Here is a 144,179-nt window from a genome sequence, read left to right on the forward strand (position 1 = left end):
AATTGTATGCACTACCTGAAAACAGGCATTTATTTTGAAACTTCCCTTCCTTTCTGATTCCTTCCCTTTTACTATTAATCTTATTATAAGTTTAAATCACGCTTGGCACAGCAATCAGTTCCCCCAACTGAACTTAATTAATGTTTTCCTTATTTGCGACCACGTTGCCAGAACGGGCGCTGGTGACGCACCCCCTGACCCCCCTTTTGAGTTTAATCAGCTGTACATTTATCAATGAAATAACCAACTAAACATATATAACTAGGAAAATTAGATTGGACCAACATTAACCATTAAACAATTAAGACAAACACTAAGTAAATCAACAATCAAACGTATAACAATCAAACCAAGGGAGGGAGCTGATGCTACCCTCCCAATCCGAAGCAAGAGCTGTGTGGTCCGGCCTACTAACACAGAGCCAGTAGTGGACCAAACAGCCAACTCTCCTTGTGATGATGCTGACAAGAAAGAGGAAGTTACAAGGGGGGAACAGCCCCTATATAGCCAGCCATTCCCCACTCCTCCTAAGCTGCTCTCACAAGACAGCTGCATGGTCTTGTGTCATCCCAGGAAGCTGGCAAAGGTAAGCCACACTGCTGAAGCCTTGGCTCAGCAGTGGCTTATTCATTGTCAATGCCATCAGGAGAGGTGGTGCAGGCCAGCCCCACACCCCTCCACCTAACCCCTGCAGCAGCAATGGGCAAAGAGGCCAACCTACTAGGGGCAAGAGCTGCTCTTTCTGGCTCTGCTTTCTTGCAAGGTGCTGCAGACTAGAAGCAGCCCCAAAGCAGCATCCCATCCACTTGTTTGCCTATGACTGAAGGAATGTGTATTTTTTTTACATATATTGCAACTCCATCTCCCTTTCTATTCTTTGTTCTTTTATATCTTTCAATTGCAGTATTCCCGCAATGGGAGTCATTCCACCAAGTTTCAGTTATTCCTATCAAGTCATATTTACCCTCCTGAGCTAAGATTTCCAGTTCTTCTTGTTTGTTTCTCATACTCCTGGCATTTGTATATAGACACCAGAGATTGTATGATTTGTGGCTTGCTTTTCTTTGTATATTTTTATGAATATGATTATTAATATTAATGTTCTTGACCCTCATTAGAACTGTTTGGTCCGTTCCTTTCACTGTACATAAGGCTCCATCTATCTTTACCTCTCTGCTTGTTTCTCCCTCCCCCTTCCAGTTTAGTTTAAAACTCTCCTGATGAAGTTCTTCATGCTGGGGACAAACACATTATTCCCAGTCCATGTGAGGTGCAAGCCATATCTTGCTAGCAGTTCATTTTCTAGGAAGCTTAGCCCATGTTCCCAGAAATCAAATCCCTCACATTGACACCACCTTTGTAGCCAGCCATTCACCCAGAATATTTTCTTTTCATTTTCTATTCCTCTTCCAAGTTCCGGTAGGATGGATGAGAAAACTATTTGGGCCCCCAAATCCTTAAGTTTAGCTCCCAGAGCTTCAGTCTGATATGATCACTTCCAAGTTACTCTTGACTGTGTTGTTTGTTCCCAAGAGATGAGAAGGGATATATATCCATGGATTTTGTGAATGATAACAATCCTTCTGTCACACCCCTAATCTGTATTCCTGTCCTAGATTGTATCCTCATATCTTCAGGTAGGGCTAGGAAAGTGTCCTGCCTGAAGCCCAGGACAGCCATGGCCAGTCATAATTGACAATGCTGGGCAAGATCGACCAATGCTCTAACTCAGTATAGGACACTTCCTTGTGTTCCTATAGCCCTATGTATTTACAGAGGTATAAAGGAGCCAGAGATCATACCATTAAAGAATCAAAACTTTCTGATTAGCAAGGATGTGATATCACCTGCTATGCCATCAGGTTTGCCTATCAGGTCAGGTTTCTTCATCTAACCTTTTTTAGAAAGACAAATCCTTTAATTTTGTAATGTTGTGACCGATTGCTGTCAAAGACAACATATACTGCAATGGGCAAATACATAGACCCCTGACTAGGTTGGCAGCACCATTAGACACAGTTGGTCTGAAGGAGCTGGATGGGCTGTAAATCATGGATGATCAGCTGGAATGGTTTTGCTTTAGAACAATAGTGTCAAGATTGCCAAATTGAACTACAGAGAAAACCTAACAAACAATACCCTCACAGCTACTTGATGGGGGGGGGGGGAGGAGACTGCCAAAGTTTGAAATTTTGAATAAATAAAATATTAAATGATAAATAGGGTATAGAAAATATAATGCTAGAAATGCAAAATGTAATTTTAATGATGCCTCTGTGCTGCATTATTTTTTGTTGGTTTCTAACCACCCTGGTCTCTTCGTGTGGACGAGCAGGATATACATATGTATACATCTATATGTTATTAACAGCTCTAAATAATAGCTATGCATGTTTCAGATAGCATAAATCCAGTTCAAACCCAGATAGAATATGTAAACAGAAACATTTTCATGAATATATTGCTTTGGTTTGGAATGTTGCAAACGCCGATGACTTTCTATTCCCAAAGGATGGCCAAATTGTATATTCATTATATATGTGTTACCAAGTGGCAAAATTGTACATGCACTGCTAAGTTCTGAAGAAGCAGAGGCAATGCAAATAATTGACTGAATATGTGTGAGGCACAGGTAGATGGGTATGTATGTGTATGCAGCAATTAATCATTCAACAAGCTTTTATGCAGTTAAACAATTCCATGTGACGATGATTCAGGTCACCACTTTCATTTATTTGCAATTAAGCAAATTATCTGTGCTTTTAAAATGGGGATGATTCACAGAAGCAAGGACAATATATTTCGTTCTAGATCTAGATGTGCTACGTCTTTTCAAGTTTCATTTATTAAATGTTTATGGATGTTAAATGCCCACACAAATTATAGTAACGATAACTGTAATTCTGTTAAGTTCGGGTCAAATGGATTGCACCACACCATTATAACCAGAAAGTAGGCTGTGATAGTAGGTTCTGTATCCTAAACTCAGAAAACACCTTAACAAGTGGATCTGAAAGGTAGCATTGTAGGAGAGAGAAGTTTCAAAATCCTTTGTTTCACTTTTGAGAATGGGTAAAATATAGCTATTAGTTTAAAGTTTGGTGAGTGACCTTCAGTAGTTTGACAGTTAGAGTGTTTCCTCCTAAACTTGCCCAATTTCTCATTTCAGTATTTCAAGCAGTGGCTTGTAGTGTTAAGTATGAGTGTTCTGAGGGAAAGTCAGTACGGTGCAGTTAGAGTTAGAAAGTAGGGCTTAAGAGACTTGGATTGACCATGAATTTTGCTGGGTGATCTCATCAAACTCTTTCAGCCTGAATTTTCTCACAGGGTAGTTTAGAGAATAAAGTGAAGAGGAAAGCCATGCACATTGCAGTGAACTTTGTGTGGAAGTGATCAAGAGGGATGAGGTGCGGTGAAAATGAGAGTGAGAGTTGGGACAGAATGTAAGAAAGTGGGAATTAGGTCAATTAAAAAGAGCAACTGAGGTGGACTGAAGTTTGTGAGCAAATTATACACCACTATTTCTTTGATATCATTACAATGAATGGACAGAGAACTGGGTTTCTTGTGATCATTGATCGGAAGGTGAATATTTTCTGTGGGCAGGCATGTCCAAGGTTGGATATGTGAGCAATGGACAGGGTTACATTTCAGAATGTGGGGCTCTAGCCCACTGTTCATGTCTACAGTATCTGTCTGGTATACATGACCACACCTCTCTCACACATGAAGATGCACTCCTGTACTCAAACTGCTTCACTTACATGCATAATCATTCTTGAATATGTACACACACTCACAAATTTACAAGCTCTGCGTTTGACTATTTGGTTTGTCTGATTTTGTTCCCCATCTAATAATAAACTTTATGTCTTTGGCTTTATAGTGGTAAAGATCCTATAACTATGCAATATATCAAGTGCAAAATGGTGTGACAGAGAGAAGGGGCATCTAATAAGTTGGGAGTCACCGCTATATAGTGTATGTATACCTAAACCATTTTTGAAGGCCGTTAATTTTTTTACATAACACGCTTATTGGAGCAAGAATTTCCATAGTTCAGTTTTCTACAAGCTATGAATTCTTATCTTCTGAATGGTATGTGTATTCCACTCCAGTCAAATTTAGTTCACTAAGCACTACATTATTTGTAAGTTACATTTCTTGCTTTATGTTTTCAGTTTACCTTCATTCATAATTCTCATTTTCTTGTAGCTTTAATCATCCTCTAAATTGGAATCAAAATTCTTCTTGGCAGGAAGATAAAAAAAAGCTATGTCTGCTGAGTGATTAATTCCTAGCCATCTACAAGCCACCATTTCAGTTCTTCAAATATTATTGAATCCGGTTCAAGACTAGTTTGTGTGTGTGTGTGTGTGTGCGCGCGCGCACGCACACACACACACACGTGCATACACATGTGCATGTCTGTCTCTGTGTGTGTGTGTGTGTGTAAAGCATATATGATCTCTACATTGAGCAAATGTTGTTATGTGTCATGAAGTCAAGTCCGACTGATGGCCATCCTATGAACAAGTGTATCCATAATATCCTATTATCAAGATATCCTATTATTAACAGCCCAGATCATCTATGGCTTCCTTTACAGAATCAGTCCATCTCATATTTGGACTACCTGCTGCCTTCAACGTTTTTACTGCTGCCTTCATTTTTTCCTAAGACTGCTGTCTTTTCCAGCATGTCTTACATTTGCACGATGTGCCCAAAATATAACAACCTCAGTTTCATCATTTTTGTTTTAAAAATAAGAGTGTCTTGCTTAAGTATGAAAAACTAATACACTTATCAGAGTTTAAAAAAATAGATCCCAGTAAATTGAGTTACATTTTGTGGGAAACTTTTTCTACAAACAGAAGAAGGAAAAGGATAACCAGTTGAAATGAACCAACAGATGGCAGGCAAACACTACATTTTTAAGACAAAAGATGACCTTAGCTTTAATTGTTTTAGTTGTATTACTCATGTGCTGCAGGAAACCCATATAAGATGTAAAAGATTCATCTAGATGGATAATAAGTATAATGACAAAAACAAAACAAACCTAAATAAATGTGATTACTAATAATCAGCGTTGCTGACTGTAGTTAAATACTTTTTTGCATACATTTATTTCCAATAAGAGTCTGTAGAGACTAATAGTAGTGCCTGCCATACATTACAAGACCAATATGGTGCTAATTCTCACTGAACTCTAACTCATGTCCTTAAAAAGAACAGAGATTGGGTGTAGCAAATGCCGCCTTTAGAAGAATATGTTTCCTGGTGTAACTGTTTGATGTAAATAATGTATTTGAATAGCAAATAGAATATCAGTTGTGCCAGTAATAAACCTGCCCAATTATTCCTCTAGTACATAACTCAGTCCATAGTCAAGACATTGGCAGTATTTTTTTTAAAATGTAATGAATAGTTCTGTCAAACTCTAATTCTGAATCACTTTGAATTTCAGGATAATTTTCAAGAACAGCCCACTGTAGAGCTCATGACCAGTGTGTTAAATTTAATATTTTAAAACTAAATTCAATACTTTGGACTGAAGCCAGGAAAAGAGTCTTAAAATATAGCATCCCAAAACTGGCAGCAAAGAATTGGACATAGCTTCGAGCACAAGTGAATTCAACTACACCTTCCTTTCAAAATCACATTTATACTGGGTGGTCCAAACATAACCCTAGGAAGATTGCTTTAAGACAGAATCAACTAGATGGCACTTAATTATAGGCCGCTTTCCCTTTGGAATAGATTGACACGCCCTCTGCAACCAACACACCATTAATATTTTAAATTGATTTTTTAATAATGATAATTTAATGAGTTAAGCATGTTCAGTTTTAAATGTTATAGCAATTTTAATTTTTCAATTTAATTTCAATTAATTCATTTTTAAACCTAACATTGCAAGCACAGAGACATCGCCCATCCCTAATACGACTCTTGTCAGTTTAACCATGTGTTCTTCACCCATTTTCTGCCATCTTGGCATGTTTATCACGTTGCCATGGGATATTCCTTGTTGTCTTATCATTCTCCCCTGCAGGCTTATTTGCTATGGACTGTTTTGACCTTGGTTCTTGAACCAATTATTTGCAACAAGCTTGATTTGGCTTTATAAATGGTGAAGAGGGGAAATTCATTCACAAAGAGACACCAAGCAGAGGAAAGTAGCTTATTTCTTTTAAAGTGGCCCCTCATTTTTTTAAAAAAAGATACTTTCTCAAACTATTCAGAAGGATCTTTGCTTTCATGTAAAGTTGAATGCAATAAGAAACTTATATCAAAATACAATGAAATAATGTTAATTTTAGAAATGTAAAAGTGATTCTCACTTTAGTGTGAGGATTTGTAGGAATTCCATCCATTTGTTCAGATTCTACTGAACAGTGATAAATGGGCAGGGGGAGAGACCAAAACTGAAAAGGATCTGCTAGAGGTAGGGGAGTATTTCAGTTCATTTTTTATCAGAATTCAACCCACATGGCAAAGGTTGTGTGTATGGTTGGGAATGGCACTGACAAGTTGCCTACTGGCATTTTGATGGAACCAGCTTGTTTTGAAGGGGATGCTTACTAATATCTAGGCTGTGTTGTGGACTGTAATTAAAATAAACTCTGTGGTGAGTTTCGAGGCACAGGAGAGTTGCACCTCTGACCATGTGCTGTCAGAGAAAATCAACATTCTACAAAGCAATTGAATTCAAATTGAACTTGGCATAGTTGTAGGAGACACTCTGCTGTTTCCTTGTGCCAGATTTGGGAATGTGTACAAAAAGAGTTTTCGAGTTATGATTTTTTTTAAAGGACACACACACACACACCATCTGCCAATTCAGAAAAAGATGTCCACCACGTACACCAGATTAAAATATTTATTTATTCAAGATGTTTTTACCCCAGCTTTCTCCTAAAAAAGGACTCAAGGAAGCTTACATCATTAAAAGCTCAATATTAAAATCTAAGAACTGTAAATTATTCAAATTAAAAAAGAACTATGCATTATATTAAAAATGTTTGGTAAATGCATTACAAAAAACAAATTTGGAAGGAACAAAATATAAATCATCCCAATTGTTGTCTCCTAAACAGTTAGTCACTAAAGAAAAGCCTTCCTGAAGAGCAAAGTCTTTGCCTGCTTGTGGAAGGACATCAAAGATGGACCCAGCCTGGCCTCCCATGGGAGAGAGTTCCAGAGTCTGGGAGCAGTGACAGAGAAAGCTCTCTTACATGTCCCCGCCAAATGCTCCTGTGATGTGGTGGGATCGAGAGAAAGGCCTACCCTGATGCCTCTAACATCTGGGCAGACCCATACAGGGAGACACAGTTTTTGGACTCAAGACATTTATGACTTTATAGGTGCTTTGAATTGTGCCTGAAAATGCATCAGCTGCCACATAAAAGCTCAGATAAATGGAAAAGACCAGTCTTGTTTATCTTGAAAAAAAATTGTTAGCACTATCTGTTCGCTGGTCCAAATTTGTTGAAAAACAGCCTTGATAATCATTTGTGTTTGGTGGGAAGTGGGTAACCAATGAGAAAGAAGTCAGCTTCTGGGATTTTCCTCTGCTTGGTGTCTCTTTATGAATAGCAGTGAGCACAAGAGGGTATCCTGTAGACTAAACGCTGCAGACATGGGTTTGGTCAACATTCAGGCTGCTCTGTGCTAGGTAAAGCTTGGTATTCCTTTTCCTGCTGGCAAGGTGGGAATGATATTGCATGACAATATCGGGCCATTTCCTGGCATTTTGAATCATGGATACAGAAGCAAAATAACCCATATTCATAACTCAGAGGGTTTCTTTTTAACCAACTGAATTATATATGAGCTGTTCTATATTGGACATAAATCAGTGGTTAGAATTCTGTGGCAAAATACCACATGTGTAAGGAGAACTATGCATGCAATTTTCACTTTTCTGGTTGACTGCCACTCACAACCAATTGTGGGATTGATTGCATGACTTGGATATGTATAATCATGTGTTAGGCAGCAAGAATGATCACACATACCAGTGATGCAGACATAATGGGATTCTGGCTAATGTTTTATGGACGTTTTTGTGTTGTTTTCATCTGTTTCATTGACATTGGCATTAGCTTGAAGTGTGACATATCACACAGATTTAGCATTAATAGTGGTCTGCCTACAGTTTTCATTTTTTTTCTTCTTCTATTAAATAAGATTAATAAAGAAACTGAGATAAGGTATATAGGCCGTTTAGGGACCTGGATACTGGGACTAGCCTCATTATTTGCTTAGCACCTATTTAGCACACAAAGCTTTTGTATTTATAATTGTCTCGATTAACTTGGCTTTAATCTGCATTTGTTTATAGCATTAATCACATTGTTTTACTGATTTAATCCTAATTAATTAACAGCTTTTCTTTGATGAGAAAGACAGTTCTTAGACAGGCCTGAACATTTTCCCCTTGCAAATCTTTAACATGTCCTTAAACTTTTCTCTTTTATTTTGTTTATCAATTGAACCTTTGTCACTCCACACTGAGATTTGGTTTTCAGAGGATAAAATGTATTCAGCATGCATTCAGCACAATCACTTGAGTATTCTAAGAAAGAATAATCTGAAATTCTTTTTGCAGTTGCACAGTGGATTATTGGTATGGGGACACTTCTCTATTTTGAATTTTATGTCTGACATCATTTATGTCTATTGTCTATTGTCAAGATCAGTACCTACTGTATCTGAAGGTCACTTTTTGTGTTGTATCACAACATCATAAAAGACAGGTCAGAAGAAAGACAGCAAAATAGCTTGCACAAGAATCAAGTTGCATACAGTTTTTTTTCCAGACAACACAATTACTGAAATATTATTCCAAAAAACATAACAGACCTGTAGTTAAATCGTCATAGTTTAGATTCCAGCATCACAGCAAGGCTTGGCAAGACTCTTTTCTGAAACTTTTCAGAGCTGCTGTCTACCAGTTGGTGTAGACAGTTATGTGTCTCACTCAAGTGTCTCCCTGAAGGAGACATTCATTAGGACCATTAGGAAGAAACCAAGCTTGGTGGCAGACTATATTGGTAATGATAGGCCTGTCACCAATGTTTCTTTCCTCAGCAAGGTAGTTGAGAGGGTGGTGGCCGATCAGCTGCAGGATCTTCTGGATGAAACCACTGCCCTGGATCCATTCCAGTTGGGCTTCAGGCCATGCCATGGCACGGAAACAACATTGGTTGCCCTGTTTGATAACCTACTGAGGGAGGCCAACAGGGGCAAAATGTCTCTGCTGGTCCTCCTTGATATTTCAGCTGCCTTTGATACCGTCAATCACAGTATTCTCCTGGGGAGGCTCTCCAAGTTGGGAATCGATGGCCTGGCTCTTGCCTGGCTCTGTTCCTTCTTGGATACCCATCCCCAGAGAGTGCAGATTGGAGAGAGTTTCTCAGCCCCTTGGAGCCTCAATTGTGGGGTTCTGCAGGGCTTGATTATCTCTCCAATGCTGTTTAACATCTATATGAGGCTGCTGGGAGGGGTCATCAGGGGATGTGGGGCTTCATGTCATCAGTACACTGATGATACTCAGCTCTACATCTCCTTTTTTCCAACAACAGTGGATGCTGTTTTGTCCCTTGAGCACTGGCTGGGGGCTGTTCAGCAATGGATGCATGTGAATGGACTGAGGCTTAATCCGGGCAAGACGGAGGTCCTTCGGGTGGATGTCCCAAACATCAGTGGTCTGGGAAACTCCCTTTCCTCACCTTTGGAACAACTTTCCAGTGGAGATCCACCTGGCTCCCTCTTTGGGTGTTTTCAGGAACAAACTTAAAACCTGGCTATATGGGCAGGCTTTCCCTCCTGCCACATCTGAATTTCTTATACTTTCGCCACCTTGGATCTATAAAATATGTCTTTGGTTTTATTGTTTTTAAATTTGTAAACCGCCCAGAGTAGATCTTTGGTCTAGATGGGTGGGTTAGAAATCAAATAAATAAATAAATAAATAAATAAATAAATAAATAAATAAATAAATAAATAAATAAATAAATAAATAAATAAATAAATAAATATGTGTTAGATATGTCTATGGTTTTTGTTGATATAAGGCAGCTTCTTACATGCATATAGGATCACTGTGCAAAAGTGAAGTGACGTTATTGTGCTGGTGGGGCACATTAGCCTTCTACAAGGCAATTCTAAAACTGTGGTAAACCCCCGTCCCTCCGAAATTGTTACTTTGTGTGACCTGGCCCAAGCTCCCCTTCCATGGCAGCACCGGACAAGGCTTTTCTTCAGAGATTATTTTTATTGTTCATCTCAAATGTAGCCACTCTGGGCAGTTAACAAGCTTAAATTGCTCTTAATGGGTGTCAATGAATGTTATATTCTCCAAACAAACATTTGGTCTCAGCGGGAGCTCTTATTTATTTATTTATTTATTTATTTATTTATTTATTTATTTATTTATTTATTTATTTATTTATTTATTTATTTATTTATTTATTTATTTATTCAATTTTTTACCCCGCCCCTCTAGACAGTGTCTACTCTTACAGTTACTGGCATGGGTTGGGGTGGAGCTCCACCTCTTCTACAGTTTCTAGTACCCCTCACAAGTAGACAAGGCAAAGAGTCCCACAAGAGGGATGCTGGACGCACACCTGCACTTCCCCTTGCACCCAGGTAGCCCACAGACCTTCTTCAGTTATACCACAGTAAGCCTTATTCGGGGTGGCATAACCAGGCTGCTGGCACTCATCCTGAGTTGTGCATCTAAAGTCCACCTTAACCCATGCAGACTCAGAGGACCAATGCACTGCAGGAGGAGTGCATGGTGAAGAGGACTTAGCAACTAGACTCACAGGAGGCCAGTGGCCACCCCCACAGGTTGGGATAGCAGATCCTTGGCATTTATGAGGCAACAGCATCAGCGGCACCTTGCCCAGTGCTTCTCCTCCTGACATCTTGCTTCATCCCTCTGTACTTGAGCCACCTCCTCCAGGGGAACCAGGGACATTTCTCACCATCCGGTGTTGGGATCATGATGGCAGATCTTCTCCCAACTTTCTCTGGATAGAGTTTGGGGTGTTGTTGTTGAGATTTTGATGTTCATATGTATTAAACATACATGTCTAGTGAAAGTAAAAAAGGATGATTTTATCTGAGTCATTGGACTGATTGTATTCAGGAGCAGTTACCAAGGTTTGAGACTTGACGTTGTACAGCTGTTGTACATGACGAAACTTTATGTAACTAGAAAATGAAGTAATGTATATAAGTCATGTGTAAAGGGGACATTTTATCTACTGTAAGTCAGATCACTTATTTCTATTCTATGTGTTGTATCATGTCATGTTATGCTGCCAGATGAATGTCTATTCTCTCTGTATATACGTTAATAGACTAGGTAGATATTTTACTCTCTCAGTGTCATTGTGTCTATTTATTTTATTTTATTTTATTTAAGTTATATGCCACCCACACTACCCTAAGGTCTCTGGGCGGTTTACAATAATTTAAATACAATTAAAAACAATTAAAATACAATTAAAAATACAGTACTGTAAAAATTGCCATCAGGACCCACAGTTGATATTATTTCAATTAAAAATCTTCCGGAACAGGAAGATTTTGACCTGGCACTGAAATGTCATCAATGTCGGTGCCAGACGAATCTCCTGCTGGCAACACAGGCACAATATTGTGCCACATTATCAGGTCATTTCCTGCTGTTCTGTACCATGGATACAGAAGCACAATAGCTGACATTCATAAACCTGGGGTTATTTGAAGAAGTGAATATATTTTAATCTTCAATTGTTGTTTTCATTGGTGATTCTTTAGCCATAACTCTTGTCTTGTTGAATTATTAAAGACCTTGGGAAGGTCTTGTATCATGAACAGCTCTCCTCCACAGGAAGAAATCTATAATGTGCTTTATTACCCTCCTTTAAGTAAGAAACATTCATTATTCTGTTCATTACTACACCTGATTGGTTGCATGATGATGGAGCTGGATGCTTTTTACTATGCATTCCAAATATAGGAACCAATATAGTAACAGGAGACATGGTTCTCCAGTTCTTTTGATTCTCCTTCCAATCCCCCTAGATGTTTAATGAATTAGCCATCTAAAAATAACTAGTAATCAATTCTTTGCAAGGCAGCTGGAAAGGATAACATCCCTGTTGAAGTGCTGAAGTGCTATAAAGTGACCATCACCACCGAACTGTATGAAATCTTTGCTGGAGCGAAGGTGGAGTACCACAGGACAAGAAGAATGCAAACATCATCACATTGTATAAGAACAAAGGAGACAGGGGCGACTGCAATTACTACCATGGCATTTCTCTTCTTAGCATTGTAGGGAAGCTGCTTGCCTGTGTTGTGCTGAAGAGGCTCCAGGTGCTTGCAGACAGAGTCTATCCAGAATCGCAGTGTGGATTTTGAGCTAATAGATCCACCACTGACATGGTATTCTCCCTCCGACAGTTGCAGGAGAAATGCAGGGAACAACAACAGCCACTATTAGTGGCCTTCATAGATCCTACAAAAGCATTTGACTTTTGGTTAGCAGGGATGGCCTTTAAAATACTTCCTAAAATTGGATGTCCTCCTCGACTCCTCAGCATCATCAGGTCCTTTCATGAAGGAATGAAGGGCACTGTAGTTTTTGATTGCTCAACATCAGATCCCTTTGACATCCGAAGTGGAGTGAAACAGGGCTGTGTCCTCGTGCAGACCCTGTTTGAGATATTTTTTGCTGTCATGCTGAAGCACACCTTGGGAACTGCAACCCTCACCAAATGCAGTTATCAGATAGGCACGACTACGCTATATTCCCTTAACCAGACCTTCAAGCCCTAGCTGGCTCTTCCATCACTCCCGTCTCTCTCTCTCTTTTTAAAAATAAATTTGTCCACTCCCTCAGAATCTGATTGCGCTGCAGCATGATCCGCACAAGCCATGCGGTCATGACTCCCCCCTCCGTGCAGCTACCACTCACCCTTAATAATACAATTATCTAAAATTAAACAAATGAAGCAATATTAATTAAGACCAAACTAACAAAAAGAATTCAAAATATTAATACTAAAGCCCAAGAGAGCAAGAGTGACAAGTAAATCACGGGAGGGAGCCGATGCTATCCTCCCAGACTCCAAATAGCTGGTACTCACAGGCCTTAACAATGACACAGCTCGCAATAGAGCCAAGAAGTGGAGCTCTATCCTTTATAAGGCCAGAAAAGGAAGAGGGCAGAGAGAGGGGGGAAGTCCCTTAAATAACCTAACGTTCCCCCCTCTCGCCCAACTACTCTCCTGAGACCTAGGGTCTCGCGTTATCCGGGGGGAGAGGCAAAGATGAGCCGCACTGCTGAAGCATTGGCTTGGCAGCGGCTCAAGCATTCTCATGTCATTAAGGTATCAGTGCACTTCTATTACAGTTGTATCTTAACATGGGTTAAGTTACATCACTCCTTTTGTGAATAAGAAAATAATGTGTTTTGTTCCACAGGCCAATTAGATTTTTCAAACATGACTAAATTATCTGCTTCAGTTACTTTTGAGAAATATAAAAGTAGAGCTAGTGGAAGGATCTGGTGCCACTAGAGGAGGATGATAGTTGCATGGATCTGGCTCTTTAGGGGAGGAAGACCACATAGTTCAATTTCTAGCTCATATTTTGACTAATGATGATATCTTTAACTCTTTTGAGGTTGTTGAGGTGATAGCAGGACAGATAAGAAAAGGATGTGCTTCATTTATTTATTTATTTAACTTATATGCCGCCCGCACTACCCGAAGGTCTCTGGGTGGCTTACATTTGTACGACAGGCCTTCCAAATTTCTTTATAAAGTAACTAAAATATATATTTAGTTACTTTTGAAAAACAGAAAAGTTGTTTTTGTAAATTGTAACAATAGTGATAGTTAACTTCTTGAGATAAGGTGTTTTAGAATGAGAACTGCAATTGAAAGCAACTTTCTAAACTCTGATAAGAGATCCATGTGAAATGCTAGTTTCAGATGAGACCTCAAATCGGGAATGAAGTGGTGCATGAAGGATTGGATGTAACCACACGAGAAGGAGCATTTTTTTTTCATTTTAAGTTTGCAAAAGAAATACTACAACGTGTTGCTAAAATCTTTCCTTAATGGAACTGCTTTAAGGTGACACACAGACTATCAGTCTGAAATTTATATATAAGATGACACTCCTCTTTGTGAATTTGAATTCCTGTACCACAATCAGCTCAAGGGGTCTGGGTCAGACAGTAATTCCAGGCATTATGAATGCTGGCCTCAGAGGATTTGGTATAATTATAATGTGAGCTGATCTTCTGCCAATTTAAAAGTGTATATATATTACGGGCGTTCTGTGTTCTCACAAAATTCACTGAGGCAGAGCGTGGGATGGGTCATGAGGGAGGGGGGATGTGTGAGAACAACCATCAGTGCCGAAAGGCATCTTCAATTTTTGATTAAGTGGCAAAGCTATTTTGGAGAAATCTATACGAGGATTTGCCATTAGGAATCCATTGAGATGCTATTTCAGCTTTTCTGTGAAGCTACAGATCTGGAGAACAGTTCATCTTTTTCTCCCTTTTTCTAAATCAGAGATTTCTCCAAGGAACCCCCACCCACCCACCCCCACAAAAGTTTCCATTCTCCCTGTTGTCCTCTAAAGACACAGTGAGCTTTATTACATAGCCAATAGGAGTTTCATTTCTATATCAATGTCAAAATAAGGATAGAAAGGCTTTCGTGCAAAGCACTGTCAATCAGGGAGCGAAAGAGATAAATTGTGCCTGACCAGCTGGTCTGCCTAAATCAAGATGAATTCCAGTAAAGGTAAGAAGCTTTTGTGGGGGATGGAAGAAGGAGCAACTGAAAATAAAGTGTTCTAGGCCAGGAAAGGTGTCAGCTTCTACATCTTTTCCCCCCCTATTTTGAGATAAGTTTGAGAATTAAATTTGAGGCTAATTAGCCATTTTCTTTTTGGAGTATTTTTTCCTCTCTCTCTATTAAAGTGATGCCAAGAGTTTTTTCAGCAGATAAATAATTTTATTATTCCAACAACAAAAAATAACATCCAAAACATTAATATTTCAATTTTTTTAAAAAATGTAGCTTGTCCAATGTGTGACTTATAAAACATATCATAGCCAGTTGCCATATATGGTAGCCTGTAGAAGACTGATAATGTCAGCAGCAGGGGATTGTGTTCAGAAATTAAACATTTCCTGCTTCTGTCCTACAGCTTCTATATAATCCCTTTAATTATCTGGAACCAGTTGGAACTGTGGGATGGAAGGAGGAAGTCTTTAATCATAAAAAATTTACCACTGTCAATAATGTCATACTCCTCCTCCCATCCTGTGGCTCCTACCACTTCCACAAGATAAAAGGGATAGCATGGGAGCTGTGGGACTTGTTGGACAGAAGTAGGAATTTCCCCTGATGATGTATTTGGCTTCCTTTAGGTGTAATACTTAGGTCAATAGAATTTCAGCCACTGGATAGAAAAGGAGAATAGGGCCACACAGGGAATACATTGCATGAGTTTTGGTGCATGTCCCAACATGTGCTCCCAAGTAATTCCCTTCATCTGCTGTGAAGAATATTTGGAGAACAGTATGGAGATACAAATAAGTAAGAGCGTGCTCCCTAAACACTAAAAGTGCTTCCTGAAACACTGGCATCAAATCTTCAGGCTCAAAGTTATTTTTGCTCATGTTAATTGTACAGTACTTGATTTGAATCTCCCCCTGTAATAAGGGCACAACACGAAAATGAGCTGCAGTTCCAGCAATCAAGGATCCTCTTTGATTTAGATTTGTCTGGGATTTAGCAAAGCTTAAGCAGACACAGCTAGTGCAAAATGTCTTTGAGACGTCATGCTCTGAATCTGCAATTGGCAACTTTGTTAAATTAACTTTGTTTCTTACTAAATCACCATATGATCTTTTACAAATAATGAATGCCTTTTAACATGAGTTAAATTGCATAATGTAACTAATGTGGCAATTCCACCAATATCATTTTGTTTATTGCCTCCATTTATTTGTTTAGCACAACTTCCAGTGGCATAATAGGTAGACAAAAGCATCCATAACCAGATGCAAACGTGCAGCTATTTTCTTTTCCCATCCTAAATCAACTTAGTCATGCCATTTTGATAATGGTTCATCGGGACAATTTCCTAACAAAGTGGAAAACAGCAAGCTAATGAGGAAATAGTGTGCATATAGTTACTGTTTCCTTAAATACTTAATTATCACAACAAAAAGTAGTAGTAAAAACGTGTTGCCAATGCACAATTTCAGCACTCTGAAAGATATTTTGCATTGAATATTTAGAACTAGATACATTTGGAATTTTTTTCAGAATATTCTTTCTGTGGGAAACCCTGGAAGCCTTGATTGTAATCCAATCACTGCAAACAGAATGCTGCAGTCGCTGCCATGTCTCTGGCCTTTGGGCAGCACAACTGGCTCTTTGCCCTCCACCCAGGATAGAGTGAGACAGTTTCTCGAGGGGGTGAGAGGGGAGAGCCTAAGGTAATTAAGGGCTTTACCACTCCTCACACCGCCCTCTTCTTTTTCAGGCAACCGAGTGAGAAGGAGCTGTGCGACATTCCTGTCTTCATCTGAGTCCTTGGTGATTATGTCTCTTATGGAGGGGAGGGTAGTGTCCACTTCCTCCCAGGGTCTGGAGTTTGCTATTGTTGAATTTTCTTTGTCATATATATTCTGTTCATCATTATTTTCCTTCACTTGGTTTCAACTAATTGGGAGGGAGAAACGCAGTGGCGCAGTTTTGTGCCTGCTGCACTTCGGCACTAAGGGTTGTCTTTTTTAAAAAAATAAAATAAATAAAAAACAAAAGGGGAAAAGAAGAAGTACACGGATGAGCCCCAGCCAGGTCTTTGGCCCCAACACATGACTCCTGCTAGGCCAAACACAGGTGAACAGTTCGACAGCAGTCACCTGAATAGAAAAATGGCCACTGTCCAAGTTACCCACCCTGGTGTGGGGCAGACGGTTCAACCCTGTCTGCCTTGCTTTCAGTATAATTGTAGGGGATTTTGCACCAGAAAGCCATGCAGGTTCAGGCATGAGTGCCTTACCTGTGGGGGACAGCATTCCAGATCCCCTTGTTTTAAGGCAAATGTCCAGTCAGGACAAAAATGCAGGGGGTGCCAAAAAAACTAAATAGCAGTGGGACTAACCCTGGAAAAGGGACCCAGCCCAATTAGGGTTCAGGTTTTGGAGGATTAGTTGAAGTCTTATCCTTGCAAGGAGGAGGCTAGGTATTTATTGGATGGATTAAATATGGGTTTAGAATCCCATCAGTAGGTGAACGCAAGGCGTTTATGGCACGAAACCTCCGATCAATATTGGATATGGAAAGTATTGTGCAAAAAAAACTGATAAGGAAGCAAAAGAGTGTAGGTTCCTCAGACCTTTTCCAACACCACCCATAGAGAACCTAAGGTTTTCTCCACTAGGCATAGTCCCCAAGAAGGCCCAGAGTGAGTTTCATTTAATTCATCATTTGTCCATTCCAGAAGGGACGTCAGTTAATGACGCCATCCCCTCAGAATTGTGTACCATCAGGTATACCTCATTTGATGAGTCAGTGAGTATGATCAGGAAGTGCGGGGTGGGGGCTGAACTGGCGAAATGTGACATTAAATCAGTGTTTAGGATTTTGCCTGTTCATCCCCTTGACTTCCACTTACTGGGCTTCCAGTTTGGAGGTGCATTTTATATAGACAGGGCTTTACTCATGGGCTACTCAGTGTCATGTGCCGCTTTTGGGAAATTTAGTACATTTATAGAATCAAAATTAGATGCAGGGTACAATGCAATTCCACAGCTCATTACCTTGATGATTTTCTTTTCTGTGGGAAAAGGAACGCCAGTAAATGCAGCTTTATACTAAATACCTTCCAAACAATGGCAAAAGAGCTAGGGCTGCCCCTAGCCAAATAAAAGACGGAGGGGCCAGCCACATCACTAACATTTCTGGATATAGAACTTGACATGGCACAGCAGACCTCAAGGTTACCCCAGAATAAATTGGATGATTTTAGCTCTAGGATAGAGAAAGGCATCACTTAAGGACCTGCAGGAAATAGTCGGGCATTTAAACTTTGCCTGTTGAGTTGTGGCACCAGGTTGAGCATTTCTCAAGTACCTGTGTGCAGCAATGAAGGGTCTTAAGCGACCAATGCATAGGACTAGAATGACACGAGGTATGAAGGAAGATCTCCTTGTATGGAGCCAATTCCTTGAGAAATTTAATGGGATCTCCTTTCAGAGATCTAATATGAGTCTGAAAGCTGCTTTCAAGTTAACTTGGACATGGCTAGATCCTTAGGATTTGGCATCTATTTCCAAGGCAAGTAGTGTTCAGGTACATGGCCAGAGTCATGGCATCATAATGACATCACAAGGGACCTGACCTTCTTGGAATTATTTCCAGTTGTGGGCGCACTCTGGCTGTTGGCTGAGGAATGGTCAAACTCAGTGGTCCGTTTCTGGTGTGACAACCAAGTGGTTGTTTATATCATAAACAACCTTACGTCACAATCAGAATGGGTCATGGAACTGGTTAGGGCCTTTACATTGTGGGCATTGCAGTTTAATATATTGGTGCATGCCCGCCATGTTCCAGGCATAGATAACAGAATAGCTGATGCTCTATCATGCCAACAGATTGAGTTTCAGGGAGCTAGCACCAGAAGCCAGGGAGCTGCCAGAAGCTCTTCCTCTGGAGGTGTGGCAGATTGGTATGAGGACGCATCCAGAGCAATAGGTTTGACCCTAGCAGCCAGGACAAACAAAGGTTACCTAGCTGTGAGTATAGAGTTTCAGGAGTTTAGAAAAATGGTTGACCCGGAGCAGATTTGGCCAGCTCCAGTTGAGCACTTACAACGATTATGATATATCTTAGTAGGAAAGGGTTAGCACCAGGTACTATCCAAAGTAGGCTATCAGCTCTGGCATTCCATGCAAAAATAAATGGTCATAAGGATTTTTCAGGGGATTATAGAATTAGAAAAATGTTAGAGGGATGGTCTAAGGAGAGAGGGAGAGTGAGGGACTCTAGAGTGCCCATTTCTCCTTCTCTGTTAGAACGCCTATGGGAGCAATGGGTGCTCCTGTGCAGGGATGAGTATGAAAGAGCTTTGTTCAATGCAGCTTCCCCAATAGCCTTTTTCAGTGCCCTCAGGATTAGTGAATTGGTAGCTAGGGGTAAGGCAAATAAATCTAAGTTAGCTTTACAATGGCAGGACATTAAAGTCTTGGACAGAAGAGTAGAACTCTCAATTAGATGATCCAAGGCCGATCAAACAGGCAAGGGGAAGCATTTAGTCCATGGGCAATGCAGTGTAGAGTGCATATGCCCAGTCAGAGTCAGAAGGGCATATTTAGAATGGTGAGGGCAAGAAACAGGGTATTTCTTCCAACACGCTGATAAGTCATGTTTGACTAAATATCAGTGTGTTTGTTTGTTTGTTTGTTTGTTTGTTTGTTTGTTTGTTTGTTTGTTTGTTTGTTTTTATGCCACTCATCTAGTCGTTTCGACTACTCTGGGCAGCATACATCAAACACAAAAAAGACAATTAAAATAATATCAACATCCAAAGATAAAATAAGATAATCATTCAAGATGGAAAACAAAAAGTAAATCAAATAATAGCTGGAGGGAAGGCCTGCCTAAAGAGTTGATTGACTTAGCTTTAAATAGGGTTGGTGTTTCAGGTATAAAGTTTGGCACCCATTTGTTTAGGATAGGAGCGGCATCCATTGCAGCGGCCCTGGGTTACACCCCAGAGGAAATTAAACAATTAGGCCGGTGGTCATCTGCAAGTTATAAAAGATACATTAGGACCCTACCTGACATGTGCAGGGGCATGGCTTATGTCTTTACAGGTCCCCTTGGGTCCAGTAGACGAAAGCAGATAGTGATCGCTGGCCATAGTTCAGGCACCTGTGTGCAGTAATGCCCATTGTCCACTGGGCAGAGCGCTATGCGGCCACATCCCCATGGGGGCTTGGAGCACAGGCAAACATTACCTGGAAAGGGTGGTGAGGTATGCAGTGGATCCAGCTGTGCAGGATGATAGCTTTTGGTCAATTCCCACCAGATGTGCTGGTAATTCACCTCAGAGGCAATGACTTGCCTAGAATTTCTGGTAAGGTGTTGATCCTGGACATTCTGCATGACCTTAAGTGGTTGAATGCCAGGTATCCTGCAATGCAGGATCTTATGGTCCACAATTATTCCTCGGTTAGCCTGGTGAGGCTCTGGAAGGATTGATGATGTTAATAAGGCCCGGTGGGGCATTAACAGAGAAGTATGCAGAGGCGTTTGCAGCAGCGTTGGATCGGTGATAGATCACCACAGGATCCAAGTGGAGAAGCCTGCATTTTTCAGGAGCAACAGAGTCCACCTTTCAGATACAGGTTTAGATGCTTTTTTGGAAGATATCAAAGGGGGCCTGCTTGTCAAGCTCGAAAGACTCTGTTGCAGGCATGGGACATAGCATGGCTAATCCCTATGTTGTGGTGGGTAGTGTGGAAAGAACAGGTATTTTCAGTGTGTCCCAATGTAATTTCAGGTAAGCCAACAGCACATCTGACCTCCCGGCACTGCAGATTGTGCAATTCCATTGCCTGTGGGGGGAAGACGCACTGGGCCACTTCCAGACCAACAGACATCAACTAAAGATGGTTTGAGGTCTGAGGGTATTTCTTAGCAGTTGGCCAGGTTCCTGCTGTCTTTAGACAGCTGGAACTTGGGGCCAGGGACTCGCCCCTTTTTTTGATCAAGGGGTATTTGGATACCCCTGCCATTTACCTGTTTCCCACTACAGCATGCCCCCTATTTTGCCAAAGGATGGCAAATTTCGAATTTGGATTTTATCAATAAAGTGTGGCCCATATTTAACCCATATTACTGTCTCACATCTTTATTCTGGGGTTGGGAGGGCAATGCTGTGTTCTATGCCAAGTCCCTGGACTTTGGGCAGTGCAACCGGCTCTTTGCCTTCCACTTGGGATAGAGCGATACTGCTGAAGTCTCTTGAGACTTGTAAGGGTGAGGGGGGAGAGCCTAAGGTACTTAAGGGCTTTCTCCTCTCACACTGCCCTCTTCTTTTTTGGGCATCCACCTGCCCTCCCTATTTCTAGTGTAAGTTTTTCTAGTCACCTTTAAGGGGCCGGATAGGAATTTTTGACCTTCATCCTGATTGACCTTTGGATGTGGGTTTTTTGTTTTGTTTTGTTTTTTGTTTTTGTCTTTTTTGTTTTTTGCCTATCCTACACTGGTAGAGGGTTGTTGGCATTTTGTTGGATATATTTTTGGTCACACTGGTGGGTAGTGCGGAAATAGCAGGTATTTTTGGTGTGTCCCAATGTAATTTCAAGTAAGTCAACAGTGCAGCCAACCTCCCGGCACTGCGGATTGTGCAATTAGAGTTCCTGTGGGAGAAAGATGTGCTGGGCCACTTCTGGACCAATAGTCATCAGCTAAAGATGGCTTGAAGTCTGGGGGTGTTTATTAGCGGCTGGCTGGGTTCCTGTTCTCTTTAGACTGCTGGAACCTGGGGCTGAGGACTTGCCCATTTCTTGATCAAGGGGTATTTGGATACCCTGCCATTTACCTGTTTCTGCACTACAGCAGGCCCCACTCTTTTGCCAAAGGATGGCAAATCTTTAATTTGGATTTTATCAATAAACTGTGGCCCATATTTAACCCATAACCTTGTCTCACATCTTTATTCCGGGGTTGGGAGGGCAATGAATCTGGGACAGATTTTTTCCCCAGAAAAAGAGAGACGTTGTGCAGATCAGTAAGATTCAACCATTTTGCAAGGACAAATTTTACCAGTTTCAATAATTTCATACTCCTCATTGAATAATATCAGCGTGAAACACAGAGGTGGCTTTATTTTTCTGTTTTTCCATCTCTCTGTCTTTCCCTCTCTCTCTTCCTTTCTCTATCTCCTCTTCCTTAGCGCTGAATATGTCCAATGAATAAACAATTTCAATAGGTTTTCAGCAATGCTGTATGATTCAGAATTCAGGATGTGTCTATAGCAGTTGCACAGTTATGCTGGATAAATAGAACACTAGAGATGGGCATGAAACTGAAAAATGGTGGTTAGTGACGACTTGTGGTTTTCTGTGAAACATAGATGACCACAAACCAACCAGAAAACCAATTTGCAGTTAGGTTTTTGGTTTGTGCTTAGAGCAGGGGGGATATCAGCTCCTGTTTCACCACTGCCCTACCACCGCTGCCCCACAACTGCCACTGCTGCCTCATTGCCGCCATTGCCATAGCAATGGTGGTGGCAGTGATGCAACAACAACAAGGAGCCCAGGCACTACTTTTGTGCAGGCACCTGATCTCCTGCTGATCATCCTGAAAAAGAAAGTAGCAGACTTCCAGGAACCCAAGCGCTGCCTATGTGCATCCACTGGACCCCCAGATGATTACTCACATATGCAGGGGCAGCAGGCCCAGCTCCTGGAAGGGAAGCCAACCCACTGCCTCTGATGATGGTGGCATCAACAGAGTCAGCAACAATGGCAGGATTAGGGAAGGAGAGTATGGGGGCAGTGGGAACGGGGAGGCAGACATCCATTTTTCTGAAGCAAGAGGAATCACTGAGGGGGGGGGGGAAAGTTTGGTGTTTTGTTTTGGCAAAACAGGACTCCCAAATTGGGTCATGACCTGAACCATGAACAAGCCTTATTCATTAGTTTTTCTGGCTCGGAGTTTGGTTTGTGCTCATCTCTAATGAACACTAATAATTATTTCTAATAGTACTGCTTCTACAAATAATAATATAACCAATCATTAAGGCAAGACATTGAAGTAACATAGGAACAAGATCAGGTCATCCTCCTGCCCATACTGTTTCCGTTACTGGAGTCATTCCAAAATCTTTGGTGATTAATTTAAAACAGTTGCCAATAGCTGCTGATTTGAATTCTGAAATCCAAAAATCTGTGTTTTTCTGAACATGTCTTCCCACCTGCACATGTTTAGGACTTTATTTCTAATTTTTAGGCTTGATCCTTCAGCCTGTCAAATAGTGACAAACAAGAAGCATAATATCATTGTGCTTAATAATAATATTATTATGCGTAACAATATTGTGCTCTCAAGTTGTTTCTGACTCATCTCAAATCTTTCCAGCATTTTCTAGTTATAGAGTACTTAGTTTTGGTCCCCACTGCCTTCTTCTACAGATGCTCTGGGACTGCAGCTTGTCCAAAGCTATGTAGACTCTATATCTCTGCTCCTAGGTGGCACTGTCATAAGTTGAACGCATAACCTTTAGATCAATAGCCCGATGGTGCATCCAGCCAATATAAACATTAACAAAATAAAAATCACAACATAAATCCTACTATCACTCACTGACTATTTTAAGTCCTATTGTTCAAAAATATAAGAGCCAACAGGTCCCAGAAAGTAGGGACAATGCCATTTGGAAGAAAGTATTCACCCATTTACTTAGAACACTTTTCTTCTTTCTACTGTGCCAGAGGTTAGCTTTTCCAAAGGTCAGCACCAAGCAACAAGCCTTATGTTTTTAGTCCTAGTAAGAGCTATGCTATGACTAGACCTCTGTATTTTTGGAAGTTCTCCGTTAACAATTCACACAACAACATGGCCTTGCCATCTTGAAGCTGTCTCCAGCTTTGCGTGCTTGTTTGGAGAAAAAAGAGGAGAAAGAGCAAACAGGCAAACACTGTCCTTGATTTATCATGGCATCCATTTCATTGCTGTGTCAGGCAGCCTCCACTTGTATGAATGCAATTGTCAGTCATGTTAAGCAAAGGTGATATGGTACACAACAAAGGAAAGAAAATAAGGAGCTCATTCCGAAATGAAGTGTTGGTGTCATGTCAATACATCGATTATAAACAATTTTGAGGGTTACTTAGACTATAATATTCAAAGGTTCATAATGTAGCCATATTCTGATATGCTATTTCACACAGTACATAAACAGAAGGAATCACAGGGGAAATGCCACATAATACATTCAAACCTGGTTTTAACTTATAAAACCCTGAATGGCTTGGGTCCAAGCTATCTAAAATGCCACATCTTCCTCTATGAACCTGCCTGGAAATTAAGATCATCAGGGGAGGCCTTTCTCACAGGGGCACTTGGTGGGGACATGGGAGAGGGCCTTCTCTGTTGCTGCTCCCATGCCCTGGAACTCCCTTCCATGGGAAGCTAGGCTGGCCCAAACCTTTCTGTCTTTCAACAAGTAGGAGAAGACCTTTTCCCTCAGGCAGGCTTTTCCTTAGTGACAGGCAATCTGAGAGAAGTTTTAAATGGACTGTTGTGCTCTGTTGCTTTAAATGTGTTTTCATTATAGGTTTTATTTACCATTTTTAATATAATGCTTGTTTAATTCTTTTTAATATTTGCATACTTATTGTTTTTAGCTTCTATATATTGTCTTTTAAAGATGTAAGCTGCTTTGGGTCTAAAGAAGTAAGGGGAAAGGTGGGGCAAAACAGTGTAAATTAATAAAATTAGTAAAGTTTTTGGTAATCTAGAATTTAGTCATTCAGTTCTCTGCAAAGCAAAGTTAAGCAATTCACAGCATTCAAATGGAAGAATACTTTTTAGAACCAGTGTTTTATCAGAGAGACATTCGGGGAAGAAAGCCAATATGTGCTAAGACAGACCAATAAAAATAGACCAGGTAAAGGAACATCTAGAAGGGAGCTATGCAATCCAGAAACACTGCCAGTTGAGGTAGCTGGAACAAGTTAAGAATGTCAGCTCCAGGATTTTCATGCTCCTTGGTGCCTTGGTGCCTTATTCTGGGTGTCCTGGGAATACAAGGGGATGGAAGGTGGGGCTTGTTGTGGTGCTGCTGGCAGCTCCCAGGAAGAGCTTCTGGGAAAAGCTGGAACCACCCAGTCTGGGGGTCCTTCAGAAATGAGGGATCGAAGGGGAGACTTGGAGAAATCTCCATGAAGCATGGTGAGCAGCGGAAGTGAGGGAAGCTGGGCAGCAACCTGGTGTTTCTTCCCTCTGAAGAGATAACCCTGAGCATAGATCGGACGGGAACCATTTTGGGCACTCAGCTGTGGGTAACCCACCGACCCCAGAGGAGAGGAGAACAAACAAATATGGTATTGAAAATACACAACAACAAAGTCAGTTGAAACCTTTGGTTTATGAACAGCCCCATTAAGCGGAAAAAGAAATCAGAGTAAAAATATTTGGCAGAAAGAAGGCAAGGAGTGGTGAGCTTGCTTACCACAGTTTGCTTCCTCAAAAGTGAAACTGGCTCACAGATAGCAGGCTGGTCAAGGCCAAAAGTGAGAGAGTGAGACAGAATTTTTTTTTATTTCTGGAAAAAATCCCAGAGTGAATAACACTGGACAGGATTTAAGAGACTGAAATCCTGTGATTGCTGTTTAGCTTGGACTTTCTCCCTAGACTGCATGGGATTCTGATAATAGAATTTTGTTAGGTTTCTGGAGAAGAAGGAATGAGCCTTTAGAAGCAAAGAAACCATAACATCACGGAGAAACATAACATCACGGTACCAGGCTTCTTAACAGCATAGATCTGGAAAAGATAACCCTGTCAAGGCTGGACTGTGGAGCTAGGAAAACCAGGACTGGAGTTCTTGATTGAATCTTTGGACTGATAGAAGGAACATACGACGGACTATAAGGACACCTACTGGAGAGACTGAAACTCTGTGACTGCTGTTTCGTTTGGACTTTTTCGCTCAATTGTGTGGGACTTTGATAATAGAACTTTGTTAGGTTTCTGGAGAAGAAGGAATATTTTTGCCACGGTCGTAAACTGCTGGGCTTAAAGTTGATTTGTATACTATAACATCTGTGTAAAGATTGGAGGAAGATCATAGGAGAGGTTGTTGATTGTGGGTTTGTTGATAAAATAATGGAAACTTCTGAAAGATATTTGAGGGTTGGTCACTTTGGTGAAGGATATAGTATTATTTATACAAACCCCACTCATTGGAAAGATTGAAATGCCCTCCAGAAAACTAAAGCACCAAATGCTGGAGACCTTTCTTGCCCAATCTCAAAGTTTGGGAAAATTAGTGGCACAAGCCTCAGATAAAGAATGGCAGACTATCATGCAAAAGATAATAATAGCAGCATTTCAGCAAGTAAATGAACGTCTTAGTCAAATGGTAGATCAGATGAAAGAGATGACATTATATGTCAAGCAACAGGTAAATGAAACTCCACTAATCCCAGAATCGCTTTTATTGAGTATGATACCAAGCAACATAGATGAGATAAAGATTTACTCAGTGATCTATATAGCTACTACAGTCAGAAAGCTTTATGTTAAAAATTGGAAGAAAGCAGAGATACCGAAACAAGAGGAACTTATTGAGAAGATATGGGAAGCGGCAGAAATGGATATTCTTTCTGACGTGTTGAAAGACTATCTAATTCAAAAGGAAACTGAATGATGGGATTTGTTATACAAAGGGCCCCAGTACCCAGATAGTGTTGGAGTAACATAGATTTAAACTAAGACGTAACTGTAAGTTGAAAGCTGGAGGGTAATCAAGCTGTAAAAAAGCGTAAAGTTGATTTGTTATCATAACATGAATAGATTGGATGATTGTATACTTTGTGTTTCCCTACCCCCCTAATCTTTTTCTTTCCCCCTACTCCCTTTTACCCTTTGTATTCCCTACCTTATTCTTAGTTGATCAAAGAAAATATTTTTAAAAAGGAACACAAGGGGATTATCACTACTCTTGCTGCTGCTATCAGTCATACCCACCTACCAATGAGGAAGGGATAAATGTGCCAGAGGTTATTGTTTTTTCTCTCAGCAGAACATTTTCAAGGAGAGATCTCTTCATCTCCATGCCCAGACCAGCTGCTCCTTAAATAGAGAGGTTGGTTCCATATCTCCTATGCAAGTTTGCCTCCCAATTAATTTCAGCCTCTAAGTGGAACTTTGCCTTATAATTTTAATTTTTAAAAATATTATTAAAAGGAGAAACCCTAGCTATTCAGAGAATTAGATCTTTTATGCTGACATGAGCTGAGGGCAGAAGCAGCTTGTGAAAAATTCTCCATCCTTTTGTCTGTGTTTGAATAGTTGTAGAATTTCAAGAGACTTTCACCTGGCAATAGGCTTGTGGGAATTGTTTTGGTACAAAATACCCCAAATAGAATGCATGTTTTGTACTGAGAATGATATATTCTGATTCTAAGAGCACTGTGCCAAACCAAGCAATACAATACACACATGCACACTGCTTAAAAGTAGTCCCTAAACACCAGACATTGAAGTAGCATGATTACTGCCATGAGATAGCAAAATTAGGAAGTAGCAAAATTAATAACAGACAAAGTCAAAGCAGTCTGTACTACTGCTTTATAAGAACGTTTGAGGGTGGGAGTAACGGTGAAGAAAACAGATGGCAGAGGTCAACCAAAGCAGAGAAATGAAAGGAAGCAGTGTAAGAGGGAAGTGCAAAAGATTCTGGAGTAAAAACAACAGAGATGATGAAAGAGGAGTTAATGGAACTACGAGATGGCAGTGATTGCAAACTGATTGCATGTAATTTAGGGTAATGCTAGCAGAAGTTTCTAAATACAGAGGCAGAATTAGATATGGTGCTCAACATAAGCTACTACTGTAAACCATTAATTCCTCCCTGCATCTCCTTCCCTCTGTAGCATTAGGTAGGCATTCCAGTGGCTGCAATCCATGATGTAGAGGTGAAGGGGAAACATTTAATGTCCATCTGTCAAGACATTGATGTAATGATAAAAGGACAAAAGAAGAACCAACTAGGGCAGGCCCATTATGGTTTGCACTTTCTGGACTACTCCGGCAGTCAGCACTGATAATGGATGGGGACACTCATCAAAAACTTCATGCCACAAATAGTACATAGCATGGCACCTAGCAAGAAATTGTTAAATCCCTGTAGAATATGAAAGTTTCTTATAGTGTTCTTTCAAACAGAGGTTGACTTAATCCTGTATTTGCATTTTTACTAACATTTTCATATATTAATGTATACTTTATCTGAAACTCAACATCAAAAAAACTAAGATCATGGTCACTGGTCCCATCACCTCCTGGCAAATAGAAAGGGAAGATGTGGAGGCAGTGACAGATTTTACTTTCTTGGGCTCCATGATCACTGCAGATGGTGACAGCAGCCACGAAATTAAGAGACGCCTGCTTCTTGGGAGGAAAGCGATGACAAACCTTGACAGCATCTTAAAAAGCAGAGACATCACCTTGCCAACAAAAGTCCGAATAGTCAAAGCTATGGTTTTTCCTGTAGTGATGTATGGAAGTGAGAGCTGGACTATAAAGAAAGCTGACCACCGAAGAACTGATGCCTTTGAATTGTGGTGCTGGAGGAGGCTCTTGAGAGTCCCCTGGACTGCAAGGAGAACAAACCTATCCATTCTAAAGGAATCAAACCCTGAGTGCTCACTGGAAGGACAAATCCTGAAGCTGAGGATCCAATACTTTGGCCATCTCATGAGAAGAGAAGACTCCTTGGAAAAGACCTTGATGTTGGGAAAGTGTGAAGGCAAGAGGAGAAGGGGACGACAGAGGATGAGATGGTTGGACAGTGTCATCGAAGCAACCAACATGAATTTGACACAACTCTGGGAGGCAGTGGAAGATAGGAGGGCCTGGCGTGCTCTGGTCCATGAGGTCATGAAGAGTTGGACATGACTAAATGACTAAACGACAACGATGATTGGTAATAATTGCATTTTAATTAATGTAATTAAACAATGAATTATACGTAAACTTTATACAAATTATACATTTCACTGGCATCATAAATCAGGTAAAGAAATCACTTTAAGAATATTGAAGAGATTTAATGTCTAAATTCTGTCATGTAAATAACTATCATGAGCTTTTCTCTTTTTTGTCTACCACTGGAGAAAGCACCAGGAAATGTAATTTTGGTGGCATTTGGAGGGGACAGAGCCATTTTAAAGATGTAATTAGACGGCGTAGGGCTTTTGAATTCTTTGGCCTTCAGGCCCCAGAGTTCTCCAAGAATTTCATGAGTCATAATTCCTCAACGGAATTTTCAGTTATCTGTACGAAAAGAATGATGGCTTTATTGATCATGTTCTTCCTCTGAAGAAAACAGAGGAGGGGTGGAAGGAGCAAAATACTCCATGGGAGCTGCAAGGGATTCATGGACTGGTTGTTTTTTGAGAGGCACTCTTACTAGGCCTAATAGAAACTAATGGAATGGAACTTTCATTCCTCAGCTACAAAACTCCTATGAGGACTTTATTCTGTCTGGGGCGGATTTCTGGAGAATTCTGGTGCCTGAGGGCCAATAAATCCAAAAATTCCCATGCTTACTGGTCACAGCACATTGCAAGGCTGGCTCTCTTGAAGTTAACATGATCTTTTATAACATGTGGGATAATGAACCACATCTTCTAGGAAGACTAGATAACAAAGTGACCTTTTAGGCTCTTTTGTGTATCAAGGATGGTGTTTTAAATTCATGCATTTTCATTATTTCTACCATTTCCAGTGTCACTATATTTATATGGACCTCATGATACCACCAGTATTCAATGAGTGTTACAATACCTCTTGTGCCACCCTGGTTCCATTCAAAGAAAGCCACACCCAGCTAAGGAGTAAGGTGAACTGCTCTCAACCAACATGTGACTAAAGGAGACACAGAACACCTATTGTACTTAGGCCTTCATATATTTGCATAAGATTTGAAATTTACCTATTCTTATTGGAGTTTGTAGTGCTTTCCCTCTTTGGTTTAAGAGGTGCTTTTCATCAGTCTTGATGGATACACTTCCTAATCAGGAAAAGACCGAGCAGGATTGTATAGGACTCACTTAACAGGTTATGAGGGTCAGCCATAGCAGAAGTACTGACAATAATAATAGTGGTAGTGGTAGTGGAATAAGAGATGGGCCTGTCATATTTACATGAAAACATACATGTGTTAGGCATCCTTCAGTCTTGAAAGACTATGGTAACATGCTCTGTATGGAGGACTTGGAACAGTGTCTAGTGTGGCTAAGGAGGCCAATTCGAGAGTGACAATCCCTTCCACACAGAAGACAAATCCAATCTGTCCCCTGTCCAGCTCCCTGGTTTTACTGCTTTCATTACAGCCTCTTTGCCTCGGCCTGCTGGACAAGGGTCTCTTCAAATTTGGAGAGGCCATGATGCAACGCCTGCCTCCAGGCTGAATACTCAGATGTCAGGGTTTCCCATCTGTTGAGGTCCATTCCTAAGGCCTTCAGATCCCGCTTGCAGATGTCCTTGTATCGCAGCTGTGGTCTCCCTCTGAGGCGATTTCCCTGCACTAATTCTCCATACAGGAGATCTTTTGGAATCTGACCATCAGTTCTTCTCACAACATGCCCAAGCCAACATAGATGTCACTGTTTCAGTAATGTATACATGCTAAAAATTCCAGCTCGTTCTAGGACTATTCTATTTGGAACTTTGTCCTGCCAGGTAATACCAAAAATGTGTCAGAGACAACACATATGGGACGCGTTCAGCTTCCTCTCCTGTCGTGCACAAAGGGTCCAGGACTCACTGCAGTACAGGAGTGAGCTCAGGACACAGCCTCTATAGACCGGGATCTTGGTATATGTCGTCAGCTTCTTATTGAGCCATGCTCCCTTTGTGAGTCTAGAGAACATGGTAGCTACTTTGCCAATGCGTTTATCCAGCTCGACATCTAGGGAGAGAGTGTCAGAGATTGTTGAGCCAAGGCATACAAAGTCATGAACAACCTCCAATTCTTGTGTGGAGATGGTAATACAGAGAGGTGAGTCCACACCCTGGCCCATGACTTGTGTTATCTTCAGGATGATTGTTAGTCCAGAGTCTTGGCAGGCCTTGCTAAAATGATCCATGAGTTGTTCAAGGTCTTCAGCAGAGTGGGCAACAATGGCTGCATCATCAGTACAGAGGAAGTCCTGCATGCATTTCAGTTGGACTTCGTTCTTTGCTCTCAATCTAGAGAGATTAAAGAGCTTTCCGTCTTTTCTAGTCCGGAGGTAGACACCTCCTATTGCAGTTCCAAAGTTGTGCTTCAGCCTGATGGCAAAAGAGATACCAAAAAGGGTTGGTGCGAGGACACAGCCCTGTTTCACTCTGCATTGGATGTCAAAGGGATCTGATGTTGAGCCATCAAAAACTACAGTGCCTTTCATTCCCTCATGAAAGGACCTGATGATGTTAAGGAGTCGAAGTGGACATCCAGTCTTGGGAAGTATTTTAAAAAAGCAATCCTTGCTAACCAAATCAAAGGCCTTTGTAAGATCTATGAAGGCCACAAAGAGTGGCTGTTGTTGTTCCTTGCATTTCTCCTGCAACTGTCTGAGGGTGAATACCGTGTCAGTTGTGGATCTATTAGCTCGAAATCCACACTGTGATTCTGAATAGACTCTGTCTGCAAGCACCTGGAGCCTCTTCGCACAACACCAGCAGCAGCTTCCCTATAATGCTGAGAAGGAGAGAGATGCCACGGTAGTTATTACAGTCGCCCCTGTCTCCTTTGTTCTTGTACAATGTGACGATGTTTGCATCCTTCATGTCCTGTGGTACTCCGCCTTCCCTCCAGCAAAGATGAAAGACTTCATACAATTCGGTGGTGATGATCTCTTTACAGCAGTTCAGCACTTCAACAGGGATGTTATCCTTTCCAGGTGCCTTGACGGAGGCAAGAGAATCCAAGGCTGCTTTTATTTCTGCTAAGATTGGTTCACTGTCCAATTCTTCCAAGACAGGCAGGCACTCAATGTTACTTAATGCTTCTTCGGTTACTACATTCTCTCTGCAATATAGCTCAGAGTGCTGCTGCACCCAGCAATCCATCTGCTGTGCTTGGTCCTATCCTCCAGTTTTTACAACATAAAGGCACACCCTAAGCCGGGCTCTGCCCCACCCAGAGCCTGTCTGTGCATCACCCAAACATGCCAAGAGGGCCATCTAACTTTCTTGGCAAACCCAGAGCCAGTCCTGATGCCCCAAACAAGCCAAGAAAGCCATCCCCCCTTCGCCCGGCTTCAAACTGCAGAGCTGATCTGGTTATTCAATCTGTGCCAAGAGGGCTGGCCTGTCTAAGCCCCCCAAAACCTCTGAGGGCTATCTTTGTGTCATTTCCAGCCAGTCTCAGCCCCACCAAGCCTGTCCAGGCATAACGCTGTTGCATGGATTTGAAGTTGATGTTCCAAAGTACTTCTGACCATGCCAAGAGGGCTGGGCTCTGCCCACCCTATTCTCCTGCTGTTGCTGATGCTGCTTTGACAACTTCAGTTGCAAATGTAACTAACTTTGCAGCCAAATGCGATGTTGCTGAGCTTGTCTGGATTTCAACCCGTGTCAAGGGGGCTGGCCTGTCTAAGACCCCCAAACCTCCAAGGACATCTTTATTATATCTGGGCAGTCTCAGAAGCCAATCCCCAGCTTTCTAGTTCTAAACGAGCATCTTTGTTGCCCCATCACCAGCTTCAAATTGCAGAGCTGATCTGTTTCCAACAGCCCCGCACCCCTGTGGATTTACCACTGTTAGTAGCACCAACCCTGTTCATCTGATGGTGCTGCTGGTGCTGTTGGGAACTGCAACCTCACTTGCCTCCTCGGGGCAAAACCCTTTCATTTGCAGGCAAATCTGATGTTGCTGAAGAAGACCAGAGTCTGTTCTCCTGCCTTTTGCCTCAGTGCCCTGATGGGGCCCAAAAGCCTGCTTTCCAGCTGCCAACTACCTCAGTACCCAAAGGGGCAAAAAACCAAAAACAAAACAAAAAACAAAAAAACAAAAAAACACCCCACTTTCTGCTGCCTTTTCCCTCAGTGCCTGATGGGGCAGCACACACCACTTTGATGCTGCCAACTACCTCAGTGCCTGATGAGGCCAAAAAACCTGCTTTCTTGCTGCCTTTTTCTTCAGTGCCCGATGGGACAGCACACGCCACTTTGCTGCTGCCATGTGCCTCAATGCCCAATGGGACAAGACATGGTACTTTGCTGCTGCCAACTACCTCAGTGCCCAATGCAGCAAAAAAAGCCTGCTTTCCTGCTGCCTTTTCTCTCAGTGCCCAATGGAGCCAAAACGCCTGCCGTGCTGCCAAATACCTCCTTGCATCCAGTCCTCCTGAGGGCAAACTATAATTCACTAGCAAATGTAATGTTGAGCTGAGCTGAAGACAAATCGAATGCCTCATGCATGCCTCTGCCAAAGGGAGCTCTCATTCTGCTGGGGCTAAATATAACTCTCTCAATGCCATGGGCTTCTGTGCCTTGTGGTAAACTCTCCTTGGGGGACCCAATTTGTGGGTGATTAACTTGGAATTCTGATATCCAATCTTCACCAAATTTGGCAGACGTGTTGGGGAAAGACATAGGAAGCTCCGTTGTGATTCTGGATTCTCTAAGTACCTGGGGGAAGCTGTCCTTGGGGGTCTTCTTTGTGACTATATAACTCAGGGGTCCATGATCCAATGTTCAGCAGACATTCAGGATTTGTAGAAACTTGTCTGAGGAAGCTACCCTGCAAATTTTGTGTCTCTAGGTTGTCAGGGGCCAATGTTATAACCATTTAAATTGCAATTGAATAAACAGATTGATCTGTCGATCCATCGAATAATATTCGTATATTCGTATTCCTTGATCTGTTGGCCTTGATGAATAACGGATCAAAACGAATTGCCATTTTTTTATTTGTCCCCATCTCTACTAGTAACACCCTCTACATCCCCGATTCTGTCACTGTGCTATAGAGTGCCACATATCTATAGGGGATAAAAGCCCTATTCTTCCTGGGTTCTAATTCATATAAAGAGTTCCAGTGGCTAAAGAAGACTTTCCCTTTCAGACTCATCACCCTTCACATATAGCAGGGTGTCAGAAGTTACGGTTGCTGAATACGGGGAGAAATGCCTGAATAGGATTGATGTGCTTTTAAAGTGACGAGAACCTAACCTTTCTAAAGGACCACTGTGAACTGCTATGCAAGGACTGGCTATATATATATTAATAAACAAAAAAGAGGAACAAGTGTTTTAAAATCTTGATGAGAGGATATAATAATGTTAGGTCTTGCAAATAATAGGGGTATACATGTCCTATATCACAATGTCATGGCTCGTTCACAAAACACTCAGTATGTTATTAAGATCAAATATATTTTAACAGTGTCAGCAAGGCCACATTTGCCATATCAAGAAATATTCCAGATATATCATATATAGGTGTCAAGGTAGGTGCAGTTTCTTGACTTCCTTTGGGGGGAAAAATCCCACAGAGAAATCTTTGCTAGTTTCTTGGGATGATTCTGAACAAGAAGGATTCTGAGTGACACATTTAGGTGTAAGGAGCCTTCATCCTCCCACATGTTTTTGCCCTACATCAGCCCCAGCCATCCTAGATATTTCCCATCATTAATAAGATATCAGAGACATTATCACCCTTGGCAAAAATCATGGACACATAGACCTGTTCCCTCATACAGAACCACAAGTCTAAACAAGATTAGCACATGCAAAAGGAGGCTACTAGTAGAAGGAAAAGAACATCTAGCTCCTTGAGCTATCTACCTGGTGTTCCTCGTGCTCTAATAATAATGTTTGGCTCAGAGGCAGATGCAAAATAAGAGAAAAAACTTTTCATATGACTTTTATTTAACTTTGGCAGAAAGTGAATCAAGTCCAGTTCTTGGATACTCACATATGAGGATTCTATTTAAATCATTGATATCCATTCATGTGTCTCTTAGGGCAGAATCTCCTGAAGTTGCAAGGAATCTGCGATATCCCAGAGATTTAAAAATGCCTTATTTCTTACCTGCATGCTGGGAGCTTTCAGTCACTTTCAATATGATCACAGTAATTCAACTGACACAGCTGTGATGCACAGAGATCCTTATTAACTAGGTTAACTACAGCCTGGCTAAAAGGAATGATGTCCTGGGCATTTGCTTTCATTTATTCCTGTTTAAGTAGCTTCCCGAGTTTCATTTGACAGAGCAACATTCATGGGGATAGAGTGCTTGGACCTTTTCACATTTGCTTTGGTGATTCTTATTGCCAGCTTAATGAGAAATAAATTCAATAGAGGGGTTTTTATGCGAAAAAACAGATAATATGAAGCAAAATATGTTTGATGGAATTCAACTTCAATACACACACACATTTGAGAATTCAATAAAAGTATTTAATAGAACTGATTTTTTTGTCTGATAGCCTGGAATCTTTCTCTATCTAAAGATTGGCCGGGGGGGTGAGAAGACACTGCCCTAAATTATTTGAAGAGACAGATTCTCTTCACATAGAAAGTTAATTATCATTTGACTTGCCTCCAGTTTGAGAAGAGACATGCTTTTCAAGGATTCTGCAATTTGTGCCAAATGTTGGACACAAAAGTGGTGTCTTCTCTGTGAAGTAAAACGCATATGCCCATAGCAATCTGACGACAGGCTGATAGGAAGAAAATATGCAATCAACCCATTCATATCTTCTGTTTTTTAAATAATCTGTCCAGAAATGCAGCAGCTACTGTAGGATAATTTGGTACAACTTGTGTAACTTCTAGTTTGCACTGTTTATGCAATTTGTACAAAAAATGCTTACACAGGTGCAGGGACTCTCATCAATACTCCTGCTTCCCACAGATAGCATTCTCATCTTTAAAACATACAGTATAGGCTGATATGAAATGGTTCCTTTAATGCAAGGAGGTGCTGTTCTATCATGATCCTTTCATCACTCCACTGCCTTGGCTCAGTCACCAGTGTCTCAAATGCCTCTCAAGCCCTCAAATCCATCCTGAAACTGCCAGTTGTGGCCTACTTATGGGTAAAACCAACCAACCAACCAACCAACCAACCTCAAGACAAATGAAGCCAATCCTTAGGATGCTAGAGAAGGTCACTGACTTTACAGTGAAAAGAACATTTTGGGAATGGTAACCAAGCATTTCTATTCAGCTCCAGTAGCTAAGTCCTGAGGATGTGCACTCTCTTCAGAAAAATGTGCAAAAGAGAAACGATCAGGGTCATTTTCTTGATTTTAAGTAACAAGCGGGCAGATCTAAGACCTCTGATTGCCCTGTAGTGGAGCAATATGTCTATGATCTTTCAATAGTCATGTTCTTTCTGACATTTGTGGGGTTAAAAAGTTTTTTTAAAAGCTCAATGATTTGAACTGCAGAAAAGGAAAATTGGAAGTATCCACACCATCAGTAGACTGAGTTGCTGGCATAAAGGAGAAGATGAGTAATCACTGAACCCACAATGAACCCCAATAACTTCCTTGGTCACTCAAATCAGTGAGGTGCTGAAGAGGGTCCTTACACCAGCTCTGCAAGCCCTTTCATATTTTGTAGGGTAGAGAGAAAGATATCTGTTTCTATATAGATAGACATTTTGCATTCTATAATTTTTTTATTTCTTTTCACTTTAATAAACTTTGCTGAATTGTACTATCAAGGGTGTGTGTGTGTGTCCAGGTGTGTGACTGTGGAAGCATGCTTGTTGCTTGGGATTTGACTGGATAGGCCACACAATTAGGATGCTCCATAGACTCTCAGATTATAGCTGTTTGAATTAATCCCCAATTGCAGAAAAATATGGACAGACAAACAGAGAGTGAGTTGGGGCTTCCATATACCTCTGGTCCACATACAGGAAGGTGGTCTCTGCTTTCTCAAGGAAACTTTATTGTTGAAAAGGGTACAAGCAAGTTTGTCTTTTAATTTAAAAAAAATGAGGAAGGAAAGACTTCATATAATTCAAGTGATCTCATGAGGCCAAGGAAAATGCATTGACTCTGTGTGTGTGTGTGTCTGTGTGTGTGTCTGTGTCTGTGTCTGTACAAATGGAATGAACACCTCTACAGTGGATCATGGATTGAACCATTGAGAATAGCAGTCCAGGTTGCGGTGCTGCCAGTAGCTCCAGAGAAGAGCTCTCTGTGAGAGACTGGAACCGCCCGGTCCGGGATCCCCTTTTTGAAATGGGGATCAAAGGAGAGTCTAGGAGAATTCTCTTTGAAGTAGTTGGTGAGCAGCAGAAGGAGAAGAATGGGATGCAAACCCAGACTTCTTCCCTCTGAAGAAATCACCCAGCACGGATCTGAGGCGGGAGCCATACAGTGGGGTCTCTACTTAAGAACTTAATCCGTATTGGAAGGTGGTTCTCAAGTCGAAAAGTTCTTAAGTCGAATCTGCATTTCCCATAGGAATGCATTGAAAACCATTTAATCCGTATCTGCTCTTTTCTGTCCATAGAAACTAATGGGAAGGTGCTATTCCGCCTTCTACCACTAGAGGGGGATATTTTTTCCTCTTTTTTTCCCTTAGGTCAAGAAAAGTTCAGAAAAGGAGGGGGGAGGCAGGGAACAGTTTGCAAAGCACTTTTTAGCCAAGCCAAGCCAAGCAGGTTTTGGGGAAAAAGGGGCAGCAAAGGAGGGAGGGAACACCTTTTAAATCAAGCACATTTCAGACAACAGAACAGTTTGCAAAGCACTTTTTCAAACAAGCCAAGACAAGACAAGCATCAAGAGCTTGGGGTTCCTGGGATTGGAGTCAAGAGACCGGGATTCACATTCCCTCGGCCCTGGCAAGGTCGCCCTGCTCACCATTGAAACAACACTGTGAAGCAGAGGAAAGGAGCCAGGCAGGGGGTCTGTTTGGGTGCTGCTCCCACTTAAAAAAACCTTCTTGCATCCCAAAAGAGGCAGGAAGAGGCAGCCCGCCGCTTCTTCTGAGGAGGGGGGGCGCTCTCCTTGCCTGTCCTCCCCTAAAAGTGGGAGGGAGGGGGAAAGAGACAGGGCAACCCCCCAGGACTGATGGCGGGGGCAGCGACTGTGGGGGTGGGGGCTTTCCCTCCCTCCCCGCAAGGATCTCCCCTCAACAATCATCTCTCTCTCTCCCACCCTCCCTCCCCAGCACTTGGGGCGGCGGCGGCCAGGCAGCTTGGGGACCGAAAGGGGAATCCGTCCCGCCTCCCCTCCTTCCCCCGCAAGGATCTCCCCTCACCACTCCTCTCTCTCTCTCTCTCTCTCTCGCTCGCTCGCTCGCTCGCTCGCTCACTCTCGCTCTCTCCCACCCTCCCTCTCCAGCACTTGGGGCGGCGGCGGCCAGGCGGCTTGGGAAGAAAAGGGGAATCCCTCCCATCTCCCCTCCTTCCCCATAATGATCTCCCCTCAACACTCCTCTCTCTCTCTCCCCCACCGTCCCTCCCCAGCATTTGGTGGTGGCGGTGGCCAGGCGGAAACTTACTGTTCCTGTTTGGTCACCTTTCTCTCCCCCTCCTCCTCGGAGCATGACTCAGATGGAGGACTCGGCTGGTGAGCGGCGGGGCTGGCATCCAGAGTCCCCCCCCAGGGAGATGGGCTCCCTGCTTGCTGGCTAGCCCCTCGGGGCAGCTACTCTCCCCCTGCTGCCCCCTCCTCCTTGCCATGGGGGTGTGGCTGTGTGGGGAGAGCCTGCCCCAGCACAGAGAAGCGGAGAAGCGGCGGCTGGACGGGCCAGGGTGTGCGTGGTGACCACTCGCCTCCTGGGCTCTGCTTCTAGGGGGAGGAGTGAGTCAAGCGCAGGGAAGGGGTGCATCCCCCCCAGGCCACATCTGGACAGCGGCGCCAGCCTCCTCCTCTGGACGCTTCTGCCTGGGTAAAACTGTAGTGGTGGAGATGTGGGGGGGGCAGGGGAGAACGGGAAGCGGCTGGAAAGAAAAGCTCTGTGCCTTCCCCCCAGAACCGACCATGAGTAATCAATTAGCAGGCAGGGTCAGACGCTGCACCTCCGGGAACAGAAAGCAAAGGGAAGGGCTTTTGTGGAAGGTTTTTTCCCCGCGCATTTCCCTCCCTTTCGTAACTCGAAATAGAGTTCGCAGGTCGAGGAAATATTTTCCCCTCAGAGCAGTTTGTAAGTCGAAAAGTTTGTATCTCGGGTCGTTCTTAAGTCGAGACCCCACTGTATTGGCACGGAGCCGTGAGTAACCTGGGGGAGAAGAGAACAACCAATATAATGCTAAAATATATAAAAACTAAGTAAGCTGAAGCGTTTGATTTATGAAACAGCCCCATTAAGCTGAAAATAAGAATGAAAATATTTGGCTGAAAGAAGAAAAGTAGCGGCGAGCCTATCTTATCAGTCTGCTTCAAAAGCGAAACTAACTAACTCTTAATACAGCAGACTGGTTTCAAAGCTGAGAGGGTGAGACGGAAAAATAAATCTTGTGTTTCTGGGGAAAAAAATCCCAGATAATAATACCACCGGACAGGATTCAAGAGATTTGAGTTTTGTGAATGCAGTTTGGCTTAGACGTACCGTATTTTTCCCTTTCCTGGACTCTGTGAACTTTTGATAATAGAATCTGGTGGTTTTCTGGAGAAGAAAGAAGGAGCAGACATGGTCGACTGGACTGAGGAGTATCAACGGGTTAATGGAAAAATCATAAGACGGGCTTCAAGGACAAGTACTGGACAGTCTGAGACTCTGTGATTGTTCTTTGGTTTGTTGGACTGTGTGTGAGTCTGATAATAGCAGCCTGCTAGACTCGGGAGAAGAAGAAATAATTGTGCCACAGTTCTATTTGAATTTGAATTTGCTGGGTTAAAAGTTGATTTTTATAATATTTGGATAAAGACTGGATGGAGATTTAAGGGGAGGTTTATGATTATGGGTTTGGGTTGATAAAATTGTAGAAACTCTTGAAGGATATCTAAGGGGCGATCATTGTGGTTAAGGACATAGTACCATCTATACAAACCCCATTCATTGGAAAGCCTGAGATGGCCTCCAAAAATTTAAGACAACAAATGGAGACTTCGTCTGTTCAATCTCAAAGTTTTGGAATAGTTGTACAAGAAATAGAAAAGTAATGGCAGATTACTATGCAAAAGACAATAATAACAGGGTTTCAGCAAGTGAATGAAGGTCTTAGTAAACTAGAAGATCTGATGAAAGTGATGAAAGAGGGGACATTAGATGCCAAACAACATTTAAATGAAGTTGCACAAACTTCAGAACCGTCTTTATTGGGCATGACACCAGGTAACATAGATGGGATAAAGAGTTATCCAGTGACCTATATGCAGCTTCCAAAATTAAAAAGCAATATGTTAAAAATTTCAAGAAAGCAGAGATACTGAAACAAGAGAAACTTATTGTGAAAATATGGGAAGTGAAAAAAATGGATATCCTGTCAGACGGGCTGAAAGACTGTTCAACTCAAAAGGAAACTGAATGATGGGATGTACTGTATAAATGGCTGCAGTCATCAGATAGTGTTGGAGTAACATAGAATTAAACTAAAATTAAATTATAAGATGAAAACAGGAGGGTAATCAAACTGTGAAAAAGCAAAAAGTTGATTTGTTATTCTAATATGAATTGATCGGATGATTGTATACTCTGTGTTCTCCTATCCCCCAACCCTTTTTCCCTTTTCCCTATTCCCCTTACTTTTTGTATACCCTACCCTGTCCTTAAATAAATACTCAAGAGAGAGAGAGAGAGAGCGAGAATAGCAGTCCATACTCCAATATTTCATTTAAACCCTATTTGCCCCTGTTAAGCAGACGAAGAAAAATTGCTTGCCATAATCAGAAACAAGACTGATTGGGAAACACAAACATTCTGCTTATGGTAATATGACAGTTTCCCAATGTGTATTGCTGTCAAGGATTGTGACTGTTTCCCTTGCAAACCACTGGTAGCTGCAGACACAGAGCACTCCTAGGAACAGATGTTTTTAGTGAAAAAGCATAACAAAACCAATCCTCATTATTAAAACAAGATTTCTTCAGGCAAAAATATGTGTTACTGCTTAGAGCAGAAACAGAACTAAATTATCTGAAACCACAGATCTACCACAGATACAAACCAAAGTCAAAATCACACTGTGGATTGACATTTACACACAAGAATGTTTGCAGGAACCTTTAATTAACACACTAAGCAAATCCATATCTGACTTGCTAAAAGTCAGCTCTTTGGTTCTTTGAAGTTTCTGTTCTGATTTCCAGGAGAAGTGCAGATTGAGGGAGGCTACAGAAAGCTTTTGCTCCTTGATATACTCTCTTTCTCTGCCTTGGCTGCATGGGCAGATCAATGCTAAAACAGTTTCAGGAGTTTGTTAGTATTTGGCCAGGTGAATTTAGTCTCCATGGGTTTGATCCAGGACATGAGTTTAATGGACTGAAAGCCTCTGGTCACAGGAGTTCCCTGTGTTACATTCTGTTTTGTCCTCTGTGCTATTTAACATGTACTGTATATGACACTGCTGGGAGAGTTTGTCTTGGAGAGTTCAGGGTTCTGTGTCACCAGTATGCTGATGACACCCAACTCTATCTCTCCTTTCCATCCAAGCCCAAGAAAGCTGTTTTGGCTCTAGCTTGATGTTTGGTATCAGTAATGGACTGGATGAGGGTGAATAAACTGAAACTTAATCCAGACAAGACAGAGGAGCTCCTGTTCAGTTGAAAGGCAGGTCAAGGAATGGGGATGAAACCTGTGCTGGATGGGGTTACACTCCCTTTAAAAACTCAGATGGGCAGCTTGGGGGTGCTCCTGAATCACCTCTGAGCCTGGACACCCAGGGTTTGATGGTGACCAGGAGTGCATTTGCACAATTAAAACTAATGCACCAGCTGCGCCCATTCTTGGAGAGGTCTGATCTGGCCACAGTGACACATGCCTTAGTTACATTATCAATGGATTATTCTAACACTCTTTGCATGGGGCTTCCTTTGGAAAGTGCTTGTAAACCTCAGCAGGTCCGAAACACTGCAACCAGATTGTTAACTGGGGCTAATTGCAAGGATCACATGACACACACCCCTCCGGTTACAGTAGCTCCACTGCCAGCTGATCCAGTTCTGGCCACAATTCAAAGTGCTGGTTTTAACCTTTAAAATTATAAACAGCCTGGGACCAAGCTATCTAAATGACTGTATCTCTCTTTATGAGCTTGCCTGGGTATTAAGATAATCAAGGAGAGCCCTTCTGTCTTACCCACCACCTTCATAGGTGTGTTTGGTGGGGACAAAGGAGAGGGCCTTCTCTGTTGCTGCACACAGACTCTGGAATTCCATCCCACAAGAGGCCAGGCCGACCTCATCTTTGCTGTCTTTCTGCAAGTGGACAAAGGTTTTCCTTTAGTGACTGACTGTCTAGGATGGGGTTTTAAATGGAATGTTGTACCTTGTTGCTTTGAATCTGGCTTTGGTGTTCATTTCGTTTTCCATTTTTAGTATAGCATTTGTTTGGTTGACTTAAATATTTTTATGCTTACTGTTTTTAGCTTTTAAATGTAGTCTTCTGATGATGTAAACCATTGGGTCATTTTTAAGGAGCAAAGTAGAATAAAATATTTTAAATAAATGAATACATTTTTTCAGGGAATAGACGCCTTCTTCTTGGGAGGAAAGCGATGACAAATCTTGACAGCATCTTGAAAAGCAGAGACATCACCTTGCCAACAAAAGTCCACATAGTCAAAGCTATGGTTTTTCCTGTAGTGATGTATGGAAGTGAGAGCTGGACCATAAAGAAAGCAGACCGCCGAAGAATTGATGCCTTTGAATCGTGGTGCTGGAGGAGGCTCTTGAGAATCCCCTGGACTGCAAGGAGAACAAACCTATCAGTTCTAAAGGAAATCAACCCTGAGTGCTCACTGGAAGGACAGATCCTGAAGCTGAGGCTCCAGTACTTTGGCCATCTCATGAGAAGAGAAGACTCCTTGGAAAAGACCCTGATGTTAGGAAGGTGTGACGGCAAGAGAAGAAGGGGACGACCGAGAATGAGATGGCTGGACAGTGTCTGTGAAGCAACCAACATGAATTTGACATAACACCAGGAGGCAGTAGAAGACAGGAGGGCCTGGCGTGCTCTGGTCCATGGGGTCACGAAGAGTCGGACACGACTAAACGACTAAACACACACACACATAGATCCTCTCCACTACTCATGCCATCCCACAATGTTGCCCTCTCATCCCCTGGATAGCATTCTCAGGGAACTGAAGAGGCTGTCCTGGGGAAGAGAAGCTATGGAAATCTACTTTCCCAGTTCAGTACAGCTAAATGTGAATCTGGTCCTTTATTTTATTTTAATGTCTTATTTCCAATTACATGGAATAACATTTTAACTGAACACTGATGTGGTGTACTACTGCCTGTTTCAGCAACAATGATGTATGAAACAATGGATCATTCAGACTTTGCTCCCAAACACGTTAATGATTTTTCAGAAGAACACCCCACTATGTTTAAAGTGTGCTGCTTGTATACCACCACACAGTGCTTAAAGCACTCTCTGGGTGGTTTACAAGTCAAATATATAGACTACACATTGCGACTCCCAGTGAACTGGGTACTCGTTTTACTGACCTCGAAAGGATAGAAGGCTGTGTCAGCCTTGAGCCCGCTACCTGGGATTGAACCCTGGGTTGTTAGCACAGTTTTGGCTTCAGTACAGCAGTTTAACCACTGCACCACAAGGCTCCTTAATAAGGTAAGTGTATATAGAATTACAGCCCCACAATGCACAGTCCTGAGCCAACATGCTTGACTAAGTCCCACTGGACTCCCTTGAACTCCCTTCAAGTAAGAACGTGTAGGAGTCTAGCTTACTAGCATGGAGGGTCACATGCACATACCCATAGTACTTGGGGAGGAAATTTTTTTCAGGAAATTTCTGTTTATTCTGTATAGACTTTTGAGCTCACACAATAAAATTCAGTTAATCATTCTATTTAAAAAAGTCCTACTTGTAAAACTTAAAACCTCCCTTTAAACTCTAGTTGAGTTTCAAACATAATAAGGATTCTGTGTGGGGAACTGAGTGGGAACTATTAAAAGGAGGCAAAAAAAAAATCTGTCATTCTCAGGCATCACCACTGCATGCTCTGTGGAAAAGCCTCGGAAAAATAATGTTGAGCCACTCAGCACTGAGGCTTCACATATTATTCAGCATTACTAAATGTGGAAAAAACATATTCTGACACATTTTTGCATAAACCTGTTCTGTTACATTCCCCTTTTTCTTCAGCAACAGTGCCAGGTCTGTTTAAAGTCGGACTAGCTTGAACTAGAACCAGAGGAGCACTGAAAGGAGAAAAACATTAGAAGATAACAAGATATTGGCACAGCAGTGGGTTTTAAGTTCAGTTTAGTCTTGAGTGGAAAAAGACAAAGTACTGCCAAGGTTGTTTGATGCTTCAGCTGAAGAGTAAAAAAAATGTCTTGTCAACAGAGTGAAGGTCATTGCTGGGTGTTACAAGTGTGGAATTGAACAGCAGGAGGAGCTTTGCCGTTCTAAATCTTCCTGCTATGAAGGGTCATCAGAACAAAGTTTGTTTTAATCAGTCATTTAAGAGCTATTCTGAAATTTATTTTTTCTTTTTGTGAAGAGAAGATTCTGTCCTATATATCAAATGAAGTGCCACATTTGATGCAATGTGCAATTGGCCACACAATTGAGTCATTCACCTTTTCTTCTTCAAGATGTAGAAAGGGCTTTATTGTTAAAAACCTGCCTGGATTTATATTGGTGAATCTTCCCAAAGTGGAAAGAAAGACAGGCAGAACAAAAGGATTTTATTCCAATAGATTTGTTAGGTGAGCTTGTCCTAGTATATTAGTGTGCAACCTTCAGGCAATCTGATTCTTCTTGATATCATTTCTGGTAATTTCATCTACTAGAGTACTTCTAGGTAGAAATCTTAGAGACAGGAAGTTTTTTCTGGAGGTGAACACTCCTAAGATCACCGTATGTCGGTATGAATCAAGAATCCCATGTTTCCACAAGTTTAGGCAGGAGCATAAAATGTGTTTTTACAGACTCTTTAGATTTTATGTTGCAGATTTTGTTCTGCCCAAGCATACAGAAAAACAATGGAAATAATCTACCAGAATATTTTCCTATGAGCCCCTTTGGTCCATTACAGGAAAATATTGGTTCCCTAGTCACGCTGGCCACGTGACAACAGAAACTGTCTTTGGACAAGTGCTGGCTCTATGGCTTGAAAACAGGATGAGCACCTAGAGTCGGACACAACTGGGTTAAAAATGTCAATGGTAACCTTTACCTTTTTTATTGTGGTGTTCACCCTGTGGCCCCTGCTTATTTCATCAAACACTGGGCTCACCTGAGTATCCCAACACGCACTTTAACATGCTGCCACCAGCTGATCTCTTTATCAGCCTATATCTCCTATGACAGACTGAGGTCCATTCAGTACTGAACTTTTAAACAGAAACAGGTTTATTGACTATAAGTTGTTTTAGGTATAGTTCTTAAGCCCATTCTTAAAGTTACACAAAGCTTCAGAATTTTACTTTAATCTCTTCTATCTTAATTAATACAGGTCACACTGACTAATCACTCCTTAAACACTTTCTCTCTGCCTCAAACCCAAACTCTTTTTTCTGACTGAACTCTAGACTCTGACTCACCTCTCCCTTCTAGTTTCTCTGGCTCCGCCTCCCAACAGCTCTCATTGGTACATGCCAATAACCTTCTAACTGAGCCAAAGCAGGTTGATTGCTACACCTATGATTGATTCTACAGACAGTATTTTCTTCAGAAATAGCAGATTTAAACCAGTGCTACAATATAGTGTTCATCTACAGTCATATTAGTTTTCATCCTCAGATTTTATGGAAGTATGGAGGACCTCAAGGAGATGATGTATAAGAAGTTACTATAGCATTGTGATATTCATCTGTGCTAATGCTAAAAATCATAACACATAATGAACATAATAGTTGAAATCCTGTGGTTTAGCATAGTAGGTTGCACTAGAGTAGTCTCACTGAATGTGGGAATTTGCTGTGTCAACTCCTCCAGATCCACAATGATTAAAATGAGCCTAGTCTAGTTGTGACTTGTTATGTATTGTGCTTCTGTGTCCATGATTCAAAATTCCAGGAAATGGTATTACTGCACAATATTGTACCCATGTTTCCAGAAGGAAAAAATATGCTAAGTTTTACCAAAGGGCAGTCTGAATGTTGTGAAACCAATCTTGGCAATGAAGATGGCCCCATTATCTTTCAGAAAGAGATACCAAGCAAAGGAAAGTTCCAGAAGCTGGCTCCTTTTTTAATCAGCCAAATACAAAGCAATTGTCATGGCTGTTCTTCATGTCATGACTATTTTACAACTGTGTCAAATTTGGGGTTGATTTGAAGCCCAGTTTCAAATGTTTTTGTTTGTTTGTTTGGATTGTCCGCATTTTTAGAATTGCTTTATAGAATGTTGATTCACTCTGCTGCACAATATAAGAAACACAACTATTGTGCACCGCTAAACCACTAATCCTTACATGAGGCTGCAGAGTGTGCAAATAGGCTAGAGTGTACTTACAATCCTTAAAAAGGGGATAAAATGTTAGGACACATTATGTTTATGTTCCAACAGCTACAGTGACTCTTTATTTATTGGCAGACTTGAAAGTGCTGGTGTTACTTTAATATACAGCTGTAAATGGATGAGATCCAATAAATGTTGTGAAAATAAAATGGGCCCTGCTAGGTCAGAATGGCTAGCATTCTGTTTCATCAGTGGGCAGTCAGATGATCCAGTGAGAAACATCAGGACATAAGCACAATAGCATGATAAAGAAGAATGCTCCCTCTGAAGCTGCAGTAATCTGTAGCAGCATGACTAGTAGTCCTCAAAATGAGATCTTCCATCAATTATACAATCTCCTTATACAGTCTCTAAGTTGATGTCTACTATCATAACCTTTAGTCACTACTATTGCAACTTGTTCCTATTGTGAGAATGGCAACTTCCCTCTTTTCTATTTCAGCTGCAAGAATACCCTAGCTTGACCTCCTTTAAGGAAAGGAAGGGTATTGAAAATCAGTACATATGAGAAAATCCTCATCTGGAAGAAGCTGAAGTCTGAAGCTGATCATCTATTGAAAACTTTATATAAAAGGAATTTGGAAGAAAATGGGTCAGGGCTCAACTTTAAAGTAAAGATGCATTAACCTTTTGTTTAGATTTTTTTACATATCTGTAAATGCATTCTTAGTTTCTTGGTGCTTTGTGATAGAGCAGGCCATGGCCTTTCTATAACATAATGTCACACTTAGTGGCGAACTGGCAATGTATAACTCCAACAGCATCCAAAGTCACACCAAGTCAGCTTAATGCAGATGAGAAGAAAGATGTAAGTAGTATGTGGCACTTCCTTGCTATTATGATTAGCTACATGAAATTCCAGCGATGTCCTTATTCAAGGCTCTTGTAGGTTGTAGAACAGACAAGTTGAAAAGCTTGAGTGCTTACAACTCAGTCAGGGAGGGTAGCAGAATGATCTAATCAAAGTCCAAAAGCCAAAGGTCAATCACTTATGGTGTAGTGAGCAATAGGTGGAATCAAGGTTCAAGGAATCCAAAGTGAGAGACATCTGGAACAGACAGCAATAAGAATAGTCCTTATTGTTTCCAGAAAAGCAGCTTTGACTTTACTCAGGTGTCTACCTGCTTTAGTTACATCCACTATGACTCCATATGTTTGAGAACTTTCCCAATGATATCTGCTCACTCTTTGTTTTCCAACATCTTGTGTTTCCAGCATTCCTTGGATTGGCTGGGTATTTCATCACCCTTTCCTCCCTCCTCCTCCTCCTCTAGCTGAACACTTGCCCCTGTTCCCTTCAGCTGTTTTGGATCCTCCTGGTCCTCTTCTTCTTTTGAGGGGGACTCATCCTGCCAAGGCAAACACTTGCTAGGTCAGGGTGCAAGTAAATAATAAAAAGGATATGTGAAATTGAATGGAAAGATTTCTTTAGTTTTTGAAGGAAATACTTAATAACAAACAGATTATTGTTATATGTTGTCAAGTTACTTCTCACTTAAGACGACCTTAGTAGAGTTTTCATGTGAAATGTTAAAAGGAGTGGTTTACCATGGTTACCACCTAGTGAGTTTCAAGGCCAAGGAGGGATTTGAATCCACATTGCCTGGGTTCCAGATCAACATTTTCTCCACTATATCACACTAATTTAGCTGATAAGCAGCTTTAGTGGACATAGTGACCTAATTTCAATGAAGGGCATCCACCAATGAAACTGATTTCTTGATCTGAATCAGGAGGAGGCCAATCCCTCTTCAGCACTGCGGGAGAAAGGGAAAAGATGAGAAGAAAGTCCTGGTATTGGGAAGTTCCTGTGATGTTGGTCAAATACTGTGGTGTTGGATCTAGGCCTGTAACTTAATTGTCATTTCTGCCTGTAACCAATATTTTTGCCTGCAGCCATATTTGCTGATATTTATCTCTGTGGACCTTTGTTCCTCTTTGCCTGTCTCCACCTTCTGCCACCTTCTTCATTGTCTTTTATAATCTAAGCTCCTGGAAGACAGTAGCCTGTCTATTCTTCATGCCATACATGACTCTGCAAAGCACCATTGTTTCTATAACCACTCGGAGGAGTAGGTTGCACGTATGCACAATGCCAAATTGCAAGCTGGACGTTTTCCTGCACAAAGCCATTCCATTTAAATAATTCATGCCTAGTTACAGCACAACTAATCTGTATTTAAGTAGCTGATGATGTAATTGATTTGAATAGTGGAAAACATGACTTCATCAAGAGCGTTGGGGCTTTATTAGCACTTCAGTGCAGGGGGAAAAATCTTTCTTCAAATTCATTTTCAAACAAAGAATAGATTGAGTAATATCTACAGCAACCCTGATCGGTCTTGCTTTAATGCAAGTTAAGCTCTTTGTCAAATGAAACTATTCCAAGCCAACAGGATAGAAGAACTTCTAATCTTTCCTTTCTGCTCACTTCTTCTGAGCCAGTGGTTTGAAACAAATGTAGGTGAAGCACCAGCTCTGTACGCCTGCTTTACATAATGATTCCAAGGTGTTTTTTTTTTTTTTGTCTTGCCACCTCTGTATGATGGGCGAAAGCTTGAAGCAAAGCAAATTGAATTACAATTTCTTAGAGACAGCGATTTCTGAGATTGCTGTTTTCCCATCATCAAGATGCTTTTCAGACGTAACATGAAAATTACTGTTTCAGGCATCACAATGAAAAAGGTAATGGTTGGTATTCTCTGGAAACCTTTTAAAAATGTCAGTGTTGCTTTCATAGTGCATTGTAGCATGAAAGACAACAAAAGATGCTGTTGGGGGGGGGGTGTAGCTGGATGTTCTCCAGTCTGTAGATATGTGTAGAAAGTTAAAAGTAACTGTTTGCCAGGAACTATCTGTGAATTTCCACTTTTAATTTGATGCTAAATCTACAGGCTCTTCACTGTAGATATATACACCGAGCCAATAGCATCTTTTTTTCCAAGTTTCTTATTCTCTGGGTGTTCCTGAATGGGTATTCTGGAAGCATGTCTCTGGATTCTCTATCGTGAACGGGATATCTCCACTAGGGATGAGCCTGTTGTGTTTTAATAAAAGACCCGAAGATAAAAGAGGCTCTTTTTAAATATATTTTTTTGTGTTTCTTCACTGATTGCTGAAACAGAGTATCTGAAACATAAATGATTTATATTTACAAAAGAAGATTACATGAAAGATTCATTTGTGCGCATGTGTTTTGCTCATTCATGTAATCTTTCTTTCCCTTTTTGCCCAACCATCTGGGAATTTTCCCATGCAATATTGTCAGAAGGGCTGCTGTTAGCAACCAGTCAGCACACCTGGAGTGGAGTGGGAATTGTGAATCTGTAAAAGAGTTGTCTTGGTCAGAAACCAGTAAAAAGTGTTTCATGCTTCAATTATTCCTTCTAGGTGGGATTACTGTGTGCTGCTGAGCTCCTGGTGCCCTCCATCTTGAATTGTGTTGTCTACCTGCGTGGTGTCTCCATATTGAATACTTCCCCTTTTTCTTCTTGATTTTTTGGGGGATTTTCTGCCCTTTTTGGATTATTTTTGCTATTGTCAGGTAGCCTCCCTTCGATTATTTTTGTATCCTTCTTTTGCCCCTCTGTTTGTTTGTTTTTGTTTTGTTTTTTGGTACTGCCTAGATCTGGCCTACCTGATAGATTCAAAGAAGTGAAAAAGCATCAACTGGTGAGCAGAGAGAAATACCCCCCTGTTCCAGTGGTTCTGGTTTTGAGGGGGGGGAATTTGATTGATTTTTTTTGCCATTATTTGCTTGCTTATTTTTCTTGGATTTTGGGAGAGGGAGCTATGTTTATTATTGCTATTTTTACTGTTACTGCTACTTTTATTGTTATTCTATTTTTTTCCCTATGTATGTAACTTTTTCATCTTTCTTGCAGTCCAGAATATTTTCAAAGCTCTACTCCAGCAACACATTTCAAACAAATTATTTTTTCCTGTCAGCTTTCTTTACTCTCCAGCTCTTACACCCATACATGGTGATTGGAAACAGAAGAGTATGGATGATCTTGTTCTTGATCTCCAGTAACACATCCTTACACTTCATGACCTTTTCTAATTCCTTGGTTGCTTCATTCCAAGTTTCATTCTTCTCCTGATTTCTTGACTGCAGTCTCCATTTGGATTAAAGATTGAACCAAGGTATACAAACTATTTCAGTTTCTTCATTTTCAACACAAATGTTGTATAGTTCTTTTATAGTCATGTTTTTTGTCTTCTTAACATTATAAAGTGATAAGAAGAAATGTCTCCATGAGGTGCATATGGCCTTTTAATGTTAATGAATCAGCTATGGTAGGGAATGCAAGCAAACACAGCTTCTGACATATGAACACAAGGGAGAAACTTGTGTTACACTACAAGGCCAAGAACTATTTTAAATAAAATCTTACAAACATCATTTACAGTACAATTTGCAAACTTATTTGGTGCTTTCTAGACTCTATTTCCTCATATGATGTCATGCTCTTGATTGGATCATTATCCTGACAGAATTCTGAAAACCAATATGACAATTATGTACCAATAAGACAATTCAACCCCTCTTGGTTCCCTTATCTCTCTTTATATTATCTGTTCTAAATCTATGTGTGACAGGTTGCTTGAATCAAATACTGTTAAACAATGGATTTTAATTTAACCTTCCTACAATGCCTCCAACATTTAATGAAGAAAAGGTAGTGCAATTATTTCATGTTTGTGTGAACTTGGAATTCAATATAAAGAGAGATATTTTGATGGGGTTGGACAGCAAGCTTTTTTCAAAAAACTTTCAAAATCATAACCTTAATATACATACCTATCCGCAGGGCCTTCCCTTCCAGTATTTCAGTGGTACAAGTGGGCACATTTTTGTTGTCCAATGTCTCATTTGCAAATTAAAGTTCATTGCATGAAACTATTCAAGGTCCCAAGTAAGGCAGTCAATATTGTTCACTAACTGCAGGTTGCAAAGCTTTTCTGTAACTCTCATTGCAAGGAGACAACCACTGACATGCAGATCTCTCATATCTCCCACAAAGAAGAATGGAAAAATTCAGCTGAACAACTATGGACCAGCTACCACTCAGTGGTGGCTCTGATAATGCCCTCCTTTTTTCCGAGCCTTGCTTATAACATTTTCTGCAATGTCACAATGGCTTTTTAGGTTCTGAGTTACCTGATCTTGTCTGTGTAGCAGTATCAATACATTTCTTCTTAAAAAAAATCTTTCTTCCTCCCATCCTTTCAGAATGTAATTTAATTTAGCTTCCTGTATTTCTGGATTTCAATGCATTCTCAATTCACAATTATTTCCTTAATGATTATTAATTGACAGGAGCACTCATGTGTGCTGTTGTAGCACACACACACACACACCTATAGAGCACATGAATGTGCAAGCACATCGAGATTCTCATCCCTGCTGCAAATTAATTAATGCACACACACATGTACATCATTGAGGAAACTGTTAAGCTACTTTCTGATGACAATTCAGTAAAAGCACACAGCAAATGGATAAGTGGATGATGGGTTGTTAAGTTCACAACCCAATTAAGCAAACCTAATTGGATTTAAGTTAAATAAATCCAACTGCATTTAACAGAAAGCAAGCTACAAATCTATGCATACTTAATGAGAAAGCAGTCCGATTCAGGGTGGGTGGGTGGCTTACCTTCTAGCAATCATGTGTAAGACTATGCCATGTTTTTAAATTATTGTCTGGCAAGCAACGTGGGGGTGAGATTTGATTGTAGGTGAAAATGAGGTTCTTTATTTGCCCCGGTGGGTGAAAGATATAACCAGAGATGATCTGAAGCTATTCAAAGGTACAATTAATTTGAAGATTTATTTAAATCACAGGACATAGACAGGGAATAAGAGTCATGAAATGAAAGAATATAAAACAAATCAGAGGAAAATCAATAAATTTCTAGCACAGTGCAATGCAGTGATGAAATGGAAAGTGCAATGCAGAACAATATGGATTAAAGTATCAGATGAATGTATAATTATGCAAAATCAGGTACATTGGACCTTTATAAAACACTGGATTTACCCCTAATCTTCCACCAGCCCTCTAGCTGAAGCTCACTTTGTTCAGCAATCTTTGATCTAAAGAATCAGAAAAAAGACATATAGCTACTTATTCCTCTGAACAGTTTCCTGAAGACTAGAAGAGTTCAGAGGGGAAAATTAGAAAAAAAAATGCACAACGAAGTAGTGTAGTCATTGGGGTATAAGAAAGCAATAAACAAAAGAGGACAGTAAGGGAGGTGTTGAATTTACCAAAAGGAGTAATCTAACCCATTGTGAAAATAAAGTATCTCCATTTTTGTGGGCATTGTGAGAAAACAAGGATATTAAAGGAAATCTCGTGACTTCACTTGTCTCACAAGGATAGACAAAAACAAAACAAAACAAATAAACAAAAACTTCCCACCTTTTGATCAATATAATAAGGTGACTGAGCCCCCAAATCCCTCTTTGGCCTTGAAACAATCAGCAAAGCTTAGGGTGGGTAGACAGACTGAAACTAGGCAAAATAGACTGGTGTCAGGCTCGGAAAGAGCTCCTGGGTCAGGACAAAGAATTTTCATAATCTGCATATATTTGTTCTCTCAGAAATGAAGAAAAAAATGAGAGTAACCCAACTGAATAACACCAGTGTTAAGAAAAGGTGCACCTAGATAACATGTAGGCAGATCATTTAAATGAGGCCATGTCGAACATGTCAGCTACTCATACAATGATGCTAATATTTTTTTCTGATAAATGATAGACATAAATTAATTAAAATTAGAGATACCCAGTGTGGTGTAGCAGATAGCATGACAGACTAGGATTCATGGGAACTGGGTTAAAATCCTGACTCAGCCATGGAAAGGCACTGGTGGTGCTGAACTGTAAGACCACTCCTTCATGTACTGCAGAGTTGGAAAGGACCCTATAGGTCACTGAGTTCAACACTTGTCAAGGAGGCACAGTGAGGAATCAAACTCCCATCCTTTGGCTTCACAGCTGGATGCCTAAACCACTGAGCTATCCAGGAGTTTATATCTCACTTTGAATACCTCACTTACTTTGAAACCCCTACTGCAATCTCTATAAGTCAATTCCAACTTGACGGTACAGAACATCATCAATTTATACTGGCTGTATCTAAGACTTGTCTGGATGTAATTTGTTATTAAATATTTTTTAACAACTAGGGAAAGGATTAGGGGGATAGGAGAACGTAAAATATACAATAATCCAATCTATTCATATTTCAGTAACAAATCAACTTTCTGCTTTTTTTACTATTTGATTACCCTCCAGCTATCAACTTACAGTTATGTTTTAGTTTAAATCTAAGTTACTCCAACACTATCAGGGAACTGAGGCCATTTGTAAAATAAATCCCATTATTGAATTTCATTTTGATTTGGACAGTCATTCAGCATGCCTGAAAGAGTATCCATTTTTGTCAACCCATATTTTCTCAGTAAGCTCCTCTTGTTTCTGTAGCTCTACTTTCTTCCATTTTTTGGCAGAGAAGGATGACTCCAGGACAGCAGTCCAATTTTTAACATAACATTTTCTGACTGTAGTAGCTATATAGCTCACTGGGAAGCTCTTTATCCCATTTATGTTACCTGTTATCGTACTCAATAAAAGCAGTTCTGGAGTTAGTACAACTTCATTTAACTGTTGTTTAACATCTGATAACTTCTCTTTCATCAGATACTCTATCTGACTAAGTCATTCATTCACTTGCTGAAATTCTGTTGTTATTATCTTTTGCATGGTAGTCAGCCATTTGTTATCTGATATTTGTGCCACTATTCCCAAATTTTGAGATTGGGCAGACAAGGTCGCCAACATTTGATATTTTAATTTTTCTGAGGCCATTTCGATCTTTCCAATGAGTAGGGTCTGTATAAATAATACTATACCCTTGACCAAAGTAGCCAACCCTCAAATATCTTTCCGAAGTTTCCACTATTTTATCAACAAACCAACCCACAATCATAAACCTCCCCTAGGTTCTTCCTCCCATCCTTACACAGATATTATAATATATAAATCAACTTTTAGCCCAACAATTTAAAAAAACAACCGTGGCAAAAATATCACTTTTTCTCCAGCAGCCTAACAAAATTCTATTATCAGAGTCCCACACAGTCCAGCCAAAAAACATCCAGACTAAACAGCCTTCACAGGGGGTCGGTATCTCCAGTAGGTATCCTTATAATTCATCCAATGTACTTCCCATTCCCACAGTACGGTGCCCCGCCCCCATGAGCACATGCTTATTGAGCAGTAGCATCCCCTACCTCCTTCAGGTACTGCTTCTGAATTGGCACCCACTGGAGTGGGCAGATCAGCTCTTCAGTTAGGAAACAAACCATGCAAACTGCCCATTTCTAGTTCAGGCCAGCCTGACCTCCTATGGGATGGGAGCAGAAACAAAGAAGGCCCTTCTCCACCTAATGTACGTGTGAAGCTGGTAGGGCCAAGAGAAAGGCCTGTCCTGATGATCATAATACTCAAGCAGGCTCCTAATGGGAGACACAGTCCTTGAGATTGCTTGGATCCAAGCCTTCTTAGATCCAGCACTTTGAATTGTGCCTGGAAATTCACCAAAAATCAGTGGAGCTGCTGTAACAGGGAGTGTGTGTGTGTTATGTGATCCCCGTAATCAGCCCCTGTCAGCAATCTACTGAATAGAGATCCAATTCTTTAAAAAAAACACCCTCCAGGTGTTCTTCTCTATCAATGATTCAAAACACTAAGAAATGGCCCAATATTGCTGCACAATATTATGCCTGTGTTGCTTGTGCGATGCCAACAACATTTAGGCTGCCCTTTGCTATGTAAGGTTTTGTGAGGGTTCGTTTACTGGAGGGTGGTCACACTCAATAAAGGTTGAGACGGGTTAAACAATCCAACAGGTTCAGTATTTATTGGAACATTAACGTTAACAGGAACAGTTTGCTTAACCTCATTTAACTTCTCTTGCGCCTCTGGTCTGGGGCGCAAGGGTGTCCATAAACTTCCCAAAAAGGGGTTAGTCTCTTCTACTGTCAAGGACCAGTTATATCCTTCACTGGTCCTCCAACTTCGGGAATACCATCATTTGGTAGAATCAAGGGAAGGGTTTCTTCATCGCCGCTCCAGCCCCATAAGGACGACTCTTCTCCGGGACCTTCCAACCAGGGTCTGGGTAAACCCCCATCTTCCACAATTCCTCCATATGCCATGCCTTTTTCTTTGCACTCTTCCTCAACACCGCCTCTCTCTCCTCTCGCAACTTACGCCTCCAGTCCTTAGCTTCAGTTTCCCCCCCAATAGCATGGTCGGGGGTTCAAACCTTGTCTCCTTCTTCTCTCCGCCTCCTCGTGCGGCACCCTCACCTGCTCCCACTTGCCAGTCCACGGATCTTCCACCCAGATCCATTCCCAGCCGCCTGGGATCTCTTCCCGCTTTCCCCTTATATCCCCGGTGGCTGCCTCTATCTCCTCCCTCCCTTTTCCCGCCGAAACCTTTTCCCCCTTTGGTGTCAGGGTTAACTCCTTCAGCACATGAGTTAAGTCTCGGGTATCTACCCCAATCTCTTGGGTTCCCGGTTCTTCCGGTATCACTCCTAATCCCTCAGTATCAACCTGCTTATCCTCGCCACGGGGTGGAGAAGGAGGGGGTGAGGTTTGGGTAATTTGGGTCTGCGACAGGAGCGACGGCACTCCTACATAGGCCTCCTGTACGGGGGCCTCACAGGTTTGGCATCCCTTTTTTTGCTAGCAACACAGAAACAGTATTGTGCAGCAATATTGTGCATACCATGGCATTTTGAACTGTGGATACAGGATATAAGCACTAAAACTCTGGCTGAATCGTAGATTCTGGGGGCCAATAATGATTTCAGCTCTGAAATAGTGAAATCAGCCCAAAAAGTCATGGCAGGAATCTGCAGAAGCTGTGTAGCAGCAGCAACAGAGTTCTGGAAAAAATGAGTCAGCAAGCATCCACAACTCTGAACCTTCACCCCAACAAATATGGCCTTTATATGGTTTCTGGTTAGGCTGGCTAAAGTGATCTGGCCACTTGTTAGTCATGCCTCCACTTACCTTTTCAGCCCTGAATGTAATCTTATCCACCTGGCTAATCCCATCTGATGGGATGGAACAAGGGACAGGAAGAAGAGGACAAGGAGACTTGGTTTATGAAAATGCAAAACATTCTAAGCTGTTTGCTCTCCAAGACCTCCAGACAATCCTTGTAGCACAAAAATGAAAGAAGTGATCCAATTTGTATGGGAAGGGCTGTCCTGTGAGATGACACTTTGGCTGGGGTATTCATGCCCATTATGTAATTCTGAGGATGGTCACTGAGTGCTGTGTTCCTGTCATTTACTTTGGGCGGATTGACTCATTGGAGACCAGAGGCAGTGTCTTCTCAGCTCCTCTTTCAAACCTATCCTTGTCCTTAGCCAAACAATTTTTCCAGTTAAAACAATCTGTGGTCTGTTGTATGAACCTCGCCAGTTTGGTAACAGAGCCCAAAGGGCCCTCTAAAAAACCCTATTTAGACACTAGTAAAAGCTGTTGGGGAAAATGCTGCTGATTTCTGTACAACCTTCTACAGGAATCTGTCCATACTGAAGCCAGAGTGAGAGTACTGGATAAGTCTAAAGAGAAACTATCAACCCTACTCTTCTCATTATGACACTGAAGCACTATCATGATTTGGGGAATCTGAAATAATCTCCCTGCCCCTAAGGAGACTGGATCTATGTTCACACTCTGCTAAGACTACTGATGTCCTATCTGTTCCAGACAGGCAATGTCTCATCTTCATGGACCATACCTAATTTGGTTTTTAAAGATGTCTACTTCCAAATGTGTGGTGCAAATGCTGTTATATAAACTGTTGATTAATTTGTGAACTCTCAACCTGATGTTGTGTGGCTTTGGCTCTGCTCTGCTAGAATATTATTTTTTAAAAAACCCTGTGGTAAATGTAATTGGCCTAAGGAGACCAATACAGTGGTATATTTACACCGCCCCTTTAAACAATCTGTCAATTTTCCAGTGAGCATGCAGCAAATGTCAAGAAAGCACAACTAATTTGAGGAATACAGAGCACATTGATGTAAAATGGATGCATAGATCTGTAATGTGAATTGCAAGCTCAATTTTTTTTCAAACAAGCAGTATCAATAATGTGTAGGGGTCTCAGACAACTCACAAATTAAAGTAACCTTCCCTTGAGATATTATTCTCAGAATCAATGACAATATTTGGAACAAGCTCTTAGTTCAATGATCCCAGATCTGACTGTGATTTGACAATGCAAGTGCTTATTCCACATAATACAGAATCACTAAGAAGTCACCTGTGGGATGCCTACCTAGAGGTGAGGAGGTAAAGTCTTACTTACCTCATCCTCACACCTGAGGGGGAGGAAGTCCAACAGTCCTTTTCTTGCCATCCATAGCAAGACCTTTCCTTGGCCTCTCAACAGAGTTTGTGCATCTGCCAGAAAGATGTTGTGTAAAATGAACCTTTTGTTATTTCAATCAAAGTGTGTGGATTGCAGAATTGCCCCCAAAAGAATGATTGCTGCTTTGTTTAAAAATATGAAGCTTGGGTGAGTTTTATTTATTTGTTATTTGTTATTTATTCATTTAAAATATTTTTACCCCATCTTTCTCCTTAAAAGGACCCAAGGCAGCTTACATCATTTAAAAGACAATATTTAAATGCTAAAACAGTAAGTATACAAATATTTTTAAAAATTTTTTAAAAAAGTATTATATTAAAAACAGTAATTAAATTCAATTCAAAAACATGTGTAAAAGCAACACATCTTTATGCATCTTTTAAACTGTTGGGTATTTCTTGTATGTGTGTGCTTTGCTTTTCAAAGGTAAAAGACTCCTGCAATATGCATGTTACAGAAAGCCACCCAGTAAGGCTATAAGAGAAAATCAACCTGCGGTGGATTTTTCCTCATATACAACTGCTCCTTGTGGATTCAAGGCAAAATAAAATTTAAAAATGACAATGTGCTTTAGATATTGTGATTGAAGGGCCTTTCAGATAGGTAATGGGAGAATTCTTTCATTGCATAATCAGGTGAGTTGCCTACAATATTCATTTCACCTTAATATTTAGTCTAAGAATTGGAAATGCACACTCTTTGAGTAAGTCAAGTAGCACAGATGTGCAAAACACACAAACCAAACCAAAGTAAAAGGAGACTTCATTGTCATCCAGTGTGGTGTTAAGAAAAGACCTTGAGAGATGGCATTAATTGAAAGAAGGTAATAAATAGCATGAAAAACCACATTACTCAAGACAATACACATTAAAAATATCAGCACATCTGCTGCAGGCAGTAGATTTGCTATAATTTTATGAGTTTAATCTTTTTTGGTAAATACGGCCAGGAGCAATGTAATGCATATAAACTTCCAAATGTGTGGGGGGTGTAAATGAAAAAAATCAAATTCATATTATTGGATGTAAGTGGTGACTGGATTGTCAAAAGAAGGTAGATTTTTATTTTTCCACCTTTCAAGTAAATCAGATTTCAATTTGTTCTGTGACTAGTATTCCCAATTTGAAAAACTCAGGATGTATGAGGGGGTCCTAAACGGGTAGAAAGAAATACCGCATCAGAAAAACAAAATCATTTATTCATCTTTCAATGTAAATTGCTGCTAAGCCTCCGGCTTATTAAAAACACATACAATTTGGATTTTCACACTAAATAGCTCCAGTCCTTACTATTTCCACATCTTCAGCCAATGTACGTTATGCTAATATATGTCAGTTCATATTTCCACATTTAAGAAGACAACAAAACCTTACCCCTATTTACTGCACATATTAAAACAACATATGAATATCAGTGGGTACAGAGGGTTGTTTGGAGGTTGGCTAGAAATATGGGCAACTGGTGTTCCTAAAACATGGGGTTGCTGTAAGTCTAAAGTATCTTATCAAGCCACTATTACCACAGTATCCCTTGGTTTACTACCCCAAGTCTCTTTGTTGTGCCCTATCTATGCTGAAATAGTAAGCACAATATTAAACTGAAGCATCATTTTGAGGCAACATATCATTGGATGCCAGAGGGTGGAGACAAGTAACAGAAGAAGCCTGTTGTGTTTTTGATGCATTTGGTTGTGACTGCCACTGGATTAGACAGAAACAAGAGATTTATTCCATTTCCTTAACCATGTTCAAAGCAAAAGTAGACTTTGAGCCATGAATCCATAACACTAATTGCTACACATTTATCGTCCCCCATACAATTTTTTCTCTTGCAAAATCCATGTTACAGAACACCACCCAGTAAGTCTATGAGAGAAGACTAAGCATCTATTCAGAGAAGACAGTCTATTGCAGCAAAGCAGCAGAAAGTCTTGTGGCACCCAAATGGCTGACAAGTTTTAATTCTCATAAAATTATGTGGATGGCAGCTCACTTAAGCCTAACAGAAAAATAAGCAAAAGATTGCCAATAGGTGGTTAGTATTCAGGACTTGGACTGCACTTTTGTCTTGAAGCTCATATAGGTGTGGTTTGTTGTGCCTCGGTAACTTAGGTGTTATGTGTCAGACCCTAAAAGTAACTCAGCTACTAGTTATAGCAATTTTTATGCAAAGTAACTAATTAAAGCTAACTAAATTCTTGTAATTAGTCATCTCAAAGCTCTGGATTTAGGAATATCAATCTGAGAGACAAGGAAGCAACAAAGTAGACAAAGAAATGAAGAAATACTTCAGGAAATCCTAACTTACGTTATATTAGAGCTTCTGTCCCTGTTGTTCTTCATTGGCATGTTGCCACTTGTGAAATTGTGATGCATAAAATATATTTGTGTTAGGGAAGGAGGAAAACTGGTAATGTATGTTTCCCTTGGCAACTTGGAGAAATATTTGGGCCAAATATTCCAGTATCATCACTTCTGCTCTATGTTTTCAAAAGTTCTGCTTATATTTTAGTGAATCCATGAACAAAGAGCAGTCTATATCAACTGGCCACTCTCTGACTGTCAGCTTATTCCTGAGGCCAGCCCATGCATCCAAATGAAGGGGTAAAATGGAGTCGAGATGTTTCTAATGTAGTGGGGCTTTCATCTGGAATCTTGCATGATTGCAGCTCCCCATGGAAGCCCATCCACCTTTTCAAGTGATTGAGTAACGGTTGAGGGTGTGATGAGAGGGGCATGGCACTGGCAGTGCAGTTAGCTGGTGAGGTTATATCTTCAGTCCATCCCACACCATCCCATGAATTTACTGAACACAAGAGCAGTACTTCTGTGGTAAGCTACATATGGCAGCTTTCTCTGGTGACAGGCTCATGTTGTTTAATTGACTCTGTTTACTGTTTATACAGAGCATTCTGCAGCATACTAATGAGCTCCACAACACTGTTTGTCATGGGGGGAAAACAGCCCTAAAACCACATGCACTCTGGAAATGGAACTCAGCAGCATAGGATCAGGACCAAAGTAATCTCTGCATTATTAAAATCAAATAAAAATAGTGCTAATTATTCAGTCAAGAGGAACAGTATAACTTCTTTAATTTTTCTACCTTAATTAGGGGCAACTTGGAATTCAACCTGGGGAAAATGCATTTGAATTCAGACTCAGAGGCACAGGTCAAATGCAAATTGTCTGGGAATTCTTAGCAAGAAAGCAGAAAAGTGCTGCTGTTTGGGTGCCTAGAGAATATTTGTCGTTGGCCTTGTTTGGCATATTTTTAAACTAATGCATAATCATGAAGAGAATGTGAATCTGCGTTGTTTGAAATTTTAAGACACTACTTAATAAATATGGTTTAGGATATCTCACTAATAAAAGAGGTCAAACACATTAAAAATTATACAAGCAATGGGGACTAAGAAAAGATACCCAAAGCTGTTGTGAGTATTAAGTAGATGTGGGGAAAATGAAATTCAGATACAAAATTAAAGCAGCTGGCTTACATGCACTTATCTGCAAGTAAGCCCCACTGAATTTAAGAGGGCTATCTTCTGAACAGACATAAATAGGATTACACTGACTATGAGAGAGCTAGAGCATCAGCAGCAGAAACATGTCTGGGTAGCCCAGATTGCCACCAAAGAAATCTCTGTCTGGGGACTTTTTGCTATAATTTTCTCATGCCTGAGCTTTAAATACACTTCAGTATAGATCTGGCCACATTGTGACAACTTGATCTTTAAGAATGAGGGGGAGATAAAGAATACAAAAGAATTTCTCACAAGTCAGAGCCATGTGCAAATTTGAAAGGCTCTCAAGCACAAGGCAAACTATTAAGAAGAGTCTCTCTTTTTTTTCTTGCATCAAAATCTAAGCAGGAGAAGAAAGTTATTCAGCTCCCCCTTCTCATTCATCCTTTCTACTGTTTATTAATTTTCCCAGCTTCACAGCAACACTTTCATTTTACCATATTCTGATTACTCCCTAGAACAGTGGAGGAAACACACATCGTTTCTAAGAGACAGTGAAAGCCAGACTCAAAGACATCCTGGCTGTAGTGGGTTTGGAAGGGGTAGAAGCCTCTGGTGATGGCACAACGGCCTTTGTGCTAGCACAGCCTCCTTCTGCTGCCTCATCTTAGATCACAACTGCTTTGTTGTCTAAACTCAGCCAGCAGAAGACCCAAGCATCCCCACACTATAATGGGTTTGAATCCAGCACAATCAGCCCTCAACCATCTCTGCTAGTTACTGTTTTACCCTTAATCTAAGGAGAAAGCCCAAAACTGAACAGGACAAAATACAATTATTGTTATATTCATCTTACTTGTGTGTATTTGTTATACTCAATAACAACAGTTCTGTATCATTCACATTGTTCTGATAATTTTGTGGTTGCTTTGCATAGATTATGATTCTGTTTAGTTGCTTCTTATATGCACTGATAATGTATCTTTATTATCATACTCTCTCTCTCTCTGTGTGTGTGTGTGTGTGTGTGTGTGTGTGTGTGAGTGAGATGTTTATTTTTTGTTTGTTTCAATAAAATAACATTTCTATAAAACTCAAGTGTGGACATTTTTTAAAAATAGTTTTATATATTTCCCATTGTTTTCCAACAATATAATGCATATAAATAAACAAGAGTGACCTGATCTCCCAATCTAGAAGTATTGCACAACCTGGATCTGATAAGCAACACATTATGGACCTGCATGTTTAATCAGAAATCTTTATCCTGGTCACTCCTTCACAGTCCACTCTGTATAGGTACATCAACAGGACTACAGCAATAATCTCTGTTGAGGGCCTACGCATGGGTGGAGCCTTTGTCTGAAAGAGTAGAACTTTGTGTGAGAGTTTTGCCTAGGGCAGATCATATGATGCTTCATCTGCAGGTAAAATGAGGGTCTCCAATGTTTATAAGGAAAAAAGTGTAACACTGGCCTCTCAGCCTCCTTTGCATGATAAATCATAAGGGAAAAGGAACAAGTCTTTATTTCACTTCCATTGCATATCAGACTATGCTTCTGGATTTTGGTTAGTCAAATAAGATTGCTTTATCAGGGTTTTCCTTTTTATATTTCAGGATATGATATTAGGATTCCCACCCAGTACTCTGTATATCTTTTGTATGGATATCTTTCTTTCATACAGCTTAAGACATAAGACATAAGAAATTTATTTGTCATTGCGCTCACAAGTGGGTGCAACGAAATGAGGTAAATTGATGTATGTTTTCTTTAAATGTATTTGTTGAGGCAGGGATCTCTTTTATCTCTTCTACTATATCTCATCACCATGTTCAAAGTAATGTATAAATTAGACCTTGTTAAAATAAATGGTTCATATGAATGAGAACTTTAACTAAGGCAGGACTGGGAATCAACTCAGCATCTACAGATCCTATTATGTAGTGCTTAGCAAATATGAACAACCCACTTTGGATGTTGATTAAATGAAAGCTTAATTTGCCTCATTGAAATTATGCTATATTGTTATACTTCCCTAAGGAACTCATCATGCAGGTTACAATTCACTGGGGTTCGTTGGCCAAAGTTAATTGGACGGAAGGAGAAAAATGAAAGAGAAGACTGATTGAAGATATTTTCCCCCATGTTATTCAAGATGTAAAATAAAAAGTGTGCAAAAATGAGACCGGACCATGCTGCAGAAAATAGCATAAATGACAGAGGTTTCTTCTATTTGAATGCATATTTGGCTCTGTAGTGACAGCAAAATAAGAGCAAGATGTAAGTGACCACTTTACTTCAATGAAAACATTCTGTCTTTAAATACCTACTTTCTTCAACTAATGGTGATTTGTTGTGATACCATAACTCCTTCTCTCATACTTCTGTGGTAAAAAAAATTCTACAAAGGGAATTCAGAAAAATATATATCTGTGGATAACTAAGTTATGTTTTCATGTCCTCTCAAAAATAGTATAAAGGTCACATTTGAAAAGATAGTGTTCTTCACCACCAAAGTAGCTATGCAGTGCCTTAAAAAGTGTTGAATTGGCAACAATCTTGTCTCAACATTCTACACTGTCAACTACTGGAGGAAAAAAAATTGAGAATGCAAACCAAAGTCTAGGTTAAAATACTTTTGAAGTTAAATTCAGCCTTTACTATACTTCACTTGCACTCCAGAATGAAGAAATTCGTCACTATTTGTTAGAGATACAAAAATGATTCTCCAGTGTTCTTTGTTGATACCAAAGTTTAAAAGTTCAAACAGAATTTGCTACTACAAAAGAGCTAGCTGGTGCATTGTAGTATTTATTAATAACCCAGCGATTTTTCCAAACATTGGCCTGCAGATATAGTTGAAGTGCAACTTTCATCATTCCTGATAATTGACCACAGTATCTAAGGATTATGGGAGTTCCAATCCAACAAAATACAGAGCTTCAAGTCTGAGAAGGGGTGCCCTAGGGCAAAAAAGATCACATGGGGATGTTACTCTCAAAAGACAACATATAGCTTGAAACCTTATCAAAGGACTCAACTGAAATGATTGTGCATTTGCAATAGATTCTAGGAGCAGAACACAGATAGTTTGTTCTTTAGGGGGGAAAGTTGTCTAAAGAGACACGTAGTAGAAGTTAGTAAAATAATGAATGGTATGAAGGAAGTGGAAAGAAACAGACTTTTCTTTCTCTCAGTTCCAGAACATTATCCAAGAGAAAATACAGAACTAGTTTTAGGATAAAGGATATCATAGGCATCCTTCAGTCTCGAGAGACTATGGTAACATACTCTGTATGGAAGACTTGGATATATTCCTTTACATAATGCACAATTAACATAAGAAATTTTATTAGTGGTATGGCTACTGCCTAAAATTAATTTTTTAAAAAAGTTAAACAATGTTATACAAATGGCATCATTCAATTGCAACTAAACATTATTATGAATTGTTCCAATGTACTATGCCTCTGACAAGACTGCTGAATAGCTCAGTGGTTTAGATATCTGGTGCCAAGTCAGAGACTTGGGAATTCAGTTCCCCACTGTAGTTCCTTCAGAGGGCCTGGATTTGATAATCCATAGGGTCCCTTTCTGCTCTGTGGTTCTAAGAAGAAGATGATGATTGGGATTTGGAAGTAACAAGAAGCTATGATAATCACTATTATGTCCTCTTAATGAGCCCTCAGGACTGATCAATTACTGAAAGAAGAATAAAGCTTGACATTGCAAAACATTATCTTTCTATTCTTTCATTAGATTATTATCTTGTCTTTCCACTGCAAATAGTGCTTAAGGCAGCCAACAGCAGTAAAATACCAGATGAAACACATACCATAGCAAGCAAGACAAAACACATATCACAATAATGAAGAATGTGAGGAAGAATATAACCAAGAATGGCACCCAACACACCCTTCAGCACCTCCATACTTAGAAAAGTTAACTTTAGGGGGAAATGGCTCAAAAATCCTGTTTTCTCCTCTAAGGAGTATGAGAGAAATATTGTCATGTCTTCAGGATCCCAGCACCCTGAGGCTCCATACACTGCTTAAAAGGGCTACTTTTTTTCCTTTAAGAAAAATATTCTCAGCCCAATAAAAGGTCAGGGAACATTTTCAGTTAAAAATGGCTAACCGTGGGGTGTGGGGTTGTGGAAGTAGGTGTAGCCCTCTGAAATCCATGTATCAGCATGATTAGCTGTCAGGGCCACAAATATATGGAGACTGTTAATCCCTGCAATTAACAACAACAAAAAAGCAAAGCAATTATAGTTTTGCTTTAACTTGAAACTTAAAATACTCATACAGTGATGCCTCGCATTATGATGTTAATTCATTACAGCGAAATTGCTGTAGAATGAAAACATCGTAAAGCGGTTTTTAAAAGCCCATAGAAACACATTAAAACCCGATTAATGCATTCCTATGGGCTTGAAACTCACCATCCAGCGAAGAGCCTCCATAGCGCGGCCATCTTCACTGCCCGTGCAGTGAGGAATCTGTCCCAGAAAACAGCGGGTGGCCATTTTTTTTACCCGGCGGCCATTTCGAAACCACCGATCAGCTGTGCAAAAATCTTCATTTTGCAATAATCGGTTAGCGAAGCAGGTAGCCAATCATCGCAATGTGAAAAAAAAACCCATAGGAAAAATTGCAAAATCTTTGTCGTGATGCAATTTCTTCAGTGCTCTTCCTTTAACTCTGGATGCAAAACTTAAGACAGACCAAACTTAGTTTAGAAAAAAATACTCTATTTACTTATAGAGCTTTAACAGCTTATCTTCAGCATAACATAACAGCATATACAGTAACTGGTTACTCACAACCCAGTACAATATGACAGCATGACTGTATATGCTGTCTTAAGTTTTGCATCCAGAGTTCAAGGAAGAGCACTGAATTCTGTTAACTTTCCACCAGTTCTGTCCAGGGAGCCATATTCTTTCTTGAAAAAGCTTAAAATGTTTCTGCTAGTACTCAATCAAGGAGACCACAGCTGTTAGTTTGCAAGACCTGAGAAGAGCTATTAACGATAGGACATTCTGGATGTCATGACACACTAAAAGTAACACAAGGCACATAACATCCTTAGAGGTTTTGAATGTGGCCGTTTAAATCTCCAAGCAATTGTATAGAGATAACATGGATGGAATGGCTGAGGTACCCTACTACCAACTGGGGACTATAACAGGATATAGCCACAAAAACTTTACTCGCATATTGCATGTTTCCAAAAATATGTCCTTAGCCATAGGGACTAGAAACTTTGCTTTTAAAACTAAAAAGAACCATCAAAAGGGCAGATAAGCAGGTGTAGAAACATGACTTCTAAAACAAAAAGGTTGGTGAACTGGCAGTTAGCAAAGATTTGTCACAGAAAATTATCAATCCAAGAAAACAACAGTTTTGTTATAACCTCCATTAACAACAGAATATATATTGTATGAAAAATAAACCTGTATAGAAAAGAATAAAATAAAAATATTTAAAGAAAATAATAAAAGTATTATTTCCAGGCTCTGTCAATAATAATAATAATAATAATAATAATAATAATAATAATAATAATAATAATAATAATTTATTGTCATTGTAAGTATATACACATACAACGTATGTGTCAAGTGTGCAGATATACCACAGACAAATAAAAAGTAGCAACAGCTACAAAAAAAAAATACCATTGGATAGTCTTGATTTCCCACGTTAAACAAGCTTCTGAATATTTGTCCTGTATTATTCCTGATTATTCTATACAACCATTCATGCAAACATGAATCCCACACAGCCCTTGTGGCCAGGAAGGAGTTAAGTTCCCTTCCTAGCTGACAGTTGGGCCCTGATTAACAGGTTCAAAAGTTTAGATTCCCCCAGACAGGAAGTCTGTTTCCCATTTCAAAAGGAGTGCTACGAAACTCAGCAAAGAAGTGTGTGTGTGTGTGTGTGTGTGTGTGTGTGTGTGTGTGTGTGTGTGTGTGTGTGTTTGTGTTTGTGTTTGTGTTTGTGTGTGTGATAGAGATATTTTGCCTTCGTCGTTTTTATCCCTGTCCCATAATGTAAAAGTTGACAGAAGAACTGTCATATTTGACTTATGTGATAATATCAACATTTAGAGGCACAGAGTGCAAATACCCTTGCACCTGTTTGTCTGGAGTTCATAGACATAGCTTTTTTGTAATGAGTTTCTATATAGGAAAATACCATCCAATAAATGGGGAGGTGAATTGTAGCTATTTGTTTATTTTCAATTACAGTCAAAGCATGTATTGAAAAACTGAAGAACTATGCTTCAATGCAGAACTGAGGTCTAGCGATATGATTTTGCTAGTACTTATTCCTATCAGGATGAATGGATTATTTATTAGCAATTTCTGAACCACTCTTCATAATTTCACAAGGGTGAAACAAGGGGTTCTTGCCGGTTCCATGGCAAGTTCATAATAGTTGCACGGGAATTTGCCAAAAAAGTAATGTATGCTTTTCCAAAAATGGGAGGAAGAAGGGTTGATGTGTCAATTTTCTGCTCTGTTGAAGCTGCCATGGTGACAAGAAAATGGTCAGGAGCAAAAGACGGTTTATATCACAGGCCACTGGCTTGTAGTTGTTAGGTGTTTGGGTTTTTTAAAGAATCTGCTATAGTTACTTTTAAAAAAAAGATATTTAAAAACTGCAGTTAAAATTACTCTTGGGTTCTTAGGACTATAACAGTAACTAATTAATATTTAAAAGTATTTTCATTTAGCTGGTTGAATTGTAGAGGTGATGTTTTATTTTGGGGTGATGTGGGGAGGGATGGGGGTCCATAGTTCATAGACCTTATTTATTCTCTGTTACCTTCTTTGATTGAAGGCAGAGATATGATGGGGAAGATTCCCTTTCTTGTTTTTCTCTGGCTGGTAGAAGGCCCATATTCTCATTTCCTACTACTCTCCCTGACCCATCAAACTAACTTCAAACTCAATCGCATGATACTGAAACTATTCAGAAGAATCCTAAAACTAATCCATATTCTGAGAAGCTGTACTTTCCACACAGAGACAATCTAATTCTTTCAGGACATTAGTTATACTCTGTTTATATTTCAGAATTAGACTGGGTTTCTGCTGAATAAAAGGAGTATGGAAAAGTGGAAGGCAGAAGGCTGTCCGTAGATCCAGAACATTTTATTCTAAGAGCATTTTGGAATGAGCGAGGAGGGTTGGGAGTTCCTGCTCCATTTGCTGCTCATGCCTGTGACACGATATTCAAAGTGCTGCCCTAGCATAAAAATCGTCATCAAAACTATTCGGTTTATTCGTTCGAACTGTCCAACCTTCTCACTGTTATGTAAAAGGAATATTAATTTGTTCCTGGAGACTTAAAGTCACAGTCACTTATCTCCTTCTCTTGCAGAAGCACTGGATATGCTACCACATGCACTACCTAGGTGTGAAATTTATTGGTGTATTGTATATTTTTAAAAAACCCAGTTACTGTTGTCATTCCATCCCAGTCTTATGTTAATAAGAGAGATAATATTTAAATATCATATTGTCATGTGAAATTGATTTAAACTGAATGAGAAAATTTCTCTGTTTAGTCCAATGCTGTCCAATGACTATTCATTCATTCATTCATTCATTCATTCATTCATTCATTCATTCATTCATTCATTCATTCATTCATTCATTCATTCATTCATTCTACCACCCCATTAGCACAATGCACAATTCTGAACAGTTTACAATGTGGTAAGAAACACAGCAAACCATAAGCTTAAAATAAAAACACACAGAGAAAAACACGAAAACTGCAAGAGGTGTCCTTTGCAGATAAAAGGTGGAACACAAGGTACAAAATCAGGCAGTGTTGCAATGAAAGGCCTCTATGAAGAGCAATGTTTTCAGGAGCATTTTAAACATTGGGAGGGATGAGGCCAGGTGCAATATTTGATTGCAAAGTTTTGGTGCCACCACAAAGAAGGCCCAAATTCACATGGATGATTACCTGGACTCCTTCAGAGTGGCCACCTGGAGGAGCACTGCCTGGGAGAACCTGGTGGAGCAGGTAAATGACCTTGGGTAAAGGTGATCTGACAAGTAGCATGGCCCCAGTCCATGAAGGGCTTTGTAGGTGAACAGCAGAACCTTGAATGTGACCTGGAATGCAACAGATAGCCGGTGCAGGCAAGCCAGAACTGGGGATATATGATCAAACCTGCTGACACAGCTGACAATCCGGCTGCAACATTCTGGACCTACTGCAGTCTCTGGATCAGTCTCAAGGGAAGCCCCACATGGAGAACATTGCAGTAGTTGATCCAGGAGATGACCAATGCATGCAGCATCATCCTGAGGGCTTCCTCATCTTTGTATGTCAGTCTTTTTCACGTTGGGGCCCCTTGGTATATTGTACCACAACTCCCAGTGACCCCCAGCCATCATGGCCAAAGGTCACAGCTAAATGTCTAGTTTTGTGGTGTGCATTTCCTTTTAAAATGTTAATGGCATCTTACAGTGTGTGTGCGTGCATGTGAACACACAAAATCAGGATTGGCACAAAATCAGTGGGGGAAGGCTTTGGTAAATCTTCATATTGATCCAGACAAAACACTAGAATTGAGATATTCAGCGAGTTTCTAGTGTATGGTTAAAGATTCAAGAAACGCTTTTCAACATTCCATGTCTTTGTCTGATCCCCTTTGTGGATGATGTTAAAATGTGAAAAAGAATCAGTTATCACCCTGCACCTTGAGTGATGATGATGACGACTTTTCGTATTTTAACCTGTTCACAAATGATCTACATAGAATTACTGGTGAGTAACAAAGTGAGTAAGGAAGATACCTAGTGTGCTGCAATGGATACAGTAACAAATTAGGATTCATAAAACCCAGGTTTGAATCCCCACTCTGCCATGGAAATTCACAAGGAGGGTTGTGGATCTTGTAAAACCATTTCTGAAATATCTTACTTAGGGGAAGCTTAAATGATGTGCTTCTGAACAGAATAATGCAAGTCAAGGAGGGAAAAAACAAGATCCACTGCGTGTTGTGTGATCAATCTTTTTAACACTGATGCAATTGCAGCTAAACATGATTCAAAAACTAGTTCCTTTACCAGTATAATCAAGACCTTACTTTGAAGTCTCTGTGAGGACCACTCTAAATTGATTCCTACTTGATTGCACATAAGACACTCAAGGAAGTGTCAAAGTTTGTTGATGTTATCCGGTTCTCTAAAGGAAGGGAAGCTCTCAAAAATTGCAAGACAGAGACACAAAGGCTTTATTGAGGTTTGTTTATTTGCAAGATAGAGACGCTACTGCAGATAGCGGGGAGAAAGCGAATCACCTAATTAAGGTGATTATGGGTTTCTCCAAAGAACAAAGGAACTGGTACAATCTCTTATAGCCTGTCCCTTCAGGGCGATTGGGGTGGGCTCACAATCTCCTTAAAAGGTCATTAAGTTAGTTAGCAATAATTCATTGGATTAGTGAATACACATTTTAAACATGCGCAGAACAATTAAACAGATCACTTTCCCTAAATCGTCTTTTGTCTTTTGTTAACCTCTGCATTCCATTCTTATCTACTGTAAGCATGTTGCTTCTCAAGAAGCGTTAGTCCTTGAGCTGCGCAAGAAAGAAAGGGGGAGGGGGTCGAGCCTGCTTTTACGAGGCTGGATAATCTCTCTTCTGAATAAGTCTTTCTAATGGCCTGTTGCAAGTGAGAACAATAGCCTGCTTTTACGAGGCTTCTGCCTAAATGAATAAGTCAAACATTTTTTTTCTACTATCAATCCCCCCCATTTCCTTTTTTTACTTTCTTTGACTTATTCACAATTATAGTTCTTCCTCTTCTTGAGCTGGGATAATTTTGTAACTTATCTCTGATTCTCTTATGACCATCTGCGTTTTCGGCATCGCTGCTTGGACTGCAGAGTTAATCATGTTTCTTATGATGGGGAGGACACAGGGGAGCAACATTAGCCCCAACATAAATATTCCCACAAAGAACAATGCTTGCTTCCAATTATTGAAAATTCCGCCCAACCATCCAGCATTGTCCATGATTCCTGTCCAGTTTTGCACAGGAACATGAGCTACTTCCCTCATTCGCCCCGTAATTTCCGCAATTGCCTCTTGGGTGTCTCCTATTTCAAGACAGCAATTTGTTAAATTAAACTTTCCACACACCCCTCCTTCTGCAGCTAATAAGTAATCTAAAGCTAACCTATTTTGATATATAGCATTTTTAATCTTGGTATTTTGCTTTGCTAACAATAATAAAGCTTGCTCATTTTCCCTTGTAAGCAATTCTACTACAGCTTGAAGCCTTATAATTCTATTGAGCATATAAATAGGCGTCCTATAGCCATAGGAGCCGTCTTGGGCCCAGCTCGCAGGATCATAGTAGGCTATTACTCGTTCAGGGGGCCACTCGTAATCCTTCCATTGGCCTATTTGCAAAGACCGTTTCTGTCTGTTTGGGGATTCTTCAGCATGTCCTAAGTCTGCCCCCTTACTCAAGGGAATCATGAAAAAGAAAGGTTTTAAGTGCCCCAAGAAGCATGTTCCAGTCCAATTAGGCAGTAGATGGGAGTAGGCTACCCTTCCGCATATCCAATACAACCCTGCAGGAGCGTGTCCGTCTCCAGTTAAACTACCGTTATGCCACAGGGGTGCAGCTTCCCCTGTCAGGTTTACCCAAGGGTTGCTTGACACATTTCCCCATACAGATAACTGTGTGTTATTGATGATGCGGATACTCTGACAGTTCGAATCTCCTAACGCAATAGGTTTCCCTATTCCATCAGGGGTTTGTTGAATGCATGCTTCTCCTACTAAGTTATTAGATAAGTCCCACCTAGTGTTACTAGAGTGTTTTGGCAAACCTGTAAGGTTATAGGGTTCAGCTGAGTTCCATTCGATCACTTCCCAAGGCCATTGGTCTCCCTTAAGGGTACCTCCACAGATATAACAATTTGTAACATTCATGGTGGTAGCTATTGTTTGTGCTAATTCAACAAATAAATTTGTTGTCCTGGGAGTTAAGGACTGTTCCCAGGGGTCAGATTCCATTTCCTTCCAGAAAGTTTGATATACCACCCTATCTTCTCCAATTATTCCCTCTTTAACTTGTTTTACAGTAAAGAACCCTCCGGGATCATCACCCTTTCCATCAATTCGTAAGCCAAAAACTTTAGACCACAGATTACGGTTATCCCATTTCTGGAAGTTCAATATGGTGAGGTTGACAGGATTACAATGTCCCCTGGCACAGTTAGGACCCGCACCGGTCCTTCTCTGGAGACTTGCAGCTGACCCGGGTGCCCCTCCCCAAGTTGCCCACCAAACACACGACCAATACGGGACAAACCATTGTCTCCAGCTGTTGCACCCGTTCCAAGCAGTAGATTGGATCCCTATGTATTTATGTTGTGCTTGATATGATCGTTCCCACCAGAGGTTCCCACAACTTCCCCAATAGTCGTAGGATAGGAGTTCGCAAGCATCAAAGATAAAGGATACTGGACCTGACTCTGGTCGCATTTCTCTACCAAATATGTGGCCGTGTCCAGTTTTTCCCACCCTCAATTCTATCCATATCCTTTCTGGTTTTTGCTGTGGGTCATAACAGACAGGCTTTGAGTTACCCACAGTGCAGACACTGTATTCTACTTTGTCAAATGTACACTTAAATACTGTGCCCGTACACTTATAAACTGACTTGTAAATTAAGGTCTGATGCTCTTGACTTCCCTTTCTTGTAGTTGTTACACAGGGGCAAGAGTTGGAGTCTGCTCCTTCCGCCTGTAGGGCACAGCTCATCAAGATCCCTAATACGATAATCAATTTGCCATCAACCCTTGGTTTGCCACTAAACATATGCCCAATATTCTTCCAAGACACAAGAGGGGTTAGCTTTACCTTCGCCTGTAGTGGGAGTTCCATTCCTCGTCCGGACTGGGCGCTGACCATGGGCTTTCGTTCCTGCACTTCCAACACGTTTCGCGGTGCACCGAAGATGCGTAATGGAGTCATCCCTTAGGAATGGCCTCTGCCTGCGCCGAGCTATCGGATCGAATTCTCCACGGATAGCTTGCAGTTGGCGTTTTTACAGCCCACAAGCTTTCGTCCCACAGCCCTTCAGGATATCCCACCTTCAGCTGTACCACCTCAAGGCCGGGTTCTCATCAAATTTGGTTTCTCTGACACTCCAGTGGTGAGGGCAAAAATGACAATACAAGAAAAGGGGTTTACTCCTATCTGGGGAACCCAAACTACTGGGAGGTGAAAGTGCGAGGGCAGAGAGGTCACTCCCCTTGGAGAATGGTCTAATCAGAGTCTGACCCCAAGCTAGGGAAACCTATCCGGCAATTCTCGTCAATGTCTTCTCCCTCAGAGTAGCTATCAGTATCAGTACTTTCACACAGCTCTGAGTCCTTTGTAATGGGACAGACTTTGCAGTACTGATTATGCCACCACCATGAATCCCACAAATCGGTAAAAACCCCGTTGAAGATTTTCCTTTCCCCTACCCACTTACGGGTTCTTTCGTCCTCCAGTACCACCTGATCACCAATGGAATATCCCTTGAAAATGTAAAGTCCCCCGAGACTCCTGTCTATTCTCAAATGTACCTGCCAAGTCTGGACCAGATTATTAACTTTTCTTACCTCTATATACACACTAAAGAAAGGACAATATTCATGCGCTAACCGACTAATGGACATTACGTATGTCATTTAAAAATAGTCTTTAGTCCGTCCTTGGACACAGGCACGACTTCCCACCGTCCCTCAGGGTCGACTGCATGTTTGGCTCGAGTATGGTGAGTCCAGCCAGCTTCCTCAGTTCGGATGGCAGTCTCTGTTGTCAACAGTATCTGGAACGGACCAAACCATCTTGGGGCGAGCGGCTCACTCTTCCATGCCTTGATATAAGCCCAATCTCCGGGGTGGAAGGAATGCACTGCTACCTCCAATGGCGCTCGTTGCACCGAGATGCCTCGTTCCCTATTATCGGAGAGAATAGAGAATAGGGCCAGCAGATACTTTCTTATAAAGGCATCCTTCAACAAATCTAAATTAGGGCTCACTCTCTGTGTACTAACATCCCAAATTCCCATCCCGTACAGGCTTTCAAAAGGCGAAAGTCCTGCAGTGCTATGTGGCTTAGTTCTTATAGCGTATAAAGCTAGGGGCAAAACCTTCGGCCAGGGCAACTGCGCTTGTTGCATCAACTTATTAATTTGTTTCTTTAAAGTCTGGTTCATCCTTTCAGTTTTTCCTGAACTCTGAGGATGCCACGGAGTATGTAGCTTCCAAGCCATGCCCAGGGTATCAGCCACTCGCTGGAGCACCTTCTGAGTGAAGTGCGTACCCCTGTCGCTATCCATTGATTGGATTAACCCATATCTACAAATAATTTGTTCCAATAAGATTTTACACATTGTCCCTGCTGTTGCCCGAGCCGTAGGGTAAGCCTCTACCCAGCCAGTGAGCTGATCAGTTATCACCAAACAATGATTCCAAGGTCCTGACTTTGGCATATCAATAAAATCACATTGCAAATGTTCAAAGGGGTGGACGGCCAGAGGTCGTCCTCCCATTTCTACCTTCCTTGGGTTATTCTTATTTACCTTTTGGCAAGGAATACAATGAGCCAAAATGGTGTTGGCATGTGACCACACTTTCTTCCCTATATATTTTTGCAGAAAGGCTGAGACCAGAGCCTTAACTCCCCAATGTCCTCCCTCGTGCAATGCCTTGAGGACTTCCCTGACTACCCCTTCGGGCAGCCATTGTCTTCCATCTCTCAACTTTAGTATGCCGTTCACCATTGTAGTTCCCTGCGCCTCTGCCAATTCAAGCTCCTTTTGTGAATACACCAAAGGGGCAGTGATCTCTTTACTGGTAGGAATAAGGGCTGCTAAGAGGGCGGGAGTCAATTCTTTTTCCGCCGCTTTTCTTACCACTTCGTCAGCCAGCCTGTTTCCTACTACCTCCGGGGAGTTTCCTTTCTGGTGCCCTGGAATGTGGATAATAGCTACCTCGGACAGGAGGCTCAACACTTCCAGGGTATCCAGTACCAACTGATGGTGGGCCAGATTCTTTCCCTGGGATGTAAGTAATCCTCTTTCACTCCAAATTTTTCCAAAAACGTGTAATACACCACATGCATACTTAGAGTCCGCCCAGATATTTACAGATTTTCCTGTGCTTATTTCTAAAGCTCTTTTTAGGGCATATAATTCTGCAGTCTGAGCTGACATGGACGGGGGAAGGGGTCCAGATTCAACTTCAAGCCCCCCATCCCCTACCACCGCATATCCAGTTATTCTTTTCCCATCTACTACTCTAGAGGAACCGTCAGTGTACAAGTTTCAAGCTCTCTCTGTTGCTTCTTCTTGAAAATCTTCTCTAAACTTTGTCTGTAAGTCAGTCAGGGCAATCATTACACAGTTCCTTCCTGACAGTTTCTGATAAACCCTCTGCTGGGCCACAATGGTTGGTGGTGGTCAGTATTAGGTCGGGCTTTTCAAGGAGAATAGCCTCGATCTGTAGCAGCCTACTGTCCGTCATCCACCGCCTAGCTGTATGGGTGAGGATAGTCCTATGCTGGTGCGAAGAATGCAGGACAATCGCCTCAAAGGGATACAGTTTTCGAGTTAGTTTTACCAATTCGGCTGCTGCCGCACAAGCTTGCAAACAGGTAGGCCAGCCCAACACTACCGGATCCAAATGTTTAGACAAATATCCAATTGGTTGGTATCGTCCTGCCTTCTTCTGTGCTAGTACTCCCTTGGCCACCCCGTTACTCACGGTTACAAATAGGTGGCTAGGTTTCTTTGGATCTGACAAAGCAACATGCCCTCCTTTCCCAGTATATTATGTTCCTATGTTGCATTTACTCCTGGAACAATCTGTTCCCATTCCTCCTTTGTTCTCAAATCCTTCACCTTAAAACTGAATTATACGTATATATATATATTTTTCCTAACGATTTCTGGGCTTGGGCTTGATGTAGTTGTTTGCTATAGGGATCAGAACCATAGCCCATAGTTTGCAAGGCATCCATGCCAATGATTAGATCCTCTGTGGCTTCTGGATCCCATATAACTTCACTCTCAATAAAAATACCACACATGTTCACAACAGTCAGCAGAAGATTCCCTCAACTGATTGGCCTGATACCCTTTCCAAAAGTATACCCTCTATTAGTTTGATCCAGGTAACCTCTTAAACTGTTAAGACTGGTAGTGGCCCCTGAATGCAGAAGTGACTTCTAAGGAATTCCCACAGAAAGTGCCTATGTAACAATCCTGGTAAAACAAGCAAACCATTCCTGGTGCGAAATCAACCCCCCTTGTCTCTCCAGCTCCCACTTTGTGCATCTGGAGAAGCAAGGAGGGGGGGTCTGCTTGCTATCTCTTATCTACTAACCTATTTCTTTCTCCTGTCTTCAAACTCTCTTCCCTTGCATTTCTCTATACATGCATCACCGCCAACATAGCTCTCTTTCTTCTCCTCCTCACCTCTGTTCTTCTAACTTGCGCTTTGTCCTTCACAACTCCGAAGCCTTCTTTTCAATAAAGGCTCTCAAACACGTACTCTGCCAACAATCCACATACTGCATCTTTCATTGTCCTGCCTGTTTTTCTGTGGGATTTCATAGTCAACAATTCCCCTAGTGTCTTTTGTGTGTGTGTGTGTGTGTGTGTGTGATTTTCCCCATTTTCTAAGACCCATTCTCTTAAGGCTGCAACAATGCCAAATCTGTGAATCAATTATTGTTATCAATTGCTTTCCATAGTCCAACTACAAATTTTACAGATCCAGAAGTGTAGCTTTCCAATAGGCTTTTACAGCCCTTTTTAGATGGAAAAGAGTTACCCTGATAATCATCATCACTAAAGTCAGAACAAAGATCATCCTCATTCTCGATTTGCCTCTCAATTCAAGGCATTTCCTTTGCTGACATGTCTCAGTGTCCCTGCACATGAGTATCAGCTTCAGTTACTATGTAAGATTCTCTGTATGTGTTTATACAGTCGATACAGAGTGTCCTAACGCTGGCCGGGATCTCCCTCCCTCAACACCAGGTGATTTTTTTTTCCTTGTGCCTACTCTTAACCCTTTATACCCCAGTAAGTTTAACAAGCCAATAGAACTTTTTCTCACTCCCCTTCTGCTTAACACTTAATGGTTTCCAAATGGGAACCTCCAAAGAGACTCCATTCACTCCTATTTCTCTTAGGACTCCTCCTGGGGATTCCATTTCATGTACACTTTTGGACAACACTCTCTGTGTCTACTGAGAAAGTTACGTTTCCTTCTTCTCTTTTGATCCTTTTTCCTTCAGCTAACTGTAGTGCTCAGCTTAGCGCAAACAGTTCTGCTGTCCAAGCTGGCATGCACTATTAATTTTATTAAGGACTCCTTTCCTGAATCTCCTTTCTTCTCTAGCTCCCCTTTCCCATTTCCCTTCAAAACTCCTTATCTGATCTTTCTTTGCTCCGCTCTTACTTTTCCTTGTCTGCACCTCTTTGCTTCCTGCAATAACTTTCCTTGCCTTCTTTACAATATTTCCAATTACTCCTCTACTCCCTCCTTTCCTTACTCTCTCTCTTTGCCTAGCTTCACCCAAGTATTTCCTGAGCCACCTTAAAAGTGAACACAGTCAGGGCCCCTTGCCCCCCTTCCTCATCCCCTTCTCTTTTTCTTCTTCTCTTCTAGCCACTACTTTCTGAGCTTCTGCTAATAGCTCTCCTGTTTCCCGTGCTTTGGAGTGGGTTGCTGATCCTGTGGGCAGCGTCCCATCCTCAATTCTATTAATAATTTCCTTACATTTAGTAGTTAATTCCTTAACCTCCTCTTTTCTTAATGGGGTGGAGCAGTACACAGTCGAAGCAGTGCTTCCAGGTCTCCTACTCCGGAGAGGACTCAGCTGTTCTTCCTCTCTCAGTATCTCGTTATACCCTGGCAGCTGAACCAGAGCTGGGGCCAGCGCGGCCGCTTGTGCCGGCACCAGCTCCTGTTCCACCACGACTCCGGGCGGGGCCGTTGGAGGTGGAGGCTGATGGTTTACAAACTCCAACGGATCAAATTTTGACATTTCCTCACCTTGTAATTTAGACCCTATCAACTCTCTACTTACAGCTAGCCGTACCCCTTCTCCAAATTTGATTAGGTACCATATCCAAGAATCTACATAAGGGGTACGGGGCGGATGGGTGAGATAGACACCATCTACCCTCTTGATGTCTTCAAAGTCGTCTGAACCAAATTTTGGCCACTTAGGGCGAATGTCGAATTGCGTCCAGACTTTCGTACACATATGGACCATTTCCTTCTCTGTCTGAAACTCCTGTACCTTTACAGACTCCCAATGCAGCAACAGTTTGCCCAGCGCACTGTTGCTTGGAATTCCTAACTCCCTTTCGCCTAGCGGATTTGGAGTCGGGGCGTCCCCCTCGGAATTCTGGTCCCCCCGGGACCTCCTGGACCCCAGGTCCTTCTGAGACGTCTGTCTGGTTTCCCATCCCACGGGAGACAAGAGACAATTAGGGAAAGGGTTTTGCGTCAAGAGTAAGGGGTTTCTTGAACGCGGACACGACAGGGTATCGACAATCAGTCACACAACCTGACCCAGGGTACCGGATCACACATCGGTTACCGTAGGGAACTGCAGGTTCACTCACTCCTTCATTCACCCAACGACAACCAACCCTTTCAGAGTTTCCCACTTCAACTTACCAAGGTCCGTTGGTCCGCTGGCCCGTTGGTCCGTTGGCCAGCCGGCTTGAAAAACCTCTCGCGTTCGTGCCTCTTTCCGAGTTCTTGATGCCAAGCAGCCAAAGCGTCGGCAAGGAAGCGGCTGCCAAAAAAAAGGAGGCAGAGGCGCCCTCCGATTCACTTTACCACCGCCTGTTCTGCCTGACCTCAACTGGACCAAAGCCCAGCCCCAATCGGGGCGTTTAGAGGATCCCGGACGAGCCCCCAAAATTGTTATCTGGTTCTCTAAAGGAAGGGAAGCTCTCAAAAATTGCAAGACGGAGACACAAAGGCTTTATTGAGGTTTGTTTATTTGCAAGATAGAGACGCTACTGCAGATAGCGGGGAGAAAGCGAATCACCTAATTAAGGTGATTATGGGTTTCTCCAAAGAACAAAGGAACTGGTACAATCTCTTATAGCCTGTCCCTTCAGGGCGATTGGGGTGGGCTCACAATCTCCTTAAAAGGTCATTAAGTTAGTTAGCAATAATTCATTGGATTAGTGAATACACATTTTAAACATGCGCAGAACAATTAAACAGATCACTTTCCCTAAATCGTCTTTTGTTTTTTGTTAACCTCTGCATTCCATTCTTATCTACTGTAAGCATGTTGCTTCTCAAGAAGCGTTAGTCCTTGAGCTGCGCAAGAAAGAAAGGGGGAGGGGGTCGAGCCTGCTTTTACGAGGCTGGATAATCTCTCTTCTGAATAGTCTTTCTAATGGCCTGTTGCAAGTGAGAACAATAGCCTGCTTTTACGAGGCTTCTGCCTAAATGAATAAGTCAAACATTTTCTTTTCTACTATCATTGACATCACCAAATTATTCAGGGCAGTTAAAACAAAGGGGAGGGCAAACAACTCTGAAGGTGCCATTAACATGGGCATTAAAATGGCAAAGTGAGTTTACTGTAAACAAGTATAAAGTGATGCATATATGCTAAATATAAGACTTAAGCCTGGGTAAGTCTTAAGTCTGATCCAACATGAATCTCCTTATGCCCTTGCATTCATAATTTTCAAGACTGAATAGTAGTCGTGCAGTGGGCAAGATGAAGATACGGTGATTCACCAGGTATCTAAAAACTCATTTAGTTTAATTAAGTAGTCATATATTTGACCTCAAGGTCTTCAATTTAAAATTATACAAGCCATAGAAAGTAGTCTATGCTTTCTCTATTTAAACTATGGCTGGTGCAGAGAAACTTGCACTGTTAGCAATTTTACAGTGGAGGAAGGGTTATACTCTTAATGTCTTATGCCCTTGGTTGTGCATTGAATGCAGCTGGTGAAGAAGACACTATTGAATGTACACTTGCTCAAAATAGCTATATGACTGGCAACAGTCAACTCTGTCTTTTGGCTCAGTTACATTAATATGATGGTGTACTATACATCAGTTTTATTTACAGTTTATTTACCCTTTGTTAGGCCAGTCTTTAGCTAATTTTCTAACAGCCCCTTAGATTTTGCCATCCTCTAAGCCACCTGATCTTCATGAAAATAGTAACAAACTTCCTTCCTATGCAGCTCCTGCTGCTTTTCCAACAGCCTCTTCTTCCCTTTCTCTTTCCCCCTCCTCATTCAGCAATGCAGCAGATGTTATCTGATGTTATGGCCCAAGGAAACCCAGAGGATATTGCTGCCGCCCTCCCTCTTATGTCTGCATGGAGCTTTTCTTTAGACAATGGCCATTGATCAACCCAGACAGTGGTCCAGGGAGACATGTTAATGACAAGGCTATGTCAAATTGCATAGAGACCCGTATTATAAATTGGTCTGCAATTTTGCATTGACCTTTTTCAAGAGATACTGACCCCAGATGGAAAAGGGAACAGGCAGAATGTAAGGAGTGATTGTGATTTGTCTAGGAGAGTCACCTAGACTTTCCAGGACAATGGAATGAAGGCTTTTCTGGGCTTGCTCATAGCCTCCTTTCAAAACAAACAAAAAACAGAGGGATCAAGCCCGAAGATGTTTAAGATGTAGTATCAATAGCATTGTTCAAATTAAATCATTTAACTGTATCTGCAGGTCAACATAAGTTGTCACCAGTAGAGAAGCTCTTTCATAAAGAAATCCCCATGGAACAGCCACTGGTGACTTATAAGCAACCTCCTGACCCTCAGTGGGAGGGCCTAGCCCCTTTGCTAACATGGGGTCATGGCTATGTTGCTGTGCTTACTCCCAGAGGTCCTTTGTGCATCCTGGCTTGGTGTGTGAAGCCATATTGTGGGAAGAATGAGTTGGCATTACACCCTGCAGAACCCAATTCCGAAATTCAACCCAGCGATGGCCCTGGAGCAGGACCAGATGACTGCATGTAAGCGCCCAGCCCTACCTGAAGGCACTGAGCCCAAAGTTACTTGGGGGATGATAAAGATGTTGAGTGCTGATACAAAAAGAATTCTAAATCATCAGCAGATCCTGGAAACTCCTGAAACTTTTCTAGCAGCCATTATCTCACAACTGAATGCTAACTTCTTGACACTGTTGTGTTGTGTTTTCATTCTTGAAATTATGCTCTTTATACTCCTCATAAATTGCTGTTGTTTCATTCAATGTATAACAACCTTCTTTTCCATAATAACTATCTGTTTCAAAGCCTTGCCTTCAGGCCTTTGCCGAAAAATTTATATGTAGTTCGCAAATATATGAAAGAATATATGCCTTTGCTTAAAAAAAAGGGGGGGCAATGTGGGAAACGTCTGCTTAAAGGTTGTAGCTGCATTCTGTTCCAGTGACATGCATACACTAGTGGCAGGAAGCAGCAGCTGACAGCAGGTGTGGTAACCCCTTATACTGCCCTTTTGTTTAGAGGTAGTGCATAAGATCAAAGAGTTATTTAAGTCAATCCTGGTTGCCATTAGCTAACTAGTATTCTTTCTGAATTCTAACAACATATTAAGTAACTCATGCTAAATCAAGAAAAAGAGATCTAAGGACATTGCCTGCAGGGGGGATCCACTGGTTCGGATATCCGTGTGGTTGACTCCATTGTTCTTTCGCTAAGGCAATTAGCCTTCCTTTGTTCCATGATCACCCACAGATGACAGCATGCTTCAAGGCCAGAAAACTCACCACTGAGTGGTATTATCCAGATAAAAGGTATACTGGATTCAGATAAGCTTCGCACTATGGTAGGCCACCTTGTGAAAGGGGAATGAAAGTTAATAATAAAGTTGTGGCCCTCGTTTAACCCAGCCTATGTCTCTCTCCTCTTTATTCCAAGCTTGATGGGCAATGTAGCTTGTGTGTACCTAATACTAATACTAGAGCCATTTTACAATAAACAGCTATCACACAGATTTAAGAAATAATTGTCTCATGAACTCTAGAGATCATTTTGCATCATATTTCTGAATCTGACTGTCCATGAGAGGTAAATAGTGAGGGATGTAATAAGATGCTTCCAGTGATGTGGAAATGAATCAAAGCTGCTACCTGTTATGACACACTATCTGAATGCTGGCACCTGTTTAATCATTTCATTATCTTTCTCCTGGAAGAATGAAGTCAACTGAGTTAAACATACAGTTAACAATTCCCAACAGGAATTCTCTACATCACTTAATGATCAATTCACTAGGCTGCTTATGCCAATATATATGATTATATATTATTAATAGCTATTGAGTAATGAAGTCCAGCCTGATTTTGCAGAGAATACATTAGAAGAAATCTATGAAATACATAGCTCCACAAGGAATGCTTTAATTGAATGCTTCATGCACAGGTAATTTCCCAGTTAGGCTACTGCAATGTGCTGCATGTGGGTTTGACCCTTATAGCAGCGCAGAGGATACAGCTAGTGCAATATGCAGCAGCTAGGCAATTAACAGAAATGCAAGAAGCTGTATGATTCCTGTTCTAAAGGCTTTAGAACAGGAATCTGTTCCAAAGTTGCTGATACCCTTCTGGTTCAAATATCTTGGGACCTCAACAGAACAAAATATCTCTTCTTCTATCTAACAACCTGAGTTCTGAGATCTCCAGAGGAACTCTCCTCAGTGATCCATCAAGGAACACAGTATATTACATGAAGACAAAGAAGGTATCCTTTTTCTACTATGGCACTGTAACGGGCAGACATAACATCACATGTCCGTCACAACTGGGCAGTGAGTCATCAGCCTATGGTGTGACGGAGGGTGGAACTTAAGGGGAGGAGCTAGTATAAAAAGGGGGGTGAAGAGTGTGTGAAGGGAGATTGGAGATGAGAGTTTGAGATGAGAGCTTGTGCTGAGGGTTTAAAGTGATTGTTAGTTATAGTGAGTGAGAGAGCCTGTCAGTGTGAAATAGTCTGTGAGAGCCAGTGATTTATTTACAGTGATTGACTTATTGATTCTTTACCAGTGATTTACTATTTTTATTTCCTGTAATCAATAAACCAGCTTTTGTTTTTCAAAGTTACACTTGTCCTTCGTTTGATTTTCAAGGATAAGTTGGTGGCAGCAGAGTTTAAAGTGAAATAGCAACCACTCTTTGAAGTTTGAGGGTGGCTGTTACAGGCACTGTCTGTGAAAACCTCTCTTGACTGGTGTCCTGATTGGCACCAATGTTGGCACCGCTGAATTATTACTGTTGTTACAGTTTAAAGATGCCAATTCTAATCTTTTCATTTCTAACTGATATTCTGTTTCTTTGGCTCTCATTTCTAGTTGTCTCTTTTCTGTTTCAGCTCTTTCTTTTTCCCTTTCTCTTTCCCTTTAAAAATCTAACTCCTTTTGTCTGGCTTCAACCTCAGCCCTAATCCTTATTTCTAACTGTCTGGCTTCAGCCTCAGCTTTGAGCTATAATTGTTGTCTTTCCTCAGTTCTGGCTTTTTCTCTTATCTTTAATTATTTTAATTTAAATTCCTGCTGTAACCTCCATCTTTCAAATTCTTGTGGGGTTAACTCCCCATGAGGTCTCCTCCTGAGTCCCTTCCTGTTCTATCATTTCCAGACAGCTCTCCTCCTCCTGAGGTAAACTTTGCACATCAAATATTTCTATAACTAACTTTTTCCCTTGCTTAGAAGGCATGTTTCTATGTGTTTCTTTAGACACGTTGGTTGGTTTTTTTCAGAGGCAGTCAGGCAAGCCTCGGTTTAAAATACTTTTTTCCTTTTTTGTTAGGTAGATTGAGACACCGTAGCTCTCCACTGGCAGCTTCAGAGAGCTACTTTATTTCTTTGGGCACCTAGCCTCACTGTTCCTGTGTCTTGAGACCCAGTTTCTTTTTGCCTCCAGACACTCAGCTATTTTAGAAATATTTCTCTTCTTTACTCCTCAATTATTTTCAGTCACCTTAACTATTTCTCTTGACCCTGGCTTCCACTTAGGTTCCCCTCAGTGCTCCCTTTTCTCAGAGCTTTGGGATCTAAAGCTAGCCCCTAGGTCCTTCCTTACTAAGCGTGAGGTAAACTTTTAAACCCAGACTTCTTGCCAAAGTCTTTTTTCTGCCTTAGTCTTTCCTAAGGTCTGTGAACTAGAGTCCCTTTCCAAGCTGTTCACTAAAGAGCTCTAGGGTCCCTTACTCCTTTTTCCACAGCCTTCAACTATTAGGTCCCTCATACTCAGAAGATTTCTCTTCACTTAGGCTCACTCAAATTTATTCATTTTGAATCCCACTGTGCTGCCACCACTTTTGTCATGCACCCCTAGTGTCCCCTGTTTGGTTTCTCCCTCACAGGTTCACCTTCGGACACTCTGTCCTTTTCGCCCTTTTTCGCTGCCACCAGAGGGTATTACCCTCATTGTACCAATTATGAATCTCAGATGATTGCTGCCAAATATAACAAGGTTTATTTGAGATTAGATAGGTAAGTCACAGAAGTAAAATCATGAATGTTCTTTTATTATTCATTTAATAAATGGGGATTTGATTACATGTATGCTTGCTGGTATTCATTCATTTAATCAAGATCTCAATATATTCTGCCTGTCCATCTATTTCTCATTACTTTTAACTCTTTAATATTATCTAACACACCAACATTTCAATCTCTTGTCTAAACACTTCTCAATCTTCTCCCTCTAACTGACTCTCTGTCTCACCCAGTTCTGTTGACTCTGCCCCTCTTGTCCTGTCATAGGCTCCTGCACTAGAGTTCTAAAATGACTGACAGGAGTGATGTATGGGCTGTCCACCACAGAAGCTTCAGAATCTCCCCTATAAGCCCTAAAAGCTTGGTGAAGTTTGGTTATCAAATGTCCAAGTTATAAACCAACAAGCAGGGCCTCCCTCTGTAGAGTTTTCCCCAGGCATTTAGATACTCCAAAATCACAGAGAAGCTTCTACTGACACTCCTCTACAATTCTTCCATGTTTGGTGAAGATTGGGTTCCAGACATCCAAGTTATATACTTGTGAAGTGTGTCCCCCAAGGAATGTGCCCTTCAGCAGATGGCTTGGGAAAATCCAATATTCACTTAACTTGGAGGGCTAGTAGAGGAGAGTCAGGAGAGGCTTGCTTGTGAATTTGGTGTCTTTAGGTGCTTGGAAGGCCACTTCATAGCCAGATGAATAAAAATCACTAAAAATTTGTTGATTCATATTCCCTGGGGGGCAATGATTCGTACAAATATGAATTGACAAATTAGTGATTTTTGAATAAATTTGGTGATTTTTAAAAATTCATGCCCATCTCCAGTATCATTTAGCCTGCAAACCAAATAGAGGATCCATACATAGCCCTAGGTTGGAGGTATTTAAATCTCTTCATCTATGGGCCCTGTGTTACTCAAGGAGTGCCTTCTCCCATATGAGCAACCTTCCTCTGTATTCTTCCATCTTTACTAATGTTATGATGTGTGCATTTCACTTCATGTCATGACCTCAGGAGAGGGGTTCTGCAGCAAGGAAAAGCTTGAGGAACTGGATACTCCATAGCCTGAAGAGGAAGAGGATCTGCTTGATCCTGGAGATCCTGGACCCTCAGGAAAGTAGGAAGCCGAGCCCACAGATCCTAGACCTTCAGAGACACAGGAGCCTCAGCCTGGGGCGGATGAGGGCTCAGGAACTGAGTCTAAGGGGGAAGTGGGATTAGCTCCCAGTCACCAAGAGTGAAGAAGACTGAAGGCACCAGCCCAGTTTGAAGCCCCAAGGCTGAGTGCTCAGCTGCATGTAAGTAAGAGGTCTCCTCACAAGTGGTCTCTTTCTCCCAGGGAGACTCAGGGGGCAAGATCTGCAGTTGGATCCCTCTCTTATAACTGGAACATCTACAGCTGCATGCTGCTGAGGCTGCAGCAGCACGCCTAGAAAACAGTCTTCCATGGAGTCTACAAGCTACTGGAAGCAAATTGTACAGCAGCCTGTGTCTTACTCCTGAGTCTCTTACTCTGGATTGCCTGGACCTTTGGCTCTTTGGAATGCTTCTTGGAATATTACTTTGGACTGCCCTGCTTGAGTGTATTTTTCAGTGAGCTTTATAGTTCCAGCTTTAACCTTTAATTGGTCTGGGGCTTCACTAGACAGCAGTTTCACTTGCCCCACCCAGTGTGAAACAGGACACCTTTATACAATATGCAGACATTTACCTTTAAGGCCCTTCACAGTTTGGACCTGGAATACTTAAAGGATTACCTCTGTCTATATCATCCTACTAGTGGGTATGTGAACACCATGTTCTGAATGAGTCAGAATTATTTTCTCACAAACTTCATCTGATTCATTTTAGGACAATTTGTAACCCATCCAATTCTATTTGTATCAAAATATCAAAATACAGTATTAGTTGGGAAAATGAGAACACATAGAAACAAAAAAAGGTTCTGACTGGAGATCAGGAGAAAAACTCAATGTATCAATTACTCCTTGATTTCCAATGAGCAAGAAAAGCGCCCACCTGTCTTCTTTCTTTCCTCTATCCTACTCACTACCTGTATGTGGTACAAATTTCATAAACACAGACACTTTGTTAATTTGATTGTGATCTGCAGGTGTCTAAAAGCAAAAAAAATTTTTAGCTGTTCCTGTTATAGTTATTTTCTCCTAGTGAAAGTGATTTTTTCCTCTGGGTCTTGATCACTGACAGGTGTTTTTAATTCACATATTAGCATGAGCTGTATCTTGCTTTATTATCCTCTGATTCTTTTTCCCACTAACATAACTGTGCCATTTATTTTTGATTTCTTTTAAAAAGAAAATAATAGTATAATTTGATTAGCAGCATTAATGGGTGAATCAGTAGATGCATGCCCTGAACAATTAAAATATATTTGTAGTGATTTTCTTGGATTTGTGGGGGTGAAGAAATTTGTGCTTGTACACTTTTTACTTTTCCAGAACACATTGCAATAATGAAAATATGCTGATTTCCATTATCAATTTGCATCTGTTTCCATAGTCAGTCTAAGATATGTGTAGGGAATAATGCGTATTTAAAAGCAAAACCTCAGTGCAGTATTTCCCATATCTATACTCTCTGTGAAATAGCTGCTCAACAAAATTTTGTATCTTTCACCTGCTCCATCCACAGAGTACGGGTGTTCTGTTGGATTGACCTCAGTGACTGGTTTTATACAGGCAGAATTAAACAATTACACCAGTGCTTCTAATTTGGCTCCTCTCCCACGCAATCATGGCATTTTGTACAACATACCAAATGACAATATTAATTTAAACAGTTAACATACCCCATCATTTTTCTTGGATACTACAGTTTCTTCTTTCATTTTTGACCTACCTACCATTCACTTTGACTTCTTTTGGTAGCTGTTTCTTATTACTGCCAATATTAGCAAGTTACTTGCTTCATTTTGCTCTATTAATCAACACTGTTTATCTTGTTTTTAAGTGACACATATAATTATTTTTGTGATTCTCGTCTCCTAGCAACGGTACCAGCTGGATAGGCTCTTGTTATTTCAATAAACCACATTGAAACTGCCTTCTACAGCTATAATTACTGATTAGGTTTCGCAAAATTGACCTTTTCAGTGATGGTGATCCTGAAGACATTTGATTACATTGTCACTTTAGTTTAATGGCTTCAATTATATATATGTGGCCAAATTTATATCCACACATAGGTTTTTTTAGAATTTTTTAACAGCCCAAGAAATAATGACTGATGAACAGCACAGAACAGTCTGAAAGGAAGATATTTTGTTTATTTCAGACCAATGTTATATCTGATGGTAAGAGCACGAACTTTTAAACCTATCTCTGCCATAATCAGAAATCAACTTAGGGGGTGGAATAGGGCGGGGAACATTTAGGCCTCCAGTTGTTTTGGGCTTTATCTGTTATAATCATTCACCATTGGGGGAAGGGCTTTGAGAATCTTAAGTCCAAAACATCTGTACAACCTTCCCCAGCTTCTCTTCATTTATGATTATGGTCAAACTATATTTCAAGGCATAGGGGGAAATGAGAGTGTGTAATATAAAACTTGAAAGGGGTACATGTGTTGAGGATGCAAAACTTTTCTACTACAATATTTCCCTTCCTGTTGCTAGCTGGGTCCCTATACAGTCAGAGAAAAACAGATATGTTGGATAAAGGACTGGAGGAGAAGCAGCAGAGGAGAATTCAAGGAAATATTTTTTTAAAACTTTGAATTGCAGCTCCTCCTGCATAAACCATGTAAAGTCTATATCAAAGGTTCTGAAATGTGAGCAGAAAAAGAAATGGCAAACCCACATGCGAAATATTGAATTCCCTGCTCCAGAGAGTGTACTGATTATTTAAGTGCAGTGCTGTATTCTTTAGCACCATATTCCTCAGCAATTCAAATATGCTATACATGTCATCAATAACACCAGGCTTCATGTCAGAGCTTAATGATTCAGGCAGAAGAGACATGATGATGTCAATCTCTGGTAAGAGGAGGGAGAGAAGGATTCAGATTTATTTGTCTGAAGCAATGCCATTTGTTTCACTTGTAGGAGGATAAATTGCCTGATTTTTTTTAAAAAAATCTGAATCCTCCACACATCAACAGTAGATGTCCAGTCAATTCTGGATTTTACTCATTCTCAGAGAATCATACTTGAAATAATGGCAGTGCTGTTTATTTGTTTTTCACAAAACAAAACAAGAGTTATTCAAAAGTCCCTTGTTATTCAGGGGCTCCAGTTTTCATTTGGTTTACCTCTAACAAGCCTTTTATATATAAAAATCAAAGAATGACAAAAGTTAAGGGGACCTTATATAAGAGCAACTGATGATGTTCAAAAAGGCAAACAATGGATTAATTGTCACATCGGTGCCTTGCCTGCTTAGAAATGGCTCAGTGCCTGTTTAGAAAGGCTCAAGTAAAGAAAGAAGTTATTATTTGTATAGTGGCATTCATCTGAGGATTGAGAGTCTTGTCATTTAATTTATTCAATTACCCTGCAGTTCAAATTCTCTTGTTCCAGTTAATTAATGAAATGCCACATTCAAGATTTGAATCAGCATCTTTCATTGCGTGGGAGAAATCTGGGGTATGTTGTAAGGTGAACAGAAATAACTGTGCCTAAAAGATTTTGTCTCTAATGGCAGCTTTTTCAATTAACAGGGAAGGCCCAGATGAGGAAACTCTACCCTTTGTCAAACTTAGAAAATACCTAAGCAACAGAACTACAGCTAGCCTCAGTCCTTAAAAAAATAAATAAAAGGGGAGGGAAGGTAGAAATTGTGAAGATTTATTGAAGTGGAAGTTGGCAGGTTGTGCATTAGAAGCTAAGGTCCTAGGGCAGGATAAAAATATAAAATAAAAAGAAGATACAGACTGCAATATGGACAGTGAGGTACAGGCACATTCTGAGATGCAGCTGCTTACTGTGACACTCTACATCAGTGGTTCTTAACCTTTGTTACTCAGGTGTTTTTGAACTGCAACTCCCAGAAACCCCAGCCAGCAGAGCTGATGGTGAAGGCTTCTGGGAATTGCAGTCCAAAAACATCTGAGTAACAAAGGTTAAGAACCAGTGCTCTACATGACCCAGTGGAGGGTGGTAACTCCAATTTCATAAGGGTAGTGATCTGCTCCAGGTTTTACATTGAGCTTTGTGGGGCCTATCCAAGTTTCAGCATGTTTGATAGATTCTGAGATGTTGTGATCATAGCCCACAGCTGATTCACCTGCCCTGGGAAATCAGAGACACTAGCCTCCATTGTCATAGCTACACCCAGGGAAGTTGAGAAGTCTTGGCAGCTGTATTGATCTATATCAACAAACCACATTTAGCACTTCCCATTTCTACCAGCATGAGACTTTCATAAAGCAAATGAATCTTAATCGCCCATTCATATCCAGGTCACTTCAGAGTAAATTTTACAAGGAGAGTTCACGATATATTCTTGCTAGAAAAACGGACATACACCAGCCAAACAAAACAAATACAGCAGCTTGAGGGAGGTAGTGGATGCAATCACTATTGTTGCTAAAGAAAGTATCCAAGTGCTTTAACTTTGTAATGCCACTTTGCAATCCATAAGCAGGGACAAAGGCAAACCAGAATAACCCCTGTTGCCCAAAAAGTATAGTTACAGCTCTGAGCTCTGATTGATTAGCCACAAGAGTGAGGGAAAGGGATGCTGGAAGACAACAACTATGTTCATGCATTCAAGGAAGAGGTATTCTGAGAGTGAGCAATGGAAGAAGTATCCTCTACAGATAGAATGAGTTCCTGAAGATGAGAGAATTTCCTATATATGGAGTCATTCCATACAACTGGAGACCTTGAAAAATCAGGACTCTCAAGGGCATGAGAAGCTCTACATATAACAGACTCCTTTTCAGACTTGCTTATGCTTCTAGAGTATTTTTTTTTTGCTTATGCTTCTAGAATATTTGTAATGCTGTAATAGAGCTAATATGAATGGACCTATCTCACAGGTTCAAAGGGAATCTACTCATTGTTGTTGGAGCTAATTTTAATTATGTACAGTATATATATATATTTTAAAAATGAGAGTGAGCATGACTCCAGACACAATCTGGAAAAATATACAGAGAAATATCAGTATTTGAAGAACAATTAGACTAAGGGGAGCTTCTTCCATTTCTTTCTGCTGTTACCCTTTCACTACATTTTATTCATCCTGCTTTAAACCATTTCAGAAATGTGTTATGGGGAAAAGCATAAATCACAGATTGATGTCAAATAAAACATTCAAATATAAAATGATTGATTTTGTCATAAAAAAGAAACAGTTGAAAGAAGCATTAGAGGCCTTTGCTAGGTCTTACGACAAATGTTTAATTTGGTTTTGTTTCAATGCAAAAGGGCTTCATGCTTCTCAATCACATAGGGAGGGGTGCTCAACGGATCTTCTGTGGTTGCTGTTCCTGGCATGACACTTCACCATAAGGGCTGCAAGAGGGAGGCAAAAGATACAATCATCCCCAGTTGCACATGAATTTGGTAAAACATTTTCCAATGTCAATCTTCCTGAGCTATCTAGATGTGCAAACCGCAGTACTCAACACAGGGAGACAGAAGAACAAAAGATGCAAGAGAAAAGCATGAAATCAAATTGCCCAGCTTGTAATGGCTGGAGGTTTTGATTTTGATTACCAAAGGTATTCAAAATGTTATGATCATCCATTCGAGCCAAAAAAGAAAAAAAAAACCCTCTTATTTCCCACCAGTCACATATACCTTCCCATTTTAAATGGTCAGGCTACAGAGTCATTCACAGGCATCCATTTGAGGAATGGATTCTGTTTGTCTCTGGGGGATTTCACTGCAGGGGAAAAAACCCATGTACTTCTTGCGCTATCCTGAGCTCTGTCATAAAATCTATCTTCTATCTTTGTTTAGGTGTAACGTTTTATAATTGTATTGCTGCTTTTCTATTGTAAGCCTCCTAGAGTGGTCTAATATGACCAGACAGGCGGGATAGAAATAAATAAATAAATAAATAAATAAATAAATAAATAAATAAATAAATAAATAAATAAATAAATAAATAAATAAATACGATTGTGGTATATGACTCTATCCCCACTTAAAGGCACACATAATTGATAGTCTAGAAACATGCAAAGTCAAGAGCACACAGTTCTGAAAACCTTAGCCATCTGTTAATTTAGTGTATACACAGTTTGTTCCTGCTAAATTGCAATCAAATCATTCAATTTATAACAAATTGGCAAATTAGTGTCATCTGTGATTTCATTGAGTATAGATTAGACATGAGTGTGGCTCCAGTTTCTGAGCCTAGAGATATATTGATTAAATAACAACAATAATGGATTTGGAAGTATGGCCAAATTATCATTATTATGATATTTTAAAAAGAAAACAAAGTATCATAACAGGATTTCTGTTACTAGCTCATTCTTTCAAACCAAAGGCTGTAATAGCAGTTGGATTTGCCATCTGGGAAGTAAATGGAAAATAAATAGAAGGATAATGTTTGAAATTAAGTGTCTTCAAATAAGGATTTAATTTAGATTTAATAATGGAGTGAAAGCAGAAACAAAAGAATACATGTGTAAAATTGAAGACCTAATCAACCTGATTTCATGTTTAACCCTGAGAAATAAATGGAAGAGAAGAAGAAATAACCCAGCTGCTCACATCTTAATCTCCTTTCTCTGTGCTCCAAGAGAAAATGGATCCAAACACTTAAAAACATCAGTCCCACTTGTTCATCAACAACTGCACACAAGAAGGGAAAATCTCTGGCAATTGATGCAGATGATTACAGAACTATTAAGAGGTAAATAAGTACTCTCTGTGTGACTTTGGATTGGGTGGCAAGAGAATGGCAGTCTAAAGAACAAATCTCATTAGATGTTTGAATGTTCATGGAATGGTGGTTTTTATTTTATTTTATTCAGTGAATTCCAAGGCATGTATGAATGTGTATGCAAGACTCACAATGAGAGGTTCATTTAATCAAACTGTTTGTGCCATGTCATGTTCAGCCAGCACTGTGTAGGTTTCAAATAGTCACCTTTGAAGCAGATCAGTGATGATGAAAGTTATCTTTTGTGGACTTGTGCCTGTGCTGGCTGAGGAATTCGGGGGGGATACAGTTCAAAAAAGGTAACTTTGCCAATCTTAGCACTTGATATAACTAATGGATTGCCAAAGTAAAACCCAAAACCTTGAAGTGTTAAATTTTCATAGTTTTACAGTTTTTTCCCCGCCTTGCTGCTGTGCCTTGGCACCTTCCTTCATTCCTCCCTCCCTCCCTCCTCTTTTCCCTTCCTTTCTGTTCACATCACAGTTTTATTTTAATTTGAAGTTTTAACCCACATTCTTTTCTTTGAGGACCCCTCATGGCCTCAGTGTTGAGAGACTGCAAACCAAACAAGACCATACAGCTCTCCATAGCCAATAGAATCAAACAGCACACCTCTGTGCTGTGACTTAATTAGCCTTTGTCAAATCATTGACATTAACTGATTCCCGCCAGTGGTGTACATGGCTTGCAGAGCACAGCCATCGGCTGCAATGCTGCTTCCACTCATTTCATTTCCTAGCTTGTCTTCTTGATTTCTGCTTCAGGCTGCAATTGCAAGCATGCTCCTTTTGAAGCAAAGGCCATTGAAATCAATGAGACACGCTGTCAAGGAAATGTGTTTTGGAGTTGGGTACTAGGCTCTAATTTTCACACTATTCACTCAGAGGTTTTTTTTTTCCTTGGTTTCAATGAGGGCTTGAAGAAATATATGTGGCGTAAGCAGTATACATGTGCTTGGATAGCTGTGTGTACGTGTGCTGGAAAAGGTGACAGGTCACCCTTTCCTGATTGTACTTTTGTATGTCCAAACCATATGACCGTGGATTTTATTTCTGAATGAAGAGTGGTACAAAAAATTCCATTTGTAATGTTGACCTGTAAAGAATATTTTATTGAAAGAGCCAATGAAACAAAATAAAACAAAGAAATTGCGAGATTCAAGTGTAAACAAAAAATGTTAAGTTTCTGCATCAGACAGGCTGCCAGTCCAGGAGTATAACTATAGCGACTCAACTGTAGACCAGTTCACCTTTCAAGCTAGGGATCTGTATTTTCATAGCCTATTGTGCAGATAAATAAGCTGAGTTTGAGAGGTCTGAAGAAGTACTCATTTAATCTTACACCAGAGACTCCCTTAGTTCATGTATGCAAACACTAGGAAAAGAGGCTATGGGAAGATAGGAAATCAAAGGTCACATCATCTTTTTTTTCCTGCTGTTGTTAGGGTTGCCAACTCAGGAGAATCCTATTGCCTCAGAGTTCAGGGCCAAAAGCTCAGACCAGGGAATGATGCCTTGCGATGTTACAGGAACATATCTTTATGATATCACAAAAGCAGGGCAGGCAATGTTGGAAGGGAATTTTTTCTCGAATATTTACACCACTTGGGTTAGAATGAGTACCACAAGAAAGCTTATGGTAATGGTAGTGTTGCTCCACTTCCTGCTTTGTTATAAATGGCCCAGTGTGTCCAATGATGGTGCACTAAAAAAGAAAAGGAAATAAAAGAAAAATAACAGGATGGGACTGAGGGCATGCATGCATTTGTGCCTATCATGGCATTTGGAGCAACATTATTATTATTCTGCACTGTCAAGTCACTTCTGACTCATGGTGACCTCTGGGGTGTTCCAACCTACTGAGCTTTTTTGAGGGGGGCTTAATGAACAAGGCATGCAACCAGTTCAAGGAGCAGCTTACCATTATCATCCCTCCCCACCCATTGAATTTCCATGGCCAAATAAGGATTTAAACCCAGGTCTTCTGTGTCCTAATCTTACTCTATCCCCTATACCACACTGGCTCTCCATAAATTCATAGGTCAACGTAAGTTGTAAACAACTTGATGGCCCATAGCACAAACATCCTTAACTACTAGAATTGTAATGTTATGGAGTCAATGGGTTCACAGATTAATCCTTTGATCAAGGTAAACTTGGTCCATATCTTAAATGAACTGCTAATTTTGAAAGTTTGCTTTTAAAAAAATTAAGAGTGATATCTCTCTTTTCCTAGGATAACACCAGCAAAACAAAACAAAAGCAAAAATATTGTGACACGTTTAGGACTCACAAATTCATTTGAGTGTGAATGTCCATTGATAATGTTTCATTTCTGATTGTTTGAAGAAGTGGATTTTAATTCATAAAAGCTCACATTGAAATGACTTGTTCATTTTAAAGGCACCACAATAGTTGGACTCTGTGTTCACTCTACTTTTGTTGCTGTTGTTGCTAACAGCTACCACTCCGAAATATGTAAAATCAGATATCTGTTAGAGATGTTGTGTTGTATGGGTATGCAGATTGCTAGTTTTATTTTCTTGTTGTTTAGTCGTTAACTCATGTCTGACTCTTCATGACCTCATAGACCAGAGCACGCCAGGCCCTCCTCTCTTCCACTGCCTCCTCTCTTCCACATGAATTTGAGTTGGGTCACATTCATGTTGGTTGCTTCAGTGACACTGTCCAACCACCTCATCCTCTGTCGTCCCCTTCTCCTCTTGCCTTCACACTTTCCCAAAATCAGGGTCTTTTCCAGGGAGTCTTCTCTTCTCATGAGATGGCCAAAGTATTGGAGCCTCAGCTTCCGGATTTGTCCTTCCAGTGAGCACTCAAGGTTGATTTCCTTCAGAATGGATAGGTTTGATCTCCCTGCAGTCCAGGTGACTCTCAAGAGTCTTCTCCAGCACCACAGTTCAAAAGCATCAATTCTTCGGCGGTCAACCTACTTTATGGTCCAACTCTCACTTCTATACATCGCTACTGGAAAAAATATAGCTTTGACTGTGCAGACCTTTGTTGGCAAGGTAATGTCTGCTTTTTAAGATGCTGTCATCACTTTCCTCCCAAGAAGCAGGTGTCTTTTAATTTCGTCGCTGCCGTCACCATCTGCAGTGATCATGGAGCCCAAGAAAGTAAAATCTGTCACTGGCTCCATATTTTCCCCTTCTGTTTGCCAGGAGGTGATGGGACCAGTTGCCATGATCTTAGTTTTTTTGATGTTGAGCTTCAGACCATTTTTGCACTATCCTCTTTCACCCTCAATATGAGGTTCCTTAATTCCTCCTCACTTTCTGCCATCAGAGTGGTATCATCTGCATATCTGAGTTTTATTTTAGTTCCATTCTTTAAGAGAAATTGTAAGAACTGGTCAAATAGTAACTGGATACAATATTATTATGTTTCAGCTTTTCAAACAATGGATCATTATTTACAAAATGATGTGAATATATATAGACATTGTGTTAGCCTCCTTTAAAATCCAGTGCCACTATACTTTTCAAATAGCTGAAGATAGTTTGAAATTTGGACAAATATGTAAAAATAAACTGAATCAGGCATATTAATGCATTTTTGAGGTGACTATAGACTAGAGCAGAGAGCCTAGATGTATTAATGAGGCAAAGTGGCACATCAGCAGATGCCTCTGGCATTGATGGGGCTTCATTAGAGGTGGGGAAGGAGAAAGAAAAACTCAGGACATTATAAGAAAGTATGTTTTTTCCCTGGAAAAAAGAAGGGAAAAAATAAAAAGAGTACTGAGCTGCTATCATTATTGGAGAAGCTCTTCTGCCCTTCACAATTAATATACAGTGGTGCCCTGCTTGATGACAATAATCTGTTCCAGGAAAATCACTGTTAAGCGAAATTGGCGTTAAGCGAAAAAAAAACATTGGAATGCATTGAAAACTGGTCAATGCATTCCAATGAGGAAATACCTCATTGACCAGCAAAGATTGCCCATAGAGAACCGCTGATCAGCTGTTTAAAATCGCTGTCTTCTGAAGCAGGGGTCCGGAAAACAGCCATTTTGTGAAGGGAGGGAAGCCATTTTATGAAGGGAAGCCATTTTGCGGAGCTGGAAAAATTGTTGTTTAGTGAACAAATGGTTCGTGAAGCAAAAAACTCATTATAAAGCGATTTCAATGTCATGCGGGGTAAGCATCAAGCAGGGCACCACTGTATGACTTGGCCTTGCCATTTCCATTTCCCCATTTACAAGAATTAGGACTTCATTGAAAAGCAAAAATGTACAAATACCATCATGGATAAGGACAAAGATTGTGTCAGAAAGTTCCCAAAAGAGCTCAAGATAAGTTTGCCTCAGTCTCTGTGGCTTTCATTTGGACAAGTAATAGGTTAGGATCCTTCCACACATCATTATTTCAATTAAATTAATGATCACATAAATTAATTTTTAAAGTAAGAGCTAGCCCAAGACATTTTGCTGCATGCGTAAAGTACCATCACCACCCACACCAACAAAAGCCAGCCACACTCTGAGCAGAATCTCATTTTAATGCTAGCAGAAGGATTGTAATGTGTTTTATTGGGTTTTATTGGATCTTTGTGAGTTCTAAGTGTAGCAAGAGTGCATGTTGAACAGCAGGTTATGTGGAACACTTCACTCAGTCCTATTTCCTGTCATTGCTCCTCACTCTCCAGCATTCACCACCTGAGATGGCCACGTCACTTTGCCCAATGAGAGGTCCAGCCCAAACTGTGCCTAATATTTTCCAAATGTTTTAGAAAGGGGAGACATTCAAAACAATGGAACATGAGTATCTCATGACAAATTTTGATTTGCTATTTTGAATTGAAGCATCTGGATCAAGTCCTTGGACTCAGATTGATAAGGCATCAGAGGTTTGTCCACCTCTGGATCAGGCCTAAGAGGCCATATATGACATTTAGTGCAATTCTTGCATCCAGATGGCATGTGGACTCAAGCAACCCTATTTGGCCTGGCTCCTTAAAGAAAAAAATATGAAGGGGGGAAATCACCATCCTTGCCCCCTCCTGTCTTCACTCATTTCTGCGAGGAAGATTTCAATTAAAAAAAAATTGAAGGAGTAAAGGAAGATTTTTTTTAATTTTTCCAATTTAATTTTTCAATTTCCCCATTAAATGATGAAGATCTCTGTTTAATGCATTAATGATATGAGGATAATGAAACCAACTGGGAAATTAAAGAAGCAACCTCACTTTGGTTCAATCCCAGCCACTGGAAACAAACTAAAATGGAGCAAGACTGCCTACACACACACACACACACACACACACACACACACACACACACACAGAGAGAGAGAGAGAGAGAGAGAGAGAGAGAGAGAGAGATGTGCTTGCTTTGTGCATATGTTTTGCTCCTTAAAGGGGAAAATTCATTTTATGCAGACTACAGCACAAACATTAATGTTGATGGACACATCCCCTCCAAAGAACAAACACACACACAAACTCCTTGTCTTTACCTTACCCTAGGTGAAAGGTTTCACAGGGCTTAAAAATTCACACATTCTTCTCAGTTTGGACAGCCTAAACTGATTTTAAAAAAAAGGATGTGAGAGTTGGTTGTTGTGGGTTTTTCGGGCTTCTTGGCCGTGTTCTGAAAGTGGTTCTTCCTAACGTTTCGCCAGTCTCTGTGGCTGGCATCTTCAGAGGACAGCAAACTGTGCTCTGAGTAGGCTTGAGAGTGGGTGGAGTATCTGTGGCTGTGAGAAGGCTAGTTTGTGAGGTAGGCTATTGTCCTAATCAGGAGATGGTTGATTAATGTGTTTTGTTGTGGATGTATTGTTTTGATAAGGAGGGAAGATTATCTGTCCCTGTGGTTGATGGGTGTCATTAGCTGGTCTTTTGTGTGCAGTAATCCCCTGACCTTGTGGCTGGGTAGAATTCGTTGACCTTTTGCACTCTGTGTTTTTGAGAGCTGGGAGCCAGGTTTTGTTGAGTTTCAGACATTCCTCCTTCCGGTTGAAGTTTTGTTGATGCTTGTGGATTTCAATGGCTTCCCTGTGCAGTCTGACGTAATGATTGCTGGTATTGTCCAGTATTTCAGTATTTTGAAATAGAATTTCATGTGAGACTTCTTTACATCCATACATACAGAGGGCTGGAATCCTTGGTAAGTGTGTTCAGGAAGAATTTTATCTGAATGACAGTGGAAACTTTCTTTGCAAATGTTGAAGGAAAAATGGTTAATCACTCTTGGCACATTGCCACAAAGGCAATGTCTTACAAAAAATAGATTTATGAAGTAGGAAATGAATACTTTCAGAAGAATTTAGGTCTGTTGTATAATGAACCTAATTGAATTTATATTCAGCAGCACTAGAATATTTGTCTTTGACTAATAAAACATAGATATAAGTAAAGGGTAATTCCAGATCCAAAAATTTAATCACATGCTTACATTTCTCCCTTTGAAACAATGGAGCAGTCAAATGCCATACATGACTTCTTAGGAGTGAGTCCTACTGAATTCAAAGAGAGTTACTCTCAGGAAAGTGTGTGTAGGACTGTGGTCTTCGAGAAGATATGCATAAGATTTCACTTAAAAAAACAACAGTGAAATGTTGATTCCTAAATGTTCAGAGGCATGAAAAAAAAGTATGTTTACCAAGTGCTTTCTTTGCATGCTTATTTTTTTCCTGCTTAGCAATCAAGCTTTCCTTAAGCTTATAAACTCTAATAAGTGGTATTCAAAGCAGCATCTTTACCAAATGACATTATAATGCCAATTATAATTTATTAAAAGTCACAAATTGTATGCATCCTAACTTTTGAAATCATTGATTAACGGCAGTTGTTTTTAATCAAAATACAATTGGTCATGCAGATTCAAGAACTGAAAGCAAAATTATGATTACAGTGCTAAAGGCTGCTATTTCCATTCCTGTTACTATGGAAACAGATTTTGAATTCCCCCAAAATGTGATAACAAGCATAAAGGCCGCTAATGTTTCAGCTCAGATATTATCAAGGATATTATTATCCTGCTATCTACATTTTCACAGTGGAAACTGCCCCCCCTAACACATTCCCCCCCTTTGGCTGTCCTCACTTACAAGAGCCATGTGGGAAATGCCAGGATGTGTGTTGATACAGACAAGGGTGGCCAGCAGTTATTTCCATAATTGCAGGAAATGGAAAAAGTGCTATTGGAACAGAAAGCATTATTGCGACCCACTGATGGCTTTTATTGTGTGATTATTATTATTTATACCAATGGTAGATAACTCTGGCTTTCTAGATGTTGGACTGCAACTTCCAAGATCCCTCACCACTGCCTTTCCTGGCTAGGACTGATAGGAAATGTAAAAACAAAAACAAAAAAACCTTCAGAGTTTTATTGGTAAAAAGCAGTCTGATCTTGGAGACAATGGCTGAAATTCTGTTGCAGGGTTATGCAAATAGTGCAACTTCTTGTTGGCACAGTGCCAATCTTGCATGCATTAACACTGGGGTTCAGTGGGAGGAAGGTGGCTTCACAGCCGAACACAGTTCAGCCTTGCTACTCACCAATTAGCAAGGTTCTTTTTTCTCTGCCTTCCTGTTTGCTTGCTTTCAGATGTCTCGGTTTCTCTTCTTCTTCTTCTTCTTCTTCTTCTTCTTCTTCTTCTTCTTCTTCTTCTTCTTCTCTGATGTTCAACCAGAACAGACATGTTAACTCTTCCTTCCTGACCTCCAGTCTATCCTTCCTTTTTTAAAAACCCTTGTATCCTTCTGATTTTAACTGTAGTTCCACAACTGTAAGTTAATGTTTTACTTTTTCTACTTCAGCTAGTAGAGTATACAAATATAGAATATACAAAGTTTTATATACAAAGTTACTATGACAACAAAAGAGGCTCAGTGGAAGGTGAGACATTTACCTATTCTTCACATTTCACCTGTGCTGCCAGTGGCTATTGTACTTTATGCTCTGATAAGTAAAAGCAATTAACCAAAATTCTTCCAATACTTCTTTATGCAAACTGTTGTAAGCGACGAAAATTCCATAGGCATTATCTGTTGCACACCAAGTCATGTGATTCACTATGCAACATATAATATGGAGATTTCTTAAGGTACTGTAGTTCATTTCCAAAGGTTACAATACTTGCATAACCAGGCAACAGCATTTCAGCCAATAAAATATCTGAAGGTGGTTCAAAAAAGCTTCCAATACCCAAATATAAGAAAATACATTCACATATATGATTTTATTTTGGCCTGAATATGTAGTTCACACTATTGGGAAAAGTGAATTTGGAGCAAGCCTAAATTTGCTTATATTCCAAGCAAAGGTAAATAGGACCAAGGCTGGTCTAATTATTTTGGCACCTGAAATAGAAAACAAGCACCTGTCTATGGGGACAAAACTGTAGCCCAAATCCTGTTACTAGAGTGGGACCACCCTAGTAAATTGCACTAGAGTGGGCCAACTAACTGAAAGGGAATTTGGTGAGTCAGCTCCTCCATACATTATGTTGATTCAAATGACTACTGTAGTTGTGGCTTACTTTAGCACTGTAGCGTTGAGATTAGCAATAGGCTCATTTGAACATATGGAGGAATTCTCACCAAATTCTCATTTATTCAATGGGCTTACTCTAGTGCAATTTCCTACAGTAAGCAGCAAGATTTTGGCTGTTAACACTAACAATAAGTTATTGTTTTGTAACACACCAAATCAGGCAGAGATGTCACTCAGCTTCATGGTAGGACAGATGTGACTCAATCTAACAAAAATGCCAGTGGGGATTTTTATATGTTATGATAGAACATTTTAGTCCCCAGAATGCATTTTTGTCTTTTAGTATTACACTAGAGGAGTTCTACAAAGTAGGTCATTGTGCAATGTTATCATCTGCACAGTACTAAATAATGTTGACAAATTTTAAGTCATCTGAGACATTAAAAAATACCTGGGGAAACAGCGCCACGGGTTTTAATGATTTTTTTTTTTTGCCACTGATTTTTTCACCATAGTCAAGATAATGATTAGGATAAAACAAACAAAAACCTCTGATGCCAAACCATGATATAATGAAGCAAATGTGAAATGTTCTGGTTCTTCAGTAGGTTGATCTTGTTTAGGGAAGATTGAAATTTCTTCCATGGGGCTGCTCATGGGATTCATTCGAGTCAGCAAATACTTCACAGTGCATGAAGTGTAAATGTTGTTTTGTTTCATTGTATCTGCTCTTACTTCACTTCTATACCAAATCATGTTTTATGTTTGGGTAGAATACATCTGAACACACAGAATTGCTCCTTTGCACATTGGAATTCTAAGGACATGACTCCTTTTTGTCCCTCATTGTTGCACATGAGAACAAGAAATTATCATTTTTTTCACCTCACCTGAAGTCCTGTTGTGCATCTCTGTGCGCGCATTGCTGCTGATGTAATCAGCATTAAAGGCTTCGTTTGACAGTTTCAGTGTGTACACAACCCCCAAATTATATTTAATTAGTGGTAATTTGCCGCTGCTGTGATATCACCACTGTTGTACACCTGGAGTTGTGCAGCAGGATTTCAGCCCAAAGGATATTTTCTGCAGGCCACTGAAGGGGTTCCCACAGGAAATGTTTATGCAAATTGCACAAAATGAGCAAAATTACAATGGCTTCTATCTTGTAGCATGAGTTGTTAAGAATTAGAAGCAACAGACAGGTTGTCATTTTTTTCCTGGTACAGCTGTCAGTCCTCCTTTGCTTCCAGGGTTTGTGTGAATTGTGATTCACAAAACAGAGAAGACTGTAGTGTTGGACACCTGGACACATACACAAAATACTGTCTTTCATTCTCATGCTGGTTGCAGAAATTTCTGCAGAGGCTAGTGATTTCTTGACAGCCTGTTTTGACATACCGAGACAGCTTGTCTCATTGAGAATAATTAATTTTGCAATTGCTTTACATATCCCTGTAGAATTCCAATTGAGGTCAGAAAATGCCCTACAAGAAAAAAGAGGCAACTTTGTTCAGTCTAGTACAAGAGGGTTTGAGAAGAAGTCAATGTGACGTAATGGATAAGAGTGTTTGCTCTGGAGTCCTCGGTTCAAATTCCTGCTTGACCATATAAATTCACTGATGGCTGGCATTAGTAAACAGAGCCTTGAGCCTCTCACAAATCTTGAAAACCATCAAACAGATGGGCATTAAGGAAGATGGATCTAGAAACTGGGAAATCTGTCAGATTTGCCTTCTGCACTTTTGAATTTTTAAACTCCAAATCCCTTTCCACAATTTGTAAATTCTTCTTTAGAAAGTCAAAGAAATCCAGCTGAAACAAAATTTCCACTGGTCAGATTCTTTCTAGATACTAGAGAAAACCACACCGCACCAGCCCGGATGTTGAAGACTAAGCATTCTTTAGATTTTTTTAAAAAATATATATCAACTTGAATTTGGTACAACAACAGAGATAAATACATAGAGATTCAACCGAAAACTTTGTAAGTGCAGAAGGGATTTGGAATTTGGTTATTTTCTTTTTGATGTTGGGGAAAGTATGGAAAGATGCCCTCACTTCCTCCCTCATTAAAAATATGATCACTTAGGATGCTTCTTGGATTAAAAGGAAACAAAAAGCCTTTTCTTAGAGTTCATGGTTTTGTTCTTTTACATATATTGTATGGAGCCATATCTCCACATGTCTTATCTTTGGAGAGCAAAAAAGTAGAGTAAAAGTAAAGGTGGCTAGCAAAGGAAGGAACAGGAAGGAAGAGGTGGTCTTAGGGATCTGAAGGCAAGGAAAAAAACCTGGAAAGTTGTAGTAGCAGATATGATACATGTTCTTTACAGATGTCTGATGTTAAAGGTGAAACATGCAATTACATTATTTTCCAATAATAAATACTATGCAATTGAAGCCCTTGGCCTAGATCAGTGGTTCTTTACTCAGGTGTTTTTGAACTGCAACTCCCAGAAACCTCAGCCAGCAGAGCTGATGGTGAAGGCTTCTGGGAGTTGCAGTACAAAAACATCTGAGTAACAAAGGTTAAGAACCAGTGGCCTAGTTTCTCATGTATTTTTTAATTAAATATCAAGTTTTAATGAAATATTTCTAATCTCCTGATAGGAAATTTGCTAATTTTGATAATTTTTTGATGAAAAACCTGAACATTTCATTTTCACCAAGCCCTCATTATGCCATAACCATATTTTTATTTATCCAGGCAAATCTTAGGAATAGCCCAGGTTTTCTTTTTTTCCTCCTGTTATCATGTAGACAGAAGTAGATCATTCTGTTTCCTTCTCTCCCAGCTGTGTGTCTCACTTCAGTACAGCCTTTCCTACACAGAAGACAGTTTTCAGCAATCATTTTGAATGGCAGCATCTATCTTTGCTAACATCAGAAAAAATCCTGAAGGGGTGCCAAGAAGAAAACAAAACAAAGAGTGAGAATGGAGTGATAGGCATTGTGCTTCTTCCCCTTTATGAAGCAGAGAAGCACAAGAATGGGATAAATAGTTTCCTTTCATGGTCAGTACACTTGAATGAGCCACAGAGTAGTGGTGGGTCCCTTTAAAATGGCACCATCTCAGAACTTGTCTTCTCATAAAAAATGGTTTGCCCCTGTTGAACTAGCCATTTGCTCCAGACTCTTGCAAGCCATTTTTGGATGATTCTCAGGGCTGTGATTACTATTTCCTGATCTGTGCACCCGAAGACATGACACAACAGCATTTTGAACTGACACAATATCTTGTCTTCTTGTGCTTTCACACTAGGTTAAGGAATGACAAGATTTTTTTTAAAAAAAGTTATGTATAAGAATATAATGGCTTCAATGCTAACTATGGTCTTTGAAATTTCATCTTCATATGGGCTATCACAGGTTCTGAAACATGATAGCAAGTGAATTATGATAACAAACCAAATCATGACTGTCTTTTCCCCCTTTTGGAAAAGTGAACATAAATTAAAATATAATGTGTGGCTGTGTGTTCCTTATTCTCCAAATCATTATCTCGCTGCTCTTTTCAGGTTTTTTTTCTCCATTGCAACAAACAAACAAATATCCAGCAAGGAATAGAATCTGACAGCATAACCTGGAATGAGGATTGTCAAGAAAAGGAAAGGATCGAGCATAAAAATCCAGAAGCTCATTGCACACACTTCTAAGATCTTGGAGGAAAGAAGGGGAACATCAAATATCTGTCTCCAGAGAAAACATACTTAGGCCTCTGGGGAGGATGGCTTGAGTTGGCAAATAGACATTTTCTATATGAAAATGAAGGAGTGAAGTTCAGACAGCAGTAATTTATGAGTCCATGTCCTGTGTTCTCTGATATGATCTCTCAGCAATGGATGGGACCCACAGAATCGATAGTCCTCCATCCCATACTTCATCTCCTTCCATTTGCACTAATTAATCTGTGTTTGGGAATTGGCAATGACTAAAATCTCAGCTGACATTTTGATTTGGATTCCTAATGGGTTCACAAAATTTCCTGCCAGCCTAGACAAATTGTGACACTTAACTCAAAACTAATAAAGAGATATAGGGCTGTGTGATGGTGCAGAGGAGACAGAGAGGGAGGGAGGGAGGGAGGGAGGGAGGGAGAGGGAGCAGGCCAATATATTTCTAAATGTGCTGTGTCCTGTTCTTTATTTCTGTAGCTGAATAAATTCCTCTTCTTTAGAACTGATGCTGTCTATACTGCCTTTGAAATTTGCTCTTTGTATGGGCTATCACAGTTTCTGAATTATGATAACAACTGAATTCGCTCAGAACCCCCAGTAGGATATCCTTTCTAAAACAGAAATACACTGTGTGCTATCATAGTTGCTTTAAAATATGCATTGATTCTACCTCAAGTTGGCTCTGAAATATGTGAGCATACTGAAAAGCATGTGTGGCAGATCACTGGAGGATTCAAATCAAGAGCACAGGTAGTGTTTCTCTCCAGGGTCTCTCCAGGCACTTCACATAGTCCAGGGCACTTTTTTGGCAGTTGAGAAATACTAAGAAACAATGTTTTCTATCTGTATCACTTGCGAAGATGACAACAGCAGAAACCATGTTGCTTTGCAAAAGTTCAAAGAACCAATTGTCTCAAGTTAAGATGACTGCTTATCTTCTACCTGTTGGATAGGTAGTCTCCAAATTACAGTTGCTACAAGGAGATACTTGAAACTCAGTTACAAGAGCAAAAAATCTCACAGAGGGACCACAGTTCGGTAGTGGAGTATGTGTTTTGATTGAAGATTGTCCCAGTTTCAAATCCTGTCACTTTCTCTGATAATAGGATCCCAGGTTACAGGTCTGGGGAAGAAGCATGTCTAAGTCTTAGGGGAGATGATTCAAGTCAGAGCTGCCACTACTCATGAAATAAATGAGTATGCTTGGTAAAAAAAAGAGAGACATGTACATTCATTTCTAGCTTCATGGCTACGTACAGTTTGGATCATCAGCAGGATAAAAAGTGTGGACCATCTTAAAATTGTACCAAAGTGTGTGTGTGTGTGTGTGTGTGTGTGTGTGTGTGTGTGTGTGTGTGTGTGTGTGTGTGTGTGTGTGTGTGTGTGTGTGTGTGTGTGTGTGTGTGTACTGTGTCATGTCTTCAGCTGTAGAGAATAAACAGAGACACCTAGGTTAAAGCTGGCTGCTGTTCAACCATAGACTCACAATGGATATGAATATATCAAGCTGCTTTATACTGAGTCAGAGAATCCCATATGCTTGGGATTGCCTACACTGTCTAGTAGGGGCATGGAAAATGCTTTGAAAATTTCTCATTCTCATCCCCATTGATTTTCCAAGTCTCACCATCCCAAGGCTCTCTGCTGAGACTTTTGCAGACTCTAGCAAGATTCCCCAGCTTCCCATGAAAATAAAATCTTTGGACTTTTTACCCCACCTTTTAAAAGTTTTGATTAAAGGGAGTGATACTAGTTTGCTCCTGTGTGTTGGTGACAGTAGTGAAAGCCAACCCATCTTGAGGAGTAATTGAAGGCTTTTCTCCAGAGCACCAAATTTAGAGGGTACACTGCTTCCTCAGCCACCCATGACAAAATCTTCCCTAACCGGACTTGGCCTGGTGAATGGCTCAGTGGAGCAGTCTACCTCCTTATGGAAAGAAAGCAGTAAACCAGGCTTCTGAGGCAGATGAAGCAGGCTGCCAGAAAGTGCTGAAGAAAGACTGCCAATGTACCAGGCCTCACTGAGGCAAAGCAGGACAAGTCTATCTAGCACTCAGTACACTAGGCTTTCATCATCAGAACAAGAGGCTTTTGGATTTAAACTAACAGCTAGTGTACCTTGTCACTGGTAGGCTAAGCTTCGCCCTAAAAATATTGAATGGAAAAAACAGAAATATGTCTCTCGATGATGTAATTACAAGGACTGGCAACTAGAAAGAGCAAAGACAATACTGTATATAGGGTTCAATCTTATATATAGGTTTTTGGCATCCTGCGTTGTGGGGGATTTGGAACCTATCCTCTGTGGATACCATGGTCCTAGTCTACAAAGTGTTCTTTGCATTTTTCTTTAAAATCACAGATGGATGCAAAAAATGGATGGAATGGTTTTGTTACTGAGTGCATTAAAGTTGATGTTTGCTAGAAATATATTGATTTGTCCATCAGAGAGTAGATATTCTACTGCTGCCTCTCCACAGCCTACCATTTTCAATCACCATCCAACTGTAATTAGTGTTGAGGGCTCCTATCACCTCTGTGTAAATTGTTCCTGTTCAAACCACAATTTTTACATGAAATGATGACCACTATATTAAAACAGTATTTTCATTACAATGTTGAGCTTCCTTCTGTCCTTTTTAGCTGCTTCTATGTGAAGCCAGGAATCCTTGCAAGTGTATTGGGGTGCTCTAATACTTTCATTTTAATTCATTGTGTGCTTAATTTAGAAATATTTCACAGAGATTAATCATCCTAGTTTGGAAGACTTTTCTGCCAGTGTCCACCCTGGATTGTGTGGTTGCACTTTCTTCAACAGAATTTATCAGCACATGAATCCATGTTTCTTCCAAAATTATCTTGCCAAAATAGGGCAAGGAATTAATATTTACAGTGGTGCCTCACATTACGATGTTCATTCATTCCAGCGAAATCGCTGTAGAACAAAAACATCATAAAGCGAAAATAAAAAGCCCATAGAAATGCATTAAAACCCGATTAATGCATTCCTATGGGCTTGAAACTCACCATTCAGCAAAGATCCTCCATAGCACGGCCATTTTCGCTGCACGTGCAGCGAGGAATCCGTCCCAGAAAACAGCGGGTGGCCATTTTTTTTACCCGGTGGCCATTTTGAAACTGCCAATCAGCTGTAGGAAAATCATCATTTTGCGAGAATCAGTTCCCGAAGCAGGGAATCGATCATCGCAAAGCGAAATTCCCCTACAGGAAACATCGTTTTGCGATCGCAAAAACTTTGTAGTTATTCGATTTTGTCGTAAAACAGAGCGCCCGTTAAGCGAGGCACCACTGTATGTATTAATAAAGTGATAGATCTTGGGCAAACTGTCAATTAAAAATTGCTGTCAGGCCTTTTTTGTACACCTTGGATTATTCTTTCTTTCAGTGGTAATTTAGTTCATAGTACAGTTAGGTATGGACTGCTGAACTGGCAGTTCATGCTGGTTCATCCTCCAACTGAACCAGCATGAACCTCCAGTTCAGTAGTTTGTGCCCATCTCTAGTTTATACTGTTTCCCCTCACTGACACACTGTACTTTTTCCATGTAAAGAGTTAGAAAAAGAGAAATTTCATAGATTACTAGGGTGATGTTTAACATCAAGAAAACTGCCTAGCACAGATTTCTTTTATGTGGTTCCTCTCCCTGTAAGATGGTCTCTCTCTCTGTGTGTGTGCATTTGTCAATGTACAGAAGGCCTTAGTTTTTCCTTCATTATAATTTCAGGTTTTGATCACTTATTCACAAAACATATTTTTCTCTGGCTGAAGGAAGCTTAGGAAAACTTAATCATCTCAAAGAAGAAGAGGAGGAGGAGGACGAGGAGGAGGAGGCTCCCTGGATTCTAATTCCCCACTCCTTAAACACTTTGCAACTTTGTTTTATTATATGGGATTTCTATTCCCCCACCCCAAAAAAACACCCTCTTTAATTTGCAGCAACCTGCCCTGGCCTGTGACATCACTTCCATTACACAGTCAGACGTATGTAACAGGATACTGGCCACTGTATCGCAGCAATCTGCACTCATATTTAGGAGGCAGTGATTGCAGCATAATTGCTAGCATTAACTATTTGATTATGTGGGATCTTAAATAATTATATCATCCCAATTAAAAATAAATATGTTAGCACACATAATCAAAATTAATAGTTGAACTGGCCAATCTCTTTAAAGAGAGGGAAGGAAATGTTATAGCATAATTTGCTGATGACTCATGAGTATGACTCAGATGCATTGTTTATTAATATTCGTTAACTAATATCATGATGTTGTGTGGCAACATAAGACTACTGTGTCCTGTTTATGAACATGATTAAAGCAGTGTATTGGGCAAAGGATTTGCATAAAACAAGTGTAAGCATATGGCATTCCAGAGAACAGGAAAGTTAATCACAACTTCTAAATGAGAAAGCAAGTTTCTCTTTATTAGACAAAAATTATGAAAAATGTTTCCCCTCTTTCACTCCCACCCCTTTTTTGGAAGATGTATGCCTCAGTCTGAGGGGCTGGGAATAGCATACAGTAGTCATATTGTCTCATACATCTTTCTTTAGTAGGTTTGTTACTATCATAGTGACTCTCCACCACCAACACATGCAGAATCTACATCCACCCCAGGCAATACGGAATGGGGGCATCCCACAGGAGTCCATGGAAACAGATTCCTCTCAAATCCCAAATCTCATCCAATGCTGGAGTAAGATCATATCTGTAGTGGTTCTGCACACATGCATATGTTGTGATTTATACAGAGCCAGAAAAATGTCTGCAAGTCCTTTGCACCATAAAAGTTTGCATGTGATATGGAGCTCAACACATATCTCCAAAATTCTTTTAGTCACAGCAGAGTGTGACACATGCCTGATATTGTGGAAAGATCTTACATTGCCTTAGGGAATCTGTGGCAAATGGAAGAAGCCTCATGCATTCCTCTGTGTTCTGTGAATAGAAATATATAGAGCAGCCTCCATGACTATTCAACACTACAAGACTTCATTTCATTTCCCTCCGTACAGTGCTGTGCTTTTTCCCATAGGTTTGAACTGCTGCCACTATTATACGATTTATTTCCTATGTGCAGGTGCATCATAACAAATATAAGGATCTCTTCATAGGACTGCAAGTTGTCATTTATTTGAAAGAAAGTTCCTTATTGTAACCCCCCTCCCCCATTCCAGAAGCTCCCTGCTCCCTGGAATATAATGGATGTCCCTATTTCTGCCCTTCACATTTTCACAGAAAATAATGGATGTCTCCTATTTCAGACAGTACAAGCCCAAAGTGCCCTTATTTTTCATAGTTTGCTCTGCCAGTGGCAACTGTAGAAAGCATGTACGATCATGAACCAAGTACAGCAGCACCATTTAGCATTTCTGAGTTCTGCTTTTAGATGTCAAATGACAATGCATCAGCACGTATTTTGCTGTTTTATTCTTTAACTGATTGTACACATCATACTAAGCTTCACTGGAATGTCGGTAGTAACTACCGTTCTGATGTTTGAACAGGTAAAAGAGTCCCACATTTCAGCCTATGATTCTGTGAACACATTTCACTACACCCTTTTTCTGAAGTCCTAAAAACGTTAACATTTCATTGCATCACAGTTGTGTCTAAAAATAATGGGATGGATCCAGACTCAATCAAGCTGAAAGTAGATCTACTGAAATACATAACTTCTAATTTATTCAAGATTCCTTTAAGTTGCATCTGAGCAATATGGATATGTTACAGCAATCTATGCTTGCTTTACCCCTAATTACTAGATCAAAGTAGAGAGAGAATTCAGCAGCCGCCGGACGGGCGTTTTGCGCCCTGGAACGGCGTGGCTGGCTTTTGCCCCAACGTCCCCGGATGAAACGACAACGTTGGGGACACGTGGGCATGTTGGGAGGGGGAGCTCGCCTATTTAAGTGAGCTCTCCCCGTTGTTTGCCCTCTTCCCGTTTCGGGCACCCACCCGCCCTCCCTTATGTTAGTGTGGCTATAGTGGTCGCCTTTTGAGGGGCCGGATAGGAATTTTTGACCTTCAGCCTGATTGGCTTTTGGCTGAGGGGATTTTTCGCCTATCCCACACTACTGAAAGGGTTGTTGGCTTTTAGGTGGTTTTATTTGGTCACACTGGCGGGTAGTGCGGGAAAACAGGTGGTCTCGGTGAGTCCCGTTTGTAAGTCAACCTAGCCAACAGCGTGTCTGACCTCTCGGCTCTGCTGATTGTGCAATCACGGGGCCGGTGTGGGAAGACACGTTGGGCCATTCCTGGATCAACAGTCATCAATTAAAGATGGCTCGAGGTCTAGGGGTGTTTGTTAGCGGCCGGCCAGGTTCTGGCTGTCTGTAAGACAGCGGGAGCATGGGGGCCGGGGGCTCGCCCAATGGCGATCTTTTGGGGTATTTTGATACCCCTGGTTTCCTGTTTCCGCACTACAGCAGGCCCCCTAACAGTTTTTAAGAATTTGAATTTTGGTTGAATTAATTAAATAAAGTGTGGCCCGTTTAAATCCAAGCTGTTGTCTCGCGTATTTATTCCGGGGCTGGGGGGGCAAACAAATAAATGAAGCTGTCATGCTAAAGGGGAGCATATCACCCATATTATCCACATTATTCAAATTCTATCAATTTACTCTATGCCATTCAAATGGCAACCAATATCATACATATAGAATGAAGAAATGCAAGTGAACAGGCAAGTGTCTAAACAAACTCCATAGAGTGTGCATACAGTATTTCAATCATGCACAAAACACTGACTAAACTAATGGAAAAAATCAGGAAAGGGCTATATGGTCATGGAAACAATACAAATGCAGGAGTCACCCAAGAGTAGGTCTGCTCTAGAAAGGCATGCAATTTAAATCATATGCACAAACATGTGCACATGTGAAAGGTAGACAAAAAAAGGGGCAGATTTTCTTCTTAAAAACAACAACAAAGAACAGTGCACATGAGTGCAAATGGGTCAGGGAGACGGGAAATAGAGAAATGCAGCAGATGTAATCTTTGTTGAAATCCATGCCCTTAGTGAGAAACTAAGGAATTCATATTCTGTCTGTGGAATCCTTATCTACCTTTAGTGCTCCTTTTTTTTGCACTTGCTTTTATTTGCTTCTGTTCTTTGTTCCCTTATGTCCTTCTGTGAATTTTTTAAAAAAATGTCTCAATGCTTTTGTATGACAATGGTAAAACATGGCCTGCAGTCATGTTGCCTTTACATTCTCCTTTTTTAAAACAGATAATTAGCTTAGAATATTAGTCTACACCTAATCATTTCTATTATACAGGGAACCTAACAAAATTACCTTCTGCTATATCACTGCTTAGCAGACAGGAGGGAGGCTGTGTGCTTCTCTATAACCCCCAGAAAGGGGGATTAGCAAAAACAAAACAAAACAACCCAGATGTTTAAAGGAGTTGCAAATCTTTCTTACCATTTGTTGTATTAGATGTTTGGATTCTTTAAGTACATAGGACAGTCTAGGTCTTCATCAAAATCCCGTCCCATTTGTCCCAGGTAATAATTAAATCGTTCAATAAACATGGTACATTTTCAATTTAAAATTCCACTACTTTTTAAACAATTCTCACACACCAACATTTATGCCCTAGAATGTAATTGTTTTGCTCATACTTATGTGTTTCATTGATTTACTGAATAATAGTCATGTTCTCTTAGGCTTTCTTTCTTCAACAACCATTTTTTTTGGAGGGGAAGGGAGAGTCTCATATCCTTGTACAGATTTCTCTGAGTACAGATGGCTTGCAAGAAAATGTTCACTGAACATGAACATAGACATACCTAGGGCAATTTATCATGAAGCACAAACATATAGATCTACCCTGCAGTTTCCCTTCGGTAAATTTCCCATGAAGCACCCTCAAGTTCACTCAGAGTTCAGATTCTCCTTACACCAGTCAAAGGATACTTTCAGGATTTAAAACAACAACAACACAACAACATTTTATGTTCCAGGGAACAATGTAAGAGTCCTTTAAAATGCTTCAAGTCAGACTTGCAGTTAGGCTAAAGCAGCTGCTGGTTAATTTGGGCATACAATTTAAGGCTTAAGTGTATGTTATATCATAATTACTACTGCAAACCTGGATGCAAGCTATAACAGGCCTGAGTACCACAAATATAATAGGCTGCTCTTTCTATGTATTAGAGAACCAATGAATCACATTCCTCTGTTATAAGCAAGAACTGCATAGTGAGGGTAGTAGCCTTAGTGGCTATGGCTAATCTTCAGAAAATGGCTTCACAATGAAATGAATGGTCACAAATGTTCTCCTCCTTGATTTTTAAAAAGGGTGTCTTGGACAATAGAGGCACCTTGTGGGGGGAAAAAACCATTTCATGGATTTTTGTGCTCTTGCATGACAGCAACACCTAGGTCTTTTCTTCCTCTTCAGACACTGTCCTACTTTTCACAAAAAAATCTTTGGCCACAATCCTTTTGGCTTACGCAATTGCATAAGAGCAATTATGCAAGCAATGTGAGCTTTCTTCTGGCTGGTCAATCAGCATTAGCCTCATGATTACACAATTGATTATGAGAAAGACAGCCCAGAAAATCCCCCCCCCCCATGCTTTTCTGTTTATGTGCTTATGCATGTGGGAAACCTCGGTAGGATTTTGGTAATTGTATTTTTTTTTTTTTTGTGAAATGAAACCTTTGTATTTTGGTTTTTAAAACCCTGCACTTCACACAAAATATATTTTATGCATAAAGATCATTGCAAATATTTCACTAAAAAGCTCCAAGATGTGAAAAACGCATGACAATCTCATCGCCTTGCTCAGTTGGGAGAAAACTTTTGAAAGCTTTCATTCTTATCTCTGATAATGAAATAGGCGATGGTTTATGTACCTAAAAGGGCTTAGGGCAAAGATTTTCTCCAGTTGAACAAACATCTTGTGATATACAGTGGTGCCCCGCATAACGGGCACCCCATTTAACGACAAATCTGCATAGCGATGTGTTTTTTGCAATTGTTTTTGCGACCACATTGCGATGTTTTAAAAGGTAAAAGATCGCTTTGCGATGATCAGTAAGCTGTTTTGCTTACTGATTTTCACATAGCGATGTTTTCCTAACAGCTGATCAGCGGTTCCAAAATGGCCACCGGGGAGAAAAAAGGGCCGGCCGCAGTGTTTTTGCGCCTATTCCTTGCTTACCGGGCAGCGAAAATGGCGGCCGTATGGAGGATTTTCGCAGAACGGTGAGTTTTTTGCCCACAGGAATGCATTAAACATGTTTTTATGCATTCCTATGGGCTTTTTTTGTTCCGCATAGCGACAAATCCATATAGCGACGATTTTTCCGGAATGGATTATCGTTGCTATGTGGGGCACCACTGTACTCTGATACGTGATATGTTTTAGCATGGGAACATCTAATACCAAAAGTATCAACATTGGAACACAGAAAGCAGTTGAAACAACTAGATTTGTTTCTCTTTCATTAACTGCCAACTATTCACTAGAGATTTCTTTGACTGTAAGAACTTTTATTAAACATTGTAACTTCACTCTCATTATCATTTTGAATACCTTCATGCTGAGAACCACACATTTGGGTGTTCTTTCTTGCATCATCCACAACAGAATGTGCAAATGCCACTGACACATAACAATAGTAGTGAAAGATCTTCTTCAGGACAGAGAATCTGGCTAATATTCTGGTTCACTCTATGACTCTAAGTGGAGTAGGGCTGCAATGATGTTGCCCCATGAGACTGGAGATAGCCAGCAGAAACTGCCACCTCAGCAGAGGCAGCCACTTCACTCTGCCTAATGACAGGGCCCAGCCGTATAACTGGCAATGAACTACGAGTTTCTTGTCTTTGATATATTGAGTCACACATTTGTGCTGGCTTTACTTGGAGTAGACACAAGATCCTGAGGCTGAGTGATAATGAAGAGACAATCCACAATCTTGTTAGCTTGCTCTAAGGTAGAAGAACAATGTTTGTGGGGAAATATCGTGGTGATTCAAGAAGTTCTGTCAACCATATATATGGGGGGAGGGAAGGAATAACATCTTGAAATTATGTCTCGTTCTGCTCAATGTGCCTTAATTACACATACATGTATAAGGTCACCAGTTTGTAGTGTGATTCTAACTCTGCAGAAGTTATTTTCCAAAGATATACGGGGCACATAGACTCATATCTGGACACTGGAGGGTTTTACTAACTTCTGTGATCCCAATCTCCCAAAAAACAGGAATCAGTTTTTCATGTTCATCAGTTTTTCAGCCGCCTAGAGTGGTCACAATTGACTAGATAGGCGGGGTATAAATGAAATAAAAAAATAAAAATTAATAAATAAATGTTATTGCTTACAGGAAAGGTCCCACTGTGTCTTAAGTGACCATTTTTAAAAAAACTCGGGGTTTTGGTCTTACAGTGCTGGGGTCTCTTCAAAATGTGTAAAAAAATATTCCTCAGCCCCTTAGAGGGCCCAAGAGCCTTTTCCTTCTAGTTTGGGTGTGGCCCCAGAGGTGTGAGAAGTCCACATACAGACCATGAGCTATGTGTTACCCACCCCTTTCCCAGTATGTTTGCACAAAAGTTAGTCTCCCTGACTTAAGCCGGGGATAATTTCTAATTGTGTCTTTGGATTATAATGAATTCAATAGGATTTTCTTGAAGATTATGAAAGTTACTTTTCTGATTGGTTGGACTGTTTTGTTTTGTTTTGTTTGTTTTTTGTGTTTTTTGTTTGTTTGTTTTGGACTATTATTGGTTGCCATGCTGGCTGGAGTATGCTGCTATTGTTCTGTGCTGTCAAGTCGGAACTGACGTATAGCGATCCTAATAGGGCTTTCAAAGGTAAGTGAGGTATCTAAGGAGTGGTTTTACCAGTTCCACTCCCCCACTGAGTGTCCATGGCTGAGCAGGGATTTGTACTCTAGTCCCTGAGTCCTAGTTCATCACTCCACCCATGCTAGGAACTGAAAAAGCAACCTTTCCTCACACTGTACTTTCCACTAGTTTGAAGTGGGGCAGATATCCTAAAGATGCTATTTCAAAATATGTTACATTGAAAACAAGGAGGGGGCCTACTTTGAAATAAATGTGATTATGAATAACTCATTTTGATAATGGCCATAACATTTCAAAGGACAGGTCTTTATGTTTGCTGTTTTAACATAGCTGCAATAATTTCTGTATGCAGTGGAGAGAAAGCAAGCTTGTTATCATTCCATCCACAGAAACACTGAAGATAAGCACAGCCCTGAATGGGAGAGACGCACACAAGATATATTATATGCAGAGATAGTATCATATGTTACAGCACCATTAATTTAACTAGAAGTGCGCCGAGAACATAAATTAAGAGAATTGATGCTCTTTTTTTTAATGATCTGTGTGAAGCGAAGGACTTTTCATACAATTCAATGTCTCTTTGTTACTTGCAGAGGCAGATGTGAAATATCAATAATTTGTTACTCTGAGATTGATCTTACCACCATAGTGATTTCTGAAATGGTACCTATGATCAGAAATGTACAATGAATCAGAAGACCTAATGGCATCAGGGAGTTGTTGATTATTTCGGCTGCAAATAAACTCACAGTGAGGCACTTAATTATATTCAAATGTTATGTCATTAATAGTGGTATCCTTTGAATACCAGTGTGGTCCCCACACTTCAATGTGCAGCATAGGAAATGACTCTGAAATTGCACACTAACAATTTCAATCATGTGGAGTTTTAATATTTTTTCCTGTGATGCACATAGGGTGAACAAATGTTACTTTACAGAAAATATTTATTGGAGGGCTTTCAGAGAGAGGGTGTGACATTCCACCCAGTATTCCCTGTTTGTTTCCCCCAAACCAAGGTTCACTCTGGCGACGTTTTCTTTTTCATTCGCTGCCACCAGTGGATATCCCTTATCCGCACTTGCCCAATATTTAAATCAGACACTTGCTGCCAACATAACTTGTTTATTTAGACTGTATTTGAATTACATATGTTCTTTTTAATCATTGCATAGAATCACTCATTAAAACTTCTTATCTTTGGTTGCACGTTCATTTCTTCATTTGTTTTATTGATTTATTCACTTTAATCAACTTAATAATAATATCAGTTCTCTCAAGGTCTCTATCTATCTGTCTTGACTATTCAGTTCCTCTCATCACAGTCTCATTCGCTCTTTCACCTTGTCTCTTCCTAACTCCCACTCTAACTCCCTCCAACTGCCTAACTGACTCCGCCCCCTCCTGTCCTCTCATAGGCTCCTGCATTTGAGCTTCAGCTATGAGTGACAGGAGCGTGGGCATTCCATCACAGAGGGTATCCTCTGTTTGGAGTCTGGTTTAAGAATAAAGAGCTACCGTAGAAGAAGAGAGAGTAGTTCTTGAATATGCCATCAGTTGTGACTGACACACACAGACCAATTGTCATAGCTTTCCTCATCATGGTAAGGTGTGTGGCATCTCTATTCAAATCAGAGCACAAGCTCATACATTTCAATATATATGGAAATTATATACACATTGAAGTGCACATATGTTAAGCAAGACTGTCTATTGTTGTCTTCTTTTCGATTATTTCCACTTTCTAGCACACAGATCTGGCCATAAACAGAAACATGGCCTGCTCCATGTCCATGGTACAAAACAAAAACAACCAAAAAACAAAAAAACAAAACCATGTTCACTCTTCCTCCAAAGTTACAATGAATTACAATGAAAGCCACAGTCTTAGTATGTGTGTCATTTAGGCAACAGGCAATATGGAATTTGTATGGCATCCAATGATGTGGTGAAGTCCACAGCATTGCAGTGACTGAAGCTGGATGGTGGTCAGTGACAAAATCATGGTTCTAAGTCCTAGAGCTCAGTGTGATCTCTGTGTATGTGAATGAAGCCACCATATGCATCACAAGTGCCCCAATTTAGCTTTTCAACTTAAGAGCAAACACTGATTCTGATGGTTATTTTAACATGTATGTAATTGATGAGGGAGAGGTCATATTTTGCTATAATATTGGTTCTGCATGGAAAAAAGTGCACGTCTCCACTTTTTTTCAAGAAGAGCAATAGGTTTGACTTTAACTGAATCTGAAGGTAGGCCGCCTAACAAATGTGTTATCTCTCTGGTAACCAACCACAATCATCCTGATTTTAACCCTCCTCCTGCTGCTTCCAGGTCATTAGATAGGGAGCATAAAAAGAACAAGTAAGGAGCAGCTTGTCAAACCTATATGACAAAATGGGCTGGAAAATCTTACTTTATTAATATCATCAATCATCATCATAATCATGAACAACATTTAGGCTAATGGGAGTAGGGCTTTAGGAAGAACGTGTCACAGTGGATTGGCACATATGTGTATATGTGTCAAATGGGGCAATAAATTTAAGTTACAATATTTTCAAGTCATAATAAAATAGTCTGCATATTAGAAGCAAGTGATACTTCTCTCCCCCTCCCCATCCCCCAGAGTTCTTCATTTTGCCCTGTATTCCCGCACCCGGTAAATCAGTTGAGAGTGTACCACATCTGGGAGATACCTCTGCTATTCTCATGGATCTGTAAAAGCTCTTCCCCGTCAACAATAACTGGAAGTACTACTCCTCTTGAAAACCAGTCACAAGGAGCCATTGGTGCTGGGATGCACATACTGTATTCACTGTTGGCCTCAGTATCATTCTGAACCTCTTCCCACCATCACACTTACATGCTGGTGGATGAGGTAGCTCCGATTAAGCAGCATCTCTTTGCCTTCATCACACTCCCAATACTCTTTGGCATGCCAAAAGACCTGTATAATTAATGCAAATGCATGACGTATGCTGACAGTATATGCTGTGACAGTGTGTTAAAGTTCCTCCCTTAAGGGAACCAGTTAATGCAGCTGTGTCACACTTGTTACATCAAGCCAGGTTTGCACTGTGAATTTGCTTGCAAAAGCAACTCCCTAGCAAAAATAGAACACCATTATCTTTGGATGAAGTATGCAATCACTACTGGTTCAGGTCTCATACTGCTTTTGTACAGCAGAGAACAGATGAGGCATAGCAACACATGTCATTGGTGTAGCATTGCCGGAAGATTAATTTGTAAAGGACAGGAAGCAGAGTCAATTCAATTTAACTTTGTTCATGTGGGTTGGAGGATCAATGTCTCTAGTGTAATGTCTCATTTTGTTTATTTGTACAGTGTTCCTGTATTTGCTACACACACGAACAATTGCTTGGCCCATCTTCTTTGGTTCAGTTCCTGTTCTGTCACAACAGGGCAAAATAAAGATTGAACTTCTGTGTTAATAAGTATAAGGCTATGTGGCTTTTTCAGTTTAGGATGCCAGACTGATGAACCTCACATTTAATTTAAATATGCCTCAGAAATGTTAGTATATATTTATATTTGTGTGTGTGTGTGTGTGTGTGTGTGTGTGTGTGTGTGTGTGTGTGTGTATGTGTGTGAGTGTGTGTGTGTGTGTGTGTGTGTGTGTGTGTGTGTGTGTGTGTGTGTGTGTGAGTGTGTGTGTGAGAGAGAGAGAGAGAGAGAGAGAGAGAGAGAGTTTAGCTGGCTCCACAGACAGAAATTATTTTTGAAATCACTTACATACTACAATCAGTTTCAGAAAGGCTGGCTCTGCCTGGAGGTTTACAGTCTAAAAGATGAAACACAAGAAAGATTTGAAAACCATGTCGTATTTCAGCAGGACTAAAACAGCTGGTGAAACAATCATGCTTCCTCCTTCATGTTCCTACAGAGTACTGAAATGTTTATTCCTCATTAAAACAACAACAACCCTCTATGCCTATTGATGCTAATATGGGGAGAAGAAACATCATCATCTTCTGCCAGATGATCCAGGCTCTCTTCTGATATCTGAATGGCAGAGGAAAGCATCATCTTGCACTATCTCCTATGCACACAGGAAACACAAGATAGCCAACTCAATTCTGGGGAAATGATGTAGTTGCATGAAGAAAGTCACATATTCACTCTCTAATGACTGTCTGGGACAGAGGTCCTAGAAAGCTACCACCAGTCAGGTCAGATTTCCCTTATTTTCATGATGTAAAAGTCCATATGAATCAGCTCAAAGTCCCCCCTCCCCCCAACCTTTACCAAACCCTACAACTTTTCCTCCACCTCTGAGGCTTCCACTTTTTATGGGAAGTGAATGCCTTCATTTTGGTTCAGGCACTACAATTGCTGGAGTCAATGTGGAGAGGTTTGAAGTAGTGTATTCGTATACAAATATGAATACTCTTGCACAGCTGGACATAACGAGTGTCCAGCTCCTTGGGGCCAGACCGTCCACTCATGTGTCCACTGCTGCTGTTGGCGCCACACTCCCTTCCAATTGTTCTGGAGCTCATGGTCGGCTATCCACTCATCAGCTGGCAGGGAGATTATTCTTCCCTCCTTCTGCCAGGAATGGATAGTTGAATGTGAGCTCCAGAGCAATTGGAAGGGACAGCGGAGCCAGCAGCAGCGGATGCGTGAGTGAATGCTCCGGCCCCAGGGAGGTGGCCCCTCATTGCATCCAGTTGTGTGGGTGTTTAGGAATACCTGAAACTCAAGTTTGAAACAATTGTATTTCAAGTCATTCTAGTTAATAGGGTAGCAGGGAAATTAACTGTCATTTGAATCCTTTCCTCCCCACACAGTGTCTGGGTCTGTTTGCTTTTGTTTATTAATCTGGCACTGAAACAGCAGGCACATCAAAGCGGGGAGTGGGGAACAATTTGTAGAGTATCTCTGCTTTAACTGTGCCCCCTGAAAATCCAGACAGCCAGAGCATATGAGAATTACCAAGGTAGAAAAAATTCTGAAGGCAAGATTTCCTCCTCTCTCATTCTGTTGATCTTCCCACTTTTTTTGTCAGCCAGCTGGCCTAGTGCTATGGCAGCAAGCCAAAAGGAAGGAAAGAAAGAAATAAGGAGCAGACCCAGCACCAGGTGTGGGTAAGATTTAAATGGTTAACAAGCTGCAAACAAGGCTGATTTCCTCCCCTCTCCTGGGTGGTCAGCTGAAGTGACTTTCCAGGTGCAAATTCCCAGTGGATCCATTTCCATTTTCCCCCTGCAATGTAGTTGCACCTTATTAGTCTGAGTCAGTAATACTGCAAAGTCCTAGGTCTCTGACACTTGTTAAAAGATTTCATTGAAGCTCCTAAAGTTTTAAATGATTCCACACTGAGAAATGAGGCTACTAAGGACTGAGCCATTTCACCAATCAGTGAAATGTTTGCTTGCTGTTCTTGTGAACTGGATTAAGTCAATTAAAGTGAATTGAATTGTATGGAAATGGTTATAACTGAGCAGTAAAACTGGTTCTTAACAGTTTCTCCTCCCAATAGTTATACAGCAGGAGGTTGATTTGATTTCCTTTTATCAGAAGCATTCCTCCTAAACCCAAGAAGAGAATGGGAGGATTGTAAAATTTAAGTAGTCAGCTTTTGCATCTCGGTTTCATCTACTTAAAGATCCAATAAACCATAGCCATTAGTTGCACTGAGAGTTAAAAGAAAGAAAGAAAGCAGTTCCCACTGTGAATCCAAACTAAAAGTAACCACATTATATTTGGCTCACATACATTTTTTTAGAATTATATGTAGGGAAGTGAATTCTTTTACATCTCAAATTCTCATCTTCAGAAGTTAATTCCAATTTTTGTTTACTTTCTTTGAATTTCTTTTTTCCTTAGGTCAGAATTGGGGCACTTCTGGCTCTTCAAACATTGTTGCACTCCAACTCCCATGATCCCTTACTACTGGCTCTGTTGTTCAGACCTGAGTGATACAGCTGTTTAAAACCATCTGAGAGGTAACAAATTACCCAGTTTTGCTATAAATGCATTATACCTTCTTTACCATGCTGAGTCCTTCATCCTTAAGAGGATGTTAGCTTCTGGGATTTTCCCCTGTGTGATGTCACTCCGGGCATGATAGTGAGCACAAGAGGATATTCTGTAGACCATCTTGACTGGTGTCATTGGTGTTGTCAACATTCTACCTGCCCTTTGCTAGCATCCTTTTTCCTGTTAGCAACGTGGAGTGTTGTGCAGATCCCACTTGCTCCATAGTGGCAGACAGGCACACTCCTAGCAACTGTTAAAACCATGGTGTCTTTAATCTCTGATGCTCCAGATATGTTGGACTTCAACCCCAAGAAGCCACGGACAGGTAGGTGGTCAGAGATTCTGAAGACTGGTGCTGGGAACACTGGGAGGATTACAAGCTCTTTTTGAAACCTGAGAAATGTGTAAATTTTAAGTTGATGTTTCTAATTTAAAACATTTAATGTATGTTTATTATTTTATAACACTTTGATGTTACTCTGTTTTAATTTATGTTGTTGACTATTGTTTTATTTTCTGTTGTGAACTACGTACCTAGAGTGGCCTTAGTGGACAGATGGGTAGTATACAAATTAAATAAATGAAAAATAAGTAAATAAATGGTAAAGATTACTAACCCCTTTATGAATTCCTGCCTTGTAATGGCGAAGGGGCTTGAGTATATCAAAATGGTATGTAAATACATGATCAAAAATCTCCCAAAATACAACATTAAATCATAATTATAGTCAGCTAAGGAGGTCACTAATATAACACATTTAGCAATTAAAACAAAACTCCTGGGTAAATAAAAACTTTCTAAGCCACCATGAAAACGATTCTTGAAATCCTACATTTCACTAGAAGTACCATAACAGAGAAAGCTTTCTGTCTTCTTGTCACATAACAAGAAAGTACTTCAGTTACTTTGAGAAGAGCCTCTCAGATTGTTTTGGTTCAAAGACAGGTCAAGACAGGAACAAGTGATTTTATGAATATTTAGGCCTCAGTTGTTTAGAACTGTGGAAGGAAGCATCAGAGTCTTGAACCAGGAAGCAAAAATGCAGGCAGTGCATCCCCTTCATAATTGGGGCTCACAAGAATCTGTCTGATAGTACCAGTAATAGTCCTAGAAGTTGCCTTCACTAAATGAAGGTTCTGACTGAGTCATCTTCAGTAGAAATGATGAAAAAATTGTTTCGTTCACAATTTAAAGTGAACTAGCCTAGTTTGTATGTTGTGGACCCCGATGTGAACGTAAATGCAGTTTGCAAGATAGAATCCCATATATACATGTCACAAAAGAAACATCACTTGTGTATGAAAACATTTGTACATATAAATAAAAGGTCCACAGAACCATGTATACACTTGTAAAATGTATATATATTCTAGTCAATGGTAAAATAAGAATAAATATGTTCAGAATAAAATTTGCACATAAAAATACACATATTTGACAAATATGAGCAGTCACATAACATAATTACATGAGGATAAAAAAAAACCCCTTACAACCCAATGATGAAACAAGGTGAAAGACACCTGATATTTTTAATGGGATTGCAACAAGCTGAAAACCCAATTCCTGGGCATGGAAACCACCAATATGCAGGGTCTTCCTCTTTCAGATTTCAACTTTATTTTTATGTAGGGTCTCCCTCTTTCAGATTTCAACCTTATTTTTGCATCCTCATCCAACCCAATTTTTTGAGAAGTGTTTATTCAAACCCCACTTAAAATATATGCTTTATTTCACAATCATTTTATAACTTTCTAATTAGCTAACTGACATTTCTTCTTTTTCAGAAACACACATATTCAGGCAATATCAGAATATTAGCAATCTTTGTTGTTGTTTAGTCATTAAGTCATGTCCAACTCTTTGTGGCCCATGAGTAGTATAAGGGACTAGCATTCATCAAACTCAATTTCGACAGGTGCCCCACTCCCTTTAAGGTGGGACTTCCAGTCAGGAATACACACACACACACACACACACAGAGAGAGAGAGAGAGAGAGAGAGAGAGAGAGAGAGAGAGATTCTAGGAAAAGGTCTTGATTATAAAATGTGGAAAACATTTTTACTTTGAATCGTATTAAATCAATTTTACCAAAAAAATATGGGTTTTCTTGAACTCTTCAACTTATTGCAGTTTTCCTTGTCCACCATCGTCTCTGCACATTTGAGCTGCTGCAATGACAAATCCTAGTTTCTATATAACATAAGATTGAGCTGTAAAGTGGCAATCATGAAAAAGGTGTAAACAGCTATATCGTAACAGAAAAGGTTTGTTTGTTTGTTTGTTTGTTTGTTTGTTTGTTTGTTTTAACCATTGCTTTAAAACTGTCTCCTATTTAGAAGGTCTAATTATTTAATTTATTGTTACAGTATATCAGAAGGGCCCCCAAATCATTCATAACAGAAGAGGCTTGCTGTTATTGTTTTAATCATTGCTTTAGAAATTGTTTCCTATTTAGAAGGTCTAATTATTTAATTTATTGTTACACTATATCAGAAGGGCCCCGAAATCACCGTTGTGGAATTTCAGCCTCAGGCATCCAATGGTCATGCTGAGGCATGCCCTACGGCCACCGCACTTCTAGCCATACCTCTTCAATCACACCCCATTGGCCTACAGGGACACGGGGTTGACACTTCCCGCAGGCCTCCCTCTGGTCACGGGGGACGCTGGACTCTAAGAAAAACCCCTATAGAGCCACGGTCACCTCTACAACCCCTTACATCACCCCTAGACTAGACCCTTCAGCCAGAAGGGCCCAGGGTCGATTCCAGACTGGAAGTCCCACCTTAAAGGGGGTGGCGCACCTGTCAATATTGAGATTGATGAATGCTATTCCTTATACTACTCTCAATGACCAGAGCATGCCAGGCCCTCTTGTCTTCCAATGCCTCCCAGAGATTGATCAATTTCATGTTGGTAGACATCTTGTCCTCTGTCATCCCCTTCTCCTCTTGCTTTCACACTTTCCCAAAAACAGGGTCTTTTCCAGGGAGTCTTCTCTTTTCATGAGATGGCCAAAGTATTGGAGCCTCAGCTTCCGGATTTGTCCTTCCAGTGAGCACTCAGGGCTGATTTCCTTCAGAATGGATAGGTTTGATCTCCCTGCAGTCCAGGAGACTCTCAAGAGTCTCCTCCAGCACCACAATTCAAAAGCATCAATTCTTCGGCGGTCAGCCTACTTTATGGTCCAGCTCTCACTTCCATACATCGCTACTGGACAAACCATAGCTTTGACTATGTGGACCTTTGTTGGCAAAGTGATGTCTGCTTTTTAAGATGCTGTCATCACTTTCCTCCCAAGATGCAGGCATATTTTAATTTCATGGCTGCCATCACCATCTGCTGTGATCATGGAGCCCAAAAAAGTAAAATCTGTCACTGCCTCCATTTCTGCCCCTTCTATTTGCCAGGAGGTGATGGGACCAGTGGCCATGATATTAGTTTTTTTGATGTTGAGCTTCAGACCATTTTTTGTGCTCTCCTTTCTCACCCTCATTAAGAGGTTCTATAATTCCTCACTTTCTGCCATCAGAGTGGGATCATCTGCATATCAGAGGTTGTTCATATTTCTTCCAGCAATCTTAATTCCGGTTTGGGATTCATCCAGTCCAGCCTTTCGCATGATGTATTCTGCATGCAAGTTAAATAAGCAGGGGGACAATATACAGCCTTGTTGTACTCCTTTCCCAATTTTGAACCAGTCAGTTGTTCCATATCCAGTTCTAACTGTTGCTTCCTGTCCCACATATAGATTTCTCAGGAGATAGATAAGGTGATCAGGCACTACCATTTCTTTAAGGTTTTGCCATAGTTTGCTGTGGTCCACACAGTCAAATGCTTTTGCGTAGTCAATGAAGCAGAAGTAGATGTTTTACTGGAACTCTCTGGCTTTCTCCATAATCCAGCACATGTTAGCAATTTGGTCTCTAATTCCTCTGCCGCTTCAAAATCCAGCATGTACTTCTGGGATTTCTCGGTCCACATACTAATGAAGACTACCTTGGAGGATTTTGAGCATAACCTTGATAACGTGTGAAATGAGTCCAATTGTATGGTAGTTGGAGCATTCTTTGGCATTACTCTTCTTTGGGATGGGATGTAGACTGATGTTTTCCAATCCTCTGGCCACTGCTGAGTTTTCCAAACTTGCTGGCATATTGAGTGTAGGACCTTAACAGCATCATCTTTTAAGATTTTAAATAGTTCAACTAGAATGCCATCACCTCCACTGGCCTTATTGTTGACCATGCTTTTTAAGGCCCACTTGACTTCACTCTCCAGGATATATGGCTCAAGGTCAGCAACCACACTATCTGGGTTGTCTGGGATATCCAGATCTTTCTGATATAATTCCTCTGTGTATTTTAGCCACCCTACCATTTTTGTCCTTTATCATGTCCATCTTTGCACAAAATGTTCCTTTAATATCTCAAATTTTCTTGAAGAGGTTTCTGGTTTTTCCCTTTCTATTATTTTCCTCTATTTCTTTGCACTGTTCATTTAAGAAGGCCCTGTTGTCTGTCTTTGCTATTCTTTGAAAGTGTGCATTCAATTTTCTGTAACTTTCCCTATCTCCCTTACATTTTGTTTCCTTTCTCTTCTCTGCTATTTTAAAGCTTCGTTGGACAGCCGCTTTGCTTTCTTGCATTTCCTTTTCTTTGGGATGGTTTTTTTGCTCTCTCCTGTACAATGTTACGAGCCTCCATGTATAGTTCTTCAGGCACTCTGTCCACCAAATTGAGTTCCTTAAATCTGTTCTTCACTTCCACTGTATATTCATAAAGGATTTGGTTTAGATTATACCTGACTAGCCCAGTGGTTTTTCCTACTGTCTTCAGTTTAAGCTTGAGTTTTGCTATGAGAAGCTGATGATCAGAGCCACAATCAGCTCCTGGTCTTGTTTTTGCTGACTGTGTAGAGCTTCTCCACCTTTGGATGCAGAGAACAGCATTCCAGTCCCCTATAATGAGAAGAACGTCCTTCTTTGGTGTCAGTTCTAGAAGGTGTTATAAATCTTCATAGAACTAGTCAATTTCAGCATCTTCAGCATCAGTGGTTGGTGCAGAAACTTGGATTACTGTGATGTTGAAAGGTCTGCCTTGGATTCGTATTGAAATCATTCTATTATTTTTGAGACTGTATCCCAGTACAGCTTTTCCCATTCTTTTGTTGACTATGAAGGCTACTCCATTTCTTCTACAGGATTCTTGCCCACAGTAGTAGATATGATAATTGTCTCAATTGAATTCACACATTTCCATCCATTTTAGTTCACTGATGCCCAGGATGTCAATGTTTATTCTTGCCATCTCCTGTTTGACCACATCCAGCTTACCAAGGTTCATAGTTCTTACATTCCTGGTTCCTATGCAGTATTTTTATTTGCAGCATTGGACTTTCCTTTCACTTCCAGGCACGTCCGCAGCCGAGTGTCCTTTTGGCTTTTGCCCAACCACTTCATTAGCTCTAGAGCTACTTGTACTTGTCTTCTACTCTTCTTCAGTAGCCTGTTGGATGCCTTCTGACCTGAGGGGCTCATCTTCCAGTGTCATATCTTTTAGCCTTTTGTTTCTGTTCATGGGGTTCTTGGCAAAGATACTGGAGTGGCTTGCCAATTCCTTCTTCAGGTGGATCGCGTTTAGTCAGAACTCTCCATTATGACTGTCCATCTGGAGTGTCCCTGCACATCATAGCCCATAGCTTCTCTGAATTACTCAAGCCCCTTCGCCATTACAAGGCAGCAATTCATGGAGCAAGTGGGATCTGTACAACACTCCACGTTGCTAACAGGAAAAAGGATGCTAAGCTTTATTTAGCAAAGGGCAGGTAGAATGTTGACAACACCAATGACACCAGTCAAGATGTTCTACAGGATATCCTCTTGTGCTCACTATCATGCCCGGAGTGACATCACACAGGGGAAAATCCCAGGAGCTAACTCCTTTTTTTTCTCACCTAAATACAAACACTGTAGTCTCTCTACATAAGAAAACCAAGAACTCAGAAGTTTTTTTTTCTCAAATAGCTATTTTAATACCAGTTTTAGAGCCATGGATGCCTGGATTCCTTCTAAATTAAAAAAAGGTGTGCTGGGAGTGACCATTCCATTCTCTTTCAAGATAAGCAAGTTTCATTTTTTCAATGTGTTTTAAATTTCCAATCACAAGAAGCTCCCAGCATCTGTAATGGGAGAGGCAGTTAAAACAGTTTTACTTTGAAAAAAATCATAACTGGAAAAACATTTACCCAAACATTCCCACATTTGGCACAGAACAAGAGAAGACTGTCTGCTGCATCTGTGCCAAACTCAGTGCTGATCTGAGGTCCATACTCAAAGTCATTTTTTTGTTTTGTTTGGGGCACCCTTATTTTTTGACTTGGCTTACAGCATGCTGTTGCATGATAATTTTCATAACTCCTCATCCTCATGCATGAAGATGAGACAACTGAGCATTTACATCCCTGCTCATGAGCTTATGCAATGTTATGTCTACCCAGGGCCCCTTCTGCTTATGTGGTGTTCAAAAATATGGAGAAATATCAGGGGTCTTTTAAATGCTAAATGGAATGATACTGTACAGTTTGATTCCTGAACTCCAGTAAATGGCTGAAAGCCAAAGTGACACAAGAGACCTTAGCCAAGACATGGAACATGAAAAGGACACTTACAATGTTATTAAGCTTCTGGAAACAGCTTCAGAGAAGTAAATGAGCATGTGTCTGAAGCTCACAATCTCTAATGTATTTGCTTATTGAGTGCTTAAGATATTCACTGTCGTATTGCTATAAGGCTTTTGAAGTGAAATAATTCTCTGGAGTCTGAATAATCTCAACAAATCACCATGCATAATTCAGAGGTATCTTTTCAGACTTGTCTCAAATTAAATAAAGCAAATAGATTTCCTTGTGACAGATTTGCCATTTCTCTCTATCTATACATTTTGGCAAAACAGCTGAAAATTGACAGGTCATTACTTGGTTGTACTCATATTTTGAGAAAGATTTTCTTTACATTTGTAAGTTAATGTCTTGTATCCACCACAGTGTTAGGCAAGTCGCAATGTCACTTGTGACAATTTCATAGGTATTATTATCATAAGGTGTGCTTTTATCTTAAAGCACAAAGCAAATGTCTTATTCTTTTTGCAGGGGTAATAGAAATAGTACGCAATAGAACAGGTGGAATTTATCAGCCAGAACACCTGGTAAGTTGGTTATCTGGTTCTTCTACACATGGGTTTTTAAGCATGGTCCTCAACTATTACTGCTAGAAGATAACAGAAAAAGTACATACAGTACCTGTGTAATGATCAGGAGTGGGCAACCTGAGGATCCACAGATATCACTGGACAATAACTCCCATGTTGCCCAATTACTGACTCTACCAGCAAGGATTGATGGGAGCTGCAAACAAACACCCAGAGGGTCAAAGCTTTCCCATCTCTGGTGTAATGTACAGAAGCCAAATGCATGTTCCTTTTCAACTGAAAGAGTTACATCTCTTATATGCATGACATACAATGTAATCTTATACTTATCTGCTCAAAGTTAAGTCCTGACGAGTACAGTGGGACTTATTCCCAGGTCCCAGCACATGAGATTTAGATACAGACAAACATTTTTTCACTTTTTAACTCCCACACACACACACACTTCTGGCTCCAATTTTAGCATTTACTAACTGTATCTCTACATGAAGTTCCTGTGCAGAAACGACTACCACATGTACAACAGTAGAATTTCATCTGTTTGGGGAAATACATATTGAAACCTTCTTCTACGAGCCTCATGTTCATAGCTTCTTCCCTTAGCTAATGCCTTTTCACAACAGAGAATCAAAACAAACATAGTCTGTAGGTCCGTTATTTCTCAGGGCCTTTGAACATGTATTTATTGGTACTAGATTTCTTAGAGAATATCTGAATAAATTAAAGTCTCTTCCTTGGATGGAACATCAGTATCAATATCCTCAGAAGAGAGCAGAATGTTGGTAAGTGGCAATCTGAGTAAGTGCTCACAGATTTCTGCAGCTAGGGCTGTAGACATGATCACTCTTAAACGCCCTCTCCACCGTAGAGACCGCCCGGTGCCCTGGTTTAACCAGGATCTCCAGGCGTTGAAATGGGCCAGGAGATGGCTAGAGCGCAAATGGAGAAAGCACCCGACAGATTTTAATTGGTTAGCTGTTAAGGTCGCTACTAACCTTTATCTGGCTAAGGTAAAGGCCGCCAGTCAAACATACTTCTCTAACCGGATAAGCGAAGCGTCCAACCAGCAGGCGGAGTTATTCCATATAGTACACAACCTATCCGGAGTTGGTCTGAGTGATGGGCCTCCCCCTAGTTTTTTGCCGGACTAATTTGCAGCATTTTTTAAGTCAAAAGTGGAGGCTATCCGCCGGGACCTCTCCCCTTTTTTGAATACAGTGAGTCGAGCAGAGATGTCCAGCGCTCCGTCTTGCCCGGTGATTCTTGACTCCTTTCAGCCTGTTACGCCTGATTCTGTGGCCAGGGTGCTTGATCGCTGCCGTGCCACCACCTCCTCCTTGGACCCTTGCCCGGCCTGGTTAATCAAAGCAGCCAGGCCTTCAACAACAGAATGGGCCACGGCTATAATTAATGGGTCTTTCCCTGAAGGACACGGCTATAATTAATGGGTCTTTCCCTGAAGGACACACTCATTAGGCCTATTAGGAAGAAACCTAGTTTGGCGGCGGACAAAATTGGCAATTATAGGCCCGTCGCCAGTGTTTCTTTCCTTAGCAAGTGGTCGAGAGGGTGGTGGCCGATCAGCTTCAGGCACTCCTGGATGAAACAGATGCCCTGGATCCATTTCAGTCGGGCTTCAAGCCGCGTCACGGTACAGAGACGGCATTGGTCGCCCTATGTGATGACATATTGAGGGAGGCCAACAGTGGCAAAATGTCTCTGCTGTTCCTCCTCTATATCTCAGCAGCCTTTGATACCATTGACCACGGTATTCTCCTGGGGAGGCTCTCCGAGTTGGGAATAGGTGGCCTGGCATTGGCCTGGCTCTGTTCCTTCTTGGAGGACCGTCCTCAGAGAGTGCAGCTTGGGGAGAATTTCTCAGCCCCGTGGAGCCTCAATGTGGGGTCCCACAGGGGTCGATTATCTCCCCAATGCTGTTTAACATCTATATGAGGCCGCTGGGTGGGGTCATCAGGGCGTGTGGGGCCATGAGTCATCAGTATGCTGATGACACTCAGCTCTACATCTCCTTCTTTCCAACCACAGGAGATGCCGTCCTGTCCCTTCAGCACTGCCTGGGGACTGTGCTGCAATGGATGCAGGAGAACGGGCTCAGGCTGAACCCGGACAAGACGGAGGTATTGAGGGTGGGCGCCCCCACAGCTGGGGATTTGGGAGCTCCCTCTCTTTTGGGGGGGTGGCTCTGCCCGCCATGGATGTGTCCGCAGCTTGGGGATCTATCTGGACCCGGCACTCACTATGGAATCCCAGGTGGCATCAGTGGTCCGCACCGCCTTTTTCCACCTCAGGTGGATAGCTCAGCTGCGGTCCTATCTTGGTGTGGGGGCACTCACTACCTTGGTGCATGCGCTCGTAATCTTGAGATTAGACCACTGTAATGCGCTCTACATGGGGCTACCTTTGAAGCTGCTGCGGAGATTACAGGTGGTGCACAACGCGGCGGCCAGACTCCTCACTGGAGTGAGAAAATACCAACATATCTCACCTACTCTGGCCGCATTACATTGGCTGCCCATCCGATTCCGCATCGACTTCAAGGTGTTGATGCTTACATAAATAAATAAATAAATAAATAAATAAATAAATAAATAAATAAATAAATAAATAAATAAATAAAATAGTACTAAAGGATGGGCAACTATAGAAGACAAGGAAATGGGACAGCCCAGGAACTGCTTCTATAAACCTTAATCCTTGTATGTGGTCTTTCCTTAAATCATAGCATACACATCATCTACCACTAACAAAGTGAAGGCATACATCTTTTCTGTCCATTCCAAATTATGCCCTTTATTCCTCCTTTTACTGTTTAGCTTCCACACAGTTCTCTGCAATACTGGGAATGGGAGAATTGCTTCCTAATAGTTGTTTGCAAAAAATGATCTTAGTCATGGAATCCTTTTATATACCATAGCAAACTGACCATCTGATGTTTCCAAGAGGTAGACAGAATGATTTATGACGATACTATGCTATGAACTTATACCAATAGCTCAAAGACTTCCAAAGTCTATGCCACCACAAAGAGTACTTCTCTCAGTTTTTTAAAATAAAATTTTCACAATTTAAGTTTTTGTACTTTCTGTTTTTCCTACAATTTGTCTGTTTTTGAAATTTGGTTGGGGGCTCACACAAGTAGTTAGTCTTGCCTAAGGTGCAAAAAAGCCTGGCACCAGCCCTGAATACACCCTTAATTATTGTAGCACTTTATATATTCAAAATTGCACAACGTGACACTCTGATGTCTCTCACCCATGCCACAACACAGCTGCCATCACCATTTTCAGCAGTTTATGTTACTGGGATTAAGACTGAGGACTGAGACAGACATTTGTCCTTCTGTTATTCCACTATGGTGATGGTTTTGTTCATTCTCTTTTCCATTGATCATATAATTGTCAGAGCAAACTAAACCATCCCCTTAGCAGTCCCACCTGCAGTTCTTTGAGCTCCTATCAGGAGCTTTTACTTTTTTGGTGCGGGAAAGACAGTTCTGGTTTGGTCCATTTCCAGCATGTATGATTGCTGGGAATAGAGCAGCTCAGCATGGCTCCCAGCCCAACATTGGATGCATGCGGGAAGACTATAAACTCACGCTGGAAGTCTGGGGCTCTCACGACTGGAGCAGTAGTCAATGCTGTCTTCAATTTGGTAAAGGCTTCCTCACAGCTGGCCATCCACTGGATTTTCTCAGCTTGTCTCTTGTGGGTTAGATTAGATAGAGGCAGAAGTTAGGCACAAAGCAACAATAGTAGCCAGCTAATCCTAGAAAAGCTCTCATTTTTTCTTGGATGTTGGCTTGGGCCAATTGTTAATAGCCTCTATTTTTGATTCAAGGGGTTTCATGATGCCTCCACCGACTACATGACCTAAATATTTTAATTCTTAACTCCCCAGTTGGGATTTACTTGCTTTAACTGTTAAACCGGCTTTGTGTAGTCTCTGTAGTACTGTTTCAAGGTGGATTTTGTGCTCTTCCCAGGTCTGGCTATAAATCCCTATATCGTCCATGTATGCTACTGTGAATTCCCTAAGCCCCTGTAAGGTTTTGTCCACAAGTCTTTGAAAGGTTGCTGGAGTGTTTTTTTTAATTCGAAACTAATGACCCGGAATTCAAACAAGCCTAGGGGGCTACAGAAAGCGTTTTTTTCTTGATCTTTGGGGTCTAAGGGTACTTGCCAAAACCCCTTAGTCAGGTCAAAACTTGAAATATATTGACATTTTCCTATAGTCTCTATCAGGTTGTCTAAATGAGGCATCAGGTAAGCATCTATTTTAGTGATGTGATTTAATTTTCTGCAGTATATGTAGAAGTGGATACTTCCATCTGGCTTATCTACTAGCACTATTGGGGCTGCCCAAGGGCTAGAGGAAGGAATAATTATTTTTGCCTTCAGCATCTCATCTAGCTCCCCAGGAAGCTTGGCAACATATGGCCCTGTTACCCAATAAGGTGTGACAGCTATGGGGTGTGCATCCCCAGTATCTATTTTATGCACTACACTCTTGGCTACAACAGGCTTATTAGAAAAGGCTTGCTTGTATTTTAGCAGCAAGGCTATTGCTTCTTCTTGTTGCTCTGGGGATAGGGTAAGGTTAATTTTGACTTCTTCGGGGTTGTACTGGGCTTCACCCCTTCCTTCCGAATACTGTAATTGAGGTTTTTCACTGGGCATTTCCTTGATGGCATACAAAACAAAATTTTCCTTCCAATAATATGGTTTAATCATATTTATGTGCACAGCCCTTCTGCCTTCTTCTCCCTCTTCCTGAAGTACATAATTCACATCACTCATTTTAGAGATCATGCTAAATGGACCTGACCATGCTAATTGAAGTTCATTTCCTTTAATGAGTCTCAGCATTAACACTTCATCTCCAGGATTAAATACTCTTTCCCTGGTCCTCTTTTCATAAGTTTTTTTGCTTTCATTGATTGCTCTTTAAGTTCTCTGCTGCTGTCTCCAGAGTCTGTTGCAAGGAGTTCATCAATGTATTGGACAACTGACTCAGGATCACCCTCTCTATGTTCCTCCCAGTTTTAACAGAGTAGATCTAGGGGTCCTCTAGCTTTCATTCCAAACAATAATTCAAAAGGGCTAAATCCTGTACTTTCCTGGGGTACAGATTTATAGACATATAATAATAGTTGTAATGTATGGCCCCAGTCATTTGAATTCTCAGCTGTATAAGCTCGAATCATTCTCATTAGGGTACCATTAAATTTCTCAACTAGACCATTGGTCCGGGGATGATAAAGGAATGACATGATGTGAGTAATGATGCAGACTTGCCACAATCTTTTCATTAATTTGGAAGTAATTGAGGTCCCCAAATTGGTAAATATCTCAAAAGCACAGCCCATGCAACACATATAATTTATTAGTGCATCTGCCACTGTCTCTGTTTCTATATTCCGCAAAGGTACAGCTTCCAGATACCTTGTGGCATAATTGATCATTGATAAAATAAATCTGTTCTCCTCTCATATTCTCATGCAAATCAGATCTTGAATATGAGTGACAGGAATGACATAGGCAATCGTAACAAACTCTCTCAGAAATTCCCCTCATGGGGTAAGATTCTTATATGTGCAGCCAAGTCAGGTACAAATTCCCTGCCTCTCTGCCAAGGATTCTCTGTGGGTATCCTCCCCATTCAAACTTCTGACTATAACATTTCTGAAATGTTACTTTGGATATATAGGATTCTCTGGGGAAAAAAGAGAATATTTGCCTGAGGGCTCTAGTGAGGTATTATGACTGAAACATACCTATACTGTTGTGAAGAATTTCAAAAGGGGGGAGTCCTGAGGCTGAGGTTTTACCTCAAGAAATGGAGGGAAACAGTGACCCTTTAACTCAAATAGAACAGGAGGAAATTGATGAGGGTGCCTCAGAGGAACAAAAGGAATTAAGCTCCCAGGGGTTTGAAAAATGGAAGCTGGAACAGGAATTTAAATTTAAGGAACTGTAGCTCAGGCTCAGAGCTGAGCAAGAGACCAAACAAAAGGAACCAGAAATGAGAGCTGAGCAGGAACAAAGACAACTAGAAATCAGAGAAAAAGCTGAGCAAGAGGCCAGACAAATGGCATTTGAACAAGAAAATAGACAGAAAGAAAGGGAGTTTCAATTACAGATGAGACAATTAGAAATTTCTATTGCAAACAATAACCTTAACAATAACAACAGTGTTGGAGGGGGAATTCTCTCAAAAATTGATCTTAAGAAGCTTCCCCAATATAAAAGAGGTGATTGTCCTGAATCTTTTCTCATTGCTTTTCAGTGCACCTGCTAGGACTTTGAAATCTGAGATGATGAAAGGATGATTGTTTTGAGAGCTGAAATAAGTGGAGATTTGGCTGAGATATATTCACAGATGCCCTTAGAGAAGGCCAGAGATTTTAAGGCATATAAAAAGATGTTTTATTCAAGGTTTTGTATTAATGCTGAACATCTGAGGTGAAAATTTCGCTCTCTTACTAAAAGGCAGGATGAATCTTATTCACAGTTGGGAGCTAAATTGCTGCAATGTCTTGAGAAGTGGATGGAAAGAGAGGCGATCACTTCTCTAGAACAAAGGAAGAATTTGATTGGGCTTGGACAATTTTACTCCATGTTACCTGGGGAATTGTGTTCTTTAGTTAGGGACAAGAATTCTAAAAATCTACTTGAAGCAGGTGAACAGGAAGATTATATTAATGAGTACAGGAATCCCAGATTCTCAGAACTATGAGTTAACAGACCAAACTGGGACAACAATAAGAAGCCCTTTAATAGAAATTACCTCAGCAAAACAACAGGAAGTGTGGGCCAGGGTAGTAATTCACCTAAATTGCGAAGGCCTAGTCCACCAAAACCAATAAACCCTGAGTCAAAGTTCACCAGATCTCCTCAGAATGAGAGAAATAATTATAAATGTTTTAACTGAAGTCAGCCTGGTCATTTACAATTCCAATGTGTGTGAAATAAACTTAATACAGGGAAGAATGATAATCAAACCAAAAAAGTATATTGCTTAAAACAAGTGGAATCAGCTGAGGGAATCAGTAACCAGAGACCTGTTTCCATGACAACCACAGCTTCTACTGATCTGGAGGAGGAGGACATTCCTGAAGCCCCCGTCGTATATTTTTTTTTACATTAGAAATGAACAATACCCTTCTCAGAAATGCTGGTGAAGAGATAGTTGTGGGAGGAAAGAAATACATTGCTATAAGGGACACAGGATCTCAAATTTCCATAGTACATTCTGATCTGATAGCCCAGGATGACATAATTCCAGGCAGAACAATGACCCTAAAGGGGATTGGAAAAGAAACTGTGGTGTTAAAAGTAGCTGAGATTCAAATAGGCTATAGGAATTGGTCTGGAAAGTGGCAGGTAGCCATTTCAGATGAAATACCAGCAGCTTTTCTACTTGTTTGGGACTTAATAGAGCATGTCAAGAGTGCTTTAGTGTTTACACGCTCAAAGGGGGGGTCAAACCTCACCCTCTGCATTTGAGATTGATACAGTATCAGAGATAAGCCTGGAGAGAGAGGTTTCCTTGGATACCCAACTTAATAGTGGTGCTGAAGCTGATTTCATACTACTGAAGAGTTTCAATAAAAATAATTTTGCCCAGGACCAGAAGAAAGACTTTCACTTGGGGGGTTGCTTTGAAGCAGCCAGAACACCCACTGAACTGTCTCCAGAATGTCCTGAGAGATTTTGCAAGCATAAAGACCTTTTGTATAGGGAAACATTAGCCACCCCATACAGAAGAAAGGGGGAACCCCGAAAGCAACTAGTGGTCCCTAGTAAATACAGGGATAACATCATAAATCAAGCTCACAGTAATTTGTTTGGGGCTCACATGGGGATCACTCGAACCAAAAGAAGGGTTGCCCAGAACTTCTTTTGCCAGGTATGGATAAACAGATTACTTATTTTTGCAAAACCTGTGATGTCTGTCAGAGATAAGGGACAGGACAGGACTAAAGCCAAATTATGTCCTTTGCCAGTCATCTCTACCCCATTCCAAAGGCTGGGAATTGATCTGGTGGTTCCCTTACCTAAAGCCACCAGAAAGGGAAATAAATACTTACTGACCATTATGGATTTTGTCACCAGATATCCCGAGGCAATTCCTTTACGTAACATGGAAACTGACACGGTGGCAGATTATTTGGGAACTACATTCACCTCCAAACTGATAAATAGATTATGGAAGGTATGTGGAATAGCCCAAATCAACTCTACACCATTTCATCCTGAGACTAATGGACTAATTGAAAAATTTAATGGCACATTAGTGCACATGAACTGGGAAGACCATAGTGACAGTGACCCAGAGTCAATAAAAGAAAATATGAGTTGGTTGCAGAACACCCTGCAAAGCCCTTGGGGAGGACTTTGCAGGGACATCAGGAGTCACTTCCATTTTATCTGGCTAAGGCACCCCAATTTCCTGTGCTCCTTGAAATGGCTTTGCTTTGCTGTCCATAACCCAGATATCCAGTAGTCAACAGGATGGATCTCCTTCTCTTCACATCACTGTTGGAATTGTGGGGTGAGTTCTAGGGAGACAGCCTTGACTCTTGCTGAAGGAGACCACCTTGAGGGGCTGTCTCTTAAATACCAGGATTTCAAAGATGTCTTTGAGAAAAAAAGAAGCACATCAGTTGCCACCACATTGTCCGTATAACTGCTCCATTGAATTAATTCCAGGTTCCAGAATTCTATTTGGGTGCATTTATTCATTGTCGGAGCTGGAGTTAGCAGAACTGTGGGGCTCCATAGTGAAAAATCTGAAACGTGGATTCATTTGGCCCTCCACTTCACCTGCTGCAACTCCAGTCCTCTTTGTAAATAAAAGACTGGGGAACTTTGTCTTTGCAATAGTTTCAGAGCCCCCAACCAGATTAAGATCTGGAACAGGTACCCTCTGACCTTGATCCTGGAGCTGATGGAATAGCTGCGGGATGCCTGAATTTTTACCAAGTTGCATCTTCGGGGAGCATATAACTTGGTCTGGATTTGAGAAGGGGACGAGTGGAAGACAACATTCTGGACCAGGTATGGGCATTTCAAGTACACAGTACAGTGGTGCCTCGCTTAGCGATTGCCTCGTTTAATGACGTATTCGCTTAGCGATGAAGTTTTTGGAGCCATCTTGTGCTCCGTTTAGCGATGTTTCCAATGGGGAAATTTCGCATAGCAATTTTTGGGACCTTGCTTCGCTTAGTGATGACAGTTTAGGTCCCCTGTTTCGCTTAGCGATGTCCGTTTTCGCTATTTTAAGTGTGTCTTAAAATGTTCAAAAACTGTTTAAAATGCTTGGAATCGTTAGTGCACCCTGTAAAACCTTTGCAAACTTAATTTGGCTTTGTTCTGAGTCTTCATTAATTTTTGGTGAATTTTTCCCCCCATTGGAATGCATTGAACTGTAGGTTTGACAGCTGCGATTTCGTCGTAAAACAGAGCGCTCGTCTTGTGAGGCACCACTGTATTTCCCCAACTGGGATTCAGATGGACCCCGGTAAAGTCAAAACCATAGTTCAGTAGCAGACTCCACAGTCAGTGAAGGATGTACATCAACTCCTACGCTTTGCAATCAGAACTTTTAGCCTTGTCATTAAGGACCCAGTTAGTGGATTCTCAGGAAGATAACTTTTAAAATTATTCTTGGCCAAATAGGCATTCATGCTGATGAAGGGATTCCGTGGTTGGTTGTAAAACGTATTTAAAAAAATAATAGAGAACAGATCTTTGGACACATTTGTTTAAGCTGTAAAATTACTGTTGTTGTTTTTGCTTTGTGGCTTGGAATGGTCTTATTCAGTGTTAGCAGAGATTTGCCATCTATACCCCATTGCATTTTCAACTGTTCTACCCAACTTGTTACTGTACAATTGTCTCATACATCCTAAGATCTTCTGTGCCCTCAAGTCACTTCTGATGTCTCGTGACTATATGAGTTGACAATCTCCAAAATGTCATATCATTAACAGCTCTGCTCCAGTCTTGCAAACCAACAACATTTCATATTAGGTTGTTTTCTTTTTCTATTGCCCCCTTCCTAGCAATATTGTCCTTTCTGGTCAGTTGTCCCTGTCTTTCTTCACTGTTTTTCTTTCACATGGTATGGACAATTTTGACCTTGGTTCCAGGGACAATTTTTGCTAATTCCCAGCTTTCCTTTTTTTAAAAGAATTTCAAAAAGCAAGAAAGCATATTTTGGAAAATATGCACACAATATTTTGTAGAGTTTTTGTTCCAATGCAGATTTTCTTCCTTGGGTTGCCTATCTCATGTAAAAAGAATGGAAATTGGAGGATAGCCTTCCAATCCACATGCTGTGGAGCAGGCATGACAACATTAGTTTACCTGAGAAATTAAAGGATGTGTATGTTTCACCATTGTATGTGTTGCACTGATTCATACCCCTGCTTCACCTTTTTATTAAGCCCAAAACTAAAATAGTTTGGTGCTGAGGGGCTAAAGCCACATCCAAGCTGTTCTTGCTTCTGTCCTCTCCCATCAAACATAACAGAGACCATCTTCTGAGATCTTCTAGCATTGTGCAATTCTACATGAAAGAAAATTCTGTTGGAATTTGTGTGTGATGTATGTTTAGACATCTGTTTTTTTAAAAAAACAACAACAAGAAATTCAATTCTTCAGGGGAAACCCCCTCCCTGTTTATGTAAGCAGGACATAAGGGAGGGATAGAAAGGGAGTGTGGAGCCCACAGCAGCAGCAGAGCGGTAAGTGGATGGTCAGGCTGCAGGGGGCCGGACCCTTGTTATCTCCACTTGTGGTGGGGTATTCGTATCATGCCTGCATTCCCAGCGGAAAAAAGGGTGGCAAGCTTTACATAGCAAAGGGTAGCTTGAATACTGACAATACCAATAGCAGCAGTCAATATGGTCAACAAGATACACTCTTCTGCTTACTATCATTCACACTTGTCAAAAAACACTCCTGACAATTGCTTTGTGTTTGGGTAAGAAGTGGTTAAATGAGGAAGAAAGGAGTCAGCTTCTGGTATTTTCCTTTATGTGGTGTCACTTTGTGAATGTTGTTAAAATCTATAGATGGTGTTCAGAGCAGAAAAGCATTAGCAATTCAGAGTTGTTGTTTTTTAAATGTTAAATTAAACAAAACAGAACTGTGCTCTTGTAATAAAGTCTGTAATCATATGTGTTCATGCATTTAATCTTGGAAAGATGTGTTTCACAAATAGATAAGAAGAAATATTAATTAGTTGAGCCTTTGTTCAGCTATGAAAGAAGAATTTTAAACCATTCCATTGTGGACCTGATTAAAAAGATGAAGTGCTTCTCTCTTTGTAAGACATCTGCAATACTGGATTACTTCTGAAAATGTTATATTGTAATATGTATGAAACAGCTTGAAACATAAATATGTAATGGTATCTCAGGCCTATAGTTACAACAAGTGGAGACGTCAACCAGGTTCTGCCTAGCTATGATGAGAGCATTGTCATTGGCACTGCTCTGAAAGGTACATGTGGGCTGAGATGCAGCGGGTGACTGATTGGGACCTCTCTGTTCAGTAATGCCCCTGAATGTAAGGAAAATCCACCCTAGGGAGACAAATGATGTGCCTTTTTCTGGTGCAAACAGGCATGATCTAATCATCTGATCTCACCTTGAGTAACAACAATGTATATAACATTGTTTCCAGCAGTTTGAAAAGCATATCCTTTCACATGGGTCTCATAGAAAGAATTTAAACATTAGAGCTATATGAAAGACTCTCTCCCACAACTCATACACTTTTGTCAGAGGCTCATTCCATTGGCAAAATGGTTGTGGGGACTTTAAGAGACTTCTTGTAGACGTTTTCATAGCTTATGAGATGGCTATTTTTTCTGCTTGAGGTGGCAAGATTTGTAGGCAACAGTATCATCACAAATGACAAGAGTGATCTCCATCAGGGACAGCGAGAACCTAGCTACCACAATAAACTTCTGTTTCTAGTGTGGTTGGAGATGGTGGACACCCCCTCCAACCCCAATCCTGGAAACCTGGTCTGAGACTACTATGTCCTTCAGATGTAGGATGCACCATTCAAAAGGAGGCATTGAGAAACTCAATGAAAAAGTGGTTTGGATTATTTCCACACAACATATAAACATCTTCCCTTCGTTTTATCCATCTGATCAATCAGTCACAGTTCTGATCCATCTCATGAAGGGCACCACTAAAGCCTCTTGGGACTCATTATTTGTCACCTAGTGCTCAAAATGAAAATAAATTATTACTGTCAAATTTTACAAAGATTGGCATAGGATGATTGGGTTTAAAGATAATGACTTCCCTGGAACCTATGGTGGAGACCAAAAATGTGGGGAGCAAAGGAGAGCAAGCAAACAAACAAACAACAACAACCCCAAACCCTTTTTGCAATTTCAGTCTGGCAATGCTGCCTAGTTTTTTTTAATTACTGTCAGAGATCTGAGTATATCTGGAAGTATATGTTCTATGCTGCAAATAATGGATCCTAGTGATAAATTATAATCAGTTGTGCAGATTTTCCTACATTTGTTTTATGTTTGCATAATTTGTAATCACTTTTCATGGTACCTTTTTCCATGCAATGCATTTGGAGGTATGCCTCCATAGGTGTGACTTAACAATGTCCATTAACACATTTCTCCTGAAGTGACACAGAGGTGAGCTAAATATTTTCTAGACATTTCATTCTTACATTTTAAAGATAAGTTTCTTTTCTCCCTTTTTTTTTTTTTTGCATAGAAGGAAGGAAGGACTGCATGTATGTATATCTGCACTCACTGGTACACATTTACACATCAGTACCAGCAACCACAACCTGTAGTTCTGAAACTTTCCCAAACAACATAGTGCCATTCACTGTTGTGAAGGAGATACTGTATATCATCTCCCTTGTAACACTCCTCATGAGAAGCATAAAAACTCAAAATAATGTAGATTAGCTTGACTTTATACAAAGGGGGCAGGTATGAGCTCTGAATATCAAGTTAAAAGTGAATTCCTACAAATATGATCTGGAAAATTTTTGCATTGGCTGCCAATTCACTTCCGCATTGGCTTCAAAGTGTTGATGATGATGTATAAAGCCCTAAACGGTTTAGGACCTTGATACCTGACAGATCACCATAGCCAGGAGGGACGGTTGAAGGGCCTAATGCTGAGAGAGGCCTGGAAGAAAGAACAAGAAACCGGGCCTTCTTGGTAATGGCCCCTTGGCTCTGGAATAACCTCCCATCAGTGATTCACCTGGCTCCCTCACTGGGTGTTTTTAAGAGCCAATTAAAAACTTGGCTCTTTAGGCAGGCCTTCCCTCCTTCAATATTTGATTTGATTTTTATTATAATTTTCTGTTTTCTCATCTTGAGCATTACTTAGCATTACTAATCACTAATGTTTTGAATTGTTTTTAACTGTTTTAGCTTACAATGTTTAATGGAACCCACCCGGAGTAGACTTTGTCTAAAAGGGCGGGATAGAAATCTAATAAATAAATAAATAAATAAATAAATAAATAAATAAATAAATAAATAAATAAATAAATAAATAAATAAATAAATAAATAAATAAATAAATAAATAAATAAATAAATAAAAGGGGTGCATGTAAGAAAAAGCATCACAGTTCTAATGAAGCACATGGCTTATGAATAAAAAGTTTCTTTAAAAAAACCTTCCCTTTCCTATCTTCTAAAAGAAAAATGAGAACAGTAGTTGCAGAAGAGGAAAGCAGTCTTGTGTACTGTGGTATCAATATACAACAGATATTAGAGAGGGAAACCAATCTCCCTCAGGAAATTGTAGAAAGTGATGAATACAGCCTATTGGCAAAGATCACTGTACGGTACAAAAAGGGATAAATTAAGAAATTACACATGTGACATACCATCTGTGTCTGTTTTTGTTATTTTTGCCACATGCATCTGTTTCTATTCAGCTATAGGGCAGCACTTTATCATCATTTGCAGGCCCTAAATATCACAAGAAGGAAGTTCAGTTTTGCTGGCAAAAGACTCCTCTGCCTCTACATGTGCGATTAAACCAGGAGTCTTATTATGAACCAGGCTGGAAACAAATGCGGAAAAAGAAATGAGTGTTGAAAGAATATCAAACAACTTCAGAACACATTTGGAAACGTTGCTGGGGAAACAGAAGGCCCAGATTTGCCTAGGTCTCTGTGGCTTATAGGAAATGCAACACGTCTCTTCTTGCTTGGTTCCGTAGTGGAGGCATCTGGGGTTGAGCAGGTGTGTGAATACCTCAATCAATACAAAGCACCAAGTTTCTGTTTGCTCTGTTGCTACCCTCATGTAAAGCTGAACTGAATCTATATGTCTGTGCCTGAGAGCACCTCTAAGGATTTTGAAGTTGCTCAGTTACAGAGGGAATGAGCTATCTAAACAAGATTCACATTAAAATGGGATAATTTTTAATACATTTAAGGCTGAATGATATTTCTCAAACAAACAAACAAACAAACATTGGGTATCACATAGCATTTGATTCAACTCAGCCCAAGACATTCCATTTTGCATTTCTGCTATCCTAACTGGCAGGGAATGAAGGAAGGGATGGACTTAAAAGTCAACAACTTTTTTACCCTGCATCCTCCCACTGAACTATACCAGGCCTCAAAATGGTTGTTTTTGACTCTTGGAGGTGGTAAAAACAATGGAACTTAGAGAGAAGTTGAATCATCACATCCCTACTGATTCAATGGCCCTACCACAGTTGTTACTACTGGATTCCAGGAAGTGATTGCTCAGAATCAGCATGACATTTTCAAAAACAGGTCCAGCTAGATTAATTTTATACTTTTCCTTGATAAAGACTCAAGCTCAGTACCACTGGAGAATGATATGAGTGCCATAGGTCTTGATCTAAAACCTCAGAGAATGGAATCTGTATTCTATACAGCATTAACTGATTGGAGAAGTGGAGCCAAACAAACAACATTAGTTTCAACAGATCAGCATGTAAAACAGCATTTTAGGCAAGAAGAATCAGATGCATAGGTTTAGGGTAGGTGACAACCTAGCTTGCTAGTAGTTTGTGAGAAATGTATCCAAAGGTATTAGTAGATCATAAGCTAAGCATAACTCAATAGTGTGCAACTGTAATTTAAAAATAAACAAATAATGCAATCGT

At 40.5% G+C, this 144,179-nt stretch overlaps 1 long non-coding RNA gene across 1 annotated transcript; it reads right to left on the reverse strand.

Annotated features, from left to right (window-relative positions):
- Positions 1-44,423: 44,423 nt before the first annotated feature.
- On the reverse strand, positions 44,424-106,127 carry LOC144588449 (uncharacterized). The gene is made up of 2 exons (XR_013544023.1): positions 100,304-106,127; positions 44,424-57,913 (listed from the first exon to the last, which is right to left on the reverse strand). It is a non-coding gene; the product is annotated as an uncharacterized LOC144588449 (long non-coding RNA).
- Positions 106,128-144,179: the final 38,052 nt, after the last annotated feature.

This window comes from Pogona vitticeps, chromosome 3 (genome assembly GCF_051106095.1).
Source record: "Pogona vitticeps strain Pit_001003342236 chromosome 3, PviZW2.1, whole genome shotgun sequence".
Lineage (NCBI taxonomy): Eukaryota > Metazoa > Chordata > Lepidosauria > Squamata > Agamidae > Pogona > Pogona vitticeps.